The 144,179-nt window shown below is 41.4% G+C and overlaps 1 protein-coding gene across 1 annotated transcript; it reads left to right on the top strand.

The window, feature by feature from the left end:
* Positions 1-50,245: 50,245 nt before the first annotated feature.
* On the top strand, positions 50,246-142,486 carry sema3b (sema domain, immunoglobulin domain (Ig), short basic domain, secreted, (semaphorin) 3B). The gene is made up of 18 exons (XM_033629168.2): positions 50,246-50,384; positions 112,755-113,394; positions 116,642-116,799; positions 118,035-118,097; positions 131,349-131,468; positions 132,093-132,186; positions 132,391-132,510; positions 132,624-132,766; positions 132,985-133,099; positions 135,583-135,652; positions 135,793-135,937; positions 137,541-137,760; positions 137,869-137,960; positions 138,139-138,180; positions 138,941-139,098; positions 139,238-139,293; positions 140,597-140,736; positions 141,827-142,486. The coding sequence occupies exons 2-18, from the start codon at positions 113,202-113,204 to the stop codon at positions 142,337-142,339; spliced, it is 2,442 nt and encodes an 813-aa protein (XP_033485059.1). The 5' UTR covers positions 50,246-50,384; positions 112,755-113,201; the 3' UTR covers positions 142,340-142,486.
* Positions 142,487-144,179: the final 1,693 nt, after the last annotated feature.

Below are 144,179 nucleotides of genomic sequence, written 5' to 3'. Positions count from 1 at the left end.
GTGTTTCTATTATTTTGTCCACCCCGTCTATATTAATGAGGGTTGGCTAAATAACAGAAACGCGTCCACAGTTAGTCTCACTGTTGTTATACAGACGAGGAAAGTCAAGGAATGTGGTCAGTTTTTGGAAGTATCTGGTCATTTAAGAAATAAATCACCACTGGAATAAACCACAACATATTTCACTACTTGACACACACACACACACACACACACACACACACACACACACACACATACACATACACACACCTTGCCCGTGCCCATTTTTCGAGCTAAGATTGATTTGAGCACACTGTCTCTGTGGCAACTCCAGCTGCCCCTGTTTTATTTAAAAAGTATTTACCAGCCACTTAATCACAATGATTTATCTGCAGATACTTTACTGCAGATATAATTAAGTTAAATCAAATCCCTCTGTGCTGCATCTTGCCAGACCAGCACGCTGCTGCATATGTTGTCAGAGTCAGACAGAAATATAGGAGGAAAAACAACTTGACATGAATCTTGATGTAAAGTGCTTCCTGACACTGGTTTACACTGGAGGGCTTGTCCACTCCGTCCCCATTAAGTATTGTGGTGTGTGTGTGTGTGTGAGAGCGAGAGAGCGCTGACTCTGCTGGAGAGCCTGACCTGTATTTAAACTCACATGGAGTGATGCATTTTCAACAACTCGACTTGCCAGCTGCCACAGTGCGTGTGTGGTTTTTGCTTGGGATATCAGGATGTAATTTGATTTGCCAGATTCTTCCAAACTCTTTCCTTTTTCATTTCTCTCTCCCTAACACACATGAATGCAACAACTGGGACCCCTGCTATACCAATGCAGTGGTCTTATTGAAATGAATGAGGAGGCTGGAGCAGTGCAATTTTGTCAGATTTTAGTCAGAATGAGTCTGAGGGCCGGTGAATGACAGGGGCCTTTCATCTATAATAGAAAAATTCATTAACAATGAGCTAAATAATACTAACAGTTTCTTTTTCTTTTCTTGTTTTTGGCAAAAAGTAATCATTTAAAGATGCTCAGTGCTTGGTTGTAGCAAGGTTTTAACAGGGGTGCATGTGTTTGGGAAGCAATGAGCATAAATCAGGAATGAGACTTGTATTATACTGCAGGAGCTGTGTGTGAATTTATAAATGGGTGCTTTGATACAGTTTTGCTGTTGTTAAACACAGTCCCCAGTCAATTTATAAATCATTATGTCTGCCAATTTCCATGGAGGCATGTGGGAAAAACAAAGCTTACTTTACAAGTTCAAGGTAACATGGCATGACTAATTGATTTACCAACACTTTCTCACTCCAGCCTCGTCACATGTTGACGTTTTTGGACGTTTTGGACTTTCCGCGTCCACATACGACGTGCAAGGTGCCCTGGGTGTGTTGCTTGTTGGCATTCTGGGACATCGTGTCAAGTTCTGCCTGTTACATGCATTGTCTTCTTTCAAGGTACACTTCAGTTTTCACAGGAAATAAACGCGCTACATCAACAACAAACATACATGGTTGGGTTCAGGCAACAAGTGCACATGGTTAGGTTTAGGATAAAAGAGCAGGTTTGGCTTTAGAATCTTATGGGACGCGAACACAGCTCTTTTGGGTGAAAGTCAATGTTTGTTGGACCCATCCACCACCCGTCCCATCCCCACGCAGCAGGGCCTAAATATAGACAGTGCAGGCAGTGCAGTTGCACTGGAGCCTGTAATGTGGGGGGGCCCATAGAGAGAGCGGGCCCTCCAAAAATGACTTAGATGGGGAATGAGCCTTTATGCATGATTGCCACCTTGAAAATATGCCTGTGTTCAAAGTAGACCTCTGATTAAATTAAAAACAGTAACATTTGCTATATATGCCCTTGAAAAAAGCAAAACCCATCTGTCATCTAGCATCTACAACAAAATTATATGCTTATTCTATGACTATAAATCAACTATTTTATAAATCGACTATGCTATAACTAGAGATCAACATTTAAAATGGTTAAATTAAATGAATAATTTCTTATTTTCTTTGCCACTCAGACTTCCTCCGCCTTAACTTTCAACCTTGTTCCGCTGCCTTTCCCCGTGACGGTGCCAGGCGCCGTTAAACTATAACGGCAACCAGCCGCGTATCATGCTGACGTTAAAGGACGCCTTTTTAGTTGATTTCTGGCACTGCAAGTCACTGCCCAAGTGCCGGATTTCGAGAACTTCTTAGTGACACCGGGCTGTTTACATATGGTAATTTTATGGGGGAAGTATTCCTTCAAGTAGAAATACGATGGTCTAAAAATACTCCATTACAAGTAAAAGTTATGGCTTTCAAAAGTATTACTGGCAAAATGTACTTACGGTGGTCCTCAGTGGGAACATACTAAAACTAATTTGAGCACAGCCAGAGATAGGACTTTATAGGAACTGTAAAACAATGTGGTTGGATGGGGCTGATTTTTTTTTTTAACCTTAGATTAAAAGCTGCTTTTATTTTTAAGCCACACGAGTTGCTTTTTTTTTTTTTTACAATGCTGTATTTGTAAATATATAATACATTTTGGCTTAATATTTTTGCATATATATAACCTTGTGACTCAGAATATTGTTTTTGCTTTGACTATTTCCATGATGGAAATGTCACCATAGCAAATAAAAAACTCTTTAAGGAGCAGGTTTGTTATCTTTTTATTTTTCACACATGAATGGAAGCAGGTGTAGCTTTTTATTAATTTGACATATTGTGAGTCGTTTGTGGTTCACTGCTTTCTCTTGCTCTCACACACACACTCACACACACATACACACAAATACTGTGCGTGCACCACAAGCAGGAAAAGTTTCTTTTCAAAAATGAAAAGAAAGAGAAAGAAAATGGCTGCTGTTTGTTTGGAAACGAAGCGAAGCGAAGCAGAACGGCTGGCTGAATAGCGAACCAGAAAAGAGAGAGTGTAGAGGTGAAAGCGGTGGCAGAGAGGAGGAAAACAGCGTGCCATAAAGGAGAGGCAGGAGGTGTGTGTTTTAGGGGTGAGAGCAGGAACTTGGGGTCAGACCGCCCCCAAGCAGCTCCTCAACAGGAGCAGAAGGAAGGCGGGGGGTTACAGACCACACAGACTACAATAGACCCTGACAAATCACATAGTTGGAATTGCTTCCGATTTGATAAATGGATGAGTTGGATGGCTTTTTGGCTGTCTGGTATGTGATATTTTCACTTCTTAGGCCGTCTGAGTGGGAAGATAATTCAAAGATTTCTCCAGAACCTTTGAGCCTACACTAGAGGGGCCATAAGTTCACAACGACCTTCATCACTTCAGTCTAAATAAGAGCTTTCAGTGATAAATTGACTCCTTTTCTTTTCTTTTTTACTTTCTCGCAGAAAAAGAAATATTTCCACAGAAGATACTTAAAGAGCTTAAAATTGTCTGGTTAGATGGGATTCAACAATAAAGGCTTAACGAAAAGCCTTCAGAGTGTCGTCTGTGGAGCTTTGGTGAATTTAGCTGGAATGTATCTGCCTCATGATCATCTGCATCTGTCGTCCACAGCTTGGAGAAATTAGGTTTGAGCCTGAGGAGGTTAATATGACAACTCTTTTAATAAAGTATAGTAAATAAAGGTAAAAAAATGGGTGTCTAGCAGTAGCTTCTGTCAACCTCAGGGCCAAAATATTACTGTGCTGTTTAGGTTACAGGGCTAAATCTAGCAAATGAATTATTGTTCAGTTAATGCCAGGACTGACAACAGAGTTATTCAGAGTTATTTTCTGTGCAAATTGGAGTCAAAAATGAGTTTTGGAAGCTATAAATCTCAGCACCAAGGTATATCTGTCATGGGCTTAATCTTACTTATTTAACAGGTGGAAATAGAAAATGAGAGTTTTAACTAGCAGCCACCCCAGTGTTTGGAGCCAACTGCAATGACTGATTTTTTGGCCACTTGGAGGCAGCATAAACAAGTAAACAAAATTGACACGTGGTGCACTTGTTAGCAAATAGTGGCTTATTTACGCCAAGCGACAACATCCAGGGCTGGAAAATGAAGCCAACAATGAAGTGCCAAAAACCGCAGTTCTTTAAACGACCACTTGAGGCTGACTCTGGAAATGAGTCAATCCCCATAGACCCCATGTTAAAATGCCTAACTTTACAGCAGAAATAAACATGTTTACAGCCTGGTACAAAAAAGCCTTTTTGGTCTCCGTAGCTAGTTTCCTCCTTCATGACAACTGTACAGGTGATGAATTTTTATTTACCACACTGGTTTATATGTTTATTAGGGCTTAAAGTTCTGCATAATTAAGGGTGGGCTGCTCTGAGTGACAGGCTGTCTGCAGATAGTCAGATCCAGATCCACCCCTTGCTCCTGCATAGCACCTGCCTCTCATCCAAAGGTGGTCACTATTGGCTCCAAAAACACTAAGATGGCGACGGCCTGAGTGCTAAACTCGAGGCTTCAAGCCCTCAAACCAGTGACTGATGTCTGGGTGGCTACGTCCATTACTTTTACAGTCTATGATTTACACAGCCAGCAGATAAGGAGCAACGTTATAATTCATTTGGAGTTGTGTTTTTGACCACTTGGTGAATGTAAGTGTTCACACTCTTAGCTCCGTTTTTGGTCTCCACCATTTCCTGGGGGAGTTGCTGCTGTAGTTGTTAATTACTGAAAAAACTAAGCCTGATCGCATTATTTTGGTTTTGGGGGAGTTTTATATTTTGCGTAATGTAGGCATTTAAACACTAATTAAAGCTGACCGTTAACTGACATGGTTATACGGCAGAATCTGGACCACAACATCACACTGAATTTATCACGAAGTGAACGTACATTACACTGGACGCGTCAACTTAAACTTTGACTTGATGGATGGAGAAGACAAAATCACTTGAAGAGAGGACCATCAGTCACATCATCACAGATCTTAACCATTCATTAGTGGATTCTTGCCTTTCTGCTCAAAGACAACAAACCATCAAGTACTTTCTCTTCTTCAGACACAACAAAATGTATGTGGTCAGAGGGTCTGAATTTCTACCCCTGCACAGGTCATTTCTTTCAGCCAGCAATGGGCTGGTAACACTGAATAACATGCGCATGTGTGTGTGCACGTGCCTGCTCATGCATGTGTGCCTCTGTATAAGTGCCCTCACAGCACTAATGTGTCTCTGTTCAAGGTAGATAGTGTGAAAGAACGGGATGTAGGAGTCATTGCCCAATTATAACTGCTGTAAAACATGTTAGAATGCAGGACAAAAAGACCAAAAAAAAGTTTCATCATGATATTCTCATTTTGTCTCCGCTCTTCTGCAGCTACACAAGCAGTTACACATGATATGTGGTTCAGTTTTAAAGCCACAGTGAAAACAGAGCCTTATAGAGATGGATTTATTAAAAGAGAACATGGGTAGTCAAACATGTATTAGTCTCTCCTGTGTATTAATGTAATGTAATCATTAATTTATGTCTGCTCTACATGCAGCACAAATATAGCAGTGGCCTTGAACGTGCAGGAGGTAGAGACATGAAGAAATGTGCATCATTGAAAGTTCAGCAGGTTACAGTCTGAATGGCAGATAACACTGACCGTAGAAATGAAATGAAAATGAGTTTTTCAAGGACACTAATCTGTACGGCTGGGGGATAGACTGATGTGAGGGCTGAAGGAGTAAAAGTGAGGTTAGAGGTGTAATGAACAAGCGATCTAGGAGGAGGAAGGAAAGCGAAAATAAAGTAAATGGTAAAATGGGCTGAGGGCGATACAGTGAGGAAGCAACCCTCATGTCAGAGGAGAAAGGCAAAGGGAAAAAGGGGAAGGAATGATACAAAAGGAACACACACGCACGCACACACGCATGCACGCACACAGACACGCACACTGAAGTCTAGACGGGATGATTTGTTCGTGAGATGCCTTGTTTGTCTGCTTTGCCAAAGGTCGTTGTTCAGTTGTCTGAATGCATGCATGGATGTTTGCATGATTGAATCTGAGTGGCATAAAATATTCAGTCATCATATACATGAGTCTGTCTGCATGCATGTGAGCTCTTAGGTCTGTGTGCAAGCTTCAGATAAACACAGAGCAATGCCTTGAAAAGATTTTTCAGTATCAAGGCATATTTATTCTTTAAAAAAAAAAAAAAAAAAAAATAGAAACTTGTACAGTCTTGAAAAAACAAACATGTTTTCAGTTAAATAAAGCTCCATGTTGGTTGCTCCTTATTACATCTGAAATGAAGCTGCCTTGATTCACTGACTTCATAAATGCTGTGTGATAGTATTACAGATATACAGCCAGTACCACAGGATATTAGATGGACCTGTCTTGAGTGGCCGAACCAGTTGCTGGAGAGGTGAGTTGGCGAGCCGATACAGCCTGTTAGAGCACCATATATCCATCAGTACTCGTAGAACTACAAGGATTACAATGTATAACCTTATAGCTATAACCACACAGCAAAACAAAAACAAACAAACAAATAAATAAACAAAAAACAAACAAAAAAACCCTTTATTTTATTGCATTCTCTTCATCTTAACTTTGACTCAGTTGTTTTCACATTGTGTATATCAACATCTCAGAGACAAAGAAATGTAATGTAATGTCTACATCAGAGCATTCATTTTCTTCATGTAGTGTGTAGTGTACATTATGTGCATGTATTTTATTGGATGTGTGTGTGTGTGTGTGTGTGTGTGTGTGTGTGTGTGTGTGTGTGTGTACTGCAGCGGTTATAGGCTTGTGGAAATGAAATATCCTGCAGTTTTTGTCCTGATATTCATGTAAGTGTCTTATCTTATTATTTGGCAGTAAAAGTTTCAGGAAGCTACTGAGAACAACTTGTACTGAGGGAAGTCCTGAGCTAAGAAGAAGGGGCTGGGCTGACCCCGTTGCTATGGATGCTACCATGTTTCTGAATTAATTTATACACTGCGTGAAATAAAACATTTATCATAGGAGTGTGAAAACTAATTAGATTGGAAAATTATGAAATTAAAAGTAAGTAAATGAAAAATTCATTTAGATTAAAAGTACAGCCTGAGATTCAAATTCACTACACGTAGTCAAATTCAGCAAAAATCTCCAACCGGTCTGCTAGCTGTCTGTTGTGTTTGTGGAGTAAAAAAACAACAACAAAAAACAAAACAAAACGAAACGAAAGGCTATGGATGTATAATAAGAAAGGCAGTGGGAGTGAGAGGGACACTCAATCTGGTATATGCTAATGGACTAATCTCTACAGCAAATATCAGCAATCTCTCTCCAGAATCACTGACTCCACTTTTAAATAAATCAGTTTAAAATAAATTAAATTTAAAATATAAATACATTAAAACTGTAACTTTTGTCGTTGTTCCCCATTCCCCATTTCGACGACTTTGGAGTGAGACCAGGCTCGATTTACATGTGGTCATTTTGTGGGGCAAGTATTCCTTGGAGTAAAAGTAGAAATACCATGGTATAAATTACTACATTACAAGTATAAGTTATGGATTTCAAAAGTATTTCTGGCAAAATGTACTTATGGTGGTCCTCAGTGACTTGTTTGAGCACATCCAGAGAGGATTAGCAACATGGGCCTGTGCAATATGCAGCACTGTTATGGCAACTGTAAAACAATGTGGTTGGGTAGGGCTGATTTATTTTTTTATTTTTAACTTCAGATTAAAAGCAGAGCTTATTTTATTATATTATTATTCATTAATTAAATGAATAAAAATATTAAATAAATCAACTTAATTCAATCTAATGACTTTAACTTCATTAAAGTTGAATCTAATTAAACTTTAAATTCATTGAACTGAAATTAATCAAACAAATAAATAAAGATTTTTACCTTGATTAAAAACAAGATTTCAACTTTTTTTTCAGACATTTTAGAAGTTGTTTCACAAATTTAAATATGAAAAAAAGTATAATATTGTCTTTTTTTGACTGAACAATTCTTTTGATGGGATACTTCTTTATTTAGCACATTTTCTACAGGTATTACATCAATTGCCATAAACTGGCCAAAAAAAAGAAAAAGAAAAAAAAAAAGGAGTACATTTTTGGTTTAAGGAGTAATTCCAACAGACAGCTGAGATATTTCAAGTCCATCAACACTGCCAGATTTTCACTACATTTTTCCAGTTTCCACATACTGGAAAGTTGTGCAAGTTGTCATCTCCAATGTGGGATTGTTTTGATTTGTTGGTGAGCAGATGTAATACGTATTTACTCACCTGCCTTTAAAATACTGACTTTTGAAGTTTGTTATTATTTTTCCAAAAACATTGATGCAATGAGACAAATTACCTGCAGCCCCTGGAGCACCTCCAACATCTCTCAGAAAGGACCTCCTTTCAGCACTGAAATGATCTGTGAGTTACTCTTTGACCAAAAACTTCAGAGTCCTATAGTTATATATAGTTTGGACTGACACGTCCTTATTTTCTCGCAGTTTCTCCTAACTCAGCCAGTTCAGAACTACTTTTAGCATCAAGATGTTCTTTGAATATGGCCCCAGATACAGATGAGTCACTGCTGTTACCAGTCACATGGTCACTGGTCAAACAGACAGAGGAGCAGGCAGAAGGAAAGTGTGAGAGGAAAATGGAAGAAAGAAAAATTGGGGAAATTTTCAAAATTAAAGAGAGGGCTGGTGAATTTTTTTGCCGTTATTGTTAATGGACGCAGCAGGCAGACATCTGCTTGAGCCATGGGGGGGTCACAGAGCAGCTTAACCGCTAAAACAGAGATGCTGCCATATGGAGAGGGAGTGTGAAAATTAGGGAACACGTTGACTGTTAAACACACATCAGTGCTGCCATATGGGGAGAGGACAGAATGAACCTAAAGCAGGAAGAAATATGAATGGCAGGGTTAACTGTTTAACCTCCTGAAGCCCATTCGGTATAGATGAGTTAAACTCAAAACACTGAAACAAGCATATAAAACCTGTCAAAAGGGAAGATTCAAATCTTTTTGCTAACAGGAGGCCGGATTTCGTAGATGTTTCCATGACTTAATGGGGATCAGGGAATCAAACCTGACACCTTATTCCACAGTAACTCCCACCACTGGTAACCTGCCCTGTAACAAACAGGAGAGGGAATGAAGAAAAACAAGTGGAGAAAATGAGAGTGAGGTCATGTCTGTATTTTTCTTGACACTGTTTTAAAGGGTTAACTATGAAAACAGAATGATGCGTTGAGTCAGGTGTAGAAACACAAACAAAAGAGAGGTCTGACACATGGAAAGTTGACTGAGAGGAGCAGAATAAGGAGGGGAAGGGAGTGAAGACAGAAAAACATACAGGGGACAATTGGACTGGGACAGAAGAAAAATAAAGAGAGTGAAGGCTAAGAGCTGATTTTTATTGCAGGAGTAAGTAAGTAAGTAAATCTTTATTTATATAGCACCTTTCACAGCTCGAAGTCACAAAGTGCGTCACAATAAAAATGCAAACAGTTAATAAATAAAAAACACAGGAAGTACAAACAGCAAAAGATACAGTGCAACAGAAACAATAATCTATATACAATCTATATAATTATTTACAATTGTCCAAACACCTGCCTAACTAGGTATGTCTTTAATTGCACCTTAAAAATATGGACAGAGGATTGCAGGTCCAAGGGCAGGGAGTTCCGAAGCTTTGGGGCCACGGATTGAAAAGCTCGGTCACCTCGAGTTTTCAGCCTCGTCCGAGGCACAACCAGGAGCCCCTGGTTAGAAGACCTCAGTGACCGGCTGGTGACATAAGGGCTGAGGAGCTCGCAAATGTAAGTGGGGGCTACTTTGTGGAGGGCTCTGTATGTCAGGACCAGGACCTTGAACTGGAATCTAAAGTGAACAGGAAGCCAGTGCAGGGATGCCAGGATGGGGGTGATATGGCAAGACTTATGTGACCGAGTGAGCAACCTGGCAGCGGCATTTTGGACAAGTTGTAAACGGTCCAGAGATGTTTTACTGAGGCAGGTGAACAGTGAATTGCAGTAGTCAAGCCGAGATGAAATAAATGCATGGATGGCCATTTCCAGTTCTGAGTGTGAGACAATGGACCTGAGTTTTGCAAGGTTTCTGAGGTGGAAGAAGCATGAGCGGGACAGAGAATTAATATGTTTGTCAAACAGCATGTTTTGGTCAAAAATTACCCCAAGGTTCCTGAGGTCAGACCTGATATTACGTGCTAGTGACCCCATGTGGTTGACCACCTTAGAGACCGCAGAGTCATCAGCAGTAATGAGAACCTCGGTCTTGTCTACGTTTAGTTGGAGGAAGTTGTTGGCCATCCAGTTCTTGATAGCAGACAGACATGTAGTGTACATAGAGTAGCACAGATGAAGACATGAATGTCTGCCGTGTCTGTAGCAAAAACAAACTCTTCCCTGAGGCAAGAAGCACTAAGGGCAAAGTTCAAATATAACGACTGTAACCTGAAAAGAAGTGCACAATCACATCTGACATCTTGTGTGTCTAATGAAAGCTTATAAATTTACTGCTGATATACAGCAAAACCAGATGTAACCTCTAAACTGATTAGTTGGCTTTTTAAGCTTAAACAGCAACCACTATAGAAGCTAGCAATAATCAGAATTTGGATTCACAGTGCGATCGATCCACCCACAAGTGGCCAGTTGTGGTGAGCGGCGCCTGGCGGCTCACCACTTAAGAAGTGGAAAGATGGAGAAACAAGTGGAAAAAGTGACAAAAACCAAAGGGACAGAAGCAGAGAAAAAAAAGGAATGAGCATAACAGGTTTAAAATAAAGATCCAAGAGAAACATAAAGATGGAATACACCCCTATGTTCAAAACATGATGTGCAGCTCCAAATATGCAGATCTGACATTTTAACTACTTGGTGTAGTGATATATGTTTTTTACTGAAATAAAAGCATGTCACGTTTGATTGATGCCTTGTGTATAGTGTCTCCTCACTGTCCATCTGTTATTCTGCCAGACAGATAGGGGATCACATCACCTGTGATTGGCTGGAGGGAGGTGCTGTGGTGAAGACAAATGTGTCTTGATTGATGAAAGGTGGTGTACTGTGAATTAGGAGGCTGTTTGCTTTGTAGATGTGTGCAGGTAGTATGTGCACACTGAAGTCATGCACAACAAACACCTTCACAAAACAGATAGAATGATCCTGAAGACAAACATTTTACTGGCCAGAGGCATTATGTTTAGGGGTTGTCCATCCATTCCATTCTCGTGAAGGCAGTACCTTAATGCCTCAAGGAAATTTATTCAAATTTGGCACAGACATCCAACTGGCCTCAGCAATGAACTGATTCAATTTTGGTGGTCAGAGGTCAAAGATCAATGTCACTGTGACCTCTGTCAGTTCAATATTTGTGAACACGTTATTTCAAGAAGGCCTTGAAGAAATTTCCTCAAATTTGGCACGAATGTCCACTTGGACTCAAGGATGAACTGATTACAGTTTAGTGGTCAAAGGTCACTGTGACCTCACAAAACATGTTTTTGGTTGCAACTCAAGAATAAAATAAAATGATGACGTGATGACATTTTATAGCCAAAATGTCAATGGTCAACTTCACTGTGACATCATCTGTCTACATCTGTCACTTTTCTGGTCATTGCTCAACATCATAACTTAGGAACAGAGGTGCAGACATTTAATCACATACCAAATTGGTGACACTAATCTTGGGTATCCACCTTGAAACTGTGCTGATTGGACAGATCTCCTGTGCTAATCTTCTGTGCTCCTGTTCCTCCTCACACAAAGGAGCAGATACCAGTCCTGCTGCTGGGTTGATGCCCTTCTATGGCCCTGTCCAGCTCTCATTGTCTAATGGCCAGTCTCCTGGTATCTCTTCCATGTTCTTGAGACTGTTCTGGGAGACTGATTGATTCACAATCACTTGTGCTTCCTAAATGAACAGATTGATATCCCCGAAGTTTAACTGACTTGGTGTTATACTTAAGTGTTCCTTAATTTTTTGAGCAGTGTATCTTTCTATATAATGACAAAAACTCTGTCTGTGGGTGTGTCTGTGTGTCCGTTCCACGTTTTTCTCCTCACTGACTTGGTCAATCCATGTGAAATTTGGCACAGTGGTAGAGGGTCATGGGAGGATGCGAATCAAGCAATATTACATCAATTGGCCAAAGGGGGGCGCTATAGCAACCAATTGAAATTGCAAACTTTGAATGGGCATATCTCATGCCCCGTATGTCGTAGACACGAAACTTTGCACAGAGATGTCTCTCCTCATGAGCAACAAATTTCCCTCAAGAACCTATAACATTTTGAATTTTTTGACACTTAAAATCGATCTCTTCCTAGGAAGTTTAACCGATCTGCATGAAACTCTGTGAACATAATCTAGGGACCAATATCTAAAGTTCCCTCTTGGCAAAAGTTGTAAAACTTACTAAAACTGAGCTTCTATAAGGCAATGAATATTGCGGAGGGCGTGGCTCATCACATAAAGGTGTATAACATCTCAAGGGTTTCACCGATCACCACGCAACTTTGTAGGCATATGACCACACATAATCTGAGGGGACCCCTCCATTATTGATCCCATCAAACAAAATGGGGGCGCTAGAGAGCTAATTTCTTATCTAGGCCTAACCACCATATCGATTTTTACTAAACTTGGTAGATATGTAGAACAGGACGCCTCAAGGTGACTGGAGAAATTTGACTCTAACTGGCAACTGGGTGGCGCTATAACAACAGAAAAATGCTTAAAAATAGCTAAAATGCGACCGATCGCTGTGGCTCCCCCTGTGGCCGAATGTTGGCTTTTTTTTCTAATTTTTTGGTATGACTAAGTCATGGTATGGTATGCTGCTGCAACAAGGGCTAGCCGCACCTTTGCCATGTGAACTACCAGTGCACCCCACTTTTAAGTCAATACAACATATAAACACTTTAACTATCTGCCTTTCAACGTGTGACCTCAACTACTAACATACAGTTTTAGCCCACTAACTATTACCATTACTATTGGCAATGGTACTACTGTACTTTCAATAAAGCAATCGTACTATCAAATTCACAAAAACTCTGTCTGATTACATTGCTCACACACATGTGAAAACACACACCATGTGAAACTGTACGTGGGCAACTGTGCACTCAATGGGTATGGACTATTGATTACCTAAAATGTTAACTCATGTCATTCAGACTGAACAGCATGTAATGGTTAGCTAGAGGAAAGACAATGATGTGTTAAACTTAGATCCATGTGGTGTTTTCTTGCAAAGCAATTGGTGAAAAGTACAACATGGGTGAAAAATAGGAGGTTTGGTTGAAGCTGCTGACTGTGGACAAATTCCAGACATCCAACTAAAAACCACTGGAGCGTGTAACAGCACCATACTGCAACAGATTAGGGTGACAGTTACAGTCACCTCACAGTGTCAGGTATTCTACAAGGCCATGCAAGCAGATCTGCACACACCTTCTGTACATTTGTCAGTGTCAGTGGGAGACAGGTAGCAGCAGTAGGATTATTCCCTGTATGTGCAGCTTTATAGCAGGTTACATTCTGTTAAGCCTGTATTCCTCATAACACTAGCATCTGCAATGCTTGATGCAGAAAAGTAGCAAAGTCTGTTTTGATTTTACCAGTTACTTTTTGGTTTTATTATGACTACACTAAACTCCCTTATCATGTTGTAATAGTAAAAGCACATGTACAGTGGAGAGCGATGAAGTCATAGGTATAACCCACAGGTTTCTCAAATCAAACTTTATGACCTAAAAACTACTGTAAATGATAAAATAATATACATTAGTTTAAGAAAAAGAACAAGACCAAAACATATCTGCAGCCACAGTTGCTGTTATTAGTGTCTTTCCACTGCTGGGTGAGATGGGGTGAAACAGGGGTGAGGCAGAGGCTGCTGAGTGAGTAATTTCCAGAGGAGAGCAACACCGCTCACATCACGGAAAATACTGGCAAAGACAAAAGAGGCTGAGCTGATGGGAAGAGACCAGGAAAAGATCCGGTCGGGTGAAACAGGGAGGAGAAAGGTTGGGGAGAGGTTGCTGACTCTGAAATTTATCCAGAACAGGATCGGCTAAACATAGCAGCATCGCTCACAGGATGGAGCAAGGTAGCCAAGAACCTAGGGATGAGCTCATTAAAACGTGGTATGATTACATTGCACTGGGGCAAAAATAGTGGTTCACAATGGAGGTCTTTTAGTACACAGTGAGGGTGGCCACTCTGAAGGCCATCAGCTGTACAACAAATGTGGCAGTGGTATGGCAACAAACAAGGGAGGCTCACGCAGCAGGGCAAGTTATTTATGATAACAGTTTAGAGGAGGAATCTTCATTTTCAGTGTTGTTGCATTAAAATTAAATGCACTAACAAGGAGAAAGAGTGTGTGGAGAGTATGAAGCTGTAGGGTGTTTAAAGACTCCCTCACAGGTGAGATCAGTTCCTCAATTACAAGGGCAAGCAATCAGGTACCAAACCTGTGGTAAAACTCTAGTCGAGGCACACTCTGAATGGGCTGTTTACATGTCCAGAGAATGTTCCTAAAACCTGATATCCTACATGTTTTAATTGAAAAAAAAAATTCACTTGTATTAACATGTAAATGGTAAATGGACTGCAGTTGTATAGGGCTTTTTTTAGTCTTCCGACCACTCAAAGCACTTTTACACTACATATCACATTCACCCATTCACACACACCTTCACACACTGGTGGCCTAGTTTACCATACATGGTGCCACCTGCTACTCAGTAACCATTCACACACACACTCACACAACAATGGAGCAGCCATCAGGAGCAATTTGGGGTTCAGTATCTTGCCCAAGGATGCTTCGACATGCAGACTGGAGGAGCTGGGGATCGAACCTCTGATCTTCCAATTGGTGGACGACTTGCTCATTTTGGAATAATAATGGAATTTCAGTGTGCATGTAAAAGTAGTTACTGTCATTTAAGGGGTTTGTTAATTTCAACAATGTATTTGATTGGAGATGTGTCGGGCGGCACGGGGGTGTGGTGGTTAGCACTGTCGCCTCACAGGAAGAGGGTTCCTGGTTCAATCCCAGGAGGGAGTCCTTCTGTGCAGAGTTTGCATGTTCTCCCTGTGTCAGCGTGGGTTTTCTCCCACAGTCCAAAGACATGCAGATTGGGGACAGGTTAAATGGTGACTCTAAATTGTCCATAGGTGTGAATGTGAATAATATCTGCTAAAGACAAAATACTGTGAGTGTGATTTTTCCATTTTAGCGAATGCATAGCTTCATCCAGTTCAAAAGGGATATGTTCAACAAATGCTCTTAAAGTCAGACAAATATTTTTTGTGAGATAACACTTCACAAACTGTTTTCTCCTGTTTTTCCCATAAAACCTTTTTCTAATTTTTTGGGGGGGCAAGAATGAATGTTTAACACTGTGTGTCTTTAATATAACACACAATAATAATTTACATCTTCAGTCGCACAGCTGGGATCTGTTATCCTCAGCATTGTTAGTGCCATGCTCTACTTGCTGAACTTGTAGTCCTGAAAATACTCCTTGAGAATCAAATTCAATATTAATGAATATGTCATCATTTTTAAATCAGATACATTTAGTGTTTTGAACCATGCCATACAACTCTGCAATAAGGATGAAAATGAGTAAGGCTTTGCTTTTGCAGAGGCTTTGGATGTCATTTCCAGAACTCCAACAGTGTAAAGCAGCGAATAGATCCCCTCTGGAAGAGATTAGAAAGTACAGATCAAAGAAAAAGAAAAAAAATAGCACGCTGGGTAATCGAAGGAAAGAATGAAAGGCAAGTGGTAAAGAACAGGGTGCAATAAGTGAGAAAGAGAGGGCAGCAGTTCGACAGAAGAAAGAAAACCAAGCATAAAAATTGAAATAACAGGAGGAGGTGAGAATGGGGAGGCTAATGTTAAAGGAAATGATCTGAAGGTCACAGTGAGGGTTTATTATGATACGGGGTCGCAGACCTTCTCACCTGCAAGAAGAGGTGAAGTGAAACAGATGGAGGGATTGAAGGAAAACTGCAGGAGCAGATGAAAGGACTGGAGAGCTAGGGAGGCAGAAGTAAATCTAAAAAGGGAATCGAAGGGAGTATTATAGATAGAGGGTAGACATACAGTATGCATACATAGTAGATTTGGGAAGGTAGTGAACAAAAAAATGTGTAATTCTACACTTTGGGTTTACTACTTACCATGAAATTGTCAATTCGCCTATCTGAACCAGGGATTCTAAATTTGGGAAACAGTCTGAATCTGAGTGGAGTCAAGGTGTGTTAATCATTCCAGCACAGCTGAAGATAACAGCCCTTTATGGACTTCAATCAGAAAAATACATCCTAATTTTTTCTCTTGAACCCAAAGTGATCAGTAACTTTAAGGAAAGCGTAGCAAGATATGAAATAACCCTAATGTGTGGACATGTTGGAGGGTTTTGAGTTAAAGACGAAGACGAGAAGACGAGAAGACGAGAAGAGTTAAGAAGACCTAACGTTATACCAAGGTGGATTCCACTTGATACCAAACTGGATATAGGCTGCTTGAACTCCGGCTGTTTTCATACACTGTTTGTACACATACCTACGAAAAATGATGCACCACAGTTTGTACATCATCCACATGAAAATGAGCCAGTAATCTGTGTATACCCCAAGTTATCATGGAGGCTGCAATCACATGACCAATGCGCTGAAGAAGAGCAAAGAAGGAAGTAGTACAAAGACTGAAAGTTTGCATAATGAGATAGGTTGGGATAGTGGATGGGTCACAACACAGGACTATCCTCCAGTAGACTGATGTTTGGAACCGTGTAAAACCAGCTAGTTCTCATTCCGAAGTCACCGAATACTGCAGCTTTATCAGTGACTTTGGTGTCAGACACCTGACGCCAAAGTCACATTTTGCGGTATTGTGTTACGCTCATTACACAAAGCGGCCGGATGCAACCTTTTGCGTTATTATGATACTCAGCCAATTGGCTGAATGGCATCTGCTGCAGTGGTATGATACATGGCCAGACGGCATCAGGTTGAAACGCTGCTGGTAACAACATAATATACAGAGCTGGAAATGCCCTATAGGGTGGATGGGTCAGACTTTCACCCAGGAGCCTGGTGTTCACTTTCGAAATGCCGAACCAAGATGTTATTTTCTAAACCCAACCACATGCTTTTGTTGCCTAAAGCCAATCATATGCTTTTGTTGACGTACCAGCATCGGTTGCTACGTGCTAATGTTGCCTAAACCTAACCATGTGCTTTGCTTGCCTAAAGCCAACCATATGCTTTTGTTGACGTCCCAGCCTTGGCAGCGAGTCCTGGAATCTCAACAGAAGATGCAGAAGGATACCTAGCACATAATATGAACATGTGAAAGGCCACTGACAAAGCAGCAATACGTGACAAGTTAGGATGAGAATGTGCTGGTAAAACCAAGTGAACTTTGAGTTACTTTAAGGTACGCCCCCATTGTGTTTCTTTTTCTTTAACCTTGCCTAAACGATGTCCAATGACGTTTCTTTTCTTAAACACAACCTACATAACTTTACATTAAATACATTATTTGTGGGGTGCTAATTCGTTAGACATCATACACCATTGTACAGTATGTGCATTTTGTAAGATATGTATACTGTTTTATGAAGATAAGTTATTTAGGTCGCTCTTAGCAAAAGATGGTACTCTAACTGTGAGAAATGCAGTTTCAAACAGTGCTTCTGTGTGCCATTGGGGAAGGCACAGACAAGCAACATCTACTTCAATTCTGAGATCTTGGAAAGCACTGACATCGCTAGAACAAAGGTAATCATACACGGAGTAAACAAAACCTACCAAACATTTGGACGGTAAAACTAAAATAAATGTCAAAGGTAATCTGTTGTCAATCATTGATTTTGCAGACGGACATCTTGGTTAAATTGTAACTTTTAATATCTTAGTTGTGTGCTCGTGTAGGTTTCTTAGCCAGTGACAAACCATTACTGTCTGTTTCATCTTCAGTTTAGTTGTTTAGATAAACTGGGCTGAACCTGGGATTTGTTTATAATCTGTGTTATTGTCTGGCTGCTCATATTTCTGCCCAGCTGGAATCTTTTCTACCAATTACATTGGTGAGTAACACATTAGCATGAATGCCTGGAATAATCATCAAAGCACTGGAAAGAAATTCTAGTTTAAAAATGGAATATTTGTTGAAGTTCAGCTTTAACCTGCTTTTCCTCTGCTTTTCTTTTTGTCTTATTTCTGATGCCCCACCAGCTTTGCAGACACTCTTAAAAATTAGAGCCCAGCAGGCCTTTGCCGCTCAAGAACCACATTACAATTCTTTACTTCCTTTTGCTTCCATCTTCTTCCTGTACTGATCGACATTGCAGGTGGGTATTGTGCTAACGTGATGAACTTACCATGTTGAAAGCGTCAAAAAATGCATTAGTGTGAAATTATTCGAAACTAACTTTGGTTAGGGCTCATTAAAATCAATGGGCTGCCACACAGGCTCATACAGGAGGTGTCGGTGTTCTGCTTGGACCTGGATCACATTTTCAGGCCTGTCAAACTCCAAAAGGAAATGATTGTTATGGGGTCTTGTTAAACTCTTGCAAATCTGTCATCTGGAATTGCATTTTAGAATTAAAAGCTGCTCTTACCTTTATGTGGTGACCATAATGTGACACAAGTGCACAAGGACACACACACACACACACACACACACACACACACACACACGCACACAGCTCTCTCGTCTGATGGGCTGCAGCCAGGGAAGGAGCGACCTTGAGCAAATTATAGAGATGAAGGGATATAAATCGGAAAATAAAAGAAGCGCAAAATGAGTTGCAGCAAGAGCAAAAGCAGAAAGACAGTCGATTTCTTTCAATGAATCATTGTTCCCTCCGTTTGCTGAGGACACGCGATAGAAATGGCACAGTCTCATGGGTCAAGAATGAAGTGGGTGGCTCTGACTAATAACTGGTTAAAGCCTGTACGACATGTGCTGTCCCATATTTATGGGAGTTTGTCATAAGTGATCGACATTGCTGCTGAGGTGAAAAGACGCCAGTTCAAAGGTGTGTTGTTTAATGACAACAGTTGTTTTTGTACAATCTTCGTGTTCACAAATACAGGCTGTGCTGTCCAAAATTACAGGTTTGAAATGGTGACTTCCTCCCTCTGCCGTTTAATTTGTCCCGAGTGTTACTTTGTCATCTGTTACTTGGTCTATGGTGTTAGTTTGTCATTGTTGGCCCTATTGTGTATCACCAGATGACATCAGTGTCAGTGGTGTACGTCCACTTCTATAAAAGATGAGCTCACTGCTGCACATGGCACGACAACACAGTGTTCTTTGTGCCATAGTTAAAGTTCATTTATCATCTTTTTTTATCTACACATCTTTTGAGATGGTAAACACAGGGTTTGTGTTTGTGCGTGCGTGAGAAAGAGGAAGACAGATAAGAAGAGAGGAGAAAAGGTGTGAGTGCGGTTGCCAGTGCTGATAATAATCTAACTGCCTTTGCTTCTCATATAATTCACATGGACCACCTTAAGATCTTAGTAGCTAATGAATAGCATATCTGATACACATGAAAAATGACATCACTCACTCCTGTTCTGGCTCTTTTCTCACTGTGCGGGAGCGCTGATATTCATGTGGCTGTGTGTGTTTGAAAAGCGCATTTGATGTGGAAAACATGTTGGTGTTTGCTTGTCTCTGTGATGGAAACTTTCTCTATGGCGGTCACTGGTTTGCATATTTTGTTGTACAGCTGCCACTTAGCTAAATAAACTGTTTTTAATCAAATCACATTGATCATCAATGTTTCCATCCTGCTGTCAAACAAAATGTATGTTTCTAATTGTTGCTGAAAAAGACTTAAAGTCTGCAGCCCAGAGGCGGAGCAGGGGGGTGGCCTCTGGGGCTCCAGCCCCGAATGTTTTCTCAAGAGCCCCAGATCTTTTAGGTTTTTGAAATACTTTCAGCGTTGTGTCATTCAGGCTCATGTTTATCCAATTGTCTAAAGAAATGTAATATAATTGAGTCCTCTGTTGGTCTAAACCACATTTATTTGGCATTGTTGGGGATGCTTGATTTGTAATTACAGCAGCCCAGAATATTATGGGATGGATTCAAAAGTAGCAGATTTGTCAGCTAAACATTCATTCTGTGAATTCTACTCCAGCAAAGTATGACCAGAATAGCTTTAAAGATAAGTAATGCTGTTCATGTCAAATTCCTGGACAGGAGGATTATTTACCTTCGCAACTATCATGTTTTTCATTTCAATTCAATTCAATAGAATTTTATTTAACCCAGTGTTTTCAAGGAGCAAAATCAAAAAACAGTGCCTAATAGAGTAACAATAGGAGTACAATAAGTGTAAGAGTTACTAACAATGAACCAAAATGGTGGAAAAACAGACTGCTCCTGATAATTGTTATATTAAATATGATAAAACTAATGTAGTATCGCACTTGACTGAGAAAATGATATTGCACCACATAGACAAGTGAACATGATATTGAAGAATAATATTGCACATGATGTTGTGAAAAACATCACGCAAGATATTGAAAGGTAGTAATGTTCACCATATGAAGTAATAATGCACCTAATGTAGGTGAATATTGCTGTCAGTACCCTTGTTTTAACTCCTCCCTACAGAAGAGAGAGGAGTTACACAGTTTGATGGCAACAGGTAGAAAAGATCTCCTGTAGTGTTCTGTAGTGCTCCTCGTGGTCTCAGTCTATGGTTGAATGTGTTCCGATAGGACTCCAGAGTGGCATGCAGGGGGTGTGAGGCTCACCTCCCAAATGATTTACAGATTTTTAGCTTGAACAAAAGTCTCTCTGGGTGAGTAAACCCTCAGACCCCCAAGGTTTGGGCTGAGCCCTAACTGTTTACAGTCTCTGGCTCCACACCTGCTGCAGCCATGCCAGCACCCCTGCCAGTAATGCCACAAAAAAGAGTCAAGTGAGCTTTTGAAATGCTGGGTTAGGTGAATTATTTCCTTTTGGTTAGCTGTTTTCCCGCTTTTCCAGTCCTCGAGCTAAACTAGGCTAACTGGCTGCTGGCTGTAGCTTCATATTTACTTTACAGACATAACATGGTATTGATCCTCTCATCTAACTAATAGAAAGAGAGTGGAAAGTTTATTTTGAAAGGGTTGTGTCCTGCAATCTCTGTTTATTTAAGAAATTCATATTCATACACAATTGATGCAGCATTTTGCCATGAGCCATGATTTGAACCGTTCTGTAGCTCTGTTTTTTATTCTTTGCACACTGTCAGAAGTGACAGAAATAGATATGTACGTATGAATGTAACACAAGAAATATCTTGCAGAGAGATTGTCTGAAAGTATGTAAAAAAAGAAGAAGAAATGTTTTGGCTTTTTTGTTGTTGATTTTTTTGCTTCAATTCATGGAGGTCAGATGTGGCAGTCGTAAATAGGAACTTATGTGAGCACAGCATCATTGGATTCAGCACTCAGTTATAGGGCTGAGTAGTACTTGAGAAATGCACACAAGAACCCTGTGTGTGTGATGGAGTCATTTGCCACAGTTTGGTGATAATTTGTGGGAATTTCCAGGTTTCAAGACCCATCGTTAAAGCTAGCTCTTACTGGCTGCACCTGCGGCCATCTCCTTTGCTTTTTTCCCCCCTCTTCCGTCTCTCTCTAATATTCCTGCAGGTGTGTCAGTTTATGAGAACTAACCATTTTTTACAGTAGCTCTGTCCCACCTCTCACCTCCGGTGTGCTGGGGAGCAAATGAGGGAGGGTAGTTAGTAAAGATTTTGGCAGAGGAAGGCTTTAAAATATGTGACAGAGGAGGAAATGACATCTTAAGGACATTCATTTTTTTAGTTTTGCAACTATAATCTTTTTTATTGTCATTTTAAGTTATAGAAAACATTCAAACACACTGCAAGTTACCTCTTATTTCACTGTTTGCTCTGGTCTGTAGTCGTCAGTTTGGTAAAAAGTAAGATTTCTCATAAACAAAATCTGCCACATTATGTCCAATCCTGATGACTTCTTAACTCAACTGAGTTGTTATACTTTCTGTAGAATGTAAATAAGTGTATTTGCATGTAAGTTTGAGAGAGCTTTTGATTGTTGTGGTTTTCTTTGCCTCCTCTTTGACCTCTGAATCTATTTTCTATCCTGTACAGCAAACTAAGACTTTATTTAATGTAAATCTTGAGGTTTGGTGTTAATCCATGCATGGGAACCTCATCCAGTTTATCTGCCTGTTATGCCATTATCATGCCATTGATTTCTATTCTATTTTCCTCCACCGTCTCTCTGTATCAGCATTTCTGTTTGTGTTTACAGAAAGTCTGTCTGCTGATCCTGGCCTTTGTCTGAGTGTGCCAGTGTGTACATAAACTCATGGGCGATGTCTGGGACACTGGCCAGCACGTCACTGGTCTTAGAGGGTGTGTGTGTATGTGTGTGTGTGTGCATTTAAACAGAAGTAAACGGCCATGACTCTCATCTGTCTCTGCAGGGCCCTTACATAAGCCTTTTTAGCCTCCTAAGGGGATCCTCACCTTCCTCCTCGTCTACCTCACCCCTGCCTCCTCCTCACCCTCCTCTCTGCACTCTTTCTTTCTTGATCCTACTAACCCACCCACTCATCCCTTTAGCGCACAGACTTCAGCAAAGGGTTTTACCCGTGCTTAAGGGTTTTTGGCCGAGTCTTTAATCATGTCTGGCACAAGTTCACAGTCTTGAACAATAGTGATATCTATCCCGAGTGCCTCTATCTATCTGTCTCTCAGCACTTCATCTCTTCTTCTGTCTCAATCTCTCATCTGATCCGTCTGGCACCCGTTCTCCCCTTTAGGTCACTTTCTTATCCCCTCTGCACACATTCAACTTCTCCCATCCCCCATGAAGCCCCATTCATCCTACCTTTGCCTCCATCCCCTCCCACCCAGCATTTTCCTTCCTCCTCTCCCTCCAGCACTTAGGCTCAATCCCTCCATACTCTCCTCTCCCTGCAGTGCTCCCATCCAATCCTCCCATCCAGCTGCTCCCTCATCCCCCCCCCCCCCTTTGTGTTTTTTTAAGATCATTTGAATCCCTGCTCATGTCTATTCATCATTCCCTTACAGCCTGGGATGTATGTATTCCATTTAGGGATGCTACACATAATACACATCATGCCTTGCATTCTCTTAACTTTCCATCATTGGTCCCAATATCTTTTGTTTCAACCTCTCTGCATCCTCCAACATAAAAACATGTTCTCATCGGTACCTTTTCTTTCTTATACTACTTTTATTCCTTCCATCTTTGCCTTTCTTTGGCTGCACATATCTAAAAAGGCAATTTAGGAACAAAAAGTTCTTCACCAAAAGTAAAAAATAAAGGTGCTTTCAGCAGCCGCCATTGTTTTTAATGTACACATGACTACAGCAGTGAGGAGAGGGAAGGCGGCTACCGCTCTTGTGAACGTACACGGCTGTTTGCAGTTGTATTCTAAGTTTACAATGTCCGAACTTCTGCAACTTCTGCAAGTGCTCCTGCTGCCTATCCTGTGAACAGACAGAAACAGCAAGAGAAGAGAAATGATACAGGAGCTGATCTGACTGGAGTTCCCTGAATCAAACGCTGTTTCACCAGCAGAAAACTGATGTACGGATGAAAGAAATGGTATTGGAGCATCATCAGCATCAAGTTTATCATCTGGTCTGAAACAATAAACTGTATTTGTGATATATGGCTAAGCATTTCGCCGTTAATGAGATGATACGGGGTGGATAGCAGCACCCTGTGATGTACAGGCTGGTAGAATCAGACTTAGCGGGGAACTGCACCTTCAGACACATTTATCAAGCAAGTCGTCCTTCTTGCAGTGAAATGTGAAAGTAACCTTTAAGAGCAGCTCTCAAGTGATAAATCACATATATGTTCAGAGTATCAGATGCAAGGATTTAACCTTTGACATCCCCACTGTCCAGTCTTGAAAAGTAAATTTAACATTGTCTTAGTGGTATAGTACTCTAAATAAAAAGATTAAAAAAACGGTTATTGTTGGGAAATCTCCAATAGTGATTAAAACATTAAATTAACAACCACCTACAACCATTACAGCTATATCAATATGAATATAGTTACAATTGCTGACCTTTGTCTCTTTACAGCAGCCATCTAAATTTGAGAATATTTTCAAGTTGTCAGTAGTTAAATTGAAGATTTTCAATTTGATCTTAACAGTTCAACATACACAGTTGCCTTCTTTTCTTTTCTTTTTTTACTTCTTTGTACATTGTATTCTCTCCCACATTATTGCTTCTTTCTCTCTCTCTGTTTTGTAAAATCATATGGAGCTTCACATGTGTGGAAACACACATACAAATACACACCCTTTGTACCTGTAATAAATCAGCACACAGCGCGCTCTCAGTGTGCATGGCGGCTTGTATGGAGATAAAGTATGGAAGCCAGACAGATATAAAAAAGCTATGGATGATAATAGGAACAGACAGAACAGAGAGCGAGGGACGAGAGCCAAGGACAGGACAGGACGGAGAGAGAGAGAGAGAGAGAGAGAGAGAGGGAGAATGAAAGAGAAAGTGATATAAGAAACGAGAGGAACAGATAAAAGCCAAGGTCAGAGAGGAGAAGAGGAGGAGGAGGATAAGGAGGAAGAGAATGAAAATGAGAGAAAAAACTGAACTGGTTGGAAACAGAGAGAGATGCAGAGTGTCACCTTTTGTGTGTGTTTATGCAGTTTATTCTGTGTGTTAAGTCAGTTCTGGTCATTACCCACCATGCATGTGTGTGATAGTGCATTATATGAACTGCTGTCCCATCCTGTGGGTTTTTAATTTTTTTTCCCTACCATTTTCTAAAACAGCCATTTTAAGCCATAACAAGTGTCTTTTTCCTTGTGGGCGTGTGTGTGTGTGTGTGGGTGTGTGTGTGTGTGTACTTCTGAATCTATCTTTATGACGAACAATTTGAGTTTTAGACTTTGGAGTGAGGACATTTTTGGAAAGTGAGGACATTTTGAACGCTCCTCATTTAAGGAGATGAGAATTAGGTTTACGTCAGTGTAAGGGTAAGGCATTTAGTTGTGATGGTTGGGTTAGGGTGAGGGGCTGGGGAATGCATTATACTAATGTGGGTCCTCATAGAGCGACAAATGCTTGTGTGTGTGTGTGTGTGTGTGCATAAGTGTGTGTTTATCTTTAAGTGTGTGAGACACTTCGGCTGGCTGCTTTCAAGGTTTCTAGGTGTGAGACTGTTGTGTTGTACCACTTATCAGCGTTCAAGTGTCCTTGAGTAACACTGAAACAAACACACACACACACACACACACATCCATGACATGAGCATGTTTGTGTATTGAAGTAAATTGACACATATTTCAGTTGTTAGAAGAAGTGAAGCATGAAGAAAAAGAGGTGGAAAATATATGAGAATGTATGATAACAAACACAAAGACAGTTTGGTTTGCCAGTGGAAAATAAAGCAGCATTGGTTCACACACACACACATACTCACACAGAATTATACGCACACACCTGTTTCCCACAGTGCAGTGTGATTGTATTTGGTCTGCAAGCGCCAGGCTTATCTGTCTGTCGTGTCATAACAGCTTTGTGTGTGTGTGTGTGTGTGTGTGTGTGTGTGTGTGGTATGCAGGGTAGATACATGTATTCACTAACACGCAAGTTTAAATCTTTGATAGAAATGGTTGGTCAGGTTGTTTGTGCGGTACAGTACTGTATAGCAAAATTAATTTTTGTTCTTTTCAGACTGGTTGTTACTGCTGCATCGATGTTTTAAACGCTTCTGCAAAACATTTTTTTTGGTTCCATATCAAAACACATGAAATGACAACTTCACAGCACATTTATGGAGCAGGGTTATTCTGTTTACCATACTAGGACACAAGGCTAAAAGAAGTGCCTTCGATCACACATGCACACTGACAAACAAGTTGTCTCTCCCCCATTTATAGGTTATCACAGTTCTCTCAACCATCACACCTCTGTACTTGTTCTTGAGGAGGAAATTCTTTTCCACAGCAGGTGCATACATAGCACAAACAAGTAAGATATGCAGAGTATACATAACAGACATTTAAGACATACAGAATTAGTACACAATTGACAAAAAACTGATTGGCAATCGACACACCACAGACTGAATTTCAAATCAAAAGGAGTACACATAGTTAGAGCTTGTATGGCTGTGGAAACAGGCCCTTCTGCACATGGATAGTCTATCCCTGTTCCTCCTGGACACAGGTATTAAGTACTGGAGTGGATAATCTGAGTGGTGAGTGATTGTAAGTGCTTTGCAGCTGAGTTTATTCTTATTGGTGACTGTGAGCATATGGAAAAAATGGATGGCACCATACAGAAGAACTCACTCAATGATGCTACAGTACAAGAGAAGAAGATGGGGCTGTACTTACAGGTGGTTTAATTTCCATGGTTCATGGTTTGCTGATTGAAGCTGAGGTTATTGTCCAGTGTACAGTATCTGAGAGACTCCACCACCTCTCCCTTCTCGCCTTTGATAGTGAGACCAGGAGAGTGGGCCAGTGTTTTGGGGGGGGGGGGGGCTGAAATGGAGTTCTATAGTTCTTGAGATGTTAAGGTGGAGAGAGTTACCATCACACCATTAGCTACAATTGGATATAGTATGCTGACAGGCAGAGAAAGAGTCACTGTTGTTATGGAGCAGTGGGAGGATGGCCATGTCATCTACATATTTCAAGTAAATGGTAGTTGTAGATGGACTCCAAGTGAGTGAATGATGGGTGTTAGTTTCAGGATCCAGTTTTTCAAGACCCAACCTGGGATTTCATCCAGCCCAGGATCCTTTTTGGGTTTGAACCTAATAACCTGGTTTTAGACATCTTGCCTGGTTAGAAGGAAGTCGTAATTCAATTTATGGAAGGGCAAAGAGTCCAAGAAGCTCTCAAAATCTGATGAAAAACTGGAAGTAGAAATTGTTGAGATTATTGCCGAAAATGATGGGGTCTGGTGAACAGGAGGTCTGCTTGGATGCTTGTTCAATGAGAGTCCTAACTAGCTTGTTTGTTGACTTGTTTGGTGCTCATATTTGCAAATTCCTGCTTCAGTTTATTTTTATAGTTCATCTTGGCCTCAAGAATTTCTTTTTAATGTTTCAGATGATTCATTTTAAGTCCTTCTTCTTAAAGGCATGTTTTTCTTATTAAAAAGATGTTTGATCTATGGGGTGATCTAAGGTTTTAAGTTTGGGTATGTTCTAATAGTTCTGGCAGGTATTAAAGTATTCATGTAGAATTTGATTAAGTCAGTGATGACCAACATCTGCCCAACCAGCTCTACATCAAAGACTTCCCAGTATGTTCATAAAAAACAGCCTTCAAGGAATGCAATAGCCTCCCTTGACCACTGGGGGAGCCGTGAATTACATCTCTGTACTGTATCAGTTGTTGCTCGAAAACAGGAACTAGGTGAATAATGTTGTGGTCCGTTTACGCTCATGGTGGAAGAGCCCTGGCTGTGTAGGCATAGCACAGATCAATGGTTTCGTTCAGTCTTTTTGGTAAATCCACATATTGGTAAAAAGATGGCAGGGCTGCTGCCTTGACGTTGGCACTTAGTGGAATATACACACAGCTGAGCACAACAGTCACAAAACTCCCTTAGAAGGTTAATGTCTCAAGTGGAAAGGGTCAGTGACTCCAGGTCAGGATTGCGCACTTTCCGAGTTTTTGGTTCTGTCTGCCCGAATGATCCTGAAACCATTAAAGCTAACCTCAGTGTCTGGGACAGATTCATTAGGCCAAGTCTCAGTCAAAGCAAAGACATGTGCCTCCTTGAACGATGCCTTTGTAACACATAAAGGATGTAGCAGGTCCAGTTTATCTTTCAACAATTAGACATTTGCAAGTATTCCTCTTTACCTTCTTCTTTTCCTGTTTTGACTGGGTAAAGATGGTTGGATTCAGATGACAGTGGATGAAGTTCTGAGCTAGTTAGACTCACAAGTCAGTCTTTAGACGCTTTGCTTAACTAAAGACTGATGTCTTTCTCCCTGATTTTGTGTTTAGATGGGCGGATACAATTTCAGAGTTTAAAAAAACTCCCTACGTTGCAGAACCAATAGTAAATCCGCAGGGCGGTCCTTCGGTGGCTTGCAGAACTCTTGTGCTCGTAAACATAGTCCGACTGCGTTGAAAGTTTTAAACAAAGTCGCTGTAAGTCCTTCATTTCCACAATCTTGTGGACTGAGCACGTTTGATAAAACAGAGTTAAATCTCTCGGCATCCATTTTCAAGCTCTCTGTGTGTTTGTTTCCTTGCGGACGAGAAAAGGAGGAGCGCACATTTCCAGGAGGGCGTGTCCTTTTCAAAAATGCAAGAGGCGTTGCTTTGTTGCCGGCCGTTTTCTCCGGTGTGTTAAACACACTTTAGAAAGAAGTGTCCCCAGACTATCAGAAGGCGGAGATCTCTGATTGTCTGGTGGCGAGACTAAGAGCTAGTAATCTGATAAATCAGTGGTCCAAACAACACAATCACTGATAATCCATATGATGATGAAAACAATCCACATACATCTCGCTAAGTTACTCACGATGTGGTATACTTTTAACATAAAAGACAGATAACCCATGTTACACAGGACAAACTCCACACACATGTACCGACAGTAATGTTGCAGCTAGTGCTTGCGCCAAATGTGACATAGTTACTTAGTACTTTTACTATAGTGTCTTGTTAAGATCTTTATTAGCTGATTGCTGCACTTGGATATTCTTATGTTTTAGCTGTAAACGTATATTATTAGTATTTAATCAGGGAAAGTATGCACATACATCCTGTGGTCCTGACCTGACGTCTGACAGCTCTGCATTAGCTGCTAGAGAATCCTTTTTCCAAACAAAAGGGAGGTTTATATTGTGTCTTCAACAAATTTTGTGTTTTTTTTTTAAACCATTAACAGCTGATAGAAAATGACAGTACTAATTGTAGCTTCAAACCACAAAAACAGAAGCATATTTCCTGTATATAGGATGTGGTGTCAAATCCACAAATCCACATATTTATTCAATCAAACTGAAAGATTTTTACAGCACCAGCTGCATCTTTGCTTCAGAGTGGCTGTATCTTACCATCAGCTTTGCTTTCAGTGTTTTCATTTTAGACACAGTGTGATTTCTTTAGTCAAGGGAAGGATGTGAGTACAATGACTGAGGTGAAGACATCTGTGCAAGTTTGAAATGGTTTAACTTGAGCAAAATTTTATGGCTATCCTAGGGCTTTGTGGATTTACAAAAAAAATGAGAGCCTGCAGCTAACATCTGTACAGTTGGTACATTGGTTGCTTGAGGGGATAAACACAGAATGAACTGTTAAATTGTCTGTCTGGATACACATTTACACTTGCTATGAATGCTGTGGGGATTCTTATTCTTGAATATGCAGCTCAACCTTACAGCACACTTACACTCCATTGCTAAAAAATAACATTTATATAATTTGGCCTGCTGTTGGATTGCCCTTTTATTGTGTAGACATGGGTTGCTTTTCATGTGTATTGAAGAGAAACACAATCTTCATTTGTCATTACACTGAGAACAAGGTCACAACAGGTCATAGTGGTACTGCTGGTAGTTGTGTTATCTGTAAGGTCACTGTGGTAGACTTCATGTCTCTGAGCAGTGCTGTGTAGTAACCAACCGAAAGTTAGAAGTTCACAAGAGCATTTGAATTGTGGCTGTGATAGTAAAAATAAGAATGCATAGGGGACTTCATGCAGAATCTTCCACTACATTTTTTTTTAACTTTGTACCTTTGTACCTTGACCACGTGCACATTAATCTCAGAGTATCAAACAGAAACTTGGATGATCCCTTGTATTACATGGATAAAATACCAAGATACTATTAGCTGTGATGGAATATATTTTTTGGTTCTGTGTCAAGGTGAACGCCTTTCAATTATGTGGACTTTGTTTTTTTCCATCTCACTCAGTGTCTGTATGAAACAAAGGAAAGATTCAGTGAAAGATCAGGAAAAGAAGAAGGGAAGTTGTGTCAGATGAGTGTTTACGACATAAGAAACTGGTGCAGGTGAAGCGGTGAGACGGATGGAAAATAAAGCTCCTAAAGAGCAGTGGCAGCAAGAGTCCTCAGGATCATGTTGCACCTTCAGGTCAGTGTCCTACTTGGCACTGATACCCCGTCAGCATTCCTGCGACAGAAAGAAGGAAATTAAATGGCAAAGAGGACGGAGGATGGGATGAAATGAGGTGTGAATGAGAGACAATGAAGGGCTGATATAAATCTAAATCCGTTTTCAAGGCCTTAAAACTGTTATTCTTGTCTTCTAACTGGGGGAAAATGTACACAAAAATATTAGAAATTAGTAGCCTGATTAATGATTTCACTTAAAATTTTAAAAAGGCTTTATGAAGCTGTGGTGCATTTTATTTTGGTCCAAGATCAGCTTTAAGTGTCATAATAACACAATGTATCAGAGATATTTGTCTTCATTGCATCTGCTTTGACAAATACAGACATTTCCTGCATCTTTTTCATTTATAGTTTTAAAAAAAAGCAGCCTTTGAAATCAAAGGAAGGGATAGGAAGGAAGACGGGTTTAAAGAGATAAATGGAAGAGAGAACAACAGATTCTTGGTGCATTTCCATCCACATGTTTGAAATGTGCATTTTCAGTTTGCACGTAAGAGTAACTCTGTACCATTTGACTGGCAGGCCGAGTGTGAAGCATTTAGTGGCATCTAGCAGTGAGAATGCAGATTGCAACCAACTAAATATTTTCTTGTGTGTCCAGTTGAACCCAAGTTTGTTTGCCCCCAAAGTGCGGTTCATTTGAGCAGGTGTGAACATAGAAATCGCACTTGGGTGTGCACCAAAACAACCGGACTGAGACCTTCTTGAAGACGTGGTTTGGCGTGTCCAATGCATCAAAACATTGTTTTCGAACCGTATAGTTTCCTAAAATGAACAATGACGGCAATATAGTACACGATGACCAGCACTAAAATCAACCCCGCATAGTTGTCCCTCCATTGTGACATGAGAAAGTGTGGCATTTATCTTCCAAGTGTACTTCTTCTTCACCATTTTATTTACTTCCTGGATTTTTTCCACGTGGAAAATCTGGCCAATCAAAAGCAGGTTTCTTGCGCAAGGCATTTGATCTGGTCCGCTTGTAAATGCTGCCGTGAGAATACAAACCAACTCTTATGCAACTTCATAACAAAATTAGTCCCTTTTTTGGACCAAAGCAAGACAACTCTAAGTCTGAGAGCACCCTTAGTTTCAAGTGATTATACATGAATGAAATCATAGCTATGAATATTATATTTCATTTCTGCCAGTATATCCCTGTGCACCTGTTATTAAGTCATCTTTTTCTGCCTTCCTCTGCAGTGGTCTAATGGCACCCAACTGGACAATTACCAGCTGTTTTTCTCGAAGTACTCAATTCCTAATATTTGCATAACTGTAATGGATGAAAACAGAATTTTCTGCTGTCAATTTTCTGGAAAAACTGTTTAAATTTGCATGGTGTTTGAAGGAAAACCTGCCTCCTGACTTAAGGAAATGGGGTCATTAACGCTTTTGAGCATAAACCAGAAAGCTAGGTGGAAGAGAGCGACAAATACAGAGAAGACTGAGGAAGGCGAAGAATAAGTGTAAGAAGGAAGAACACAAACAGTGATAATGACAAATGGATGAGTGCGGGAGTGGAGGAGATAAAGAGCAGCACAGCGCAGAACTGTCCAGTTTACCAGATCTGAAAGAAGAACAAATAACCAACACTGTAGAAATCACAAAGGGAGGGGATGAACATGCAAGTCTTGGCCTGTCAAATCAATCTGACACAACATTTAAACTTCCTCTCTGGGCACTGATTACACCACCAATAACTCATCTCTGGTCATTTAGTTTAGTATTTTTGACTCTTTGCATTTTCTTTTTATCATAACATTCTGCACAAGGATGAGGACTTATGATGGCTGATGCTTTGTTGACCCATCTAGCCACCCTGACCTCCTCCCTACATGGACATGTTCGCTCTATAACAACGTTACCTCACTTCCTTTGCTTCTTACTGTAGCTGTTCGAGGGCTTTGTCATTTGAATGCAAACATGTATCGCTTTAGGGCACTTGCTGAAATGACTGATGCTGTTGTTGTTTTTGGAAAGACAGTCCCGATGAGAGGGACAGTTTACGGGAAATAAGGGTTTAAAGGACGAGCCTAGGAGATAATTTTAAAGCGTACAAATGAAGACAGACGAAGAATTTAGAAGAGAGGAGCTGAGGAAAAGGGAGGCTGAAGTTTAGATACAGAAGCTACTGATTTCAGTGCTTGGACAGGCAGTTTATCTAATTAGAGGGGCCCCGTGCGGTGAGCGATGGAGGGAGTGAGGGATGATCAGCCTAGTGTGTTTACCTTTGGACGCTTCTGGATTCCAGTCCTCCCTTTAAATGGGAGGTTTGGACACGGAGATAGTGAGAAATAAGCTGCTGCTCTGAAACTCTGAAAATGTGCTTGTTTATGAAAGTATGTTTCTTTTCCTAGGTTTCCAATGGCAATGTGTTTGTATTGAAATTATTTCCAATATCAAGCAACCCATTTTATCATCAAAAACCTTTTAAAACAAAGGAATCTTACATTGATTTAATTTATTTAGATATTTCCTTTAATTTGTTATCTTTGTGCACGAAGTAATGGTGCTACTGTAACTAGAACCATATAGGGTTCTTCAGCTTGTCCCCATAGGAGAACCCTTTTCATTTCCTATCAGAAACCAGAATTTGGAGGCTCATGTAAACCTTTAAAAACTTATTTAAAAAAAAAAAAGTTTTATTGTTACTAGGTTTATAGACTACCCACTAATAATGTATCTTGTTCCACTGCCTAGATAAGAATGCCCTGGTGGTCTGTGCATCTTGTCTGCATGAAGTATATCTTTCTCTATTATGAGATTTAATACTTTTTCTATGTTCATGTTTTTTTCTATATTTATATTCATTCATACGTTTTCCAAGAATTTTTTCCTATTATTCATTCATTCATCTTCCGTAAGCCCTTATTCTGTTGGGGTCGTGGGGAGCCTATCCCAGCTGACACTAGGCGAGAGGCGGGGTACACCCTGGACAGGTCACCAGACTATCACAGGGCTGACACATAGAGACAGACAACCATTCATACTCACATTCACACCTACAGATAATTTAGAGTCACCAGTTAACCTGCATGTCTTTGGACTGTGGGAGGAAGCATGAGCACCCATAGTTAATCCATGGTGACTCCACACAGACTCCATGCAAACTCCATGCAGAAGGGTTCCCCTACCTCAGGGCTCGAACCAGAAGCCTTCTTGCTGTTGGGTGAAAATGCTAACCACTGCACCAATGTGCTGCCCTATATTCCAATTATAGAGTAATAGACTACATTATCCATAGATCTCTCCTCTACTAATCATGTTTTTAGTTTAATAGTTTAGCCATCCAGCAGCCTTTGGCTTCATGAGGCTTTTAACAAAACTCATGGTTTTCAGGGGGCATGGATTTTGTGAAAGCATTGCTACTACAGCCATTACTATATAAATGGTGCAGTAGGGTTGGGAAACTTGGTTCAAAATTGGTACCGATACAAAATTCCAAGTACCAGGTACCTATTAAAAAAAAATGAATGAAATGATGGTTAAGGTATCAACTATGACAGAATACAAATGGATTAAGGGTATCCGAGATACATCTACATCGAAAAATATCATTTGAAACATGGGTTAACACTTGAATATTTAAGGGTGAGAATCTTTTACCATCCAAGCTTCCAACAGTCCTTGAAGAACTCTTTCTTCCAAAAAGGGTCCTTCAGAAGCAAATGGTTCTAGGTAGAACCTCAGCCCTACTGAAACCCTCATTTCTAAGAGCATAGTTCCTGCAACTGTACAAAAAGAGCCAAAAGATACCAAAGCTATCCACTTCTAAACAGTCTCTTCGCTCTTGCTCTTTGGGCCTTATGTGCTTTGCCTCAAATTTAATTGTCTTTCAGTCGTGTGCTGTGGATCACTGGCTCTTGGTTCTGGTTCTTGGTTGACCCCCAGTCCTTGGAGAGAGACGCTTAGAACTCTGGGATTCATGACAGAGCACAGGGAACACTTTGTCCTTCCCTCTTTCTCCTTCTCATTCTTTCATTCTTATTTCTCTCAGTCTCTCTCTCTCTTTCTCACTCACGTTCCTTGTCTTCTGTTTTCATGGATCACTGTTTCCCATCTCAAAAAGAATGAGACAGAGAGAGAGAGAAGGAGGGAGAGACTGCCGTGGGCTCAAATGTCAGAAAGTCAAGGGTTTCCCAGCCAGGCAATTACACAGACTGCAGGACAACAGTGACACACACACGCGTGCGTGCGTGCGCACACACACACACACACACACACACACACACACACACACACACAAGAGCACACAGTCTAACTGCGGGGCTCACTCAATTTCAAAAAAAGTCACAATTTCCAAATCTACACACATGCATACTTTCCGGTTGCCACCTGTCACTCACACTAAGGGCTGTATACACACACAGACACGTATACACACACTCGGTGAGGTCAGGTGTTTTTCAGATCAGAGCAGCTGTGTGCTCTCCAAAGCAGTAAAATGGTTTTAGGTCCAGTGTTGGCAGGCTTTGATGAGTCTAACACACCACTGAGTTCTAGTTCATTCTATCTGCCTACAAAGGCTCTGACAGACGGCTGCTTGACTGTTATTAGGCACTGCAACTGCACCTGCTTGATGTGTGTGAACACACAAACACACATGCACACGTTCAAATACATTTTTTCTGCATACATTTACAGGCCATGGGAGAGAAGAGTACAAAGGGAAAGGGACTGGGTTCCTATTGGCCTTGAAAATGTCCTTTCCTGGCCAAAGAGGACATTAAATAAGGCCTTGGAAGTTTTTGAAAATGAATGGAATGTTTGCTTCAGAAGTAATAAGACGAAGATAGCAGAGCTGTTTTACATTTGTGATACAGCTCTCAAGTGCTTGATGGCAAGACAGTCAACCTCACAGAGCTGCTAGCATGGCTTCATAGAAACAGAATGAGAGTAAAAAGGATATTTAACTGTTTGCTGCAGTCTTCTGGCTGATACAAAAGAAAATGGCTATTGCTGTGAGTTTGTCATGGTGACAACACATGTCAGTTTGGCCATTAAGTGGGGTCATACTATGGTGTTGGAGTATGACCCCACTTTGTTCTGACCTATTCTAACACCTATTTTCCTTATTAAAAAGTAAAATACAACCGTGCCCTAATCCAAGTTTCTCTGTGTGTGTGTGCAGACTGTACTCTTTCACTGAACTAAACAAAATTAAGTTTAGTGCAAGCTATGTACAACATGAATCTAATAAACTTGGGTATGGCATCAAACTTGATGTATGCAGACTGTACGATGACAACACCTATAGTCACAGGCTACGATGCATAATGTAATACCTTCCCATACTGAGTGTGCAAGGATGGGTTATTACTTCTCCAACTGTGAAGCACAACATAAAGGGATCACATAATCAAACAACCCTAGGTTTTGTGGGCACTATATACCAAGGTGTGTCTATGTGTGCGTGTGTCTGCTAGCTGCTAGGTCGCTCACCTGGCAGCTGCAACTTTGCCGCTATTTCCTTCCATGCTTCATCCATCTTTACGCGATCATGGTGAGAGCTGGAGGACACATCGTACAGGCAAGGCTTCTGCTGCCACAACTGGACAAGGTTTTCCTCTTTACCAGAATCCCACACATTTCTTTTAGCCTGTTTTGCCTCCATGACGAGCTGCTATCCATCTGTTTGTTTGGGTTTAGCACTAGTGCGTCATTTCATGCTGCATTTCTATTGGTTGGTTAGTAGACATAGGTTATAACAGCAGTTACACAGTGAGATGGTCATCTCAAAGTTCTGACACTGTCAGAAGTTTATCCCAGGTTGTCTTTGATCACAGGACCGTGACAATGGCAACCCTTGAACCTCTCTCACTGTGCAATGTTGGAACACCGTTTTAGAGCCACGTCCAAAGATATTGCCACATTTCTTTCAAGTTGGTCATCTTTCATCTGAGACAAACCAAAACTGCACAATGTATATTGGGCTTAAGTCATCTAGTTAGTCGGTCCACTATCCCAACAATCACCATTTCTGGTTTGGTGGAAATAAAAACCTGAGTTCATTGAGTTGGATGTGAAACTATGCTGATCTGCACACTGTTCCCCACATATCCCCACAGTCTCTGCCCTGTAGATGTCCACTGTGCAGCAGCTTTCACTTGTTCTTCTGAGGCAGCTACAGTTTCAGTATGTGTTTTAACAAATGTTGTTAATGGCAATAAAACAATCAAGGAAATAACAGTTATGGTTATATTTTAAAAGTAACAAATTGCCTATTTGAAAATGCACTCGTCCACTGCTTGTGTGGTCATTACTGAAAAACTCACCTCAGTGAGTTTGTGACTTGCTGCAAGTTGGTTTATACAGAAGATTATATGCAAGTTAGCCCACTACAACAAGTGCAATGGCAGCGATACCCTTTAAAATGGCCACCACTCTTATCATCATGCTACGTTGATTTGAATATCCTATGCATGGCTGTTGCACTCTTGGTCTTGTTCCATAGCTTTCAATGCATGGTGACTTAAGTCCGCAGCTAAATGTATCTATAGTGCGTGTCTCTCAATCTGACATGTAGTATTTCAGAGATAGAAAACACAACTTTCACCAACATGTCCTCACCCACAATAAACAAATGGCCAATCAGAGGCTCTATCCTGTCCGCCATTTGCTGATGTGATGAGTTTTTTCAGTTGAAACATATAGTTTAATTACAGGAGATGAAAAGGAAGGAGGAAAAAATATTTTTTCTAGACTGTTTGGCCTCCTGTGCAACAATGACACTCATTTAGTGCTAAATTTGATATGTTTGTAGGGTTCTCTTACTAAAGTAGCGTTCAAATATGAAAGTGGTCATTTTAGACACTCAAACATTTTCCTAAATTTTCTTTCATGCTTTCATTTGGTCAAAACTGGAAGCCTTATTTTTGTTCTTCGTCCAATTAAATCTGAAAATGCAGCAGAGAGTTCAGTTAGAGGATACTTGCTGGTTAATTTTTAGGTGATACACTGGCCTCTTTTGATAGCTACATGAATATACATGAGACCCTGCACAGTATCTGTGTTTTGGTCAAGCAGGAAGCTATAGGAGTGTTTTGGAGAGCAGAATCTATCAGCTCCTCTCTTCTCATCCTCATGACATAAATCATTAATGAGGTGTGTGTATCCTCCTGCACCTCTCCCTGGTCAGTCCTGGGCCTGCAGTGCACAGTGTGTGTGTGTGTGTGTGTGTGTGTGTGTGTGTGTGTGTGTGTGTGTGTGTGTGTGTGTGCGTGTGCAAATCCACATTTTGGGTGTGCAAATGTGGTGTATTTCTTTATTTTTAGGGTACATACCTGTTAATGTGTGTTTGTATGTGTGGGTATGAGTCTGGCATGCTGTCTGCTGTATATGTGTGCATTATTATGTGTACGTGTGTTTGCATGTGGGGTGTGTGCATGCGTGTGTGTAGGAGGGAGTGATGCATACACTGGGGTCTTTGAAGTGTAAAGTAACAGGCCTTTTTAAGTTTTGGATGTGAAATATTTATATGAGCAGGAGTGCTGCTTTGGGAGGACGAGTTGAGAGAAAGAGAGATGAGGACAAAGGGATGAACTTGTGTTTAAACAACAACTAAATAAAAATACACTGTGTCTTTTGGAGTAAGTCAATTATTAAATTACCCTGAAAAGATCTGATCATGTCCTCTCACATATTGCTATATCTGTTATCATTTTTATTGTCTTCAGTTTCAGTTTAAAATCTATAATGACCATTTCTGCAGGTCTGTGGAAGACAAACAAATCAATTTATCCATTCAGCTTACTACCATATATAACTGCAGACCTGATGGCTTATTAGAAAGTCATTGATAAAGGGTCATAAGTATCATAACTGAATTTTTAAACATTTAAGCTATTTAACACCTTCATATCAATTTGCCTGAAAATGACTGAAATCACTAAGGGCCCTATTTAGATGATCTAAAGCGCAAAGCGCCAGGCATGCGGCACATGGGCGTGTCCCAGTCACTTGCTAGTTAGACAGCGCGTTTTCAGACTGTGCGCCATGGTGGAGAGTCTTAAAGGGTTGGACTTACTCTGTGAATTAGTCGTGGGTGTGTTTTGGGTGTATCATTCAATAAGCCAATCAGAGTGTCACCTCTCATTCCCTTTAACAGAGGCGCGACTGGAAAGCACGGCAGAGAGCTAGTTAGATGGCGCACCAACTGGAAAGAGTGAGCGTTTTACAGCTGAGGAGACGATAACTGTATCTCTATATCGACTGTCCCGTCACATCTGATGACAAATCAAAGGGGATTGGCACCGTTTGGCACGCGTAATGGAAACCCAACCTGATTTGATTAACACATCTGCAAACTAATGAGTTCACATCCCTCTCAGCCAACCACAAACAGCCACAGCATCAGCGCGCGGGCTGCGGAGCTTCCTCCGGGTGCCCCCAGCTGTGCGGTGGGCTGTGCGGCCGCTGTGCATCCTCCTCCTCCTCCTGACAAGATGATCTTCAGTTTTACGTTCTAAAAGCTTTTTTTTAAAATATACATTTGTACTTGTAGGGCTATAAGTTTACGTCTTTAGTTCACAGAAGCTGGTTATTGTTGTGTTTATGTCAAAATAATGTTTATCAAACGTTTTCACATCTTTGATTTTGTGATTTACATGCCAAAATGATCACAATTCATTTGGGAAAGACAAGTTCATTTTACAGGCTATGCATCATCAGCCCATGGAGGTCTGCTCGCAGTTCCATATATTCGGACACTGCGAGCTTGGACCTCCGGGATTATGATGATCATTATTACTGCAATTAGATCCTTCTGATTAATGACTGACCATTAAGACGTGTTTCTGATAAATATTTTAGTGTGCACAATAATAACCTTTCACATTGTAATCATATTTTTATTTGTTATCTTTTGCATATGTGTGGCTGCTCCGTGTGTGTCGGAGCAGAGTGCATGCGCGTTGTGCACCCGCCTAGAGACGCATATTACTAACTTGTTTAACAGCGAAATACTGTGCCGTTGACTTTAGACCAGGTTTTTGTTGGTCACTGGCACATTTGCTTTTTAAGTCATCTAACTAGCAACGTGCCATGACTGCGCCTGACCACTCCTCATTTTTAGACCAACACACCCAGAGAAGTGCAAGTTCATTTGCTAGTTAGGCGAAGAGGGCGCAGGGCGTGAAAATGACAACTGCGCCTGCATCTAAATAGCAATGACACTTGCGCCATGGATTATGCGCTGTCCGCCGTCCGCCGTCCGCTTTAGACCATCTAAATAGGGCCCTTTAAATGCATGTTGGTGAAGATTCTCAGTCATCCAGGTCATGGTAAGTGCTATATTGTAGGCAGCTGGATTTGCTTGAGTTTCTTGAAGATGTTTCACCTCTCATCCAAGAACTGAGAAGCCTTTTGGATGAGAGGTGAAACGTCTTCAAGAAACTCAAGCCAGTCCAGTTGCCTACGATACAGTGCTTAAGATCATTAACGATGCACAATATCAAGAAATTGAAGCGCTGATTTGCCTCCTCATGCAAGGGGTAAAAATAACAGGCCTTTAAGAGAATGTTTTAAAAATGTAAAAGAATGAGATTTTACTATGTGAAGCACAATAGAGTGTGCCAGAAAACCTGGAACTCCGTTAGCACTTTTAGCACTTCCGGTTCTCTCGTCTAAAAGTCAATACATTTTTTGAATGGGATTTTGGTAAAATGCCTCAAATAAGGTCTGTGGTTAACAAAAGCTTAAGCGAGTTTCAGGTTTTGTTCTACGACATAAAAAACGTCAGTAAATACCCTACTTGTGAATTTTGAAGCTTTTACGTGTCGTAAAAAAGGCGGTTGCTAACACGTTGCTCAATACGACTACAAACCCTGTTGGGGACATTAAACGTCATCACCCCCGAACAGGCGAGAGTGCTGGCAGTCCGCCATTACAGCTTCTTATTTAGCTTAAACAGTCCAATTTCCCCATTATACAATGTTTTTAAAATAAAGCGGCCAAAATCAGTTGAAAGCTTAGTGGCAGTGACGTCAAGAGTCATGCGACCATGGAGTAGTCATGTAGTCTGTTAAAGCCTAACATTAGCTTTTTACTTCTGGCGATTGCATTTAAGCTTCAAATGCGGTATGAAAGGTGTTCATATGTGAAGATTATCTCCCTGAACAAAACCTGTAAGTATCATAAACTTGTGTTAGCCACAGAGCTTATTTTCTGGCATAATCCAAAACACAATGCAAAAATCACATTCACTTTCTCTTCTGGGGAACCAGCGTGATGCTAAACTTCCGGGTTTTGACGTCAGCCCTGGCACACTCTATACCCTAAACCAGTGATTGGTCGAAATTCATTGAGCCTTATGACATTTCAAGCACACATGGGAGTCACTTTATATTTGCATGTTCCAGGTAGCAAATTATATATCACCCAACCCTATCACCAGGCAAGAATGTTGATACCGGATGATTCCTCATAACCCTGCTTTACATTTAATGACAGTGTTCTTAAAATATCTTTAAATGGCCACTATGGTATGTTTCAGGTTTGGGAATGATAACAAGGAATAAGCTACATGTAAGTGTGCTGAAAGGCACACCAATGCTGGTGCAGGAAGGGCATCAGACATTAGCATTGGATGCAAATCATGAGGTGCAGAATTGTGCAATATGGATATAATTTCTAGGCATACTGGCATACTGGAAATAGGGTAAGGAGCTTGGACATTCGAAGGGAGCTCGGAGTAGAGCCACTGCTCCTTTGTGTTGAAAGGGGTCAGTTGAAGTGGTACGGGCATCTGATCAGGATGCCTCCTGTTAGAGCTGGTCTGTACACATCCCACTGGTAGGAGGCCCCGGGGCAGACCCAGAACATGCTGGAGGGATTACATAGCTTGTCTGGCCTGGGAATGCCTCGGGGTCCCCCAGGAGGAGCTGGAAAGCGTTGCTGAGGAGAGGGATGTCCGCAACCTTTGGATAAACGGTTGAAAAAGGATGGATGGATTGATACTGGCACCACTAATCTCTTACACAGTTGTATTATCAGGTTGGTGCCATAAACTGTGTAAAAATAATGGACGTAGTCACCATGTCGTCACCCACTGGGTTGTAGTTGGCATTCAGGGCATCACCATCTTGTTTTTGAAGCCAAAATTGACCATATTTGGACAAGAAGGTGGATGTGACTGAGAGAGGATTAACTCGTTTTTGGAGCCAGCCTCAAGAGGAAATTAGATGAACTGCAGGTTTTGGCTCTCCTGCGCTGGCTTCATTTTTCAGCCAGAGGCTGCTGCTTGGTTGGCACCCATTCCATTTGCATGCACCAGCATTGGTCACAAGTTTCTTGGTGCAACACCACCACCTGCTTCCACCAAATTTTATTCCATTGACATCCCGACTACCTCATGTATTAAGCATTTATATGAATTTCAAATGTTTCTTTCAATATGTGTTCATGTTCATCAGAAGTTGTGTATCTCAGGTTCTGCCAGGTGTGAAAGTTCAATGATGGTTTGTGTCAAACCTGCTCAGATAAGTAAGTAACACAGCATCATGAACAGAGCCCACACTCATTTAGTACCGTATTATCGTTGTAACAAACATATAAAACTTTGACATGAATTGCAGCTGATTTAAGGTGCATATTAAAATGCATATTTCTTGAGCAGATTTTGGTCATTTGGTACCAAGTTTCCATTTTTAGCACAGTTGGAATCTTCCGCCAACGTGCAAACCGCGTGTTGTTAATGTTGCTCTTTTCTCTGCATTACAATGTGCTGTCAATCTAAATCAATGAATACAGGCCTGAAAAGAATTCAGTGAGAGCTGGTGAACTTGGCACTCCTTCTGTGTGTGTGTATGTGTGTGTGTATTGAAGGAGTGTTAAAGGCTAAACTGAGCGATTAGAGGACAGGACAAAGGACAGAGGAGGCTGAGACCTTTATAGAGAGCTGTGTGTACTTTCGGGTGCATGTTTATGAGTCTGCGGGCTTGTGTGTTCGTGCTCACGCTCAGTGTGTGTGTTTGTGTGTGCGTGTGAGGCCAGACGTCAGTATTGACAATAGCCTGTTGAGACCTGGGAGGAGACTGGATTCGTTAAAAGAGGCCTTGAACAAACAGAGAATAGAGACGGAAGGATAGAGAAAGGGGGGGAGAGACGGGCGCAGGGGCAACGTTTGGTGGGGAGGAGAAACAGAGGAAGAGCAAAGGGAGGGAACGAGAGGGAAAAGGTACAAATGAGAAAAATGTGGATGTATGGTGTTATCAGGAATTGCGGAGGGAGAAAAACACAACTGGCATGGAGGGGTGCATGAGTGTAAAAATAGAGGGAAAAGAGATAGATGGAAGAGAGGGTTAATGAAACAACGACTAATTGGAAGCAAGGAGGGAGAGAAAGAGGGATTAGGGAAGTAGTGAATGATTAAAGATGGAGGGATCAGCAGAGAAGAGAGGGAGGAAGGGAGGCAACAAAAGAAGGGTGGGGTGACAAAGGAGAAGAGTTGGATGAGAGGAGATTAGGATGGAGGGATGATGGAGAGATGGATGGATTTAAAGGGGAGGAGGCAATTTAGAATAAAGGTAGAGGAAATTGAAAGGAAAACCACAGGCTTCTCCAAGTAAAGGTTAGCTGTGACGGAAGAAAGAGGCAACAGGGTCAAATATGTGTGCGTGCGTGTGCTGGGTGTGTGTGTGTGTGTGTGTGTGTGTGTGTGTGTGTGTGTAAGAGAGATAGATAGATAGATAGATAGATAGATAGATAGAAAGATAGAGAAAAGAAATATTGCTTTGCTTTGCACATGCCTCTCTGTTTCTGTGTGAATGAAAAGGGAGGAAAAGGGGTTCTAGCTGGTGTGTGTGTGTATGTGTGTGTGTGCTGGTGTAGTAGGCGTAGCAAATCAATAACTGATAAATAAATTATAAGCCACAAAATTTCAAAAGGCACCAGCAAAAACAAATGATTCAAGTACTCACAAGCTACAAGAGGGGAAAGGATGGATGAGTGGGCACTGCAGTGTGCACTGCAGTGTGTGTGTGTGTGTGTGTGTGTGTGTGTGTGTGTGATTCTGTTGTTGCAATGGAAAATATGTGCCGGATGAGTTGTGGAGGTGTTGATGTTGTAAGCACGGCGTGACATTTTTACATGCTTACGTCCGGTTTGTGACATCAGAGAGCGTTTTACAGGCTTATCAGCCTTTGCGTCTGGTGTCAGGTATCAGTTTATGTGAAAAAAGGCTCAGAAGCAGCGCAGTGCTTAGAAGTGCTAAAGAAAGAAAGAAAGAGGGGGACGGAAGTATACGGAAGGAAGGAATTAAATAACAAACCCACCAAGATGATGAAAAAACCCCAGTAGAAGAGAGCTGGGCAGAGGTGCACAGGTCCTTTAAATATGCTACTTATAATATCATTATTATATACATTTCTGGAAAATATCATGGACCAAAGGGACCTAAACCTCTTGGTAAAACTAATGAAGAGCTGATGGGAAAATAACTTCCAACAAGTTTATCTTTGTCAGTGAGGTGGAAGAGAAAACAAATGAGCCGTGATGCCTCATGCCTCAAGGGAGCAAATTTGATCTTAATGAGGTCTTAATGCTGAGTCGCACTGACTACACCACTCATATTTGTATAAAATATAAAACTTTCAACAATATAAAACTTGACAACAATGTATTAAAGTCAGTTGTTTTAACATGTTTTAGCCCCTTGACTACAACAGGCTGTTCTCATGTACTGTACAATGAGTCAGTAATTTGTGTCTAACTCACGTAATTGGGAAGGTTGCAGTCACATGACCAGTGCGCTCATTGGGGTAAAAAAAGGAAGCAGTATAATGAGCAAAAGTCTGCACAAGGAGGCAGGGTGGGGTTGAGTGGTTGATGGGTCAAACAAACGCAGGACTTTCTCCCAGGAGACTGGTGTTTGGGACCATGTCAAACCAAGTAAAAGTTATTTTAAGATACTTTGCCACAATGTGTCTTTTCCTGGACCTAAATTACATAAGCTTGCTTGCCTAAACCTAACCTACGTAACTTTACATTGGGTACATAATGTGACATTGCCATTCATGGGGTGCTAACTTGTTAGATATCATAATATGATATCTAACAAGTTAGCATACATTAGTATATAATATTGTATATATTATATACAATTGTATGTGCACTTTCATATGTTATCAAATTAACTGTTTCATGAATATTTATTCCTTGACATTATTGATTCATCCTTTCTGCTGATCTAAATGTGTTTTCATCGACTATTTACATATGAATGTTTACCTACAGTATGTTGTAGTTGAATATGTTGCCCATTGAATTGTAAATTTAACAGAGAGGTCTGCAACAATACTGCAACACAGAAAACCAATCTTAAGCAAGGCTTCACAATTTTGTATTTTAAAGTTTATTAAAAAGAGTGAGGCTAATTGTTCCATGGAAAGAAAGAAAAATAGCCTACTTAAAACAAAATGGTAAAAGGCCAGTGGAAATTATGCATGCTGTAATATGGTGTTCATCAATGCAAATGGTGTTTTTAAAATCCAATTTTTACCAGGATCTTTGCATCATTAATTTTTTATATCTGATTTTTAAAATAAAAATGGAAAAAAAAGAGCCCAATGAATAAAACATGCATAAAATGGGATAGGCTCTTGAATAAAATGATCATGGGGAGGGCTGATAGAAAAACAGAGCAGTTTGATTTGTAGAAAACTGAATGTAGAAATGAAATGGACTCCAGGTCGCTTGCCTGTTTGGTCTGAGTGCTACACAGTGACAATAATATATAATCTCCAGTCAAGAAGATAGAATGGCTGGTTGCACTGTCCTGTCGCACTGAAACACAGCTTTGGTCAACACAGCTGGATAATAACTGATTACAGCAGAAAGAGAAACAGTAGCTAAAAGAGGGCACATCTGTTGATACCACTATTTCATTGTAGTGTTTCATTTCTCTGTTTTCTGTAATTTTATTTTCTTATTATGTCAATTTATTTTGCTCTATTTCACTCTAATTTCCTCTGTTTTATTCTGCTCACTGGTAACAAGGGAGACACTCACACAGCAGATCACCAGTTGTTCTCACACACACACACACACACACACACACACACACACACACACACGCACACACACTTCTCCCAGTCTCCAAGGACCTACCGTGTGTGTGTATAAGTGTGTGATAATGAAAGCTGCTGACTGGCAGTTGTGATTGGCTACCTCTGCAGCCTCTAGAGATGGCCGTCTGAATGGTGCCAGCTAGACGCCAGACAGACGGCACACAGTGTGTTTATGTGTGTGTGTGTATGCATGCATTTGTACTTACCATCAGCAGGTGTTTGTGTGTGTGTGTGTACCTGCATGAGTGTAGATCTCTGTGACTGTGACATGACCGTGTGTGTGTGTGTGTGTGTGTGTGTGTGTGTGTGTGCGTCACTGATACTGTACCGCGCCCCGCTGTCTGGGGCCTGATTATAGATACAATGAATTAGTCCATATTTTGTGTGAGTGTGTCCCATAAGGTGTAGTTTTACACCCTGATTGTGTGAATCCTATTTCTATCTGTGCCTTTTGGTTTATTCTCTCCCTCCCTCTGACTGTGTGTTTAATGGATTCACCTCCATACAAATATCATTACGTTGCTCTAGAGTGTGTATTTCTTATAAATCATTACCAGGAGTGCAGGTAATAAAAGCATTAACTCAGACACCGCCTTAATGACATCACTTTCAAGTGACTTGCAACTCTGGTGAACTTTGATATGCAGATCCACAGTGTTGACAAATAGCACGCTGTCTTGGCAGTGCTGACCTTTGTGGGGACGCAGAGATTTATTTTTATTCAAACAGAACAATAGTCTACACTTATGACCAACAGCAGTTGATGTAGAACTTTGTTAAACTGTGTGAACTTATTGCCCAGTTAAAAACCAAGCTAAGCTAACAAGTTTGCTTACTGATTGTTAGAAAGGCCCTCTTCAGTTTTTGTTGAACACAAAGGTGTACAGGTGTGAAAAAATGTCTGGAAAGTAAACAGAGCTTTAGCCAGAAATTGAGAGAAGCTCTGGGAACTGTTGTGACTGACTAGAGCTAGCCTTGCAAAACGGCTAACTATCCATTGGCCCACTGGCTACAGCACAGCTGTAGTTAGATAGTCAAAAAGAAATTGCGTCTTCTCCATACCTAAGCGCTTTACCATGTCCTTGATGGAAAACATCATGAGGTCAAGGAAAGATGTGAAGGAAAACTCTTAAAACTCATAAAGACTTAGATAAAAAGAAAATTTAGGTAGGCCTACACTTAGATAATTACTCAACAGTGGATGTTATCTATAGAGGTCTGCTGCGGTAAAACTACAATGTTCTGAAACTGGACTACCAAAAGGGCATTATTTCGCCCCACTGCATTCTTACTGTGTTGTTTCATACAGGCTATATAAACATATAAAACCTGGTGAAAAATATTACTTCATTACAAGGTGCTAAATAAGCAAAACTTACATGATGATCTGGGTCCCATGTCGGACACGTTGATAGTTGATATCTTACTATATAATGATGAAAACTCTGTCTGTGTGTGTCTGTGGGTGTGTGTGTGTCTGTGTGTCTGTGTGTCTGTTCCATGTTTTTCTCCTCACTGACTTGGTCAATCCATGTGAAATTTGGCACAGTGGTAGAGGGTCATGGGAGGATGCGTATAAAGCAATATTACATCAAGTGGCCAAAGGGGGGCGCTATAGCAACCGATTGAAATTGCAAACTTTGAATGGACATATCTCATGCCCCGTATGTTGTAGAGACATGAAACTTTGCACAGAGATGCCTCTCCTCATGAGGAACAAATTTGCCTCAAGAACTCAGAACCGGTTATATAGATTTTCTACAATTTTGAATTTTTGGAAAAACACTTAAAATCGATCTCTTCCTAGAAAGTTTGACCGATCTGCATGATCGATTGGTGAACATAATCTAGGGACCAATATCTAAAGCTCCCTCTTGGCAAAAGTTGTAAAACTTACTAAAACTGAGCTTCTATAAGGCAATGAATATTGCGGAGGGCGTGGCTCATCACATAAAGGTGTATAACATCTCAAGGGTTTCACCGATCACCACACAGCTTTGTAGGCATATGACCACACATAATCTGAGGGGACCCCTCCATTATTGGCCCCATCAAACAAAATGGGGGCGCTAGAGAGCTAATTTCTTATCTAGGCCTAACCGCCATATCGATTTTTACTAAACTTGGTAGATATGTAGAACAGGACGCCTCAAGGTGACTGGAGAAATTTACCTCTAATTGGCAACTGGGTGGCGCTATAACAACAGAAAAATGCTTAAAAATGGCTAAAATGTGACCGATCGCTGTGGCTCCCCCTGTGGACCAATATTTCGTTTTTTTTCCTAATTTTTGGTATGACTAAGTCATGGTATGGTATGCTGTACATATTCACGGAAACTGTCAGTGTGTCATTCTGTCAGTCAGTCATTCTGTCTGTCCCACGTTTTTCTACTCATTGACGTGGTCAATCTATGTGAAACTGCACATAGGCATTGAGGATTGGCATAGGTAGAAGGTGACAAAGCTACCAATGGGTATGGACTAGTTTTCATGAATGACCAAATTGTGCATTGCTTTAAATGTTGCTAGCACAAGAAATTGTGGGACAGCATGATCTCCTTTTCTTTTGTAAAGGATGGTCCAGTGTACCTTATGCTACAAGAGTTAAGGAAGCATTGAAGCACCATAGCCTTTAGAGAATTTGAATAGTTCTGATCATGGCCGCCATTTAGATACTTCCAAGTTATTTGATTTTTGAGATCTCAGATTCAATGTTTTTAATGTAGACATGCAGCAGGCACGTTCAAATGCCAGAGCAATGCCGTCACAGTGCACACATGTTCCTGAGTGCCTATTTTTCAGGGGACGACAGCTGTGCCCTGAGACAAAATGAGTTCAACTTTTGGAACACAGTAGCATGCACTGCATGTCATGTGACAAGGACCAACCAATCACAGCCGACAGACATCTTTCCCTTCATCCATAAATATCAATCTGTGATAAATATGGAGAAGAAGTTGATGATTTTAGTGCAGAGCTAAATCTGTCCCACGGACAAAAGGCCTACACACAAACAGTGCCTGGAAGAAGATCAGCTCTGCACTCAGGCTTTCAGGTAATTAGGCTGTGATATGTGCTTGTTAAGGTTGCTTAGCAACCTCAGACACAACCTGCTGCCATGCTCTTGAAGCTGGCACAAAAAAGGCACAAGAGTAGCACCCAGCGGTATGTGTACGGGCCCTAAGCAAAAAAAGACCTGTAGACCCCAACTAGCCCTTTGAGGAGTCACTGTGTCACCAAGCTTCCCAATCCACCTAATTTGCGTACAAGCACACAGTGTGACCACTGCCTATATTCCACCTCCCATTTTGAACCTGTCCCAGGTTTAGAGTGATCCCACAAAAAGCTTTCAGCTAATTATAACTAGGATTTACATCCAGTGCTTCTGTTGACTGCCGATGCACAAAGTAGCGTGTTCTATATGTAGCAAGGCAGAAAGTAGGAGTGAGGAGGTGGTGGACAGATATATGGTGTGTCATGACTTTCTTGCTGGAGACCACAGTTAGTGTCCCATCACATCCCCACAACCACAATCTTTCCCCAAACCTACCCATCTTCTTTTAGTTGTCTAGCGTACCCTAATCTTATCCACTTTGTTATAGTTGCATAAACCTCACTATTACATAACCATCATTTATATGCCATAACCATAATGTTTCCCTGACCAACAAAGTCTGATCTACAAATGTCAGTATTGGACTTCTTACTCAGCATATTCCTTTATGTTGCAGGTCTTCCAATATTAATGTCCTTGACTGGTGATGAGGTTTGCCGTTCGACATTAAAACAGATACCAGATACTTTTTTCTTTTCTTGTGTTGTTTAAGAGCAGCTTTTCTGCGTCCCCAATGCCAAGTGTGGTTATGTTACAGCCACTTTCTAGAGCAAACCTTTGAAATGGGAGATGGTTATGGCTGAAGGGAAGAAATGGGCTCTATCATTAAACCAATATAGGTTTTTCCAGAAGGTGCAGCATTCAGAGACGCAACTTTTCATGCTCATTTTCTGTCCCACTTTATTGAGACAAGAGAAACACATAATACAGAAGCTACCTCCAAATCCCTAATCTTTTCTCATCAGGTTTTCGCACTGGCAAAGCAGCAGTCAAAAGGTCAAGGGTATCAGGTTCAAGGGCTTTATTATGACCATCTGAACCTTGAACTCAACCACTTGAATCAATTTATAGTTTTCAACTCATGGGAACAGAATAGAAGGTAAAACACTTTCTGTACTGAACAAAGAACTCATGAATGAGTTGACATTTTAAAGAATGTGTGAACTTTGTGAAGGAACTTGAAACTGAAATGAAGCCCAAGTGTTAAGTGCACCCTTATCCTAGTCTCACCCTGATCCTTATTACATCAGCCAAAAGATTTGATGGATCACTAAGAAACACACAGACACATGGACCCACAGCGTACTGAACCTGAGGTGATGTTGATGTGAAAGCATGTTTAATCATAATAGCAGCCAGGAGAAAGACACTGCGGCTGGGTGACACAGCGAGGGAGTGACTTTACCTCTGGACTGTGGCAGAGGGAGTGGCGTTGAAAGAAAGAGGAGGGTGTGAGTGTGTGTGTGTGTGTGTATGACAGAGAGAGCTTTGCTTTCACGCCTTGCTGAGCAGTGAAAGAGTATCTGTCACTGAGAACATGCCGAAAGAGAACAAGTAAAAGTTAGTCAAAAAAGACAGAGGGAGAAGAGTAGAGGAGGGAGAAAGAAGAGATAGAGAAGGAGTTGGCTGAAAGCAGCTTCTGTCTTCCGTCCCACCCCGACTGTCTTCTCCTCCTCTCTGCCCGGCTGGGAGCGAGAGGAAAAAGAAAAGGAGTGCAGAGAGAAAGAGACGGAGAGGGAGCTCAACCACGCTTGCTCTTTAGCGCAGGACTCAGGAATTCCAGGACCTTTGGAGTTGCGCGCACAAACACACACTGACACACACACACATGCTGCTTTTCTCGTGGTGATACAAACCTCAACAGGACCCAGAGAGGGAGGATTAGAGAAAGAGAGAGACACACAGAGGACATGAGAGAACAGCCCTTTCCTGTGGACTATTTGACCATGATGGCACCTGCCAAGGAGGAAAGTGACTAGGAGGGGCTGAGGACTGAACCGGGACGCAGGCAGAGGAGGCTGCTGATGAAGGTGAGATTTTAATTTCCTGACAGCAGCTCCAGTATGTGTCTTTGTCCCATTTGCCAGGATCTACCTCCACATTAGTACGGATATTTATTAGAGCTTTTAATTTAACAGGAAACTGATGTAGTAAATAGTTTGTTGTTTGACTGATGGGCACAAGTGTAAATGTGAAAGTGAAGTGTCCATGCTGTGGTTTCTGTTATGTTTCTTTATTCAGTGGCCAAAAAAGTGGGATGATTTCAGTTTCTTGAAGTGATACTGAAGCTGGGGAATACCCTGTGTAGGTGTTTGTGTTGGAATTACGCAGCTCTGAATGCGTCTCAACTCTACTGTATTTGTGGTTTCATATCTGTGTTGATCATTAGGGTGATTTCCCTGAGTAACATAAGAGCCTGGCTGGACAGGAGTGTGGACTTTATTATTTTTAGCAGGAGGATATGCAAGTGAGAACATTTTGTGGGTCTGGGAGCTTTAATTGGGTTTGATCAGGGGGTGATTCAGCTGAATGTAAATCAGGGAAGGAGAAAATGTGAAAAAAAAGAGTTTGTGTGCATGAGGGAGACTGTGTGTCTTGGATGTTTTATTTCCTGATGGTCCACCAGTGGAAGTGGGGGATTTGGAGGGAATTATTATCGCTTTAGCAGAGAATCTGTCTTTTTCTGTTGGCATTGGTTAGTCACACTGAAGTTATGTTTTCAGCTTGAGAACATAATAAGGTCTACGTACACTTTATAGCTTTGAAACAGGACCAGGTTCTGATCTAATAGCTTTTGTGCATGTCTTAGAACCACAACAAAGCATCTGAATTTTAACAGACTATAAATCAGTGGCGAATAAAGAAACCAGTGGACATGCAGAAGATTAGAAGTCTTTGGTTCTTTTACACCTGCGGTTATTGTGTGCCTCATCCCTCCACTCCCTCTCCCCTCCATCCCGCCACACTCTGCCACTTTTGTTCTCTAATCTCATTTACTTCTGCCTTTTCTGCAGGTTTTCGCTGAAATCCCACAACTAATGACAGAGGCTTATCCCATGCCACTCTGCTTTGCTCTCATCCTTTCTCCCACCCCTCTCTTTTCTCTTCTTCATCCTCCTTATGACAATCCATCTGCCTTTATAAAGCTTTAAATATCTGTTCGCTTTTATGCTATTTGTGGTATCAGCATCTTCTTTTTTTAGCTATCACCAGAAGGTTTTGTGTGTGAGAGGGTGTAAACGTGTTTTCAAACTCACAGGTGTGTATTTTGTCTGTCATCTCACCTATTCAGTCCTGTAATCCCAGGTCTTACTGGTTTTTATAACCCTTCACCCCAGAACCACCTTAACCTTCACAGTAACCCTTCCATTACCATACCACTGAACCGCACATTAACCCTTTCTTTACCTTTGCAGTGAAGTTTGTTTTGGGTGTAGTGGATGGTCCGACAAGGTTTTACATGATAGTTATCTTGTGTTGTGTTGAAAGTAAGATGGTCACACAGTAAGGTTGTGTTCTTTCATCTTGGTTGCTACTGAGATGGAGTTTGGTTGCAGCTTTCTTACATGTCTTGGTTGACGTTAATGGAACTGTAAGCATAAATGAGGGCATTGACTTGAACATGTTTTTAAATCAGGACATGAGAAATTGTTTTAAAAAAAATGTTTTTACACATCAAAGTTTGTTTACAGGTCTTGTTAAATAAATGTGGGAAAAGTTGTGTAAAGCCTTTTTTTGGCTCCAGAGCTGCGTGAAGTCTGACAGATTGCCTCAAATGATGTCACTTGAGATCGCCATCGTTGGGGCTTTTTGTTTGCTGTAGTTTGAAAATTTTAAAAAACATCCAGTGGTGTGGACTTAGACAGATGTAAGCTTACCAGCGCTTGGGGCTACATTAGCCTCCACTTTTGTCAATCTGAGACAGAACTGTTGGTGATGTGGTTGCATTATGGGTAGGGCTGCTCGTTTAATCGAATTTTAATCTAGATTATGATTTGGGCTTTCAACGATTATGAAAACAAAATAATCGACATAAGACGATAATGTGCTTCATGTCAGTTTACTCTCGTTGTCTTGTGTTGCAAATCAAACGAACCCAGAAGCCGCGCATGCGCTGTACCTCCCCCTGCCCTCTCCTCTTTTCACTCCACAAGCCAGTCAAGTAGGTGAACTACGAGTAATGCGAGGGGCAGGTGATTGCGGAAAATTTCAAAAACAGAGTGCGGAAAATGGCAGAGGGAGAGCGAGAGAAGTTGGTCTGTGTGTGTGTGTGCGCACGTGTCTGTGTGTGTGTGTGTGTGTGTGTGTGTGTATGTGTGTGCGCATCGGGGCTGAACTCCGCCGTGACATGACATGCCATCGTGTAAACGATATAAGTCATCACGAGCGCTGCATAATCGTTTGCATAATCGTGATTTCAATTTTGATCAAAATAATCGTGATTATTATTTTTTCCATAATCGAGCAGCCCTAATTATGGGTAATGTAGGCAGCTGGTCTTGACAAGGAAGAAGAATGTGTGCGATGAAAAAGATGATATCTCTTGTTCTGCTGCATCAGTCTTTTTTGTCCATTGTTAATCTGGCAATGTTTTCAGAGTGCAACCTTTTTTGATGCTGTTTGTAAGACTGTTTATGATCGTGCTTTGGTGCCCCTACAGTTACAGAGTAGTACAACACTGTCGTATGTGCAAACAGTTTATACTGTCCTGACATGGCTGTAGTGGTCTGTCTCACTGCTATTGCAAAAACAATGACAGTCTAACAGCAGAATCTACATCCCTGCTAGTGTTATTCATGAACTATTGCAGTATAGGCTGTAACCTTATCAGTATCATCCCTCTTTCACGGTTTCTCATGTGCATTTGCTGACAAGCTGAAGCATCTTGTAGGGGCAAAATACGTCATCAGAAGCCAAAAAACCATGTCAGCTGACAGGGTTGAGCATTGCAGGGTTTTACACAAACATGACTGCACAGTTTTATGTATTGTAACATCAGAGATGAACACTAATGAAACAAAAAGAATAACAAATTACAATGAAAAAGTTTTAGTCTGGCTGAAATACTGCTAGTGTTTTCTGCACAGATACATAGTTTGCCAAGCGTTTCTGAGTCTCTTCCTCTCTGCCATGACACTGAGAATACAAGCTAGCTCCTTCTTTGTTTTTTAAAACTTTATTTCAAACTGTCAACATACATAGAATAAACACAAAGCATCAGAATCATGTGCATACACATGAAGCATTGAGAAAACACTACCAAAAGCAATGCCAAACTGCTGAGCTAGTTGGTGCCCTGGAGCATTTCTCCTGGGATATCCTACCCACTCACAAATTTACATCATGTACGAACAGGCACCATCCTCCCAATTACAAGTTGGTGTACCATCTAAACGATTTTGTAGATCCATGTACATTACTGTTTCATATTAGGCTATTAATAAGTAGCAAACTCGGGTTGCTTGAGTCTTGGTAAATGTCACTCTTTGCATTGTCTGTTCAGCTACCCAGCCGTATTGTAAACACATTGCTGCTGCTTTAAAACGCATCACTTCCTGAGTATCAGAAGATTTTTCCCAAGACAAACAGGCATAGTGTTGAGAGAAGCGTATATATAATAGCTTTCATCACCTGGTCACAGGTTGCATTCTCTCTTCAGGTGTGCTCAATCATTTGGCATCAGAGAGCAGCAAAGTGGACATTTATTTAACCTAACAGCTCCTGTGGGTTCAAGGTGGGTCTGCTGATTGCCTGGTGATGAATTGACCACCAAGGTAACTTTATGGTTAAAGTGGTGTTACACTGATCCGCTGCCACACCTTAAAACCCATTAACCCCTATCTCAACCCTTCCTCAGCGGAAAAACCCATTAACCTTCCTCTTAACCCTCTCCGCAGCCTGAAATATCTACTAGGTCAGCAGAAAGTAGGTACGAAATGATGAGATTTATGAGAGTATGGTATCTAATATGTACATGTTGTGTAGACCACAGGATAAATATATGTTCTTGGACTGTTGGGCTATTGCTCTGTATTGGTTTGTCTTTTTCTCTCTTCATGTGAATGACGTAAAGAAAGATAAGCCGCAGAAAACTGATGAGGCTAGTTATAGCCAGAGAGAGAGAGAGAGAGAGAGAGAGAGAGAGAGAGAGACTGGGCAGCGATGTCAGTTTTCCTTTGTTTGAAATATTTAATGAGTGTCTCTGCTCTCTTGAAATATTGACTTTTTCCCATATAGCCGGAGGGGACAGACGGTAGCGGAGGCTGTTCTCTCATTCAAATAAAAGCAAAAGGCTGTTAGCATCAAACTTTCATCAGTTCTTTTATTAATTTATTTTTTGTTTTCTTTTTCAATCCTTCTGATTAAAAGAAAATAACATGATACTTGCCCTTGATTTTGCAGTTGATGAAGGGTAACGTGTTGAGAAAGAGAGAGAAAAGAGAGCGGGCCACACTTCAGGTGTAGCACCTCTGTAAAGGAGTTGCATGCAACTGTAGGTTTTATGTTTCCATGTCTTACAGTATATAAGACCATATACAATATGTGGTCAGGGCTGAGTGTGGCTGGTTTTTAGGCTCATGTAACCACTGTTCCATGGAGAGCTTTTAGTAAACTGTAACAATGAAATAAAAGGATGACTTGCTGTCTCTTGTAACAGCTGTTGTTGGAGTAGAAAAATAACTTAATTCAATGGGCCGACTGCCAGCGACTTTTAAGGTGGGACGTTAATTTGTAGTGTTACTCAATGCATGAGTTAACGACATGAATCAACACACCTTAAATTTCACTTTAACAACTTTGACCATCAAGTTATATACGTCATACACTATTTGTAATATGTGGATCTTCAAGCTTATAAAAATGTCGGCCGGCTTATGTGAACGGAAAGAAAAAAATCCCTGTGGGCTCCGGCAACATTAAACCCCCGAGCTTGCCTGAGCAGGACTAAACGCACAAACCTACCATATTTGAATATCCCATGGAGAGAGACTCTCACTGCAGCCTGTTCTATTTTGTTCTGACAGTTTTAGTGTGCAGCCTCGTTCTGTGGGCGATAAACAAGGTGCAGACTTCTATCTGTGTCACCTGTAATGAGGAAATACAGTGAGTGCTGGACGGAGCACTGAGTGGCAACAACCCCACCCACATTTAAGGGTACTGTTTGCAGTGGAAACGCTAGGGTCTAGGTACCATGTCTGAAGGGTTACTTTTGGTTCCAAAGGTACCACACCGAAAGTGTTTGATGGAAACGAGGCTTTTGTGTGTATGTGTAGTTTTCACATGAGTACTGAGAGTAGTAGTAACAATCGGATTTTTAAAAAAAGCAAAAAACTAATTTTTCACTGAAATAGATTTTTGCTCTTATCATATCTAAAGGTAGCTGTTTCCTGCTACATAAAGATGCTGTTCATCTGCTGTTTACAGTAAATTTGGTCCTCTTGTGGTGAGGTCTGCTCAGCATCTTCTTTCATTTATACAAAATAAAGGAAAAATAGAAAACAATAAATACACAAATAAGTAAATGATTAAGCTACAGTCAGTAACTGAACAGGATGCTGCAAATGACATCTGTATTGATGACCAATTTTTACTATTATTTAAAGTAAAACAAACGCCCCAGTGCATATGCGCCTCTGTGTGATATACAGTTGGGTATAACGCGTTACAAAGTAACGCGTTAGTGTATTTTGATGACTTTTTGCAGTAATGAGTAACCTAACGCATTAGTTTGCTGTTTGAGTAATCAAATACTTAAGTACATTTTCAAACAAGACATCAGTTACTTCCGCTACTTTTAGAACGCTGGTCCTTCAGCTCCGAAACAGCAACGGCTGTCGTTTGGTTCTAATAACGGAGATAACATTAAACCTTTGAGTCTGAAAGAAGCCACGGAGCTTGTGGCTCGCTATGTGGTCGGAAAAATGCTGCTGTTGTCTAAATAGGTGGAGTCTAAATAGGTGGAGTAGGACTCGCTGACAGACATATTTCAGACTCAGGACTTGCATTATGCCTGGTACACGCTACACGCTGGTACTCACCAATTATCCCCGGTCGTCTTTCACGGCATGTGTGATGTCATCGGGTTATTCTTGTCCTATTTTTATTACTTTGACTATTATTTGAGTCACTGTGTCTGTTCATGTGCCAGCCGACATGTTGTTGTAGTCACCTAAAAGCGTCAGCAGATGGCAGGAGCTACATTTGAAGCGCCATAAGTAAACTGTCAAGCTACTGTATGTTCCACAGGAAGTTCTGACAAATGTTTCAGAATAAAAGCCTATTTAGAAAATGGAGGGATTCTCTCAGCCGAGGTTATGAGGGGCTTTTAATTTGAAACAAGTGTTGAGTTTGAAATGACGGTGCGATATGTTAACTTTACAAAGACAACAGAGCAGATAAAAAGTAAATATATAAACACACAGAGGGATTAATAAATAACGGACCGTCTATAATGTAGTTTGTTTCAAATGAAGCTGGGAGCCTCTGCAGTTGTGGTGAGTAAAAGCCCCGCCGCTATTTGTTAATGTTATTACTTTATGTCCGTCTCCATTATGAGGACATAACATTGTTTGCTAGCTTGATGCTAATGACAGTAACGTTAACTCAGCGGGTTGACAAAGTGCCTCTGTTGTTTCACACCATCATTTCCCCCTTTTACTCTGTGTGGTAACATCCCTAGAGGAAATATTAAAAACGCTGGGGTGTTGTTGTCATGCAGTTGTCTACGGCATCAGATCCTTCTGTGTTTCTACTGGTCAAAGTGACGGCTGTGATGGAAGAATTGGATCTCAGTGAAGGGCAAGTGGTCCATAACTTTAATTTTGGAGACAAAAAAATGTAGGCTTAGCGCCCTGTGGTCCGTTGCCCAATGGGAAATGTAGAATACTCAAAAGTACTTTAAAAGTGCTTGAGTTCCTTTTCTCAGGGAGTAATGCAGTAAAGTAACTGGTTACTTTTTAAAAAAGTAACGCAGTAACGTACTTTCATTACTTTTAAAGTAACCCTTACCCAACACTGGTGATATACTATCAGCAGGTGTCATTAAACCTTTTAAAAAAAGATTTATGCTTACTCTTTATTTACACGTGACAATAAATATGCATGATAGCCCAAAGGCAAGACTTTTCACTATGACAGAGACATAAGATGTGGTGGAAGACAATGGACCTCATGTTTTAACGGTGTCATCTGATGTGTTTGGATAACCTCAACACATGGATGACTGGATGGATGACAAAAGAGTTGAACCTGAGGTCAGCGAAGATAGTTTCCCTGATTCATCACTGTGTTAAAAAGGCAGATAAAGGATGTTAGATGCTCTAACAGAGATAGAAGTGTAGATAGCTCCTTAACTGCTTTTCAAGCTCAAACTTTTAAGGTGAAGAGGTCTTTAAATAGGAGATAAGGAGGAAGCAGCACAAAAATAAATCAGGATGGCAGGTTTCTTAGAAAAGTGATGCCAAAATTGGACATATGTCAGGACATGTGAAAGAATGTGAAAGGCAGAACGTCTCTTTACAAGATAAAGATTAAAGATATTCCTGTAACTCAGACAAAGAAATTATTTTCATTAAGTGAGGCAAGAAAAGACATGAAAAGGTGACACATTTTAGGTAATAGTTACAGTTTCTCAGCACACAGGCAGACTAGCATTATTGTCCTAATGTGCTAGACACACAGAAAGACTGATTTCCTGTTGTCATGATAAAAGAAGTTGGAGAGTAGAAGATGTTAAATGTTAAGGAGCAGCAAAAGGTGTCATCACTATCAGGGTTCAACGCTAAGGTTTTTTTTCACTTGCCCGGTCGGGCAAGTTGGTCAGAGATCTACTTGCCCGAAGTCAGTTTTTACTTGCCCTATAAAAATTGTTTAATTTAAGCGGCTATCAAATAACAAAGACTGCAGTTATTTTTATGTTATGTAATCTTTATTCACACTGTATTTATTAATTAAAACAACATATGTCATGTATTGTAGCTTAATTCTTACACAAAAATGAGTGTCAGGGCTTAAAGTGAAAAATTTGTCAATCGTTCTCCATCTATAATTTTGCGCCCTACTTGAGCCATGCCCACCTCTATTTATTTTTCACCCCTCTCTCCAGTTCTGCTGTATTAACACCGGGTTTAATATATTTTGCTTCCATCTCTCTGCCCTGCTCTACTGTACTTCAACGCTACTTAGCTCTCTCTCTACTCTACCAGTAGACTACCACATCCACCTGTTGCACAAAACGCACACAGCAGTGTTTCCCCTAGGATGGAGTTGTAGCAGCGGAGGTGAAGCACACGCATGAAAAATAATTTTCACATGCGTGAAACTTTTTTGTATGCTTGCAAAGCACAGCCTGCTGGGATGTTTCTATGTATCTACTGGCACCAGAAGGGCTCTTTAGGACTAAGTACATACAGTACATGTGTGCACAGTAATGAGCAGGTGAAATGTCTGTCTAGCTTACATATGATGTGTCTCAAGATTTAGGAACATACAATTGTATTGAATATAATACAGTAAAAAGTCACTTCACATGCTGCTGTTTTGTGCTATGACCTATTTAAGTGTTGGAAGTTGTTATTTACGTGACAACGCCTGAACGCAACACAAGCTCAGCATGAGTGCCGTGCTGAGCTGCTGTGTGAGCAGCGTGTTTGTCTGTGTGTAACAGCAGTCTGTTGGTGGTTATTTACACACTGTCACACTGTCATAACAATAACTTTGTCAGCTGACAAACTGCACCGGGCTCGGGGTCAGGTTTGGTCAGGAAAATGCGGCCCGAGCCGCTCTAGCGTGCTCACCTGTGTGTGTGGCGGGACTCCGCCGTGCGCAATACAGAGAGCAGAGGAGAATTGTTAATGCATGACCATGTAGAGACAGAAATGACATGATGGCATAACACCATAAATAGTATATTGTTATGTTATTATATGAAGCGTCCGTCACGCAAAATAATATCAATGGGGACTGTGGGCAGGACATTGTTACACAGCTGTGCCTGTGACTTCAGGCAGAGAGACCGCTGCATCAGAGCAGAAGAGCACGTTTTAAAATACCTTTATTTTATCAATTAGTTATTAACTTTTACTACTTTTAGCAACTTGCCCGATCGGGCAAGTGAGTTGTTAGTTTACATGCCCGACTGTGAGCTTTACTTGCCCCGGGCAATCGGGCAATCCTTATTGTTGAGCCCTGACTATAACCCCCAAAATATTGATTGTTTTTGGTAAAATAAGATTTGACCCACCTCTAGAACTCCATTAAAGTATGTTAGGTCTTAATCAGTACCTAGTTAGCACAGTGTGAAATTAACAAAATTTAAATTTTTAATTTAAATTAGGAAATATCTGATTCAAGAATGAAATATTTTTGACCACCAAAGCAAAAGAAACTACCTGACCACCTTAGGCTGCACAGAGGTGAAAAGCCAAGCTTTGGATGTCGGACTAGTTGTGTAGAGTGAATTTAGCATAATTGATGGCTCAGTAGCATGATGTCATCAGATTAAACTTGATACCCAAAACATGGGAGCGAGGTTAATTAGGAATCACGTATCAGAACAGATGTCTTAGATATGAGATGGCTGATGGCAATGTGGCTCCATGTCATCACATAAAAGCAGATCACTTAATCATGCTGATGGTCTGATGTAATTATAAGGCTGAACGGAGGGTGGTTGATCTCAGTTCACCATCAGTGCACTGTTCACAGTGAATAAACGGTTCTGTAATGTTAAACCACAACTGGTTTGTGATTATGTTGTTTTCCGCTAAGCTGGTTTAAACGCTGTTCAATGGGAGTTTGTCTATGTAGCCTGCTTCAAAAACTCCAGTTGACCTCCATTTAGCACAGTGCCCATTTAAAATGTGCTTATTCAGAACGGGATGGTAGCTTGGCTCTGATATTGCTGCTTGCAACTTTCTCCAGAGTTTTCAACTTTCTAATCCAAACAGCTTCACACTCGACACTGTGCTTCCTTGGCTCCTGAGCAGTACACCTACCAGGACATATGTGTCCCCTAGCAATGCTAGAGTATATGCGTCATTAGCTAACAGCAAGTGGTTTGGGACCAGGCTATTTCCCAGAACAGAAGCACTCATTCTGAAAGTTACATCACTGGTGCTTGAAATGGTTCAGTTTCCCACAGTGTAAGTTCTCTGGTCTCTCTTTTTCAATCTGTTCTTGAATGCACTTAAGTGAACGACCGAGAGTGGGCTATATCCAACATGCTTTTCAGCAGTGTAACAGTAGGGGTCCCCTCTAAATGCACTACATAGTGTGTACATACTAAACTACTAATAAATATGTCCCATAGACACTGCACTTCCTTGGGTCCTCAGCAATACACCAGAGACATACAGACAGAGATTTCTTCCATTTTACTTAGATGAGCACAAATTGGCCTTGGCCTTCCGAGTGTTTTAAAGGTAGCTAAAGGTTATGTTCAGTCAGAGAAACTTTGACAAAGATCAACAACCTGTGGTAAAACCTTAATTCAAACTGACCATGGGGCGTCTGTGGCTTAGAGGTAGAGCGCACACTAATCAGAAGATTGGCGGTTCGATCCCCAGCTCCTCCAATCCACATGTTGAAGCATCCTTGGGCAAGATACTGAAGCCCAAATTGCTTCCGATGGCTGTTCCATCGGTGTGTGAGAGCATGTGAATGCTTACTGAGTAGAAGGTGGTGATTGACCATGTATGGAAGCCTCGGCCACTAGTGTGTGAATGGGTGAACGTGACGTAGTGTAAAAGCACTTTGAGTGGTCAGAAGTCTAGAAAGGTGCTATACAAGTGCAGTGGGAAGGTGGAAATTACAATTGGCAGATTTAAATGTGTCTCCTGGACACCTCCCTGGACTTCCCTTTCTTTCCACTGAACGATGTCACCACCAACTTGCTACCTGTTTTATGTCTGTTTCCCAACAGCAAGTTGTTTGCCAAAGTAATTAAAAGAAAATGATGAGTCATGCCAGCAAATTAATACATTTCTCACCTAAATCAAAATGTGCACAGTCATTGTAATTTCAAAACATAGCTGCAAAATTTAAGGAAAAGAATCAAAATATGGGGCAACCTCTATCTTACCTAGTAGAGTGTACACCCCATATAGTCTGAATCCTTGTAGCAGCCATTATCCAATTCTGACCTGTGGCCCTTTGCTGTGTGTTGTCCCCCCTCTGTCTCTTGCCTTTCCAGTGTTTCTATAGCTGTCCTATCTAAAGGCAACCAATATGTGCTTTCATTTTATAGAATAAACAGGAGCAGTCTTGCTGGGGAAAGAAAAAAACATGCTTTAGTAGACAGGTTTTGGCTGATTTCTTTTGGCACATGACAAGATGAAACTTCCTGCTTGACTTGGACAAGTCTTCTACGACTGCCATCACACCCCTCTGCTCTACAGATATTAGAGTGTACTATTACTGTTAATAGGACTGAGGTTCAAAAGCATTATCGTAAACCTTTCACAGGCCTTACTGACTCTATTTTGGTTTAGTTTATTAATTTTAACTCACAAAAAATGCTTAACTCAATAAATAAGACCTAAAACTAAAGTTTAGACAGCGTAGATATTTCTTAACTGAAAACACATTGTAGTACTCATTGGTAATAAAAAGCAGGAGAGGCAAATATCCAATGTGTTAGAGATTCCTTCATAAATCTGGGTATTTTATCAATTTCAGACCAGATTCAGAGAGGAGCATGGCTAAGTCTTACTGGCAAATACCCACACGATTGACATTTTTTGCAATGCTGCGCTTTTCATTGTCAGATTATCATTGTCTTGGAGATTTATCATATCCTGTGTCCCTTAGTGCTGATCTGTAACTCATATAAGACTAAACACATGATAACAGTCAAACTTAGAGATGTTGAAAATCAGTTATTGGCACTTCTAGTCCATAATATGAATATTATGTGGTGACAAAAAGCTGCTCTGCCTCTCCTACACTGTCTTTGTGCTCCCTGTCTTACCTGTCCTTTCCTTCTACTATCTTACCCTCCTCTCCTCCCCTTCTCTGTCCCTCACATACACTCACACGTGTGCGCGCGCACACACACGCAAACATCCACTCACCCTTCCTGTCCCTCCTAATTTCTTCTTTCTTCCTCGAATGCTCAGCGCTGTTGCAGAACAGCCTCTCCTTTGCCAGACTGACCTGTAATTGCACTCTTGATTTGTGTAGATATGTGTGTGTGTGTGTGTGTGTGTAGGTGTGTGTGTGTGTGTGTAAGAGAGTGAGTTTGGACTCCGGGCGCCTGTCCTGTCCCATCACCTTGAGCGGTCATGCAGTGTTGAAGGTGAGGTGGAATTAGGAGGCTTTACACAGGAAGATAGGAAAATAACGAGATTCTCACCATCCCTGTCACATGCACACACACACATTAACACACACACACACATTATCACACACATACAAGCACCCTTATAGTTTAAGAAACTGTCTCTGTCTCTACACACACACACACACACACACACACACACACACACACATATACACACACACTGTGTCCCAGAGGAGTGCTCGAGGGGCTTATGCAGGGGATTTTGCTGTTCTGCAGTGTGCCTGTCAGATAAGGAAGGAGACGCAGGCCTGCCTGGTGACACGCTACTGAGCGCGTGCAGTACAGCATCCTCTCCTTCTCCTTTCCTCTTTAACCTGTCACTCAAGTCACCTGCCACCCTCTGCTGCCACTGGTGATGATAGCATACACACACAGGGACTGTCTGGTATCTCATTTGGAAAACTCAGAAACATATACACATGGTCATTCCTTTGTTACTGCTTTCTCCTTTAATTCTCTTGTTCCCTCACTCCTTACTTCCTTCACCTAGTCTCTCCACCTTCCTTAACAACCCCCAACTCTGTATTCGCCCTCCCCTCCTCAGCCTGCACCTCCTCTTTTCCCTCTCCTTTATGTACCCCCCTTCTTTCCCCCCTTTGCCCTCCCTTCCTCCTGATCTTCATCTCTTCTCACCACCTGTAATCCTGCTTACTGCTGTTCTGCAGCTGCTCAGGATCACAGATGGAAAAAGACAGAGTAATCAAAAGTAGAGAGAGAGAAAATTTAAAGAGAGCATTTATTGCAAAAGTCTGTTTTTCAGCACTGGTGCTGTTTCTTCAAAAATATTTATTTTTATGTTTATTAAAAGTCTCAGTTTGATGCCAATGTTTGGTCGAGGCTAGCGTGTATTGCCAGCTGTGATTTGGTGCAGTAATAATTGATCTGGTCCATGGGTGAGCTGCTTGGTGAGATAATGGCATTTTGGCGGTGCTTCCAGCCTCTCACCATTCTCTCTCCATCCACTCCTGTTAAATTCTGCAGTACAGCTGCTGTCAGTTGTACCCACTCCAACAGCCCTCAGTCCATTGTTTTCAGTCTTTCTGCCTTGTATTTTCCAGTTGGTCTCAGACTCTACCCCAGTTTTTATATCCAAGGCTAGCAATCAGAGCAGAGTTATGTTTTAAAGGAAGAGTGATGAAAAAAGTGACAAAAAACTGAATATTTTTGTTATTTTTATTTGCGCTGTGAGGAGGAATAGAAATGATTAGCAGATTAGGTGGGTTAAACTGGGCGGATGGATGTTGTCAGGCAGAGGGCTGTATCAGTGCCAGGCTGCAGTCTAGACCTGTATTTTCTTTTGGGGTAGGTGAGGGAGAAATCTCCACCCAAATGGCCACCAGAGTCTTTAGATGTTTATATGAAGTTACATTGTGACCAAAATTAAATGTCAGGACAATGGCATCAGTTTGGCGTTGAACACTAGTGACAGATGACGTTGATATATTGTCTAACTGATTTGTAACAAGTAACCATAATCCAACTTCTTCCTAATGTCTCATGGCAGTGTCATCTTGACATAGAATAATGACATTTAGTCTTAAGGTAAGGAGAACAAGACAAGTGTCTGACAAATGTCACAATGACAATGTCCACATTGAAATTCTAATCTTGTTAGACAATGAAATTACTGTCAAAATTTAATGTCTGTCTGACATAAGAGTCCTACATCTTTCTTATGTCATATTGACGTCAGGTGTTTCGCCCATTGCAAAGTCAATTTTTTTCATACATATTTTAATTTTTGAGAAGAAAAAAAAAAGTTTGGTATATATATACAATATACACAGTTATACTGTATAGTTGTCACAGGTGAAGTCTTTAAACTACTTGTTTCAGTGGTGTAGTGGTAGTTGATGAGGTGGGTGTACTACTAGGTAGATAGGTAGGTTACTGATGAGGAAGTGGGCATACTCTCCTATATATTACAATGGCTGTTTTGCTGATAGGTGGGTATACTGTCACTGGATAGAAAAAGAAGTGGTTAAACCCCGTATACCTGAGTATACCCTCCACTACACCACTGACTTGTTTGGTCCCATAAGAGTTCAATTTACAGTGATATAAAACTTGGGACAGACAGCAACTTCTCAACATTTGAGAAGCTTGTGGCAAATAATAAATGGACTGCAGTTTTATTGAACTTTTATACAAAACACACATCGATGGCAGTGAGCTTCCTGACAAGGTGCTGGCTGATCATCAAGACCAATGTGGGATTCAGTAACTTCACCAAGGCTAATCTGACATGCTGACGTGAAGGATCTTGGACTGAGCCGCTAACCCTACGGATGACCTGCTATCCTTGCCAAATACATTCGACATTTTTGATTGATTGTTACCTTAAACAATGAATTGAATCATGACTTTTAATCCACTTCTAATGTTTAATAAAAAACAGGCAAATCTCTGCAGCACTAGTCCTTGCATTTCTGATAATGGCCAGACTGCAGTGCTGCAGCCAACTCGCGTTGGACTGAGAGACCTGTTCAAAAGTTCAAGTTCCTTCTCTCCATGTCTATACAGGGGTAACAAATGGTGACTAGGCTTGATGAGATGGTTTCTTCTACATACTCCATCCACAGCTATTAACCACCTATGGAAATGCTTCAACCTCCACCTTTTCTACTGTATAGGGACATCTTGCACAACACCCAGAAGTCCGTCACGTTGCAGAGTGTTCAGTTCTGTCTATATTAGCCAGTTTCCCTCCACATCCACCCACCCTCCCATAAAAACCCTCTTGCCTACGCCCTAGGTCTCTCCTGTCTCAACCAACCGCCCCCCCCCCCCCCCACCACCACCACCACCACCACCCTCTTTACCGACACCATCCCCCAGCCCTAGCCTCTTGGCAGCTCCTCCAGGCAGGCTAATTGACTCAGTCCCAGGAGGGGGGGGATCATGCCACATTTCTAATTTGGCTTCCCCTCCTCCAGATAAAAGCTACATCTCTCCATCCTTCAACCCCCCCCCCCCCCCCTCGCTTCAACCCCTCGTTCTCTCTTCAAACTATATCCTTTTTTTGATTGTTTTCCTTTTGTATTAAAAAAAGAAAAAATACAGTTCAGACTGAACAACTTACATTTCGAGTAGAGTAAAAAATGTTTAGTTTTTATGTATCTTTCACACATCTTTGTTTCTGTCTTTCTTTCTCTCTCTTAAGCTGGCTGTCTTCATGACTGCCAGCCCCAAATACAGACATAATAGACAACTGAATACATGAAAGGACAGATACACACACACACACACTCACAGAGCACAGCACCTCGCCTTTGCTCACCATGGGGTTCACCTTCAGAGAGCCTCCATCTCCACAAACCGCACCTGGGGACTACGATGGGCGTGTCTCAGTGTGCGTGTTTGTGTGTTCTGTGCATGTGTGTGTGTGTGTGTGTGTGTGTGTGTGTGTGTGTAAGCCAAACCTCATCCCACTAACAAGCAGACAGATGGAGAACAAAGACATTTTGTTATTGATTGTATCATACTTGAGAATCAGAAGAAGTAATCTAGAAAGTCTCCAACGTGCCCAGATTGGGAATTTGAGATTCTGCACTTGTGTACACCAAACAACATAAAAACAATAGAAAAAAATATTTTTGTGAAGCTGAAAAGGTGTGCAAAGTGTTTACACTGCACTGGCATTCATACTGTACATCTTAGTTCTGTGTCTTTTGCATGCATCCCAATTCAAATGAATGTAATTTAAACAGTCTGAGTGTGTGTTTCTGTGTGTTTCTGTACTACTGAAGGACTGCAGTAATGCTTAAGAAAAGCATTTAAGGTGTTGCGTGTTAATATCACAAAAGAGAGGTGGAGTAAATCTCAAGAGCACTGACCCAGGGGACAGTTTCACGATACAGTGGCTGAAATTAAACAAAAAATATACACACGCACACGAGGTATACACACAGTAACACAAGTCAGGCATCCTGACAGGTTTTGTGCAGGAAGCATGTTTGGTATGTAGCAGTAGCTGCGGCCATTAGTAAAATGGTATTTTCAGCTGGACAGATAAGGTATTTTAGCTGGAGACTCCAGGTCGGCTGGTCTTGTGGAAAAGACATTTGACACGTAGAAAGTTGTTACCTACAGTAGAGTATGTGGAAAGATTTCAGGTCTGTTCTTCGTATTTGTAGAAGAGTGGAAAACACATCCCTATTTTATTTTTTTTTAACAATTGAGACCTGGTCTGACAGTTTGTAACTTTTTATGCGTTTATGCCCTCTGCCCCCCCTGCACTCAAACAGATGGACAGGACAGGAATATTTTTGCATAAAATTTTTCACAGATGTACCACAACAGAAATGTAATGGGCCCCAGATGTCTTTACCTTTTGATCCACCATGATGGCACAAAGTAGTTTTTGGATGTTTGAAGAACAAAAATTTATACCAGTTCAGCTCGAGGGGTTTCTTAATTCACCATCAGGGGGTTCAGGAAAATTTGCACTCAGCTACCATCACAGAGACCTAAGGTCAGTTCTACAAGCAGTGCTCTTAAGATAACTAATTGCAGGGCTGCCCATAATGGAGGGAAAGGGGGAAAGCTTTCTGTGGCCCAGCTGCCACCGGTTTATCCCTAAATACAAGCAATGATAAACATACTTTATTTTGAACCAAACTATTCACCATTTATTATTAAACCAACAACAAAAAAATGTGTATTTAGTGTTGCTTCAGAAAAATGTAACCAATTTTATAATGAAAACCCCCTCTCCCAAAAATGGTATGAGTTTTTTTTTATTTTTTTTTTTTTTTTTAGAATCAACAGTAGCAAACATAACAAAACAAACAAAAATGGAAACATGCATGATATGAGAAAATCAGATTTGGGTAGAGCCCATTCACTGGCCCTTCTCAGTGGCCCAGACATTTTCTGTGCGCGGGCCTGACTAATTTGTACTGTGAGTTTTTTTGTGATTGTTGTGGGCAAAAATCCTCGATTTTGCGGCATGTTTTCTTAAAAAATGCGATGGAATATGCGGGATATTTATGCAATTTTATGCGATGAAATTGCGGGAACTTGTAAAAATTATATTTCAGACTCAATGGTATCAGTGGGTCACCCCTAACTTTGAAAGAAGACCACTGAGGTGGTTTAGTATCTGAACTCGATTCTTCCTGGACCCCTCTCTGTGGGCCTGTTAATATGGAAGGTGCAGATCCAGAACACACGAGAGAAATTTTATGTCCCATCTGACATTAGAACGCCTTATGATTCCCCTGGGGGAGCTGTATGTAGAGTCTAGGGAGTTGGTTTTACTTTGCCATTTGCAGCAATGACTGAGAGCTAGATAAGTGGTTTATAATTGATTAAAGAAGCTCTATATGATATTTAGAGCATGTCATTGATTCAGAGGTTGTCTGAACATGGCTCTTAATATTGAGGTGGCTGAGCTGGCTGGCAGCAGCACATAGTACTAACAGCACGAACAGTGCTGACAACAGTAACAGTGCTGACAGAGCTAACAGTGTTAACCGGGGGAAACCGGAGGGTGAGCGTCACACTTCTGCAGCAATGCCAACCCGATTAGCGGTAACCACTGTATGAGGGCTTTGCAAAGCACCGGTGATTGGCTAGTCTACCACATTAACAAACAAAGCGCAGATTATGACACACAGAGGGAGTGTCACTTCAATCTCTACTCAGGACACTCCACTATATCTTCACATAGCTAGTTGTTTGATGCTATATTAATGCTCTGAACATCGTATAGAGCTCATCTAAAGATAGATGAAATATACAAATGGATTTGCTCAAAATTGTCAAGGTACTGTTCTACTGACAACACTATAGAATACAGTTATAAGTAACCATTTCATTGAAACAATCTTAATTTATTTTACAGCTAAACTGAGCTGAGGTAAGTTACATGTAACAACATGATGATCTGACATACTGCTGGAGGTTTACCAGAATACAAAGAAGGATACAAAAGCTGTGGTTGGTTACTGTCACAAGCCTTTCCTCTCCCTCTTAAACCTTATGATGCTATAATGGCCAGACATGCCATTAAATGTCTCAAATGAGTGGCGATTAACTAACAAAACACTGAATTTTAAATTTCAACCATTTTTTATTGGCAGGAATAGAACATTTACCATCCTCAAATATAGGGCTGACAGTCTTTGATGTTACCACTGATGATGAACTGGAGCTATGAAGAGAATTGGCTGGTGTCTTATGGGTGGGTGAGGGGGCTTCAAACAGCAAAGTCTTTCATGCTTCAGACTCCATATGCTTATATACTGCTCACTGCATCCCTCATTAGCCAAGGTTGTGTGTGTCTGTGTGTGTGTGTGTGTCTTTTAATGACCACCAAGAATGTGAATTCTCATGTTGATGAGATAGGGATGGTCCGTTTCTGCATACTGCATATACTATATGTAACCTGCATGCATTTTAATGTTTGTGATGGGGGACAAAACATTTGAATGATTACTTACATGTCACCTGTGACTGATGACAGCAGTACAAAGAGCAGACGCAGGGGAGGAGGAAGAGGAATGAGAGAGAAAAGGAGAACTGGAGGTGGTTGAAGAGAATGACAGACAGATTAATGTGAAATGTGCTGCAGCAGGTTGTTATCCTATGTTTCTTTCTGTTTCTACGAGTTAATGAAGACTGACGGCTAAGCGTAATTAGAGCCACTTATCTAAGAAAAAGGGAGGCAACAGGTCACTTTATTCCGTGTTTTCACCTCCTTTCTCTGCTTCCATTTGTCTTCTTCCCTTGGTTCTAATACATATCTGCCATCCGCTACTTCTTTTCTTTTACTTCTTCTTCTTGTCTTTACTTTTACTCTCCCACTTACTCTTTTTGAAAACATTTTGCCCATAATCAAAGATGGATGGCAAGCTTTACAGGAGTGGTCGGGGCAACAGAAGATAGAAAGAGGAGGTAATAAGACAGGTACAATCAGGTCAGAAAATCTGCATTTGTGCCTATTAGCTGATGAGGTCAGTGTTAAAGGTCAGAGGCTGATGACAGTATATACTTGAGGGCAACATAAACACACCCATGTCCCTTATTCACACCTCCTCTGCTTTATTTGATGGTTTGCCTTGCTTTTTCCTTTAGTTTTTGCAATACATGTTGTTTATTTAATCACGTTTGTGGGTCTGTCCTTTGTACAAGCACATGTGACATCTGGATGCAGTTCAAGATTCTTTATGTGATTGGAAATGCTTAAGTTGCAACTTCAAAAAAGCACAACTGTCTGCAGGAGAAAAAAAAACAGTCTTAATTACTGAAAAGCACCTGCATTTGGTGTGTTCAGTGTGTGTCTTTGAGTGCGTATTCCTTTGTGTGCATACATGGCGCTGCCTGCTTGTTGACAGTAATGGTGATAGATGAAAGCCAGAGACATAATGAGTGACCAGCATTCTGCAGGGAGTTTAGTCTGTGCGCTGGAAATATAAGTGGAGGAAAGAAAGGAGCAGGTTGCAACATGTCGAACATAAGTTGTTTTCACCTACATACCTGGACACACCTTCACTCAAGTGTTTACCTGGCAGTGTGTATACTTTAAGTCAACTCTTTTGAATCCACATGTATGTGCATTTAAAGTGCATCAAAACTTTGTGCTGAGCATGTAAAATCAATATGTGTGTGCTATTTATTTATTTATGTATTTTACTAACTTTTCATAGTTCATTTTACTGTATAGATTATTCTCTTCAAGACTTATTTGGAAACTTTTTAGTGATGGTTAATTGTTTTAAATTGGTAGCAAACAACAGCTGCAACTGTTTGTCAGTCAGATGATTGTTGGATCATGGCATTGCAATTTATGATGGGTAAAAATGGCTGCAAAATGTCAGAAAGAGTTTAGGTCACAAGACTTTGACTGACAATATTCTGTTAGGCGTCCGTTATTAGCAAAACACTTCTGCCACAACCCGTCTTCTGTTTGTTTCTGTTATCATCCCAAAATCCAACTAAACCTTTACAGTCTAAAGGGGCTTTAAGGGAAAATCAGAGCATATGACACCTCCTCACACACACACACACACACACACACACACACACACACACACACACACCCTGTCACCAGTCCTGCAGGGCTGCTGTGCGGCAGTGGAGGTTTAACAGCAGGGTCTAGCTCCACACTGACACGCTGATGCTCGCTTCCTGAACAGAGGAAAAAAAAAAATGTCAAGCACAATTATAAGCCAAGTAAGTGAGACCTCTCTGAGAGCCAATGAACCGTGGGGTGTAAAAGTGAAACCACTTCCATCCCATGCTGTGTGTTATGATCTCTCAGCGCGCTTTATGTGAGGTCCTGTCATCCATCCTTCATATGAACTCTGGGACCCAGTAAAGACTCTGTAAAGTTGTCGGTTCATCTCTGCAGCACTGTCACCAAGATACATAAGGCATGAAATTACACTACAGTACTTTAAACTGATCCCCCCCCCCAGACTTTTTTATACAAAACTTTTTTGAAGTCAAACTCTGCAGGACTAAATGCATGTGCTCAATGGCTCTGGTACCCTTTGACTTCTACTGATCAGCTACAATCAGCAAAATAATAAGTGTGTTTCTGCGATTTGATAGTTATAATTAAAAATTTTGCTAAAGTGATTAATGAAATACATCATCTAATGGTACAAAAATACTTGAATGTGTGCACGAATAGCAAGTCTCCAAAAAGTGGTGCTATGGAAGCATCTTTACTGCGCCCTCTGTGGGAATGCAATAGAATTAAAGAACTATGGTTGCACTTCTGCACAAAACTATTGGTTTTGCTGTAGCTACACTGTGTGCTATTGTTTTATTATTATATACCATGTGATCATGGTCTTCAGTCACATAAAATGAATAAATGAAATGAGCTGACAGTCTGATGACACACATTGACCTCAGTGTAATGATCATAGTTTGTGTTAAAATGTTTAATGTTGGGCTCCAGATAATCAAGTTGTCGCACAGTAGGTTTTGTAGTATAGAAATCTAAAATAGGAGAAGAAGAACAACAACAACAACAACATTGACAAAAAGAAAATTAAACAAAACAAGTTCTGAGAGTTGAGTTCTTGAAAGTTGATTACAGTAACTCAGGGAAACATTAAGCATATGTATAGTTTCCTTACAGTGACTCAACAATCAAAATTATTCTGCATTCTTTACACGCATCTTATTAATTTGTGCCTGTAGGATTAACTGTGTTTGAGTTCTCTACTCTCCAGTCTATCATTGATATCATAGAATCACTGGAAAATCATCAGCCTTTTTTTGTATTTGGATATACAGCAAGAAAATATTGATTAAGGTCACTGAAGGAAGCAGAGGCACCTACAAAACCATCAGGGTGTTGTTCAACACACCCATATATGAGCAGGCTTTGCAGCTCTGCTGGCATATGAAGTCTTAAAAGTCTAAGATTATGTTGTTGATTTAACTTTGAGGCTTAAGCAGGAAAGAGGATCTCGTCTGTGGTGACTGTCGAAGATACTGTATGACAGACCTGCAGGGAGAGCAAAGCAAAGATACATTGAGTGCAGCTCAGGGATTTTGAATTGGAGGACTTTGATGATGATGATGTCAAGCCTCTTCTCATGCTGGTGTAGGAGGTGAACAACAGCATGAAAATGAAGCCAGAAGGCTGCTCAAATCCCCTGATCACACCCATCCTTATTTTCAACACCTGAAGCTCATCAGTTTGGCTCAGGAGTATGGCAGGATCCTGACAGAGCAGCTGCAGTTGGCCCCCAGCTTCAAACTGCTCCGCCCATGAGGTGATGAAGGTACTGCCAGTTCTGTAATGCTTCTGGTTGCCTCTTCTAAGCACGTTTCGAAAGATGCCATCCCAGCAGCTCATTGAAATGACTGTTGTGCCCACAAAGGCTGTTTTGGTCTCTACTACTTTGTCTACTGTGCACCAACGGGTCTACTTCTCCTGCTCCATCAGAGACAGCATGATCCTGGGCAAATGTACGCTCGAGACATCCTGAGGAGGAAACGTAAGTGCTTTGCAGCAGAAGTGCTGAACACTATTGCTGATGTTGCAGCAAGGGAGGTCAGACCAACTCACCTGCCTCCAAATTCAAGCGCCAAAAACAATTGCACCCAACTTGCAGATGTAGCAGATGGTGCAGAGACCATTTATACCCAGGCTGAAGATTTGAATGAGGAGCCTGGTTTGGAGGAAGCAAGACAATCAATCCAAAAACCAGACTCTTTTATTTTGTCTCCTCCACCCACTCCTCTGACTCCCACTGCAAACCAGCTGCCAGTATTGGCTTTGATGACACAGTAGCATCTGCCTCTATGCCCGTCATCTGCTGTGGTTACAGCTTTGTCATCCTCTGTTAGTCCTTCTGACAAACCTCTTGCCCTCACTGACATTCAGGACGGGTTGACAGTTGCCCAGATTAAACTGGCAGAGCAGTCTACTCTGCCGAGTTGTCACCTCCTTTACCTCCCCTGACCCTCCCGCTGAACTACCAGTCACTACATCAGTCCTGGATGGTGACAATGTGAGTGGAAAGATCACCAGAAACCCAGACTCCGATGTCTTCTCTCCACTCGCTTCTCTGACTCACAGAAACTTTTGCCCAGCTTAAAAACTCCTGTGGTTCCAGCTACTCCACCCTATCTGACTCCTCCTGATGAACCCACAGTGACTACCTCAATCCTGAATGGTGAGGATTTGAGCAAGGAGACAACCAGAGAACTCGACTCTGCTGTGGGGACATCTCTAGTACTTCTCACAACTCCCCCTGCTGAACCACCCCGTCATTACTTCAGTCCTGAATGGTGAGGATGTGAGAAAGTTTGGTGGAGGACCACCCTCTGCTTTGACTCTGGCTACACAAGCTTTTCCAATCCCCCATGATGGACCTCTTGTCATAACTGCAGTGCAGGATGACCTGACGATCAGCTAGGGCGAGTGTCTCTCATTTTTTCTGTGACAGCTCTATTGCTGAAGGTCCAACTATCAAAGCTTTGTTGTCAGTTTCACAGTTTAAACCACTTTATGTGAAGGTTATAAGGATTTATCCAGACAGAAGCTGCAATATAAACTTTGAATGAAACCAATTTCAAACTTGATTTGGTTCAATCCAATTTGAAGTGATTTGGTTTAAACCGTAAACCCTTAATGAAGACTTAATCCTTTTTAGTTTAGATCTCATTTAGCAAAATGAGAAGGGATACCATCCAAGCTGTCAGTCACCCTGAACGAAGGATGAAAGAAAAGGAAGTAGGGAGAGTCAGACCTGCTGAATCCAAACCATGTTCAGTTTCTGGCCTCTCGTCCTCCTCTCTGCTCCTCCTCTTATCCTGACATGAAATAGTCATTAGGTGTAGTGGTAATTCAGCCCAGCCGTCTTTCCACATTAGCTAATGTGCATCAGAAACGTCAGAAGTGTGTATGTGTGCATGATGTGTTCATGTATACAGTATCTGGAACCCTGTGTATGCGGATCTGCGTGCGTCAGCATTTGGAAGTGTGTGGTTCTGTCAGGACTACGGCTTGTGTGTGTGTGTGTGTATGTGTGTGTGTGTGTGTGCTTCTACGTCAGATGGTTTGCATGACAAGGTTTTCTGTTCTACGGTCGACAGGTGCTAAATAATAAAAGCACAGAACAAGTAAGAGGAGAGGAAAAGACAAGACAGGAGTACATGAAGAAGAGACGAGGAGAGGCAAGAATAGAAGAAAGAGCAGCAGAGGAGGAGGAGAAGAAAAAACACAGGTGAAGGAAACAGAGGAGAGGAGAGGACAAAACTGATGAAGAAGAGAAAAGTGTAGTTTGTTCAACTCTGAAACTCTAAACATGACTTTCTCCTCTGGATGTCCTTCCTTTGTTTAGGCGATCTGTCCTCCACACATAAAAAAAATCTTCATTCCTCCTCTCAGCTGCTGTTGGAGAGCAGTGCCAAGTGGCAGCAGCAGAGCTCTTCTCATTATGGAAGAGAGCGGAGGTTTGGAGACGGGGAGGGGAAGCACCGCTGTAGGGCATGACTGATGGTTTGTTGGTATTGTGTGTCTTGTGTATGAATAAGGTAATTTCCCTCTTTGAAACACGAACTACTGCAACAGAGCGGGAGAGATAGGGGAAGAGGTTATAGCAGAAAATGGAAAGGAGACAGACACAAAGGAGAGAAAGACATCACAAGGTGACTTCAGGTTTCTGTGACTGTCGCCTCTGTGTCTGTATTGTGGGTGTGTGCGTGTGTATATGTATAATGGACCACTATCTTTTAATTTATAACTTGCAGGCACATGAATCTGCGGATGCCTTTATTACATTTTCACTTGACTGTATATAAAAAGTAAATGTAATCATGCTCAGCATTAAACTGAGTGTTTAATGACAGTGTGTCAACAGAAAGTGTCAGCTATCTGCCAGTGTTGCTTTCATTGATTCACCCAGATCTGAGACAGCTGTACTCAGTGGCCCCTTGGTAACTCTATACATAGCACACACACACACACACACACACACTCAGAGGCACACACCTGGGCACAGTGAATCCTACCCCAAGGGCAGCTTTGAGGAGGACAGCTGTGAGCAGAAGAGGAGGCCAAAATAAACCACAGGAAGAGCTAAATGTTATAGAGAAACTAAGCAGCTACCTCCGTGCAGCGCTACTGTGTGGCAGCTGATCAGAACCAGCTGACTGCTGACTGTACTGTAGCATGAATACACCAAGGAAAGATGCTGATTATTTTTAATCAATTAATCCTCATTGCATAACATATGAGACATTATCATCAAAACACTTCAGATTTTACATTTGTGCCACCGGGTTAGAGTTTATGAGAAATCTGCTGATTTATGGCACAAGAATATTTCACTTCCCATCTCTAAAACCGCTTGAACGCACCCTGTGGAGTTTTTGACCTCTTAGGGCACGATGGAGGAATGTTTGATGAGCCAGTTACCATTAGTCTGTATCTTGTGTTCAAGGACATGGACTCACATGCATGTGGATGTGGGTGACATGACACTTTCCTTAGCGCAAAGAAGCCTTGCTCTTCCATGGATCGCCAGTTGGTGGCACTGACACAGCAAGCAACATAGTTAGCAATAGGTGGGAAAGAAGAAGACTGCTGTAATGTAAAGACAGATATGACCAATGAAAAACCTGTTTGTTGGACTTTAAAGGAGCTGTATATACTCTGAGTCAGAGCTGGGATTGTTTCCACACAGTTCTCAACATGGACGTGACTGAGTCAGCTAGCAGCTAACAGTGCTAACAACGACAACAGTGCTAAAAGAGCTAATGGTGTCAACCTAGGGGCGGAACTGGAGGCTGGGTGCTTCGCTTTCGCACTGCTGTGTCACTGTTATCAGTGCTTACTGCTACGTGAGTGCAGTGCAGAGTTGCCGTGATTAGCTAGCCACTTGAATACATTCATAGGCATTCACATGCACGCTCGGCCAGACTGTCTACCACAGCAATGAACAGGGAAGTTCAGATTGCAATGCACACAGAGAGAGCGTGACTTCAATTTCTGGCTGGGGCGCTATTATTTGACAATATCTTACCCTGACTGTTGTATGCAGCTCCTTTACTACGCACAGTACAACGAAACAGCTCTGTAAAGGCAGAATAGCGGTGAGCCAAACCAAAATATGAAGACACATTCCTTTCCTGTCATCTTCGCTGTCCCTTTTGATGAACCTGCTGTGTTAAGAGAGTTATACATAAATCAGTTTGACGAGACTTGGACGTGGCCACGGAAAAATGTTTCATGCAGTCATTTTTGTTAATAGTGTCCTGAGCAGTGAGAGAGTGCAGGTTGGCCAGGAAAAGCAGCGCGAGATGGAGCCTATGGAGGTTGGCAATGAAGCACTGTGCAGACAGAATGACTGGTATGTGTGTGTATCTACAGTGTGTGTGTGTGTGTGTGTGTGTGTGTGTGTGTCCTGAGACGGGTGAGTAGGCTGAGCATCGAGGCGGAGTTTGGACAATTAAAAGAATTCCTGACTGCATTCTTTCTCCCATGAAAAACTCCCATATGCACCAATTGTGTTCTGGTCCCCCCCTTTCTCTCTCTCATTCACACGTTCACACTCTTCTCGTCTCCTGGCCAATTAAACTGTCAGTCTGTCTCATGATCTGGCGCTCTGTCTCACACTCTCTCTATTGAGCGTGTTTTAGTGTAAAGTAAGCATTTGTACTGCCTCCACTCTCTTTGACTGTGAGAGAGAGTAGATGTGACACCCAATATCCTCTAATCTAATCCGTTCCCTTGTGTATGAGTGTGTGTGTGTGTGTGTGTGTGTGAATCCTCTCACTATGACAGCACCACACACAGAGAAGCTTATTACCTTCTTGCTGCTTACCTCTCTAAGTGTGTATCTTGCTTTCCTCAGTGGCTGTTTGCTCATATGCATCTTTCTTTGGTGTGTGTGTGTGTGTGTTTGTGCGCTGCATGTATGCAGGACCTAGCAGGGGATTTCAGATCCCTTCACAGTAAATGACTAAGGTGACTTTATCTTTAAAACACACGCTCACTACACCGCCCCATATCCCCAAACGGCTGCATGCAATATTCACTGCCGTATGAATATTCCAGTACACAACACTGACTGATCATCTTTGAGGCATGAAGAGTTCCATGTTTTTTTGTCTAATTCACAAAACTCCTGAGTCAAATCATTCTTGGCCGTGACTTCCTGTCTCACTACAAGACTTCAGGCGTGTTGACACTTATGGAAATGAATTGAGCTGAGGATAAGGGGATTTGTTACCAATCCCATCTGTCATCTTCCTAAGTGGTCTCAAATCCCGGTTTGCACTGTTGGATTATATGCTAGTTCCTCTGAGAGGATGATGAGCTACAGTGAGGCTGAAGCCGTTTACAGGTACTGGTTTCACTTCACATCTGGCTCCGTAGCTGAATTCGTCTGGAAAAACCGTAACAACCATTTTAGAGTTGTATTGCGATGTATTAACAGTAGATTAGTTTAACAGCTCCAGGGCATATGCACAATAAATACAAACAGACCATTCCCCATGGCTAGCACTGCTAGCTGCACCATCTAATAGACACAACATGCTTGAGTTAATCAAATAAATACTCACAACATGTGATTTTGCCACAAAGTGAACAAATGTTGCACATTTGCCAAACAGTCGCAGCGTTCCTGCACTCCCTGGAAATAAATTCAGTTTGTGCTCTGACAGTTGTGTATTTGCTCCTAATTCATCACACTCTTGGCTCAGATCTCACATGGTGCAGCTTCTCAGAAGTAGACAGTAGGTCAGACGTGTTGTCACTTATGGATATGAAGTGAGCCAAAGCTCCCTTGGATTTGAAATCAGTCCCAGCCATCATCTTATTACGTATCTTCAAATCCAAATCTGTTGATCCTTGCTGAAGTAAGTCCGTTTTTATGCTGTAGTGTGAGTTTGTTGTTGATGTCATAGATTTACAGTATGTGCTCAATGTAAATCACTTTAAATGCATGCTTGCTACACCCGTTTGGCTCCATCCCCTAAAGGAATCATTTGTTAACAAATACGCTGTTGTAAAATGTCTTGAAAAGCATGCAGACACTGAAATATCGACTGACTGTTGAGAATGCAGACAGTGAACAGACTATCTCACTTCATTATGAAAGGATTATGGATTGTGATAAAGGATTATTTCACAGTACAATGACAAGGACGCACCATTTTCCACGTTTTGTGAAAAGCTTAATTACAATTATCTAAGTGAGGTGTGTAGTGAGGGCTAATGTAATTTTTAAAGAGAAAAAGTGTGCTATATATGATGTTAATATAATTATTTTCGAGTGTATGTTGTCGCATTCCAATGTATTTTACAATATTGTTCTGAAACAGGAAGACACATGGAGTGGAAATAACAGGAGGATTCTCAATAGGGGTGTGTTCAGTGTGAACAGGATCACACACATTTCACAGTGTGTCTCTACATTGTGGCACTTGTGGCCACAACAGTTGACCTTCAGTTTGCCTACAAAGGCTCACTCTCATTGTTAGCATTCCTCATGGAGACCAAAGGGACAGTTGGGCTATGTTAGCCTCAAAGCTAACCCATTTGGTTTCAATAAGGAATCTTGATAATGTTTAAAAGAAACATGAGAACGAATGGAAACATTTTTAGGTTTCCCTCTCAGAGGTTTGCTGCTGGTGTGAGGATTCAAACCCCTGTCTGCAAAGAACAAACACTGCTTCTCTGACCTTTTGACCCATTCCTTTATCTCCCCATTACTCTCTCTGTCTTCTATACATTATTAAGACGACTCTCTTATTTGCCACACCATTCTCTTCAGAGAGTAAATTCAGAGAACTGTTCCTTAATTTCTAGTGTTTAAGGTTTCTCTTCAGTATTTTTTTTGTCTTTTCTTTGGTGGTATCTTTTCTAATCTTTCCTCACCAGTGTCTGATCCACCTAAAATCAGGGACATGAGCCACAGTCAGACCAAACTGGCAGACTGAAGTGGTTAATTGGCTAATTAACTCTATGAAGCCCCAATCAAAGAGCCAATTAGCATGGGACACATGCATTTGACATGGCCAATTAGTGGCAGTGTTCAGGCTGAACTCGTTAAGTATGAACTCGTTAAGTGTGTTAATTAATTAGGCAGGATGAATAGTGTACCACTCCCACTGTTCTGTCTGATTGACTGCCTGAGAATCACACACTGAGGCTTCTGTGTTCTTGTATTCTCACACTAAAGGCTGCAAAATGTTAGATTTATGTACTTACAAGTACATAAAATATGCAGGATGTGTTAAAAGTAAGATATATTTTTCTCTGTGTAGTGAGTCTTAGGCCTTTTTAACACAGATACCGATACATATAAATACAGATTTTTATTTATCCCATCTAAAAAAAAATCCGGGTTTCCATGATTAGTTGTGAAAAGGATATAACTGTTTAAAACGCAAAAACGGCAGTTTTTTGCAATTTTGCAATTAGCATGCCAGGCCAGTAGGTGGCGATATGCCATAAGTCAAACACCATAGAAGAACATTCCGCGCATGCACAGTGATTTGTTTTCCTCGTGGCGCCAGTGATGAAAACAATGACAAACTACATTTTAACCTTTTGTAGCATAGTTAGCTGCTATGCACTTACTAATATTGGGTACAGCAGACGTCTTTGTGCACCGATATGGCGGTGATGTTGATGCAGCAGTGCTAAGTTCATTTGTAAGCTTGTAAGTTGTCCAAAAAATGCAACAAAACGTAAACAACTAGAGCTTAGATTGGGCCCAAAAAATCCAGCCTGACCCCACCTGAGCCTGTGCATGTTCTGTCCGAACCCGTCTCGACCTGTCCCTTTAACTGTAATTATGAGCCCGAGCACGGTTTTCTTCATAATCTGAGATCTGAGCTGTAGGCTAGTTGAATGACTCATTCATTCACTCATGAGTCATTACAAAAGTATATACTTATTTAAAAATCTTTAGACAGAGTCTCTTTGTGAACTACTCATAAGAGTAATGTGTGTGTGATTGTGCTCTGCTCTCATCTGCGAGTGTGTGTGTGTGTGTGTGTGTGTGTGCTGTCTTCAGTTCATTAGTTGAGAGATGAGGTGGTCACCAGAGCAGTTCAGCCACACCAGGTCATGTTGGGGCTTTTCCTCTCTGTGCTTGGCACTGAGTGTTTGGGATAAATACTACACTGGTGTTAGTGTCAGAAACTGGAACATAAAACTGGTGAGATTTTAGGCACAGATGCCCAAGAAATATGTGTGTGTGAATCTACGTGCATGTTTGGAAACCCTAGTGCTGACATATTTATTTAAATGATAAACTCTGGTATGTTGGCAGTGTCTTTTATAGATGCTCAGTGTTGTGGAATTTCAACACCTTTCTGGAATCATTTGTCAGGTACCTGTGTAGACGATAACTGTCCAAAAAAAATTACAAGACCTACTAGACACCAGTAAACCACTGAAATCACATCTTACTATGATATAACAGTTAGATATTGTCATATATTTGCTCTGGTAGTGTGACAATGTGTGAAATGTTACTCGCCAGTAAAGATAAACTGTGAGTCTCAGAAGTCAAACACAAGACTAGATGTCTAAAAGCTGTCATGAACTGGGTTTAGATTCAGTCGCTGTTATACCGTTTCCACCAGTTTGTGAAAGAAAGTAGGAATCCAGACATTCACTATATACAATAAAATGTCACAGATCGTTACTGTAACTGATGTAATTATGTGACGTTCCAAGTGGGACTCTGGCATCTGGCAGCCTGAGAGCAGCAGGATGGCAGAGGAGTGAGAAGTGTCGTCAGGGGGGAGGAAAAAGAAGAAATGAAATGATTTATGAGCGGGCAGTATTATTCTTTCCTCAGTTATTCCTCTGGGTCTCTGCCTCTCTTCTCTCTCTTCACTTCTTTCTCTCGTGGTTTTATGATCCATCCCCGTTCTCTGTGTCTCGTCTTCCACATCTTTGTTGTCTCCCCTCTCTGGCTACAGTGCACGTGTTGTTTGACTAACCTCATTAAATGTGTCTGGCCTACAGCTCAGATTCGTGTCGAAACACACTCTCGAGTGTTTATTCATAATAGTTCCATTATATCAGCCATCAGACACTGCTAAACAAGCGTGAGTAATCAAATTACAGAGGAAAGCTATGATCAGTATTTTAGGAAATAATTACAGCACACAGTGGCTACAACTGAAAGATGTGACACTCATTCTTAGATAATGATTGATTCCACCAATACAAAATAATTACAGAGCACTTATAGGCTGTATAAGACACATAGACGCTTTACCTTATTCTTGTGGCTACAGTTTTTGCTACAGTTGTGGTAATCAAAGATTTTCATGAACGTAACAATACTTTCTTTAGCCTACTTTAAACCAGTACAGTTAGAGCAGTGAAAGCCTGTTAATGGTAGCCTGGAAATCCAGACTCAAATCTAGGAAGATTTTGAGTCTGGCCCTCACTGATACACCCTTCCTACCCGAGGGGCGGCACTAACTGAGGTATCTCAAATGCCACCACACGCAACTGGATAGCACAATGGCCAATCAGAGCAAAAAACAAGGTGACGTATTCATTGCACTAAGCCCCATTTGTTTGCCGAACAGTGGGGCTAACTGATATATTATGCTTTTGCCATATCCCGTCAGCAAAACAATAAAAACGTCCTGTAAGTGTAGTTGGTTTAGCGTTTCTTCCAAAGCTAAATTGAATGGACGCGGTCCTTCCGCAGCTGCCATCTTGGCTGTTTACTTTTCGACTCCTGCGGCGCAGCACTGTCGTCATCATGTTATGCCCGCCCAGAGCCCACCTCTGTCAGATAGACTGATCTGATTGGTCCGATGGCAATTCACCGGGCTCTGCTCGTCGGGGCCAGATCCCCGTGCAGAGCCAATTCGAGTTTGCTGGGGGCAGGGCATCCGGATTTCCAGGTTATGTTAATGGTGCTCCACAAAACCTTTTTTCACTTAAAGTTCCCCTCCACTCACAAATGACTTGACTATACTGACTTGTGTCTGTGCAATGTTTGTCATTAAAGAGGTGTTTTCACATTCCTTGACTGAAGTCTGTGCACTTCCCTAACATCTGAGATTCAAAAGTATGCCAGGCAACATAGATGAGGTGCATTACTAATAGAAAGTTAATTGCTGTTTTATACAAGAAACACCTATCTATGGAGAACAGACTTGAACCCAACACTGGCAAAGAAAAACCTGAAACCTCCAGCACAGAGCAGACATGTTGGTACAGAAAGCAGAGTTTGCATTAGTATCAGGCCCCCAGGAAGTGCGCCAGGCTTTGAAGCCAGTTTTCCTAATGACCAAACAGTGTAACTACATGAGTCACGTGATGCCATCTGGCCCAAAAATACTTTTTCCAATAGACTTATATGACGAAAGAGACGTCTTTAATTCAGTGGATACATTCTTTAAGGCATTAAATGACTTCTTTCTTTATCCGAATTTCATCCGTTTGGTCTGGTAACATTTGCAAACTCTGAAAGAGCTGCATGATTGATTCATTTTATCTCCATTCAAGGTAGTGGAGCGCTAAATTGGAAGTAGCCAGCTTGGTCGGCAGAAGACTCAAGTGAGCCTGCTACTGAGGTCACACAGTGCAGAAGCAGTGCCAATACTTTGGCTAATTTTATACGCAACAGTTGGTCTTTTTGGCTTCATGAAGCACTGAGCAGCTTTCATAGGATTGAACGGTGCCCTGCCTTTAATACTGTATGCAGTTGTCTTTACACATTCATGATTAGCACTGTAAAAGTTTTGACAGTGAACACATCTGCAGTTTTTGGATGTCAACCAGAGCAATGTGAACACACTGTAACATTGTTGCAGATATTATTGTTTCACAACCACTAACATTATATCAGCCACTGCCGGATGCAAGCTAACAAGCAACATAAAAGATGCTAACTGCACTCACCTTTCTGATATGTTTGCTAGTTACTGATTTTAGTGCACAACAGATTCCTAATCTGAGTCTGGGGCTGACTGAGGCTTTAAGATGTATGGCTGAATCTCTCCCATAATTCCTTTGATGCCAGCTCTAGCCATCTTGATGCACACTGCTCTTTCACCAGTCAGCATACTGCTGTGTCAGTGCTGGAGAAAGAGGAAAGTGAAAGTGAAACCTATAGCAGCAGAGGTGGGCAGGGGCCAGATCCAGAATTTCTTGGGAGAAATAGTAGATCTGCCTTCGGCCCATTTTCAGAGTTGTTTTTTTTTTTCTTTTTACTTTTTATATGGAAAAACCATGTCAAACAAAATAGCAATCATAGCTGAGTACTTCTACATACTTTAAACTGTGTCTGAAGGGGGAATTTAAAATGCATTGCAGCGAGGAAGTCCCAAAAATCAGAGCCTGAGACTTTAAGCTGTATTACTGTGAGATCTTTCCATCCCGTGTTGATTTCCCAGACAGATCGCTGTTGCAGGTGCGGTGTGTTTATCCAGCTTTAGAGGGAGCGCAGATACAACCGCCTGTCAGTGTGAGTGTCTTATAGTGTCTGATGTGTTTCCCATCTGAGGGAGAGATCGGCTGGATGTGCTGGCAGGAGGCTACAGGGGAAATCCGTGGCAATGAGAAAGACAAAAATAATTGACCGCAATGGGCACGGGCTGCCTTCGCAGTTAGTTTAATTTAGGCGTATTTTATTTCGTATTATTTTATTATCTGTTTTAGTGGAAAAGCAGTGAAAAGGAGACAAAGGTCACAAAGGACGGAAAGTTGATTAGTCGGGGGCGAGGAGAAACACAGAGGGAGGAAGAAGAGGAGGAAAGGGAGAGGAAGGAAAAAATGAGAAAGATATGGAGGGAAGGAATGGGATAATTCATGACAAGGAGGTGGTGAAGGAAGATGAAATTTAATGAGGAGGTTTAATAGGAAAACAACAGAAAGGAGCAGGAAGAAGAAGGGAGGCAATCCCTCTCCGAGCTCCTCCAAATGGCATCATGCTCTTGTGGTTGTGGTCTGCTGCCAAACTCTGCATGTGCGTGCGTGTGTGTATGGCTTCCCTGACCAGTGAACAACTTATTCACAACTTCGCTCCCTTATTCTTTCCTCTGACCAGTGCTTGTTGAAGTCCTGACCACATATTTACAATGCTGAAAGGCACCACGTACTTTACAATCCCTCCTCAAACACCAAGCAAGAGAGGCAGTTTGCTGCTGTGTGGCTTCGCTGACCCACATGCTGTCGAGTTCACTGTTGGGCTTGACAAACATGTCCCATCATGTATCTCTTCTGCAGCAGGAATTAGCCAGTTGTGTGTTGTTACAGATACACTCATGAGATGGAAGAAGGAATGGGAAAAAACCATTAGCATAACATGCTAACATATGTTTTCACTGTTTATGTGGTACTCTACCAGCCAAACCACTTGTTTCTCCTGGCATACCAAATGTAAACCCCTATGCAGCTATAAAAGTGTAAATAAAGTTTCAAATCACGTGATACCTTGATGACTGAAAAAGGGAAAAAAAAGGCCTGACCAAGCAAAATAAGCACGCGGCACACTTTGCATTACATGAGAAGTTTGCGGTGAAAGAAATTACATGTACTGTGCAGCGTGTTGGCTTGTTTTTATGTGTTCAAAATTCACAATTTTTCTTTCAAATGCTCTGGCCAGGCTTTGGTAAACCACAGGCAATGTTCTTTCAATATCCTAATACACTGTTAGTCAAGCCCAGGATAGGGTTATACAAGGTTGCATGCAACACACACCACTGGTCACTGGAAACTCCAGATTGGTCATGTATGTGACGGTGACAGCTGCTGACGCACAGACACACACTCATTTTATGGCAGAATAAGATTTGCAAGAGCAGAGCTGCAACTTGTGTGTCATAATGACTTCTGAAAACAGGAATGGAAATTTTAAAATGACCATCAGCGGCCTTCTGACAATTATTTATCAAGTGAAGTAGCGTGAAACGGGGAATTAAAAAATCATCCTCTGCATCAAATTCAGTGGGCACTGACGAACGACAGGCTGAAATTCATCACAATAGAGTGAGGTTTTGGCTGGAGCAGAAGTAGGGCCAAATGAAGAAAAACATCTATTAAAGTGATTTAAATATGATAAATGAGAAAGAACAGATGCCAAAGGGGAAAGTGAGGATAAGGAACAGAGAGGCAAACAGCAAACAGTGGGACAGAAAGCAGGACAGAGAGAGAACGTATCAGAGGGGAGAATCCCACTAATGATCAACAGATGCATGAGACATCACACAGCACTCAGTTCAGTTTTATACTGAGAAGAGTCAGACACACACACAAGGGAAACTTATTTAACAAGTTATTACTTCCCTTTGCTACTGAGTACTGCAGCCTCTCAAGTTACAAAGAAATTTTTTATTTTTTTTTAATCTAGGTTCAAGCATCACCCATTTTACTGATATGCTCCAGCAGCATGTGTGTTATCATACCAGCTTTGAAGTGCAGTGTAAGATTATTTCAATAACTTAAAATAAGTTAATTATTTATATAAGTACAACGGTTTGTATGATATCTAAAAAATCTAATAAATTAGCGCCCACAAATGGCATTGTCATGTAAAGGGGAACTCCACTTAAATTAGGAATTCCAGTATATTATTTCTATGATCTATGAACGTTCAATCAGTATCTATGAACATGTGCTACTCTCTCTCAAAGCCAGAGTGGTAAGTCTCAAACTTGTGATGTCATAGGGTATAAAGTCTGGAGTTGCTCCATAGACGATGAATGGGAGACTGATTTTGTGGACCCACAGAATGTTTGTTTTCTTTTTTATAGCCAGACAAGCTTTATTCTACTGTAGTGTTCACAGGCCTGAAACAGAATATGAACCCATCTACTAAGAACAATCCCCTGGGTGCTCTCAGTGTCATCTAGAACATTTTATCAAATGTGTGCTCAGTCCACAAGATTGTGGAAATGAAGGACTTACAGCGACTTTGTTTAAAACTTTTAACGCAGTCAAAATCAGGGAGAAAGACATCAGTCTTTAGTTAAGCAAAGTGTCTGAAGGCTGACTTGTGAGTCTAGGTGGTGAGGTACCTTGAAATAACTTAAAGTTCACTTGGTTTCACACTGGACACAAACACCGGTCTCCTCAGGGAAAGTCCTTTTGTACTTAGTAGGTATGAACAGTACATGAGAACAGACTGGTTGGTGGCGTCAGTGGCTGCACTGGTTACCCTCTTTTGTTGTCAAGGCAAATACTGTACAAGCATTGCTTAATGCTTCTTTATTTCAATATTGATAATAGAACAAGTGACTACTTGTACATATACTATATGTGAAGGTGTTGCTTATAGTGACAAATTATCACTGCAGTTTTCTCAGCTCTGTAGAAGATTATGGCCTTTTTTCAGATTATTGTTTTGGAATTCTGGCCCACAACTTTTCTGTTTTTATTCAGTGTCACTGATTTTATCAGTGTTGTTTTCAGGTGCAGCAGGCAGCTCTTTTATTTCAGCTAAAAAGACTTGAATATACACTATTTCACCAAACAACTGACAGACAAAGTTAGCAACTAGCAATTGAACATAGTGGAGTATGAGCAGCTAAAGAGCCAGACATTTAACCCAGTAGGTGGTGGAGACCAAAAGCAGAGCTAAAAGAGAGTGAATATTGATCTTACATTAATCAGGTGACCAAAAACAATACTCCAAATGAATGTTTATATTTATGCCCTGCATCTGCTAGATGTGTAAATATGCAACTGTTTGGTAACAAGTTCAGCATGTCAACTGAAGAGTTAATATTGGCTCCAGAGAGGTGACCTGAGTACTGTATTTGGATTCAAAGCAGTGCATTTCCCGACATTACTCTTTTTTCAATAACATCCCAAAAGCAAACACACACATTCCTCTTCACACGCTATGTTTAACCAAAACCAGAGTCTCGACCTACAATAATGTTAACTTTGTGTGGACCAGCTTTTCTCGTCTGATGAGGGACGAGTCCCCAGAACTTGATTAATCAAGTTCACACGAACATACATACTCATATAGTTGCAATGTCCCTTTTTGACAGAATCCAGCACATAACGTTGACCTTAACCTAATCTATGTCCTCAAACATCTGAAACTTGTCCTCATAACGAAGTGCCAACACACGCAAATCTTCTTTTCCACGTCATCTTCTTTATCTCTCATGTTTTTTCAGTCAAATTGTTTGACTCGTTTTGAAGGAGATATATAATGTGATTCAGCCCACATGGCAGTTCACATTTAAGTAACAACACATGTGGAGAAGCACTATACTGTTGTCTTTTTTTTATTGGAGAGGGGTGTGCTGCGGTCGCAGGAGGGAGGCTGCATTTAATGTGTTCAGGAGTAGTCACGTTAGCCAAGCTGGCTGCCGCGTCTTGGCGTGAATGGTCTTGTGGTTTCATTTATACAGAGAGAGGGACCGTGCGCCTGTTAATCTGCTGTATGAGGCGTATCAGAGCTGCTGGAAGGCTCCTTGATTAATCACAGTCTGTGGTTGAAACCAGGTGTCTCATCTGAGGCAGCGATGCCTGATGCATCTTTGTGTTGCTGCACAAATTGGGGGGAAATTTGGAGAGAAAGGGAATTAGATTTGAAGAGAAACAACTATTTAAAGGGTTTTCATTGGAACTTCTTTTAAAGGGAGAAAAAAATTCAATAAAAACTGTTGACAAGCGGCTCTGTGGATTATCCAGTGTTAAAGAGACACTGATTCTGGGAAGAGATGTTGCCACAGAATTTTCATGTCATTATTCAAAGCAGTCAGCACAGGATTTCCTTTAGGTTTGGTATTTGATACTTTTTTCTGACCCCAGTGTACTCAAAGTGTGGCACTTAATCAAAGATAGATCTAATGATTTTTGGGAACAGTTTTTCTGCAGCTGCTGGTTGATGAAAAACCTCTGTGCAAGTTCAGAGGGCCGGTACACATGATACAAGTTCCACATGTTTACACTGTAGAGAGCAAACCAAGGTGCAAACTTAAGTCTAATTAATCTTTTTAAAGAGCTAAAAGCAAAGGGAAAGCAGCATGTGTTTGTGTGTGTGACTTGGCTGATGTTTATAGAGCTTTAGCTTGATCCATCCTGTCATGGACAGTGAGTGGGTGTGCACTAACTTCCAGGTTCAGTATGTCCCGTCCCAGTGTGGATGTACTGTCTTTGTTGATCAGTACTGGCTTGTGATCATTGTTTTAAAGTGCTCCTCTGTTTCTGATTGTCATCTTCCCTCTGGACAACAACATGTTTTTAATTTATTTGATTTCCTTTTCCTTTATCATATACATTCATGTTACAGTCCAATATATTGCCTCGTGATCTGGTTTACTGCTGCTATTGTACGATACAATGGGAGATGTTTTATGAGGCATATATCATGTGTAAAAATGACCCAATCCACTTGGTGAAAGTCTCAAGAGAGAAGTGGAAATATTCAAAACAAGATAATTCAGTGGTTTAAGCAGGATTTGTCGTTGCCATCATGTCATGTTTGTGGAAAATAATGAAACAATAGAGTTGTTTTTCATTTCATTGCCTCACAGAATAGATGACAATAATGATTATAAATGTTTTTGTTGGACCACTGCTTCTTCATATTCAGGCTGACAGCTCCAAGTTGTGTCCTGTATATTCTGCTTTTTTGCATTTGTGAAAACAGTCCCATGGTTAGGTGTCATTACGTTTTTAATGTAATGCATATCCTGTGGAAACATGACGTTAGTGATGGGCATTGATAATGAGGTATTTAACTCAGGCAAAGCTCTTAGTTATTAAGAGAAAGACAGGATTGGATTGTTTCACAATTTGTAATGACTTGATTGGATAGATTATTTTGGTTTCCTACATTTGCAAAAGCCAGTCTGGAAACATGGACAATTATAAAGCAGCAGCTTACGATGTAAAAAGCACTAAATTGCAATGCACAAGTTGAAGGCGCCAATGTGATTGCATTTAAGTGGAATTGAACCTTGTAAGATTTTATGTGACAGCTAAATGATTGACTGATTGATGTCACTAATAGAAATCCACTGCTTTTCACAAATTCCATGTCTATTTCATGGGATCTAACCAAATACTAATGCAGATAGCATCATGCTTTCCTTTTGTCATCTGTAGACAGTGGTCTACAGTGATATTGATCACTCAAATTAAGATATGAGCAATCAGATAAAGGTTGCATGCATGTCTCAGGATGTGATTGTGTAGCCCATGTAAATGAAGTCTAAAACTTGGCTGTTCTTTCTTGTTCAAACTGACTTAAACACATCTCATATGTAAAGATAATGACTGTTAGCTACATTCAAAGTCTGTCTTTTTCCCAGTTTCCTTCTAACTCTAATCTCTCCTTCATCCTTCCCTCTTTACCTTTCTCCCTTCCTCCCTCCAGCTTTTCATGCTGCTCTGAGTTTGAACAGCTTTGTTTTTTCCCCTTGACACGTTGGCTCCAAGAAGAGGGGAGGAGTGGAAGGAGGGAAGGAAAGTAGGGGTGGAAGAAGAAGAAGAAGAAGAAGAAGAGCTGAGCCAAAACATTGGGAAATGACAGTTTGTTTGGTCAGGGCAGCCTATTACTTAGAACACTCTAATCTTCCTCCATTTGGCCGACTACCTGTAACCTCAAACAGGATGGATGGAGGGAGCTTTGGAGGCAGAGGCTGTGGTGTAGGAATGAGTTCATTATATTTGTGGACTAACTTGTATATTTGACCCAATTTAGCACCATAAATAGAATAAACTACCAGGTTCTGCTTGAAATAGGCTCAGCACAATATTTCCATAAGTTTTAGTCTTAAAATAGGTGACACGCTGCACCAATAGTGCAGCATTCAGAGGTTAAAACACAGAAAGTGTTTGACTTTTTCATTATCAGGAGAAGACAAAGCTTATGTAGGAGCACCAAAACATATTTCATCATTTTATAATGAAACTCTGGAATGCTGCGTAACGCCTCAATAATGCCTCCTGTCTGCCAGCTGTGACATCTTGAGCTGATGTGCTTGTCTAAAGCAGAACAGGTTTTTCTATCTTTAGCTAAGGTTGGCATCAGATGAAAATAAAAGTTGATGCATATTTCTTCAGGAAAATATAAATTCCAGATTTCATTTTAATGCGTTTGGACAATTTTTAGTGCTTCTGCCTGTGTTTGTTCTCTGTGATTTCGGGGGCCACGTTAATGACAGCTGTTGCCTCTATGATAACGAGGTGATTTCCCAATGTTTCCCTGGCAACCCCAAATCACACCCTGTGTCATCTACTGTTGAAATGTGTGTATGCGTGTGTGTATGTGTGCAAGACTGGCTGACAGACTCCTTTTTGCCCTGCTTTGTGTCTGGAATGAATATGAGCTCAAGTGTTCTTCAATAGCGTTGCCATTCAGCTGAGTGCTGTTGTTAAAGGTCTTTGTTCTCCAATCAGGATTTGTGCAAGGTCTTTAAAGTTCAGAAGCATTAAAATCCTAAACATGATAAACTTGGGGGCCAATTTCACATTACGATTTGCAGTAATCTTGCCATTGTTTCTGCGAGAAGTAGGTCTTTGCCCCAAAAATGCGACATTGCACTTTTTTCTGTGCAGCGAACATAATGTAGTAGAATGTAACAGAAAAGTTTCAAAGGTACTTTACTCACTTCACCAGGAAGTCCTGGGTACATACATTTAAACAAACAATAAAACAAGGCCCTTTTAGTAATTTTCCTGAAACTAAGCATCAAAGGTTGCCATTTGACATTGCAGAAAGAACGGATACTGAATGATAATTTGCTACCTTAGCATGGTCACCTGATAATGCATATATTACCTAATGAAATAAAGTTAATTGAAACTGCCAGAAGTCCGTGTCCACCAAACACAATTGTATGAGCTTGCAGGTGGGAAGGCATTGAGGGATCACATGAGCATCTGCACAATTATACATGGATCTAATATGGATAGTGCCAAGATGAAAGATGGTCCATCCCTCATGGAGGGATGTCCATGCATGTCTCTCTGCATGTCCTCCCATGACAACTACAAAGTTCACAGTGATAAGACCTGCAGTCCAGAGCGAAGTGGAGATTTGAAATTGGAGCAACATAGCAGAGTGAAAGACAAAGTCAAAGAAGATGGTGGAAGGACTGTGTGTGGGCTCTGTGATTTTTCATATCCTGTTCTTTCCTGCCCTCCCCTCATCATCTAATCATTTTAAGTTTTTATGTTTATGAGATTTCCTGTTGCACGCCTTTATCATCCTCCCTGTTTTTTGCTTCCACGTTTGGCTATAAGAAATAACCTATCAGGTGCCTTATGGGTGGTCCCAGAGGGAAATCAACCTGACAGTGTCTATGACTTGTTCCAGCCAGAGATACATAAGGAGATGAACTCCCAAATCCAATAGTCTCACAACTCCCACATATCTATAGAAGCATCTCACTTTCCACTCACCCACCCCCCTTTTTATTCCTTCCCTCTAACTGTCTTCAATTACTGGTTGTTGGTGGGGATTTCTGGCCCGCCAGACACAGACGGCACTCAGTACACCTGAGAGATATGTGCATATGTGTGTGGGTGTGTGGGGGGAGTTAAGTGTTTGTGTGGGAGCAGCTGTTTTGACAGCCTAAATTTAAAAGTGAAATCACAATTATGGCAAAGCTGAAAGTACTTCAACCACTTGTGTAATCTGCCGCAGCAGTTATGATCATAGGCTGTGTGTTTGATGGAGGGGTGTGAGTGTGTGTGTGTGTGTGTGTGTGTGTGTGTGTGTGTGTGCGTGTGTGTGCGCATGCATGTGTGTGTGTGTGTGTGTGTGTGTGTGTGTGGCGGAGAGAAGTTAGCAGCTGCATTTTTTGCATTCCTTACTTTGGGAAAGTGATTGTTGGTGAAGGTTGACATCGTCTGTGAATGTTTACTTAAAGGTTTTGCTGATAGCGTGTTGTGTACAAGGAATCCAAAACAGGCGTAGTAATTTCTTCTCACCACTCTGATAAATCTCAAATGTTTTGAAAATATTTTGTAAGACCATAAAGTTGAATTGTGACATTTAGCAAAAGTTTGTTTGTCAAGCCTGTTCCCATCTGTTAATGCCAAAGGTACCAGCTAGAGGCTGTGGTTGGAGATTGAAATTAGGAGGAATTCAATAAATATAGAGCAGCTCTTGTCGAAAAAAAAAAAAAAAGAAGCTCATCAGCTTATCTCATTACTTATTAGACAATACTGTCTATTATAAATTTGGTCAGCCAGACTATCAGCTTATCCTTTTTGACCAAAGCAAGGACTCAGGAAGAGGTTATCTGACCCCTCTCTGTCAGGCCACTAGGATGTTTGCTTTGAGGCCAATTCTCATGGTGGCCAAACAGTGGCATTACAACTCATGTGATGCCCTTCTGCCTAAAAAAGACTTCTGGAAACAGTTCGTGAGCACCACAGTCCCCACGAAATGACTCCTTGCGCTATCAGAACTTGATCCATTTGGTCCAGTAATATTTGGAAAGTCTAGAACAGCCACACAGTTAAATCTTTTTTTTTTCCCATTTAAGTTAGCAAAGCGCTAAACCAGAAGTAGCTGGCTCAGCTGGTGGAAGGCTCTAGTGTGCTTGATCTCTTGGCCACACACTGGCAGGCAACAGTGCTGATCATGTGGGTAATGTCATAGGCGGCAGTTAAAATTTTTTGACCTCATGCGCCACTGAGCAACTTTCATACTTAGAAATGTCCCCCACCTCCAACGCTGTGTCCACTTGTCTTTTCACATCTATGGTCTCTGCTTCCAGCTTGGTTTTTAGGGTCTGACATTGATCGGTTAGAGCCTGATAGGCCTAACGGATGTATGTGTAAAACAGAGTAAAAAACATGTGCTGAAAATATGGCTAGATAAAGATTCACTTTTTTTTTCCCGACTGGTAGCAAAAAACAGAGTTTCATTAAAAAAGCTCCTGTACCTCCTCCTTGTTTTCATTGACCTTCATTCAGCAATTTCTGCCTCCAGATTAACTTAGCCTCTGGGAAATGTGATGTACACTGCATCCACAAATTTCTGCTACATTGACACTTTGCATCGCAGGTTTTACTTTTAAGATTAGCTGAAAAGCCAAAAAGAAAAATAGATTTTTTTTTTTCAAAAGTGGTTTTAAAAAATGTAGAATTATTTTTCTCATTTAATGTGATTCATAACCCACTATGCTTACACTGCAGCAGGTTGTGTCAGACAATGTGTTAGTGTGCATGGTACATATTGTGACAAGTAGCATCACCTGTGTGTGTCACAACCACTAATGTTCTCATGAAATCTGCTCATTGCTGAGCTTGTCTCGGATTTCCCCCGAGGGTGTATGTGCACGCTTGCACACTAATAACTGCACAATCTAGTGTCTCAACAACTCCTTGGGAAGTGTGTGCTTCTACGTGTGTGTGTGTGTGTGTGTGTGTGTGTGTGTGTGTGTGTACGCTTGCGTACTTGTTATTAATCCACGATGGTGCTGAGAGCAGCCTGTCTGGTTGGATCAGTGCCCATCAGGATCAGCAATCATTTCGTTGGGTCTGCTCTCTGCTATCACGTCTAAGGCCTTAATGAGGCAGCACAGCAGCACTGCAGTGTGTGTGTGTGTGTGTGTGTGTGTGTGTGTGTGTGTGTGTGCCATTACTTACACCCGTGCCTTATCTGCCTGCTTTTCAGCAAAAAAAAAAAAAGCCTTCCAAATCCAAACGCTTTAACGACAATTTGGATTTTGAGATTTTGTCTTTAAAATCTTGAGAGTAAGAAAATATCCATCAGTTCATATTAGACATTTCAGATTTTTTAACCCACTGCACTCACTCCCTGTATCCAGTGCATCATTAGTCTCATTTGAGAAAATGTGGAGTCAGAACAAGACAGGTAGTAGGTACGTAACTCCCAAAAGTCAACATGTTAAACACTGAAAATGGGTGCTGAAATGAGCGTTTCAGACTTTGTCTGCTTAATCCATAAGAATTTACACTTTTTTTTACCAGAGAAGATCTGTATCCTACTACTTAGTTCAAAGATGAAGATCATTTAAGAATATGTAAGACACTGATTTGATGTCAGAGGAAAAATACTGGAGGTTATACAGTCATATTTTAGGGTGATATATTGGCCTGACATAGCCAGCCTTAGTGGCAACACTAGCAACTACGTAACCACAAAACTAGTCAGTATAAATGTATTTTTGGGTGATGCTTCATGCGCAACATAAGCTCAAAATATTAAAGTTATACCATGCAGGGTTTTTCTAAAAACAATGTATAGACTCATAAAAAAAGCAATCCATCTCAATCATCACTTATGACCCACAAGAATTGTGTGGTGGTGTATTTATCTGCAGATACTCTGCCCTCTGCCTGTATTCTCATTTTCTACTTGTTTTTCTGTGTTCAGGATGTTTCACCTGAGTTCGAACCAGGTAGTAATGACCAGGTGCCAAACTGGAAGCAGTAGCCCTCCAAGAGAAAGCTACAAAAATCACGGACACAGCACCAAAAACAAAAAAACCCCAAAGCAAATATAGCAAGGTAAAATGCTAAGCCAAATTTTGAGCATGTCTACAGCTCAAAACAGCATATTTTCATATCTAACTGAGTATTTTATATTTTATTAATTTCAACCAAACCAGATCCAAGATGGTTTTTTAAGTTTTATTTTAATTCTGTCGACTTTGAAGAGTGACTAAAGCCTGTTTTACAATGATAAAATGATGATGATAAAATTTAAATTGGGTCTGAACAGCATCCCTACAGAGATGGATCATTTTGTTAGACACCTGGAATAATAATCAAAGTCTTACAGTGAAAAAAAACAGGCACTTTGACCGCACATAAACTGACAGTGTACAAATGTCCTGAGTGGTTACACTTCAGCCTGTTTTGTGGCTGCTGGATACGTCACACTTGCTCAGTGCTGGACCAATCCAGACTGACAAAAGCCAAAGTTACCCTTTAAGGCAACAAGTTCAAACCATCTGCATAAATAAAAACAAGAGCAAGATTGAGTGGCACACAGGAACTAGTGTGTGTGTGGGCCTTTTAAAAGTGAAAATTTGAGTGCGCTGTCTGTGCGGGCTGAAGTTTAAAGCCTCCGTCTTGCAGTAGGTGAATTCCCCGGTTTTTGTCTTTCATCTGTCCTCACTGTGATCTGTCCTGAATCCTCTCAGAAACAGCAGCAGTGTGACAGCCCAGGTTTGATTAAAGTGAAGCTCAGAATTACAGGGCCCTTATTGTACCTCAGGCTCGAAACTCATGCCTGCATAACTCTAACTCATGTCCATATTTGATAAAAGTATTATTGGAAAAAAAGAGAATGTTAAGTCTGACTATGCCAGTATACTTATACATAAAAACAAAGTAAAAGAACAGTGAAATATGGAGAATTTGGCATACTTTAGTTGCTTGTAGGGTTTTTTTCTACACTGAGTATATCCAGGCCTTCATTATCTAGTGATCAGCCAGCTAGATATAATAGTGGTGGGAACTAGTACCACAATGTGCATTCCACTGAGAAACACACTCGCTTGTTGCAAGTGTGTGTGTGTGTGTGTGTGTGTGTGTGTGTGTGTAGATGTATGTGTGTGTGAAAGAAATAAAGCTGTGGTCATGCAAGGTGCTGTAATCCACTCAGTGACCTTCAGAACCTGCTCTGAGGTGTGTATGTGTGTGTGAAAATGTGTCACTGAAGCTTATGCTTGAAGGTGGTCTCATCTACCCGGTGACCCTCAGAGCCAGATGGTGTGTGACAGCGTGCCTGTGAGAGTGTGTGAGAGTGTGTGTCCCACCTCTGAGCCTCCTGGCACCACAGTCAGCCCCCCATACCCCCCCCCCCTCCCCCCCAACCCACCTCCACATACTGCCCTCCTGACATGCCAAACCACCACCAGCCCCCACTCCTCTTCATCCTCCATTCTTTTAGTTGGGTGTGATCACATCAAAGTAAAACAGGGGGGATTACAGGTTTCTGTGCCTCTAGGGTTCCCAAGCAAGACCCATCCTCTTCTCTCTTTGTCCAACTGTAACACATTCTCTCTCTTTTTGGTTCCTGACACTCTCTATAGGGGCCCCTATAATCCCTGTGGTGTCAGTAGGTCGGGGCGCCATGTCATGGAGGACACGTCAGGACGCGTATAGTATAGCTCGAAGTGGATAGCTAGCTAGCTGAGCTTGAATAGAGTGACTAGCCAAGACTAGAAGACTAGTTGATGTTAAAACTAAACAGTCTTTCTTTCCCTTTTCTTTTTTGCCTATTACAGTTGTGTTCCTTCCTTCGGTTTGATTGACCTATCCGTGCAGACACAGTACCACCTAATTGATACTTCAACATGAATCCCCAAATAAAACCTAAATGTCTTTTTGTTGTACTCCATTTAAAGTCAACTCCTGAACCACCACTGTAGATGTAATCTCTATAAACAGATGCTGAAGGCAATGGGACAAGATTTTGGTATCAGAGGCGGTCTGGTTTCGTAGTCAGAGTAGTATTGAGCAATCATGTTTGCACGACAGATAAACGATCCATTGAGAGACGAAGAAAGCATTTGTCGAAATGCAACCTTGGAAGCTATCTGCTATCATCTGATGGCTGTTTAGCTTTATATGAGCTTTTCTTTTAAATGTATCTGCATTCATACACAGATATCTGTATATATAGAGATTTAGCCAAAATGACTAGCACACAGAAAAGGAAGTGTTGGCCTGGATATCTGCTGGCGGCACCGGTTATCCCGAAATATTGGCCATTGCCTACCCGGGCTTTATCATTGTCAGACTGATAGCCAATGTGTTCAGAGATTTATGTGAATGCTATTTATAGACAAATTCACTTCACAAACACACAGCATGTGGTCACAGCTGGCCACATGGGCTCCATAGTTGCAATGATGATAATGATCTACTTAGTGCTGGTATTTATTTTATGTTGGGTCGGTGTGTAACACCCACAGCACCCTCAAATCACACAGAGAAAGAGAAAAGTTCTTGGTCGTCTCTGTGGTATTTCATGCTGCTAATTTTACAGGCATGGCATCCAGGCCCTGGATATTCCTGCATCTGTTGAGCAAATGTTAATAATGCAACACTTGTAAGGTTGGCAGGTGTCACACAACCGCAATGTCATACTGCTTTCACTGCTGTGGTTGGCCTGCTGTAAGTACATGCTGTTTGAATCCATTGTTCCTCCCTTGTTTTTTAAGAGTCTGCATCTGTTCTGCAGGATTCTTCATTGAGGTGGAGCAACTTTGTTATCGGCATCTGTAGGTTTAACTCAGTTGCCTCGCTATATCAAAAGAGATGTTAAAAAGAGCACACATATACAGTAGGTCAAAAGGATGTAAACATAACTAAACAGGATGGAAGCATATCTCTAACAAAGACAGTTTGGCCCCAGAAGAGGAACATCAGCTGCAGGATGCCAAAAAAGTGCTATATGTTGCCTCCCGAGTGGTTTCCTCAACAACTTCCTCAGGTGTGGTAGTGACAGTACACAGAGCACATTCAAAGTCTTCAAAAACCATGTTCTCATATCCCAAAATTCATTGCATGCCAGCTACTTCACTGTATGAGGCTAATGGCACGGGCTGACACAGTGGTGAATTCCATGTAACTCCGATTCACTTTGCTCATCCTTCATCCAATAACATCCACACATTTGCCAGCCAGACCCTCTGAAGAAGTTGTGCACTCCTACGCCAGAGAGAAGGAAGCTGGAGGCTGGTGGACGCCACAGTCACATACCAGAACACATCTTGAGATGTTGAAATGAGTAATATTTTGCTCTGAGAGTTCCTTCCAACAATAACACTCTGCTCCCGCGGCTCTGTTAATAGGTGCAGTTTTTAAAGTCAATATAGTGTCATTAACTTCAATGAAGCGTGTCCTCCTAACACTGAGGTACTTGTATTTTCCTTTAATTCCAGGTGTTTTGTTTACGGTTGCCTTCAAAATTGATTCATCGCTTCATTAATGTTAGTATTATATGCCCACACAGTTGGAATACCTTATTCTTAATACCCAATAAACCTATTCTGGGTCTGGCTCCTACTGTTAGAACAAAGCTCCAAGTCTGATGATGTATTTCTGTTTCATAGCAGAAGTTGAAGGTAGCTGAGCTTCATTGTGCAGCCACGCTAAGGTTAGTGTTGCTGTAGCTTCTGAGATTATAACAGTTTTCCTGGAAAAATGTTTGTATATCCTCTGGAATATGTAAGCGCTATAGAAGCATGTTAATGCAATGGAATAAATGTTTTTGCAGGACTGATGTAATCCAGCATAAGAATGTGTGTCTTTAGTGGTGCATGACGTTGTGCATTATACATATTGAACCTTACATAACACACATGGTTAAGTTAATCATCTTATGAGACTAACGGTCTTTGGTACTAGTTACGTCATATGTAGGAAAAAGGAACAATTTGGACTAATGCAGTATGCATTGAGCTTGGCTAATGTCTAGAACTGGCTCAGGTTTTAGATTTGTCAATGTTCCCTATTAATTAAATGAACAATTATTTAATCACATTCAGGGTGAGATGTCTAGAGTTATTAGTGTTTTGGGATTTTTTTCTTTTTCTGTCTTAATATAACTAAATAGATGCCCTTTATGAACTGGTTCAGGCATCCAGAAAAACTTAATGACTTCATCATATATTCTGGAAGAACTGATGTAACTACGTGAGCTTAAATAAGTCTTAAATAAGTACAATAATAAGCATTGTCATGTGAGAATTCCTGCTTGTCTGATTACACAACATGAAACACGCGATAAAAACAGTCACTTTATGAAAGCAACGACAATTTGAATCAACCCAACACAATGTTATTTAACATTTGGGTTCGGCATTCTCTATGGGCAACATTATATATTATTACATGTATTTAGTTAATATAAAACTGATATGTATGGCTCAAGCTAATCTGCAGGGTCAAGCCAAAGTCCAAACCTTAATTTCCATGTCAACAAAAAATTCTTGATGCAAAGCTGTTCAACATAACTGAAATTACTTTACTAATTTTATTGTACAACTGCTGTGTGTGAAGATGACTTGTGCTGGAGCATGATTGGAGCAAGATTATTATTAGATTTCAGCTCTTATCATTTCTGTTCTATGTATATGTTTGGAATTACCTTAATTGACTAGGGACCACAGGGGGTGACTCCAACGTGGGAGACACCACCCTGACTGTGGTCCCACCACAATCCAAAGATCATTTCGGTTCATTGACTTGCAATAAAACAAAGATTCACTAAGACGCTATTAGGAAACTGAGCCCTCATCAGTTTCAAAAGCACAAAGGCTTTTGGCTGAGACAAAAGCCTTTGTCAGGATCACAGTGCTCACTCTGCAGTCTGCAGAGACATCAGACTGGTTTATGACAGACAGGTCAGCAGGGGGGCGGGCAGTGGGGCTGAAAACATACTGCACAAGCACATACACACACAAACACATAATTGTGCCAAAGCCCATGTGCATGAAAGTGTTTGAAGCACTGAAGGCAAGTGGGTATTGTGTGTAGAAACGCAGGCGAATGTGGAGACAACACACACACACACACACAAACACTGCAGTGAAACCCCTAATGTGAGACCCATGACCTCTTTGTATGGGGACCCTACAGAGGTGAGACTTAGTTTGTGTGTGTGTCAGGGTTGCCAGGCACAGCACTACACCTGCCATTGGAATGAAGTTTAAAGGAGTGGGGAAGAAGGCAAAAAGATGGACACACAAACACACATCACAGTGTGAGTGTAACTGTGAAAAAATAACTGTACACCAGTTGAGGATTTGGGCTTAAAATATAAACTCTCCGATGCCTGTTCATTTGGGCTATAGTACAGCTATACATATTATTTCTTTTCCAAATTACGTATATATTACTAAATTGCATTCATTATTTTGTTGCATTACAAAAGTCACTGCCTGCATTATGTTCAGAGACAATGTTTCTTTGAGTCAATAAAACGCTACATTTATGTACCACGCTGGATTTGCAGTGGTCAGAGTGGAATGTGGACACCAGAATCCCAGTTCCACGTCCAGATTCCTGTCTGTGGTTAGTTTTAGGCAACAAAAGCACTTTCATTGGGGTAATAATAAAAAAGAATGCTGTCGTCAATGCATGTGGAGTCACTACGTTATGTATTGGAAGACATTTTGGTGGAAAACAAACTAATTACGTTGTCAGTGAACATTTTGCTCATACATTCAGTATCAATGGATCCTCATACAGTGGTTTGTATGATATCCTACAAACATACACACACAGTTGTCCATATGATGACCTGCAAATCAGTGCCCCATGGATGACATTAAGTACTTAACATAAAGTTCTGTACTTAACATAGAGTTACAAGGGTCAGGTTTAGATAAGTAAAAGCTACTTTGGTTAGAGTTAGGAAAAGAAACATGGTGTAGACGTACCCTAAAATGACTCAAAGTTCACTCAAAGTTCGCATGGTTCCAAACAGCAGTGTCCTGGGGAAAGTCATGGGGGGCAAAGTCCCGTACTTTGGGACCCATTCACCACCCCAACGTACCTCCTTACGGTGACGACTTTCTTCTTTACACCCTCAGTGCATTGGTCATGTGATCGCAGCGCCCCTGTTTTTGTGGGCTATACCTGAATTACTGGCTCATGATTACATGCGCTAAGTACCAACTTTGGTTTCACAGAAAAATGTACCAGCAGTGGGTACATTAATTTGCAACATTTTCTCATGTCAATAGAAAACATAATTCACTTGGCATTACATTCCCTTCAAATGTATGTGCTGTTTCAAATTTGTTGTATAGAAAAGTGATTTCTAGGAGACAGGGCTGTATTTTGTCTATTCACTCATATCACTTCATGTTACACTCCACCCATTCTGGGTTTTAGGAGCATACTGAGCACATCAGTGGACATGAATGATTATGCTGCAGGAGTTGTTTGATCAGTTGAATGGAAGCTTTTATACTTTTTACCCCTCGTGAAAATTTGTCATCAAAGGGATACATTGTAGCTGAGTGTATTGAAGCTAAAAGCAAATGTTATCTGAAAAAGCAGCAACACTTTTACAGCCACCCTAACATGTCTACAGGGGTAAGTGTCTAATATATAATCAAAATCTTTTGGCTAAAATATCACTTGAAATCATAGGAAATCTTAGAAGTAAAAATGTTAAGGTCTGCTATCTGGCACTTTGGTATTAAACGTGAGAAGGCACACTTTTGATGTCTTTACATCATTTTAAAACTTTTCCCAGTCCTCGTAAAATAAAATAAGAGCTAATTTACTACACACATAATACATGTTAGAGAATACTTGGCCTGAAATCATGGCTGGATGACAGACCAAAGCCATCCGCAACATAACCCCTCCCCATTTTGAAAATGAATGTTAGAGCACATAGCAACTATATCATTTCATTCACCCCCTGTGTATCAGTAGCAGTTGGCTATGTTCAACAAGCTCTCCTAGCTCTGTTAGTCTAATGATCACATGAATAAATAACTCCGTCAAATGCTTCAATCATATAAACACAAGCGAAATAGCTGTTACCAACCAGTCATTTAGCCCAAATCGGCTACCTGGCCTGCTGGCAGTTGCTGCTCACTACTGTGGGTGTGTGCTTTGTGCTAATGTTAGCTGCTGTTAGCTACTGAACGATAGGCTGTCTCTGTCGCACAGCAGCTCGTCCTTCGTCTCAGAGATTGGATGTGCTTTGTGCTTATGTTAGCTGCAATTGAGAGTCGAATGCTTCGCAGCAGATTGTTCTTTAGCTCAGCTCCTTCAGCAGACGGGTCCATGTCATTGGTCCGACAGCCCATTGGTCCGACATCCCATTAGTCCGACGGTCCGTGGTGCTGAACGGCTCCTGGTGGGCGTATTTCTGCCTTGATGGTGCGCCGCGACCGGCTCTGGGTCAGCTGGGAAAGGCTTGAGGCGAAGCAGGCTCACAGCTTATGTGTCTGTCACTTTCTTTTTCATTTTAACCCACACCATGATCTTTCCCTGACCCTAACCAAGTGGTTTTTGTGCCTAAACCTAACCAGACCTTAACCACAGGGCATCATGATGATTTCGGAACGGACTTCGGAACAATGAGTTAAATATGGTCAGAACAATGGGATGTCGGACCAATGGGCTGTCAGACCAGTGGGCAGTTCCCCAGCAGACAACCCCCAAGGTCTTTTAGCAGATGATACTGCTTATTTTTTCATGACTTTGAAATGTAATTTTATATACTTGACTTTTTAAAAAAAATCTTAGGTAAGTGACACGTTTCTTCAGTGTGACGAACTCATTACACATTTATTTTTGAAACTTCATATCACTTTAACTTTTGTCCCTCCTGTCTGCGCTCTTCATAGATTCATGTGTGCAGATGCTGCTGTCATGAATAGTTGACCCATACTTCAACTTTGATGTGTGCAGAGGATGATGTAAACCCTCATATGTTATAAATGTATGCCAATTACCCCCTGACTGTATTTACAGTAGCTTATCAGACTTCATGCTGTCCACACCAGCATACCGTCACTCTTGTGTCTAGAAATCTTTTTCTAAATGTTTGTGTTTGCAGTGATCTTTATCCAAACTGCTCTGTCATTGAAATACAGCAATACACTGTATATCAAAGCTGTTTCTTTGAGGCAAGTCATGGGTCTGTCAGAGTAAAGTTCAAATCAAGCCTCAAGTTAAGTCATGCCTCACAGCAGTTTTACCCGAGTTTAATTTGTATGACTTAAGACCTTGATCTACGTCCTGTGCAGCAACAGTGATTTTGGTTCATCCCAGTCATGCTGTGCAGGATGGGTCAAATTAAACTGTGGTGGTAATCTGCAATATCAGTTTTGAGGCATGTCACGTGGTGCAAGTAATGCCCAATTACTCATGGCATGATGATGTAAATTTAAAATGTGCAAGCAGAGACATTACATTAGTCACATGTCCATTCAAATGTAAAAGTCTGACTACATCTCTACATCCGTGGGTGCACATATTCCAATCCAATGCCATTAAACCACTGCAGAGGAAGCGGGCACAACTAATTAAACAAGTGTCAGTCACGGTGGAAAACAGTGTAGCAAATGTGTTGGAAATATGGCATTTTTGTTGTTTCATGTAGCAACTTGAAGAAAGTTACAGTCTCCTCATCACTCCACACATATCTGAAATTTTCATCAGCCACTATTTTCATCCCTTCAGCATGTGACTTAACTTTCAGTGGAAAGTTAAGTCACACACTTCATGTACTTAATGATTTGTTTGCCGAGTCATTTTTGATGGCAAATTTTTTGGCAAATGTCAACTTTCTTTTCAATTCTTCTTAAAAAATGTGTGTGCAAATTGGAAATATGCATGGTACCAATCACACTGTGAGAATTTGGCTCTAAATTTTTAACACTGAATTGTAAGGCAGACATTCTTTAATTGATAAAGCTCTAAATCGGCAAACAGTATCTCAAAGTGGGATCTAGGACCATTAATGGATTACTGAACGGGCCAACTGGGCACAGGCTGAGGGGCCCAAAATGTCAGGGGCTCCTTTGGCCTTCACCTGCAAAACATCACTGAAATTCACACATACTGACCTGAAAGAGAGTCAAAATGACGAATGAATATGAATGAATATGGTTGGTGCCCAGGGGCCCATTGTCCCATAATCCACCCGTGTCTAGCACCAGTGTTTTGGATTAACAACCAAAGATTACAAAATGTTTCTCTTATGATTGTCAACCTTTAGCCCAAACTCACACAGTGAAAAGAGTCCTTTGAGAGTGACCTGAGTCAGAGTCACAAGTCTGCATCGTGGAGGAGAGTCTCTGCTGCTGTGCTGAGGTTCATAGTCTCACTTGACATTAAACAAAGTCACTGATCACACTGATGTACCAAAAGAAGAAAACGTGTTGTCCGGGTACCAGTGCAAATATACAGTAGCACACACATGCATACACACACATGTTGAGCACAACACAGTGCATGTCCCTGCCCCTTTCCACTCCCCTCCTCTCACCTCCCAACTTCCCCTCCTCTCTTCAACCCCTCCCTCCCTCTTTCTCCCTCCCTCTCTTTCTCTCTCCCCTCTTGAATTAAGTCCATTATTCCTGCCCGCTCTCCCTCTGAGCACTTCTACTCCACTCAGCTCCTGTGAAAACTGTGTGTGTGTGTGAGCGAGCGAGTGAGTGTGAGTGTGTGTGTGAAGTCCTCACGTGTGTGTGTTAAGAAGAGTTTTATGTGTGTGCATAGGGGTTGTGTGTTTTTCTAAGTGGAGCTGGAGTGCAGCCGTTCATCAGTGGAGCTGACTGCAGACAGGGGAATACTCAGATCTCACTGCGCTGCTTTTTAACTCACACACCAGCTGCTTTTTTTTGGACTTCTTTTAAGACTCACTGGACTTTTTGCACCAAAGTGGGACTCTGCCGCTGCTCTCTTTCTGCCCTCCAGGCACCATTGTCATCACTGGAATTTTGAGGGTTTTTCCCCACTGCTTTCCTGAAAATTATTTTAGCCTCATATAACTTGAACATTCCTGAATAGAATTTTATATAATTTCTACTTCACTCAAACTTTTTTATTCACCCTCACAGTTTTGGGACTTTTTAATTTTAATATACGCCTACACTTTTCTGTGCATTCTCATTGAATTCAGACATGCTCAAACCTGAGAATGGGTGCTGTGCATGCACTTAACAAAAGCTCAGTGAGTGTGTGTAGGTGTGTATACAGCACTCTCTATACAGTGAGTGTATAATCAAGAGGGTTCGTCTCATATGGGCATGTTTGTTTCCTTTTTCATTGCAATGGAAAGACTATGATAGATCAAACAGGAAAAAGCAGCGCAGTAACTATGGAAACGGTCAGTGCTGTCAGAGGCATGTTGGGCTCAGGTGGACACTGATCCCGTCTCGGAATGTTCTGAACTCTTTTGGAATTTGGTTCCCCTGGAAACGGATGGACAGGTGAGTCCGTTTTAAGTGTGGCTCAGTCAGGAGCATTTAGGGTCACTGCTCACATCTCTGACATGTTTTCAGCTTCATTTCAAGTCATAATTAAAATAATGATGTGGCACAAAAAGATTTATTGATTTTTCTGACAATACTATACTATAATCAATTCAGTGATATACACTCAAATTACACACTCTGTGTTTTCCAGAAGCATACAATCACAAAGTATCCTGAGCACTGTCATGATGAAATGACTACTGTTCACGTTTTACTCAGCCTGCTGTGTTTGTGACCTGATCTTGTGCAGCAGGGCTATTCCTCAGCTATTACAGTCCCAATTATCTTTATACAAGTCATGATGATGACATGTGGGCTTCTTCTTCAGAGAACTGCTTTGAAATCTGCTCTGTAGTTTCATTTAGGAGAGCAGAGTGAGTTGTCTTCCCTCAGAGGGCTGTTTGGAGCAGCTCCAGTCAGGAGACCAGAGGCAGCTCTGTAAGGTCCTGACTTACTGCTGCTTCTGGGTTTAACACGGCCAAATGGCCAGCTCCCAGCTACCAGCAGGCTGCCCTCGCCTTGATGTCTCCTTCATTGTCTCTTTTTTTCAGAGCTTGTTACACCAAAAGAGAGGTTTAAGCCTTCTTGTGACCACAGCCAGGCAGTTCTCCAACAGCCTTGTAATGTATCAGGCTGTGCAGGCTTAACCAATAAAATATTAAAAAGATATCAATAATCATGAGTGAGACAGCTCAGGCTTGGCAAGGTGCACAACTTTTGTATTCTGGACACCAGCCAAGCAGGTTTAGTCGACTCCATCTTTTCCCATTCAAACTTTGACTAGTGAGAATAATTTAGCCAAACTGAACAAATAGTAGCCACGGGTTCACAGGCTGGGAAACCTTCCATTAATGATGCTGGGCCAGATGGCTTGGTACCAGCAACCAGCAGAGCGCTGTAGCCTCCCTGGCTCCTTCATTCACTCCCTGTGTCTTTCAGAACAACTAAGCTTTCTAGACCCAGATCGTCTTGCGTTCTCTTTCTTACTTTGTTTCTTCAGTTTAAATCCTATAAAGACTGGTAGTCGCTTTTGGCTTATGGCTGCTTTACTTAAACGGTTGTGTGTGAAACTTCCATTTACTCCAGGAACTAGCTTTGTCCCAGAACTCTCCATTGAACATAAGACTGTATGTCTCAGCCACAGTGCACAATACACTTTTTCTGAACCTTCACTTAACTTTCACCTTCATTCTTAGCTTTGACTTTCAAAATGAATAACATTTATGGATCACTTATGTTGTTACACAGAACAGTATTATCCTGTACTTTCCTTTAAGTTTGCAAGGCTGTCATTATATTATTTCCCTAGCTTTCATAGGAAATGAGGCACTGCTCAGCTCTCAGCAAAAACCAAACTTATCTCATGGCTCAAACCAAAAGGTTGTCACAGTCATTGTAAAAGTCAGACTTTATATGCTTGTAACATTCTGCCTCTGCTCCCTCTTGAAATTATTTGCAAAATTCTGCAGTGTGTTTGACGTGCAGCCACGCCACCCTGCACCACCTGTGCTTCCTCACTTGCTTATCTCTGCACATTTAAGGCTTTCTGCTTTCATGTTCTTTTTTTCTGAGATTGAAGCAATCAACCCACAAGCCAAGCAGATTTTTATCTGGGCTGCATCAAAAACACCACATTCACAGCCACCAGAAGAAAATGTTGGCTTTCTATATTTCTGCAAACCACGAATACATTACATTTGCACGTTTCATTTGTATCATATCAACGTTCCTAAAGTGATGTAGTTTATAAGCTGACTTTGTCAACTGCCTGTGGATGGGATTGGTGGAGGGCGTGTGACCTACGCAAAAGGCCTGCCAGACCAAACAACAAAACTGGTTGTGTTTTAGCGACCCGTTGCTGTTTTCCCCCGGGGATAGTGCCACAAAAAGCAGCTGTATTTTACTGTGACATCGCTGCATTTCCTGCTGGGATAGTACCATGAACAGTGGTTATTTTTTTACCGAGATATTGCAGTTTCAGGTGGGACTGTGCACCCCAAACTGGGTATTTTAGGCCAAAACATCTTTTCCTAACCATAACCAAGTGCTTTTTGTGCCTAAACCTAGCCCACAGCGTTGTGGGAATGTTTCACCCTAATCACTACATAATAACATACAAATGTAACATATCCGTGGTGGCAACATATTTCTCCGGAGAATGAGTTGCCCACCAAGGTGGGATAGCGAGTTTGGAGGACCATCTTTCTACATGCTGCTGCACTTGTACTTCTCTGCAGTACTCGTGAGGACACTGAGTCATATTCAGTCCCTGGATGCTTTCCCAAACCTTAACCATCACAGTCACATAATGAACACCAACCCTTTTCTTAGTTATTATTTCCAACCTCAACCCTTAGAACTAAGTCTTAACACTAAGATAAATGGTTAACCTTGTGTGGATCAAATCAAAAATTGTCCCCAGATGGAAGGATAGTCTCGGCAATATGATGAATACACAACATGCACGCACACGCCGTTATTCCATACTCCTCGCATATCAGAGTCCAATGCATTTCAGATGTGTTTTATTAGAATCAAAATGACACAGTTCTGTAAGAATGTCATAACTTAACTCTTTATGTGGTGTTAAACCACACTTTTCACTATTTTAGGGCATGTTATTGCTTTCAGTGTAGTAATTAGTTAAAGTCACCCTGACCAGCTCCCCTCTGACTCACCCTTTTCACACAAACATCATGCAAAACAATCAAGACACCCTTACGAACCAGATCAGTCCCTGAGGTAAATTGGATTTCTGTGTTCTTACATCAAATACTCCACAAATTGCTTAATTTCCCACCTTCTCTCCTTCCCCGTCCCCCATCAGACTAACGGGTGCAAAAGCCACCAGTAACCTGCTGTTTCAGTCATTTTGCTCTGTAAAGCTGAGAGCCCTCCCTCCCCCTCCTCACCCTCTTCACCTCATTCTTCCTCTTCCTTCCTCCATCCATCCCTCCTTCCTTTCATTTCTCCATCACAGGGAGGCTTAGACTTGTTGGTCCGAGGCCAGGGAAACTCTTTTCTCCCTGCAGGCGAAACAATTGGCTCCTTTCTCTTGGTCACCTCTCGCCGTGCTCATTTTCTCCTCCATCTCTCCCTCCATCCTATTTTTTTTTTCTCCGTGGGACGGGGCTGAAGTGGTGTAATGTATGTATATTGCTCTGTCCCTACTCCTTACGGTCTCAACCTCTTATTTCCCCCTTCTCTTACTCTCTTGTTATCCATCTCTCTTTCCCTTCCTCACCCTTATCTTACAGTACTTCCTTCCCTCCTCTCCTCTACCCACCTTTTCTTACTGCACTATCCACAGTCCATCTTCGAATTTTCACCCCATCTTAAAGTTTTCGCTCTCCGTCTCCATCTCCACTACTCTTAATCCTACTTCTCTCCCTTCTTCTGTTTCTCACTATCTCATATTAACTGCCTTTGTTTCAACCTTTTCCTCCCTAGGAGAAAATAGGAAGTGCCCTTCTTATTTTCTCCTTGACCTCTAATCATGCATCCTTTCTATCTTTCTCTCATCCTGATAGCTTTATTCTTTATGGTCCTCTCATCCCCATCCTTTTCTTTGCTTTTTTGTGTCTCCCTCTGTCACTTCCTCTCTATTAGACCCTCACTGTGTCTCACTCTCTCCATCTCCTCTTCTCTAACCTGTGGTAGTGGAGGGCTACAGGTTAAACTGCTGATATCCATTCATTCATTACCGTGTGCTGTACTGTAGGGTTGCACTCTAACCTCACTATGGAAAGCCCGTCTCACCCTGGAGGCTGGCTGCTTTGTCTGCCTGTGTCTATTTAGGCTGGTTTTTGACAGGACCCCCCCCCCCCCCCCCCACACACACACACACACACACACACACCCCTCCACCCCCAAAGAATCTCTCTCTGTGTCTTTCTCTTTATTTTTAATCCACTCCCTCTTGGCATGCTGCTGCTCCATGTCTATTGAAGCTGAACTGAATGCAAGTGTCAGCGGGCCCAATGGCTTTTTTATTAAGATGCATTATGGAGCATGCAAGGAGTTTGTGTATTTGTGTGTGTTTGCAGATCTAAGTGCTGAGAAGCAGGAGTTTGTAGATGAGTGTATGTGCTGCTGCACGTGTGCACATATAAATATGTGTGCCCACTCAGGGCTCAGACATCCTCGAGGATGTGCGAGGAACAATAATGCTCTCTTCAGTTTATAACGGCAGATTTAGAAGACACACACACACACACATGCTTAGACACACTCACACACTCACACACACACACACACAGCTCGGGGAGACTCAGAGGAACAATGGGACCGGCCGTTCCTTTTATAGCAGCCGACAGGAGTGTAAGGGCTTCTTTGCTGCCCCTGTCATTCCCAGGGACTGTGACGTGAATTGTGTGTGTGTTTCTCTGCTTGTGTGTCACGGAGCTGCAGCTGACGAGAGCGCTGATGTCCGTTTCCTTGAAATGCTGCAGCATCTTTGCAGCTTTGCGCAGAACCTTGAGCTCACACACAAACAGTCTCACTGGATTTTTATTCTCCCTCACAAACACACAAACATAATTTATTGATGATTTTTACAGATATAATCACTTCCTTGACATTGGCTTAGAGAAATTTGATGTTTTCTGCTTCACACCTGAACTCAGCAGATCAGAGCTATTCAATAAAAGTATCCCAGACGATTCGCACCTTACCATGCCTCTTTGTGCACTTCTGAAACAGAAGATGGCAGGTTGTGTTCTGTTCCGAGGTTATATATGCGCTTTTGTCCATTTATGTCTGTGTGTGTATCTGTGTGTGTGTGTGTGTGTTTACATACTGCAGGCTATGTGGGAGTTTATGTTCCTGCTCAGCTCTGTCCTGTTGTGTTGTGGCCTGGGAGCCATGAGCTTATGAGAGCTCTCCTGTCTCCACGCCTCAATAGCTCCATTATTCATAAAACTCTGTGCCAACAGCCTTGACGAGTCTGTGTGTGAGAGTTTGTGTGTATATTCTCATCTTTGTGTGTTTTGTTGTGCACATATGTGCTTTAAATGATCACTGCAGCTTTTAGCAGTACTTGCGCCAGAAATGTAGATATTAATGTATAGATGTATAAACTTAGAACAAATAAGGTAAATTTTGGGGGGATTATTTGAAAATTCAGCATACTTTAAAGACTGTCCAGATGATGATAGTGAGCCCAGCTCAAAACCACATTTCACTAAGTTAGCCTAACTGACCATTGACCACAGAACTGGAGGAGTCCATCAAACTTCAGCTCTGGTCATCAACAACCCATTCTCATTCCCAGATCGTCACATACTTTTTGTCAGGCCCTGTGGTAATGTACTAATACCAATACGCCCTTAACTGTCTGTATAAGACACCCAGTGGCCTCCTGGGTGAAACACATTTTAACACTTAGTTAACACTGTAAAATGACCATAGTTAGGTTTAGGCAACAAAACTACTTGGTTAGGTTTAGAAAAAGGGTTGTAGTAGGTACGTTTGTTATGGGGTTAGGGTTAGACATTATGTGAAGTAAATATGTGACGTGATGTACACATGTAACTTACATAATGTTACATTAAAATAAGTCAGTGTTGACTTTTGGTTTCACACGAGACATGGACAGCGATCTACTGAGTTAAAGTCCTGTGTTTGTTTGACCCGACCACCTCAAGTTCTTTTTGACATTCTTTATAGCAGTTGCTCTGAGCATCTAATGATGCTGCAGAGGCGTTTACATTGTTAGTAGAACAGTTAGTTAAAAACCTGGTGTGTCTCATACAAATACAACACATCCTCATACAACGGTTTGTATGATAGCCTACCCAACAATTCATATTGTATCCTACAAATTAGCGCCCCACGTGATCGCAGCCTTCCCAAGTATTTGGATTATACACAAATTACTGGCTCATGATTACGTGGTATATAAATGAACTTTGGTGCATTACTTTTCTTAAGAACACAGTACATGAGAAAAGCCTGACATACTCTAAGGGGTGCCTTGTGTGTCTGTATCAGATGCCGGGGGGTGAGACAAAGTGTCACTTTTTGACAACCTGAGATTGAGACCAGGCCGTCCTGATCATCCATTTAAGTCAACAGCTCCCCTAGTTTGTGCATTAACATATGCAAGATTAACCACCACTACACATGCACAATATATATATTTTTTTATTGTGATAAAGCAGATCGGTGGCACAAAAGACTCACGTTGTAATTATTCCTGTAAGACAGGTGTTACCTAACATTTATGTACCATATAAGTCCACCACATCGCCAGCTGAGTTGGGATAATAGCAGCGAGGTGTCAGCTTTGTTCTATCACCAGAAAGAGGTGGAAATGCAACTTGGGTCTGGCCCACATATGGCTGCAAGATTTTGATAAGTCCTTAGGGTGCTGTTGGGCCGGTTTGGTCCACATGGGCTTCCCTAAGCTTTATGAAGCTTCTAATTATATATAAACTACCACATAAAGAAAGACAATAACTTTTGCTCTTTGCCTGGTATTGTTCCAGTCACTGACAGACAGCTCCAGTCTGAAGGACAGTGATAAAGGTAATTGTTAGGAGGGGGAGAAGGAGCAAAGATTCAAAGTGAAAAAGACTGAATAGCAGACTGTCTGCCGGTTACTGACTGAGCGCCAACTGTGAGGTGTAATATAATAAAGGAGACTGTTTCTACTGAAAGGCTTTATTGTTACTGCTGTCCGCAGAGTCCAAAGTACTGAAAGAGAGGTGTGTGTTAGCGTGTGTCTGTCCCGTGCGCACTTTTAACGACACAGTATTCATATACATGTCGGCTTGGAGACGAGTGACCTCATTCCTGTTCCTGCTGCGGTAGAGTTGTGGTTTACAACAACACACTCACAAGCGAGGCACAAAGTTATTGGGGATTTTTCCGAAACAATAACAAATCTGTCACTTTAAGTTTGACTCCAGGTCTCGAATAACTTTATAGAGATTCTTTTTCTGTGCTCCCTGACTGTGCTCAATTGACTGCAAGTCCCAGTGCACTCCAAAACTGAGAAACTGCGATTATAGAAGCTGTGTGTAAACAGGATTATAAAAACCAACATTTTAAAGCTTTGGATAACTTGTTATTTATCTACTACTGTGTGATTCAATATTGACACCAAATCCCATGACAAAGGCAAACAGTTTTTTTGCTTTGTGGTGCTTGGACTTACTCACAAGTGACTTTCTGTTGAGCACCGATACGCTCATCCATTCATACATCCATCCACGTCACTGTCGGCTCATTAGTGCTCAGCGATGAAGAGATCTCATCTGGTGACACCGTCTGCCAGTGCGGAGGGAGCAGGAGAGACAGAGAGAAGGGATGCCACTTTGAGTTGGCAGAGCCACAGACATGGGGAGATTGTGCTTGGCTTGGCAGTGGACATGGCATATCTCTATCACACATACACACACAGTCTTCATCATCATGGTCAGTGTGTGTGTTTTGGATACTGTCCCTGAGCCTTTCTGTAATGTGAAGAGATTATAGTGCTGTTGCCATAATGGAGGCTGGCATTAACGCAGCCTGGCAGGGGCATCAATCTGACTCTGACTAAATATACCTCAGACGCCAGGGCTTCTGTGTGTGTGTGTGTGTGTGTGTGTGTGCAGGGGCATCCCTGGCACATGCAAACGTATGCTTGTAGGGTCCACTTCTAAATCCTTTCCCTTTCTGTCTCTATTTTTAGGTCTCTATGCCCATGTGTGACATTGTCCAGTCTTGGATGTGAGAGTTGAACTCGGTCGTTCTTCACAAGAGGAGCAGTGAATCTGCCAATAGAGACTCTGCAGAAACCAAGGAGGGCGGTGTAAAGATTACACTGAATATCAAGACCTTGAAAGGAAGCCTGGACGAGACTAAAGCTCTGCTAAAGCAAACACGAGTGAGAATCTGTTTTGGGCTTGCAGAGCTGAGCTGATCCTTAATCCTCGTCAAACAGGACTTAGCTCAAACGAGTCCAAAGGCAGGTGGACTGCATCTCATATATACAAGCATACTCTAGCAAAAGGAAATAAGACAGATATTGGACATAAGAGGAATCTAAGCTGAAATCCAGCTGTAAACCACAATAAAGCCACTTTGCAGACTCAAACTTTCCACTTGAGGGCAAAGAGGTTGTTCTAAACGTGCCAAGATGATGACCATGATGATGATGATGGCGGCCATGATGGTCACCTGCAGCTCTCTGTTCCTGCTTGGTCTGGCCGCCGCCCACGCTTCCTCCAACACCATGAACCGCGCTTCCTCTACATCCTCATCCACCTCCTCTTCTTCCTCCTCCTCCACCTCCTCCTCCTCCTCACCACGCATGAAGCTCTCATACAAAGGTAAGAACCAAAGCTTTGAGGAGAAAAGTTGAATTGTTTCTAACTGGTGGTTTGTTCATGCGAGTCTTTGTCTTTTTCACTGCACATAATGTATACTTTACTCTGTGTACAGTACGTGCACACAAACACTTTCTCTGTTTCATGTGAAATTCAGCCATATCCTTTTTCAAAGTAAACAGTCCTGAACAGCAGCCAGCTGTAATTTGTGGTTGCTGTGATTCACAGCCACACACACACACACACACACACACACACACACATACACACACACACACACACACACACAGAGCTTAAACACACAGTGGCAGGGTTTTGTGTTTCATCCCGAGCATTGTACATTAGAAGAAGGCCGCTCAGTGCCCAACACAACCACATAAACCAGGGATGTGTTCCATCATTGAAAGCTGACAATTACAGCCTGAACTAACTCACCAAGGACGTGAGGCTCGCTGAAGGCTGTCTGCCCGGCTGAGATACAGTATATGCTCCCTTTAATTTAGGCTGAAGGTAACATGTAGCACACAGGATGGAGAGCTAGCAGAATATTTTAGTTTTACTTGACACATGAAGGACTGAATGGGATCCTAATGACCTCGTGTATCAGTGAAATGACTTTTGATTTCATCTGGCCTGCAGGTAAGCAGAACATAGCCAACAGGAGCAGCCTGTTTATTTATCTAAAGGAGTTTTCAGTAATGTCTGGCAGATAAACGGGTTTGCTGTAATGTCTTTTGTAATAAGCGAAGTGAGCAGGCTAATGTGCAAGTAGGTGGTCATTAAAATAACTGTTTGATGTGGTAATTCAAGTCCTAGAGGAACTCTTTATAGCTACTCTAGAAGTGCAGCTCTAGTGATGACAATATAAGAGGTTAGTCATATGTCTATCTGTGTTGTTAGCATGATGATATGCATTCAACATGCATTATATTACAGAACAGGGCTCATTTCCAGTACAGTAGGTGTCGTCTTTGGGTCCAGTGTCATTGTCTTTACAGCATTGTTAACAGCATAACAACACATTTGCTGAAAATGGAACATAAATAGAAAACTAGAGCAGAGGACCTACAGTCCCTGATGTCATACAGGCAGCTGTTGGGTGGCGTCAGGGTCTTAATAAAAGTTATAAATTCCCATTAGAACAATGGCAGACTAATAAAGCAATTTTAAAGTCTAGAGAGGGCCTTGCTCTTGTTTTCTTGAGCTCCTGGTTTCAGCGCAGGCCAACAGGGTAGGATGCAGTCCCTTTATTTCTTCAGCTTCTCAGGCCAAAAACATTTTTTTCCACTGACTTGGGGTAACTATTATAGCTTAAGTTTACAAATACAAGCTAAATTTTCCTGGGCACTGTTCCCCCAGAATTTCTTCTTGCCAGTTTGGAAACAGCAAGGACGCTCAATTTTTCCATTGAAACTAATATAGTGTCATTACTGTCAGAGGAGTTTGTCCTGCCTCTTCACAAGTCACTGGCCTCAGGACACAGCCCAGAAATGTTATTTAAATACTAACACTAATCCTCTTTATCAGCCATATGACTTGTTGCAGCCCTGTGGCCAACTGACTGATTTGGATCTGGAGACTCTGTGATCAAAGTTGCAATAACAAAACAACCTCATGCATCACAGGCTTTCTTACATCATTGTTAACTGTTAGGCTATTTGTTACTTAATCCAAGACATACTCACAGAGCAATGAGCAAAGGGATAATGCTTGTAAATAAGGTATTTCTATTTCACCTAGCTGTTGGCAGCGCAGTGTGAATTGGGAAAGCTTGTGAGAGTTTGCATGTGGCATGCAGCAGGAGGAAGACATGTTGAGCTCATTAGTCCCAACATAACAACATTGTTGTTAACTTAAATTAGAGAAAGGTAAAACATGGACAACCAGACTGATCACGGTTCAGAAACTGGACAACTCTGACTGGACTCTTGCAAAGATACCTCAGTTTTGATGGAAGGTTTCTGGTCTAAATCTGTGTGGAAGTTCAAGAGGACCATTAACTGAAAGCAGTTGTGTGTTGTAAAACTAGGGAATGCCATCAATATATCACATGTAGCAGAAAATAGATTAAAGGGATTCTTTGCCGATTTTCAACCAGCTTTGTTTCATAACAATGTGGGTAGGACAGCATGTGTAGATGAACTATGTTAAACTTACCGCTACCTTGCCTGCGCAATATCTCCCTGCTCGTGTGCCAGCAGAAACAACAGATTGTGCTTCCTTCCTTTTATACATCCCACACCACGGACACAAAGGGTATGGAAGTGGATCAAGAGAGAGAGCAGCCCCTCTCTCTCTCTCTCTCTCTCTCTCTCTCTCTCTCTCTCTCTCTCTCTCTCAAACTTTGACCAAACTGTAACTAGGCAGTGCTGATCAAGCATAAACCACAACTCTGTTACTGCACTGCCTATTTCTCGTTTAAAATTCCTTCAGAAACATATTTTTGTGCACTGTTTAGCTGTAATATGAGAGTTTGTGAACAGGAAGTGAGTGTCATACTGTGTACTGAAAAACAGAGGCTGAAAAAAGTCAGATCGATTGGTAAAACTACACAGTACTGATAAAACATGAACCAAGATTCTGGTACTGTATTGCTCATTTCTCATCAAAAATGTTTTCCAAAACAAATTTGAGTGCACTGTTTAACTAAGATGAGGTTGTTTGTGACCAGCCGCAGCCATATTGTTTTAGGACGAGCTGGCCAAAACTAGTCCAGCAGGAGCGTTTATTGGTCCAGTGTGACTGTATTGTACTGTATTTCATAGACAGACCAGTTTTGTGGTGGCACACTGGTGCAGTGGTTAGCACTGTTGCTTCACAGCAAGAGGGTTCCTGGTTCAAACCTAGGGTGTGGGAGCCCCTCTGTGTGGAGTTTGCATGTTCTCCCCGTGTCAGCGTGTGTTTTCTCCCGGTGATCCGGCTTCCTCCCACAGTCCAAAGACATGCAGGTTAATTGGTAACTCTAAATTGTCCGTAGGTGTGAATGTGAGTGTGAATGGTTGTCTGTCTCTATGTGTCAGCCCTGTGATAGTCTGGCGACCTGTCCAGGGTGTACCCTGCCACTGGCCCAATGTCAGCAGGGATAGGCTCCAGCACCCCCCTGACCCCTAACAGGATAAGCAGTTACGGAATATGAATGAATGAATGCATGAAGGCCAGTTTTGTGAAAAGACGGTCTTTCCAGCAGTTAAATATTTCTTTTTTCTTCTTTAACAGTTGCCTATAATCCCGTGTGTCTGTGCAATTTCAGAGTTGCAGCAGTTCCATGGAGTGCGGCGATTTGAGCTGGAGCGTTCGTGCTGCTTCAGCGCTCTGCTGTTGGATGAAGAAAGAGGCCGCCTCTTCGTCGGGGCCAAGAACTTCCTGCTGTCGCTGTCATTAGATAATATCGCCAAGCAGGAGCACAAGGTTGGTTAGAATCAAAATCAAATCAATAAAAATACATCAAATAAATCAGGAACTGGTTTGTTGGTTACTTATGACTTAGTGCTGACGTTTCACCACATTATTGAGCTGCACTGTGTTTAAAATTCTCATGAGCTCATTGGGTTTGGCCTCTACAAACAAAGCAGTATTATTTAGCGATTACTGTACTTTATATGGCAATACACTGTACAACGTAATCCAGAGATGTGATTACCTGAACTGTGATCAGTTCACCTTACGTGTCTCTTATCATGAAATTACTTTATTACTTGGGTTTGCCTTGAGGACTGTCTAGATTGAGGAGATTATATCAGTATGGGATGGAAATCAGGAAGTGTTTTTTATTTACCATCACTGCCTTCTATGATTCCTAAGAATTCTTTATTGCTGTTGTCAAGCCGCACAAGCTTTTTGAGTTTGTTTTCATGTGGATCTAAAGTCATAAAAGAAGAAGAAGTATTCAATACTGTGGACACATTTTACCAACATGCTCCTTTGAAAACAACTGAATCATATTCTTGCACATGTGAGACCACTCAAGTCAGCAGCTTCACATGTAGGAACAGAAGAAAGAGAAATGTGTGATTGATAGAGAAAGGTAAAAAATCAAAGAGGTGGACAGAGATGAAACGAGACAATTTATCCAAAAGAACAAAGTGATTAATATTTAAAGGATATAGTTTGACTGAAACCTTTGCCTTTGGAGTATGTGATAGTCATAGCCAATGTAGACTTGCACAGGCTACCATTTACATATTAAAGCAGATAACACACTTAAATGCACAGACACATGCACAAAAACATAGATATAAAAACAAAAAAAACAGCCCGTTACAAACATCTGTTCACAGCTGTTTGCAGTAAATTACATGTTTGAGTTGAAGCTTCTGTTGGTTTTAGGTGTATGGGCAAGTTTGATTTATGGCATGAGTGTGCAGATTAACCACATAGCTAAAGCTGTTTTTGATCTTCCTTTACAATGAGAAAGGAGAATGAGGACAGAGGAGAGTGTGGCAGATGGGAAAGGACTGAAGAGCGAGGAAGGGAAAACAATTAAGTATGGAGAGGCTGAAAAGAAGCAAGACTATACGTGTACTGTTGATTTAGAGAGAACAAACACGTTGTTTTGGGCGTTTGAAAATTAAATGTCTTAAAATTTGCATCAAGCAGACTTTATATTAGACAGGATCTTCTGACATTTGCCTGCTGTGTTTCAGATCTACTGGCCCGCTCCCGTCGACTGGAGGGAGGAGTGTAACTGGGCTGGCAAGGATATCACTGTAAGTCTCCTCACACCAGCTCACCTTCACTCACACCTCAACTGTGTATTAAGTGCATTAAATATTCTCTGAGAGAAAATGTGAATACCACATTTTTCATTATCCAAAGTGAAGAGTTATTTGCAACTTTTTTTTGGCAGAACAAAGTGACTGCGTATGAACCACAATATGTTACATAACATCGCTTTTTAAAAAAATCCCTCCTCATTATCCCCCAGACATTGTGCGCACAGAGATAAATAAGAGGGCTGCAGGGCTCCTCGTGGAGGAGGTAACTGTCCACTCCTACCCAGCGCAATACAATGCTACCTTTTAATCCACTGGAGTCATGGGAGTCATCACAAGACAGAAACACAACGTTTAAACAAATAACATGTAATAAAAGGTGCGACACTCCTTCAATGGGCCCTGCCCTGTGGTGAGATCCCTTCCTCAAAATCGGTTTGTTTTAAACGCTCTCCGACTGGCTCAGCATCAAACCCAGCATATCTTAAAGACATTTGTGTTTCTCTACTGCAGTTTGCAATCAGTGTGTGTTCTGTAGCTTCATGCAGTCAACACATTTCTTTAACATTATGTACTGTAAATGAGAAACTTCAGTTTGGTTAATTAGATAAACCCAGTTAGCAAAGCTAGATTCCTGAGAAGCCTGATTTCTTGGCCGTGTATACACAGTAGCTACTGGGTTTAAATCAGAGTTTTTACAAGAGAACATGTGCATCATAAAGGCTTCACAGAGTCTGTACTATGGCAGCCGTACAAAGGGATCTAAGCAAAGATTGGAAACTGTGGTTCCTTGAATGATTTACTTAATATTATGACTCAAACTGAAATTTGCATTAAGTAGCCTCTAGACCTCTATGGTGTATCTCCTCTGAGTCAGTGTCACAGCTGAGCAGTACGATAAAGGAGCATCTTATATCACTAATACACTTAAAAGGGTACTTTGCCCATTTTCAACCAGCTTTGTATCAAAACAATGTGTCTAGTCTTTGGAAATGAACTGTGGTAAACATCTCTCCATCTAACCAGTGCCAGTAGATATCCCAACTTGTTCTCCGGTGAAACTTGCTGGCTCTCAGGCTGTTGCTTTAACTACAGGCTGTACTTGCACATTTTTATAAAGAGTGTAGAAGCAGATCAAGAGACAAACCCGCCCCTCTTGCGCTCTCAAACGGGAACTGCCCATTGGTCCGACAGCCCATTGGTCTGACATCCCATTGTTCCGACCATATTAAACTCATTGTTCCAAAGTCCCGTTGTTCCGAAATCATCATGATGCCCTGTGGTTAAGGTCTGGTTAGGTTTAGGCACAAAAACCACTTGGCTAGGGTCAGGAAAAGATCATGGTGTGGGTTAAAATGAAAAAGAAAGTGACAAACACATAAGCTGTGAGCCTGCTTCACCTCAAGCCTTTCCCAGCTGACCCAGAGCCGGTCGCGATGCACCATCAAGGTAGAAATACGCCCACTGGGAGCCATTCAGCACTGCGGACCGTCGGACTAATGGGATGTCGGACCAATGGGCTGTCGGACCAATGACATGGACCCTCTCAAACTTGGACCAAAATCTGATAGAACTGTAAAATTAGACAGCGCTGATTGAATGTAAATCAAGATTTTGTTACTGCATTGACTATTTCTCACCTATAGTCTTTTTAATAACATATTTTAGTTCCGTGTTTATCTGTAATATCAAAAGTGTGTCCCTAACTGTTTTAAGTATTTGTATCTTTCAACTGCATAGACATCCTAGTTTTATGAAAAAAGGCCATCTTCCCAGTGGTGAAATACTTCTTTAAAGCGCAGTAATTAAGCCATGGAGGGGAGTGTATCTATGCTCCAGGATGCAATGTTTTCAGGGACTATGTTCCCCAGCTCAATATCCTCTTAATATGACAGATCAATTAAGAAGACCTTTCATAGGGTTTTATGTTCTCTGCAATGTTTTAGCCTTAGGTCAAATGTTCAGCCAACTTTTCCCTGGATCAATATGTTGATCAGTAGGCTATAAACCTACAGTCTATAGCCTACTAGTGTTATATGCTTTGAAACCTATGCCCTCGGATTTGCAGGCAGGATAGTTCTCTTGACTTTAGATACTGATATCTCCACAGTGGCTGAGCAGATTGCTATTTGAACTGTAAAGATAGCCCTGACCAATCTCGTCCAATGTTGGTTTATATGAAGAGACACATGCTCAAAACACCACACAGGGCTCGACTACACCCTAGGTAACACTGGGATGACGCCCCAAAAATAAATAAGAGGTATGGGAGAATTCTGTCATTGACCCACTGCATGTGAGGTTACTGTAGGTTGCAGTGTATGTTTATCCTTTGTGTAACAAGGAACGTATGATTGGGGCTGAAACTGGCCTTTTCAGGACTAACAGACTAACAACATTAAAGATAATTGTATAAAATATGTCACAAGATCAGAATTTTATTAAAATGCTAAGTCTTAAATGAAAAGTCACCTGGCCCCCTGAGTGCTTGTAAATGGAGAGAGTGTGTAGGGAGGGACCCAATGAGCAGCATATGGCTGTTACATGTCGCCATGATAGAACTCATGACCTATTGCTCTCAGGACTATTTTCAAGGCCACCATGCTGTCTCCCTTGTGTTTTTATTGGCTGCCAAAAAAAAAAGTTTAAAAATTGAGATTTTCTATTTTGATGTGAAGAAGAGAAACATTTAGCTTCTAAGAATATGTCAGGTAAATACTGCATGTGATGATTATGTGTCTATGTATGTGGATGGAGTCTGGGAAGGTCAGGCTTGACTTCACTGACTGACATGTAGAGGCCACAGTGAGCCTATAGACCACCCAGGATTACATCACACACAATTAGCTAACTCATATATATGTGTGTGTGTGTGTGTGTGTGTGTGTGTGTGTGTTAGTCTGTACACGTGTGTTTAACAGTAACTTCCCATCGACCTGTGCTGACATGTCACAAATCTGCCTATATATACTGTATTCCTGTGTTTAACAGTGCGTGTATATGTTTGTTCATGTATGTTTAAGTACCCAGTGTGTGTGTGTGTCGTTGTGCGTGTGTAAAACAAACCCTTCATCAGTGTGATTACACAGCTGTAGCAGACAGACAACGAGCTCCATTCATTCAAAACTCCAGGCTCCAGTTTCACCTGACCAGAGGTCTGTCTGTGTGTGTGTGTGCTCAGGTTTCTGTGTGTATGTGTTTGAGAAAGAGAGTAACAGTGGAGACGGGGAGTAGCAGAGAGAATTAGTAAAATTGCCCCAGAGGAAGAAGTGAAGGGGAGGTGGAGGGAGAAAGAGATAAGAAAATAAAAGAAAAAGTTGTGGGGCTTTTGAAGACAAGCGTTGCATTATAAGGAGTTTTGCCCTGGTCAGTTTTTATCCCTGCCTTTCTGGCTTTTGAAATGTTATTTTTATCCTTTGTTAAACACTGACTCCCCTCCTATTCCTTTTGACTTTTAGTATCTTTGTGAACACTCACCCACACACTGAGAACTGAGCTGACCTCACACCGTTGACCCTAATTACAGAGAAGTGTGTTTCTCTGTAGGAGCAGGCCAACGTCTCTCTCCCCCACTGGATCTCTTCTCTCTTACTTCTCTGTCTCTCGCAGTCCTCCCCTCTTCCCATGCTCTCTCTGTATCTGATATTAGTTGTTCTCTGGGAACCAGAAGTTTCTCATGTTGTTTACGACCCCCTCTGTGCTCCCATCATCTCCATGTACTCGTTCGTAGAATCGCTTTCCTCTCATGGAGTTACCCTCACATTAACCTTTTCACTGTTGGATCTGTCTTTTTGCACCTTGCACACTTTAATGTATGCTGCTAATTAGCACATGCACTGCACAAGTACACACGTTCTAACATACTGTACACACACACACAGGAAATATTGGTGGATGCTTAATTGTATGCTGTTAATTAGCTTAAATCTATGTATTTACACTACACTGCAGTAACCTTACATTGTATTCTTACTCTTTATTGGAGGTGTCTTCACCACACAAAAATGGTGCCTTTTAAAACACCAGATATTTAAGGTGTTTTTCAATACCAAATACGCCAAGTTCCGACTTGTGCACTTGGGAGTTCAGACTTGGCAAGTTCGACTCGGGAGTACAAACTCCCAAGGACGGCTGCCATCGCCGCTGGTCTGTGAGAAATGCATTCTTGGATACCTGGCTGTCCAAAGTCCACACAAGTCACCACCCGATGTATCCCCTATGGAACGGGCAGAGCAAGTTCACATCCGGGCATCTGGACTGTACTTGGCTGGATGCAGACTTTGAATTGGAACAGTGCTTGGGCTGCGACTGATGACGTTTCACAAGCCTGCAAGAACACAAGTATAGGCAAGAACGCAGATTGAGAAACGCCCTTAATCTCTGGCAGGGCTGTGTCTATTTTGTCCAGGCACTCCAATCAACACAGTTTCCAAGTAGGAAGCCAGTGAGGGATCAGATCACTGCGGTAGATTTGTACTCAGCATGATAATTCGACTGACTAATTGATTAAACAAATCTGAGATGTGGAGGATGATTCAGAAGTCTAGAAACAGAAAAACATTTCTGGTTGACTGGGGCAAACATATGACAGTGTGCATCTTTCCTCCTTTTGTCTCAGAACACGTTTGCGTTACCTACATACACACTATACAATAATAATACATTATATATTTGCATAAGCACATACAGCGAGCAGCAGCAGTGACCCATCGTACAACACCAGCACATTGTGAGGAAGGAGTGGCTTGGCGGGGATGGAGCACCTGCTGCAGGAAGCGGTCATTTTGACTTGACCAGCAGAATTCACTATAAGCCGATTGAATGTTGACACAGACAACATGCTTTTTGTTCTAAAACCAGCCACCGGCGATCAGACCAGCAGAGCTGCTGGTGATACCTTCAGCCGGCTTGAGTCAAGCTCAGACCAGCTGGTTCACAACACTGCAACATTCTAAAGCAGTTTCATCTCATCACAAATCATTGGTCTGAACTGGGTTTAAATCAACAGGAGTTCTTTTGCTGTGCTCAAAGGCTTCTCAGAAGTTTCTAAACTCTGAGAACAGATAAAACGCACAAAGTTGAGAGTTGAATATGAACACTGAGGCAAATATCGGAAATTATGCAGACTCATTTATAAGCCTGTCAAGTTTTCTTTTGGATCTTACTGTTATCTCAAGCACTGACTATTTCAGACAAATAAAGATTACTGCAATGAGAGAAGAACAAGAAGATTTTAAGATCTTAAATTAGGATCAGGCTGAGACAAGGGGAGGGCTGTTTGTTAGGAGCTGCATTCAAGAAATATGGGTCAGTTATGTCTTGGAGAAATAAACTGGACAAAGAAGAGATCTTACTTTGAATGTTCCTTTCCTCTGGGTCAGCAAGAGAGCGAATAAGAGTGTTTCCCAAAATGTCAAACAGTTCCTATAAAAGCAGAAAAAGTTTGGTGGTCGTCATGTGCCATACAGTGCAGTATATTGAATTATTTTGTGTTACATCGATTTAAATAAATGACCTGCAATGCTAACTATCTGAGTACACAGTGCGACAGTAGCTCAGCAAATACACTATGATGGGTTTAACAGGTAGTCCACATAAAGACAAGTAATAAACACTTCAACACTCACACACACCCATAGACCACAGAAAAGCCACCTAACATGCACACAGACACACTAACACAAACACAGACACATGCACATAAACACAGTCAGACAGGGGCAGTAAACAGTTGACAGTTCACCCAGACACTCAGTCTGACTCAGCACTCTGTCTGTAGAGCTGGAGCCATATTTAAACCTACAGAGGTGATGGAACGTGTTTATGCTGTCATGTTAGCACCAGTTAAAAGAAGATCACCAGTTAAAATCCAGTGGCAGACTGGGATATTGTGGGGAAAGAGGTTGATGTTGAGGTTGAGCAACTGTGAATGCTTAAAACCTTAAACTGGCCACGGAAATACCTGCATTGGTCATTTGTTTAAAAGGCTTAAATTAACTAATGCGCACGTTCTCTTGACATGCAAATAGTTTTTTCTTGACAACAGAAGGTCCTGCATACAATGACCCTGTCAGCAATGTTCATTTGTTCAAGCAGCTGAAATGACCTATGATATGAAATGCTCTGCTGCAAAGCAGGAATTGCTTCACAAGGGTGAGGTGGATGAATGAATGGAAGGGTGTGCAAACTGGACACTGGAGATTAGGGTGTATTTTCCGCCTTCTACCTACAGTCAGTGTTGGTTGCTTTTATTTTAATTATGCAGATGATTGTTAACTGAATTATTTGTGTTGTCTCTTATGAAAAAGTGAGTTGTTTTTTTTTTTGGGATGCCTTTTTTTTGATCCGTCATCCGAAAAAAAAGGTTACGCAGAGAAATCTTGCACACTGAGTCTGGTGCATTTTATTGTTCTATTCGCTACAAAATTCGCAGAATAAGACAAAATGAAAAGACACATTTCCTCCACTGCTTCTCTCCACTGTTCCCACTCTTTCCCCAAATTTGGCATTTTGGCAACTGAAGGGGCTGAGCTGTCCTCCCTCTCTGTCTCCACACTTTGGCTCACTCTCTGTCTGTGTGCGGTCCACATCCTCCTCCTCATCATCATTATCCACCTGATTATTATTATCTGACCTGTTGAACATGAGCTATCTGAGTCATGAAAGGATACTGTAGGACCTGTTTCTCTGTTTTGACACGAATGTGTCCCTTTGCCACATTTTCTTCACTGAGTCTTGGTCAAACAACTCTCTAAAGGCTTTTGATGGATGCCAAAAACACAGAAAATCAAACCTGTTCCTAAAACTTTAATGACGGACTAAAATTTCGGACTCAGTGTGCAAACATCATTGACACAATATGAGGTCATATTTATTTTTAGATGTGTGACAGTTTTAGGTTAAAAAAAAAAAATGTTCTCAATGTGTAAAGGCTTTAGGAATCTACAGTTAAGCCAGCAGCTCTGTGAGGTACTAAAAGGGTGACCTTTTTTCAAATCCCCAAACAGAGACATGCACGTACTGCACGTTCATAGTCGCACACGTGTGCTGATGCACGCACCATAGTCACATTCATTAGAATGTGGAACAGTTATTGATCGCATCTTTAAACACCATGGACAACACCTCATCAAACAAAAAATGAAAAAAATAGTTCATTTAAAAACAATATAAGAACACAATAACACACAAGACCAGCTGGACAGTCCATGGACCGAAAACTCTAGATGTGTTTCATCAGATTGTAGGCTAAGGTCTCCTCCTGAGCTGCCAATTTCAGATGGCTGTCACCAAAGTTTATCCCGCTTGTAGCCACTGCTTATACTTGGCCATCTCGATATGGTCTTTCACATTGGCATTTCCACCATTCACAACAGAGAATGTACACTTGCAGTGTGTGCAGAATGCAGCACCCCGGACAAACTGGGTGTTTGATTACCTTAGGTACACAGCAGTGTTTTGAGCTAAATGCTAATATTTGCATGCTAATCTGCTCACAATAGCAGTGCTAACATGCTGATGTGTAGCTGGTATAATGTTTACCATGTTCACCATCTTTGTTTAATGTGTTAGCTCACAGTTGCTAATTAGCGCTAAACACAAAATACAGCTGAGGCCTATGGGAACATAATTTATATCAGATTTGCTAGTATTCATTTGCAAATCTGACTGGATCAAAGCGACTGAACAATCAATCATCATTATAATCCACAGAGTCATGCTGCTCTCATCGCACTAGATCTGCAAAATACTTATATTGGTCATTTTGGGAAGCATTTACAAATGACCTGTAATTAGTCATTTAGGTATCAGGACATGAAGTGCCCTTGAGCATGTGACTTAACCCTGAACTACTGAACAAAGCAGCCAACATTTGTATGCAGGGCCCATGTGGGTAGTTAATGGGCTGAAAAATGAGCAATATATGGGATTGGTCATTGGTTACATATTGGCCCCATGCCAACTGCCCACATGGGTGGGTTTACCCAAGTGGGCACCAGATTAGATGCCCATTTTGGGCCCATACCCACTTGGTGCCCAGGTAGCCCTAGCATAACCATGTGCTGCCCCCTTTGGTAAATTTGGCATAAGGGCCTATGTGGAACCCATGGACAATCTCATATAGGGCCCATTTTTCAACCAGTTTACTACCAACATGGACCCCGCATTCAAATGCTGTCTGGGCAAATGTGTGAATGTGAAGCAACATGCTCCTCAAAACCATCAAGTATAATCATTTGACTTTCACAGTGAATTACTGAGTAGATTTGTGTAGATCATCAGTTAGTGAAGATTCACTTACGCTGTTTCAGAAACAATTGAGTGTTTCCATCCCAATAATTGAAAAGAAGGAAATACCGCTCTACCTTGATGGGTTCTTTAGTAATATTGTTATAACTGTACAGTTTGTAGAAGGTCAGAGTCCAGAAATCAGTTTGTCGATGGCGAAGTATATCAGACAAATGTCCATGCTGCTACACTGTCCTGTTCAGCCAAAGCAATCAAAGGCATTCCTGGGATATTACACTGTGCTGTGTTGTGTATCTAATGGCTGTCTACTGCGCGCCATCGCTCTGTGTGTTCAGTCAGAGGCTCTCAGCCATTAACTTTATTAAAGTTTGCAGGACTACTGGGACTCTTTGCTCTCAAACACAATCAAAACAGAGAAAGATAAACAGTAGCTCTGTTCAACCTAAACTTTTAAAATTATGAAGAAGTTGAAATATGCATTTGGATAGGTTGAATAAATGTTAGTGCCAAATTAATGGGAAAAATTAGGTTTTTCAATGTCAGCAGATTTTAGCAAATAATGCATACCTTACACTAGAACCAATTACATTTAAAATATGACTAGATACTACTCTATTAAATAAACAACACTAGTGACATAGGTATGGTGGGGAAAATGACTCTGACATCCAGTTTCTTTACTTTAAGGATCATAAAAAAATCCATTGCAATGTTGAGTAAATTGTACGTTTCCTTTGGACTTTCTAACTCCATACATAGTGCTTGAATGAAAAACTAGTTAATGGGGAACAGACATAGATGGAGAGACGTAGCAGATAATGGCTGGATAATAAATAGATAGATCTGGTTAATCTTTTCTAGAATGGAAAGAATAAAGAGAGAAGAAAATAAAGACATCCGCTGAGGAACAATAGAGCTTTACAAGATGTGAAGGCAAAAGACCTAAAACTCAGGCTGCAGTGAGGTCACAGCCTTCATTTTGCTCACTGTTTCAACTAATGAGTCAGTGGTAGGTCAAAGGTTGTCCAGCCAACCCTTTAACATCCACACCCACCCACGCAGACACACACACTCACACTCACACACACTAAGGCAATGTGATGGCTGGCATGATTCACCTCTCTTGTTCTCCTCCTTCCTTTCTGAACTTTTCAAGGTCTTTCAAGCGTCGTCTGTCTTTTTACCTTCTCTTTTCCTCCTGCTCCTTTTCTTTTGTCACATCAAAGAATTGACTTTGTCAAACTACCAGGCTGCTGACTCCCTCACCTTCTTCTGTCTCCAACACACACCCCTGCACACACACACTAAGGGTGTAAAATACATGTAGTACTAATATGGGAGTTAGATTGAGGAGGAGGTGGTGTTGCTTCAGATACACTTCCTTGGAATCCTGAAAAAAACAAGTACGTTTTATCAGAGGAGCATGGGTGTGTAGAAGCTGCTGAGGTGTGTGTTAGAGTGTGTATGTTCATTCATTGTGCAAACGTACATGTCAGCCTGAGGGAAAAGGCAAAGGTTGAGTGTATTTGCCCCTTTCTTTCATGGGAAACAGAGGTCTCCTGTGTTTGTCAACACCTTAATCGGCCTGTCGATTGGTTGAACACCTTCACATGTGCAGACACACACACACACACGCGGAAGCATGTATGCAATCACACACCAACAAGACCAACCTAAACCCCCTAGTGGTTTTCAAAGGCTGAAAAGCAGGTCTTTGTTCTAAACCACTGAGGGTTTGTGTGTGTGTGTGTGTGTGTGTGTGTGTGTGTGTGTGTGTGTGCCAGGCCTAATGAGCCTCAATTCCACTTGCCACTGCTTTCACAACCTGGCCTGTCTGTCTGTCACCCTCGAGTGAGAGTGAAAGACAGAACTGACAGATAAAGAAAGACATTTGATTAAAGAAGAGAGTAAAGGTGTAGATAAGAGAGAGATTGAGAAACAGAAAAAAGAGAGAATTAAACTAAAAAGCTCCATTCATCCATTCATAATTCAGTCTTTATCTTGACGGAAATTTGGTTTGCCTGTAGGCATTAAATGCACCAATGACAACCACAAACACTACCTTAACAGGAAAGCAATATAAAATATAAAAATGCAATGAATAAAGTCTTGAAGATTTCAGTCCTGGCTGACACCTGTAGTTACTGTTGGTATCAGCAAATGTGGTTTTATACTACAAGCTTACTGAAAAACACATTGCTTATTCGTATAAAGAGATTATCATCTGAATACCGAGGCCAAATAATGGGCTATACAAGGTCATTTAGACACAAACGTACTCATAATGAAGTCAAAATAACAGCATGAAGATTAACTAATTGAATTATGAAGAATCCATAGGCTTTGTACCCATTGACAAACCACACATTGTTCACTGATGATAAGACTCATGGTTTTATAAACCTCTTCTCCAATGGCCCCCAGGGGTCCAACAGTGTCTGTAACTGGATCGACAGACAGATGTTACAGTGGTCTGTCTGGGGAAAAGCAGACGGGAGAGAAAGGGAGTGATTCAGATGTGAAAGCCAGTGTGTGTGTGTGTGTGTGTGTGTGTGTGTGTGTGTTTACAGTAGTGTGTAAAGACAGCAAGTTCTGATTTAGTAGATCTTTTGACATTTGAAAGCATCATACCAACTCATTATATACTACGGAGCCCCGGGGCTGATTGATCACTGCTTATCAAGGTGGCAATCACGATAATCTTCATCTTCTAGTTAAAAAACAGGCCAGTCATTTCAAAAGCCTGGTTTTAAGAAGAGGGATGTGTACCATCTAGTCTGTTAGAGACAGCTGGAGAAAAGATCTACTGTACACTGAGATCCAGCTTACTGTAACATGACTCTGAGATGGACAGATGTGACTGCGGGTCAATAACCTGCTGTCTAGATAAGAGGAGGGGGGAACAGGCAGGCAGGGATGGGGATACTGAAAATTGATGGTGTGAAGGAGGATAAAGCTGGTAGAGAAATAAAAATGGTACGAAAGGTTGTCCATTGTAAAAGTTGAGATAATAAAGCATCAGTTTATTCTGGTCTTTTGTCTGTTGATTCCCATACTCTTTAAAAAAGTCAAGAAGCAAAGACAAAAGTCAAGTGTGTTGTTATTTAAGAATTGTCTTAACATTTTTACATGTTTTGGAAATGCACTTGTCGCTTTCCTGTCAAAAATCAGATGTGAAGACCACTTTCATAACTGCACGCTAAATGCTACGGCCACCAGCTAGTTAGCATAGCTCAGCATAAAGCGTGGATGCAGCAGGGAACTGTTCGCCTGGTTCTGTCTGCAGGTACCAAAACCTGTATTTGCAAAAAAATGCTTTAAAAGGAAGTTCTTATTTATTTTGTCAATTGTGCTGTATGGTTTAGTTGTTGGTTCACCTAACTAATATTTACTAGTGTGAAGGTTTTAACCAAATCTACACAAAACATGTGCCAGCAAATGTGTTAAATGTCAAGCATGATTATCCTTAAAACTGAACTGGAAGTCCCATAATGGCCATTTTATATTTAATTTTTATTCTTTGAATATGTCCTATTGCTGACTGCTGACCAACCTATCAAGACGAATTTCATCATATGCTGAGATCACCTGGGTTATTTTATACCCAGGGAGTCAAACATGTCTGGCTTCATGCACCACTGAGCAACTTTCATATGCATGGATGGGGCCCCTACTTGAATACTGTATCTAATTCTCATTATACATCCATGGAATCCAGCCGACAAGCCACTTAGCTAATTAAGCAGGAAGCATTCTCTTATTGGTTTGTCTTCTTGTTGCATCTGTTTGGCATGAAAACAGTACAAAACTGGCACAATCCTCTGCTCACTGTTTCACTGTGATGCAAAAACATATGTCTGTGTTATACTATGCATATGAGCCAGCAACATATTTATTAAGTGGCTCACAGTTTTGGCTGCTCTTTGTACTTTTGACTGTTGTGTGCACACATACATGTCCATATGACCAGTTTACCCTTTATAGAAGCACACATTGAAGACATGCGTGAGTACAGTGGGGACACAAAGTCTGTCACAACAGTGTGTTGGAGGTGAAGCTACGGGCTCGCCAGTGTTGTCACAGGCAGACAGGGTGATAGGAGCTATGTGAGGAATGTACATCACTAAACCAAAAGAGAGAGAGAGTCCAAGTTTTGTTAGTCAGTCATGGATTTATGGTGTTTTCTTCTCCTGTTGTCACGTTTACTTGTTTTTAAACTTTTAAAATGGGTTGCAGTTAACTGAGATCATGCCCATGGTATTTTTTCCCGGCAATGTTTTGGCTTTGAGTGACCTGAAGTGACACTGTACAAGTAAATAGGTTTATTTATAGGCAGATCCCTCCGATATGTTTTCCACTGTTTGGATGTGACCATTTTAGACCAATAAATGTAGATTAAAAATACTCAGTATTTCCTTACCAGAATTTTAATGCACAGTTAAATTACATCATGCATGTAAGCATAAATAAAATATCCCAATCAATGAGGATATATTTTCCTAACAACTACCCTTTGAGCCAGCCAGCCAGTCTGTGACACCAGGGGTCAGAACACCTGGGTCCCCACCCCTGCCTGTTGCCCGGCACACAATGCACCCTGATGCCAGTCCTGCAGATGGTGGGCCCACAGGGCAGTAGTTCCATGGCATTCAATTGGGCTGAGCCTGACTGGGCCCCATGCCACCAGACGCTTGCTGGTGAGCTCCCCTGCAGGTCTGGCTCCAGATGGAGGCCCCAGTGTCTCCATACCGGGCAAGTTTCTCTTTTTCCAAATGTGTGGTTTCATCAAGGTTTTCTTGAACCGCTGTTAGTCTGGCCCCTCCCCTAGGACCACTTTGTCTTGGGAGACCCTCCCACGGGCACTTCCCCCGGACAACATAGCTCCCAGGATCATAGGGACACGCAAACTCCTCCACCACGTTTAGGTGGCTATTCTTGGAGGATTCTTTAAATTGGAGTAGTTAACATGAAACTGTTTTTGTGTGTGTCTTTCAGTCCGACTGTGTGAACTATGTGAAGATTGTGCACCACTATAACCGCACCCACCTGTACGCCTGTGGAACCGGGGCCTTCCACCCTACCTGTGCCTTCGTGGAGGTTGGACACAGGATGGAGGTGAGGAAACCCAAAACAAAATCAACACAAACACACACAAACTGCTGAACTGCAATACTTTGCTCTTATTTTTCCTTGCTCAAGGGTGTCATATGATCCAGTCAAAAAAGTAATTATACAGTAAATACACTGAGAATACTACTTCCTTTGTTTGTCCTCACCTGCTCAAACAGTTATTCAAACTGAAACACTGACACACACACACACACACACACACACACACACATACACACGTTGTGCTCAGCTGTCTGAGCCTCAGTTGTCTGCCAACCTGTTCATTATAAGTGAGAACATAATCCGAACAAACTGCAGGAAAGAACCTCAAAACACAGGATTTATGTGTATAAAGAGATGAATGTTGACATCCGATATCCAGCAGTTGCTCACACTTGGAAAGCTTAGCATAGCAAAACTAACTCAAGCAAGCTGACGCTGTAGAAAAGGTAAATCATGGTGAAGAATCCAGACGAATCCATCATGCATAGCTGAAGTTGAGTCCCTCACGTTGCCAAAGTCTCACACCTAAAATTTCAACCCAAAAATTACTGTATGAGTCTAACAAAAGAAAACAAAGGGTATGTGTGATCACACTTTGAATTTCTCCCTGTCCTCTCTCTCCATCAGGACCATGTATTTAGGATTGACCCCGCTAAAGTAGAGGACGGGAAAGGGAAGAGTCCCTATGATCCTCGCCACAATGCTGCATCTGTACTCGTTGGTAACTAAACCCATACATAATAATATGAGCTGATTACCCATTAACTAGGGGTTTGTACTTAAATTGGTTTGAACTATGTTTTTGTTGTCGTCATTTTCGTACATTTTCATGCCATACTTGTAGGTGATTTTGGTGGATGTCATAGACCTAGTCATCAGTAAATGTCCAATGATCAATCAGTGAGTTATTGGTTCTGTCTCGTAGGTGATGAGCTATATGCGGGCGTGGCCACAGACTTAATGGGACGGGACTTCACCATCTTCAGAAGCTTGGGAAAACGCCCCTCCATCCGAACAGAGCAGCACGACTCCCGCTGGCTCAATGGTCTGTGTGTGTATTTATGTTTCAGTTTAGGCATCGATTCTTTTTCAGTTTAGTTCACTTTATATTCTGGCTGTGACAAACTGATATTGTTCCTCTTTGATTCTGTCTACCAGAACCAAAGTTTGTGGGTTCCTTTTGGGTCCCTGAAAGTGAAAACCCTGATGACGACAAGGTATTTTTCTTCTTCCGCGAGACGGCGGTTGAGGCCCAGGGTCTGGGAAAGTCCACCTACTCCCGCATTGGACAGCTCTGCAGGGTGAGAGATTGTTTCGTCACTCATGTCCAACATTTTAACTAAAGTGGATGACAAACAAACACCAGTCTGCATCACACCACTCCACCTGGCTATTTGACAGATTCTGTAACAAAATGAGGTCAAAACTCTGTTTAAAGTGTAACACTGCTTCTCTTCTTTCACACCTTTAAATGTAATATCCTTTTAAAATGACTCTTGACTGTTTTGTCTTGAATCAGAATGACATGGGTGGTCAGCGAAGTCTGGTGAACAAGTGGACGACATTCCTCAAGACCCGTCTGATCTGCTCGGTACCAGGAGCCGACGGCAGCGACACGTACTTTGACGAACTGCGTAAGTTCACCATGCACACAGGCACATTGTGTAAAGTGTAAACTCTATGACTAAAATTATATTAAAAAAGCATGATGTAACATAAGTGGTGGTTGAATTGAAGCCTTGCATGAAAGTACAAGTCATCGTATGTGTCTTTTTGAGCTTGGAAAAAGCACATTTTTGACCTCAACAGATCTGTGTTGAGGTAAGTCAACAGACCTCTGGCCACAGCAGATGTTCTGGCTACAACAGATGTCCTAATGTCATGGGAACTTGTCTAGGTTACTATTTTCTGTCCCTGTTTTCGACTGTATCCATCCAAACTATTGTGCACTGTGACAATCCTATTTTTCAGAAGTTAGCGAAAGCTAAACAAAGAGTTGAAATTTGGGCCGATTTTCCAACCTTGCTTCTTTTACCCAGAAGCACATTCTGTGGGTGCACAGGGAGAGAAAGTCGAGGAAAGCATAATAAATTAACCGAGATTTCTGACCTCAATTGTAGATTACAATTCAGCCCCACATTCCTGCAGAGTTGGAGAAACCATGAGTGAGAGATTAATTGGTAATAGATTCTGGCCTGATCCGAAGCCAGTGTTTTTGCTGTGGGTTCAGAGTTAAGTTGCAGGCTTGTCTCTGGTGAGTCTTTATATGACAAAAGGCAACAATGTGATTCATTAGACAGGATCCAGATGCGAGGCTACATTTCTAAAGCAGGGATTGTGGGCAGAGGAAATATTTCATGATAAAGAAGACATAATTTCACTCTACTCAGATTGTCCCACAAACATCTGGTGCCAGTTCACCCGAGCACTGTACTCATAAATATTCACAACTAAGAGATAAAACTTCTTTAACCCTTATGGAACCTATATAACTTCATACAATAAAAAATGTGGGTAAAAAGAAGTTAGCGTGTGTGATTAACTAGCTTACTGCCAACAGGGGTGAGAGAACCAAACATGGGCTATGGGATATGTAAAAAATGTAGTAGTAGTATTTCCCCACTGTGTGAAAGCTTGCCCTGGATGCTACTATTGCAATTTTTGGAGTTTTACCCACATGGCTGAATGCACTAACACTTTGGCTAAAGTGTCAGCTAAATAAATGTTATGTCATGCAATATCAGAGTGTCGGCTAATGTTGGCAGCTCTGTTGAAAACCAACTGGAAAAAATTAAAGTTTCTACAAGGCAGCATTTTTATGTTGCAGGAGCATTAATATTTAACTAGCTAGTCAAAATCTGCTAGTGACAGTTGTCATTTGAGCTGGCACAAGTTTAGGAAAAACCATCGCCCTGGTTCTCTTGTCAAAAAGTCAGTGGAATTTTGATTATTGCAGAAAACAAGCTCTGTGGAGAACAAATGTACAACAAGACTGTAAAGCTGTGTTTGGTGTAATCATGTTTGGTAGTCTTATTTAACCACTTGTTAGCAATCGTCTTTTTTAAGAAATGTAAAAGCTTTACAATTCACAAGTGGGAAGCGTATTTACTGATGTTTTTTATTCATAGAACAAGATGTAAAAGTTTCTAAAGCTTGTTTTAATCATAGACCTTACAGTATTTCAGGCATCTAAGCAAAAACCCATTCACTTCAAGACGAGGGAACCGGGAGTGCTAAATACTAACTATTAGGATTCATCTCTGCACCACTATGTTAGCAAACTAGACATGAGAAGTTGTCTTTTTCTACCTCTATCTAAAATAAAAGACTCATTGAAAAGAAAAGAAAACATCTTCTTTCAAATGCCATGACTTAGATAAAACAGTCCCATAATTTAATAAACACAACAATGTCACATCTCACAAAGAGAAAACACCAAACCTGCAGTTGTGTGGTTTGCGCAGCAGCTGCTGCAGTTTCAGCTCTCGGGATGTGTTTGATTGATCTCTGACCTCTGATCTGTGGGCCATAATATGATCTGTCTTAGTGCTCATCTGGTGACGCCGCGAAAGGTGAACTTAGTGGAAGAATTTGTCCAAATCCTGACCCTACCTTAGGCTAGAGCTGCCCATCACATTCCCTCATATGAACATTGAGTCCCTTATCTCTTGAGAGTTTTCTGACCATACCTGAGGCCAAATCTTCAGCAAGGACCTCTCTGTAGAAATATGTGTGCTGATCTGAACTTCTTGAATTTATTCTACTAAAACACCTGCCCCACATTAACTTTCCATGGTTTAGGACTAGTTGAAAGAGTGGAAAATCTTAGTTTTGACTACAATGTTTTATTCATTATGCATCTTGTTTATGGCAGATGCCAACCTGAGAAGTGCAATTTATTTAGTCATTTAAATTTGGACTAAATCTTGTTGAAATAAATTTGACAAACCACTGCTCTAAGCTGCAGGCTAGTGGATTTGGTTCCATGTCATGGCTGAGTTGTTACTGAAATGTCTCTTTTAAGTAGACAAGGCCGTAGGGTTTGCTTATCTTTCTCTTAACCTTTGACCTCTGGACTACCACCACCTGACCTGCGTGTGTGTATGTGTGTCCTCAGGCGACGTGTTCCTGCTGCAGACCAGGGACAGAAAGAACCCTCTGGTCTACACTGTCTTCTCTACTTCCAGGTCAGAGTCCTTTCATTATGTGTGTGTGTCTTTGCAAGTGTATATGTGTCAGTGTGTGTGCAAAAGAGAGAGAAAGGAGATAAAGGTAAGAGTGTGTGTGTTCTGATGTTCCTAACCGAGCTCCCCCTTTCCTCCAGCAGCAGTGTATTTAAAGGCTCAGCTGTGTGTCTCTACTCCATGAATGACATCCGGAGGGCCTTCCTGGGGCCCTTCGCTCACAAAGAGGGGCCTAACTACCAGTGGGTCCCCTTCCAGGGAAAGGTCCCCTACCCACGCCCGGGAATGGTATGTTAATAACTGAAAAAAACTCGTCGAGTAGTGTCAGCAGTCTCTCATCCCGGTGAAAAGTAGATTTACAGAGGATCTGTACGGTATTTGTACTTTAATTGGTATTTCCATTTTATGCTATTACAATTCAGAAAAAAATATAGTGTTGCACATACACATTTGACATTCATAGTACTCTACATTTATACGACAGCTATAGTTTTATATAGTTACAGTCTGAATGGAGCAAAGTGAGTACTTTTACTGATCCTTCAAAACATTTTATTTTTCCTTTACTTCCTGGATGTATAACCTTTATATCATTAAATTGTTAATGCAAAAACTTCACTTGTAATTGAATACTTTAACATTGTGGTATTGTTATAGTACGTTTTATGTGAGTCATAAGTAACTGACACAACAACTTTTGCTCCCTGGTTTCTAATATTTCCATTTGGGCCACTGAAGCGTAAAACTACAAAGTCATATCACTATGAATACATTAATGTCATGTAATATCCTTGTCTATGCACTTCATACACCTACAGTATTAGACCTTATTTATCCAAAAGCTCTCCACAGTCCACCCAATCAATATGTGCTTATTAGGGCTCTTACGTTCTGCTAAGCACACAAGCATAGCGTCAGCAGGATTTGTTATGAAGAGCTTCAGCTGTTACTGCCACAGCAGAACAATACCCATTGTATGACTGCAGAATAGTAATTGTATTTGGCCTACAGTAAACCCTCTCTCACGCCACCATCACCTCACTGGGTTGTAAAATTAGCGGAACGAATCAAATTAAAAGAAAACGATCCTGCTTACAAGAGAATTATGCAAAACTGCACAGAAAGCAGATTCAGAGCTTGAAATGCAAAAACCAGATCAAAAGTTTTTCACTTCATGAGGAAACTGTCACTCCTCGACACAACATACAAAGTATGAAAACTGCATGACGGGACAGAGTAATATAGTAAAATGTTAGTATCTGGAATGAAAGTCTAAGTCTGGAATTTTAATTAGAGAGGGAGGCTGGACTCTGACCTGCAGAAAATCTCTCACGTCCCTGTGACCCATCACACCATAATCACCTCACTGTGGCCAGCTGGACATGGCTTTGTCAAGTCAGGCATTTTATACTGGTTTACATGCAGAGAACACACAAAACAAATTTGCCCAGCAAATATAGTATGAGTCATATGGAACATTTGAGTCCATACATGGCAACAAGTCTCTGAGTACAGTCAGTCTTGTTCTGCAGAGCTATAGCAAATCCTTTACAGTAGAAGTGGATTGGCTGGATTATAAAGCACTTGGCAGCAGCTAAATCCTGTTATAAATACGAAATGTGCATACTTGTACATTCCCAGTTATTCAGATTTACAGAGTTTGTGTTTTAATGTTTAAAATTTACTTGCACCATTTTGCATCCCCATTGAAGCACAGTAAATTGTGAACCACCAAAAATGCACATGCAAAAAAAAACTACAAATGAAACTTTACAATAGTCATTTGCAACACTTATTCTTGAGTTGTAACTCATATGTGCTTGTCTGCAAGTTTCTATAAAAAAGGACTTTCTGCTGGAACATAAATTTAACTTTCTCTTTCCTCCATCAGTGTCCCAGCAAGACATTCGGCAGTTTTGAGTCCACAAAGGGTTTCCCAGATGATGTGATCCAGTTTGCACGTCACCACCCTCTGATGTATAACCCAGTCTACCCTATGAGTCGACGGCCTATCTTTGTCAGAACTAATGTGGACTACAGCTTCACACAGATTGCTGTGGACAGAGTCAGCGCCGCAGATGGACAGTATGACGTTATGTTTATTGGCACAGGTGAATGATTTGATTTCAGTTTTATCTCTTAACTTTATATTTAAACATTTAAATTCTGAGATGTTGTGTTATGATGTGTGACTTGATTGACTGCATCTCTTATTTCAGACAAAGGGACTGTACTAAAGGTGATCAATGTTCCCAAGGAGAGCTGGAACAACATGGAGGAGCTTCTACTGGAAGAGCTGGAGGTCTTCAAAGTAAGAAAACTAAGATGAAGCTCATGTCTTGTAGATATGAGTGCTTATGTACTGAATGTATGTTGAGTGACAATACATGGCAATTCATGCATTTCAAAATATTAGTCTTTAATAATGCTAATTCATTTGAGAAGTGACATGGTAATTAATTTGCTGTCTCATCTCCTCTGCTCTTCAGGATGCCTCATCTATCATCGACATGCAGATCTCCTCAAAACGGGTATGTTTGTTTTATACTTAAATCATTGACAGAAAATTGGAATGTTGTGGCTCCCTATTAGGGTAGAACCTAAGGGTTGTAGTTTTACAGGTTCATGCAGCACTGGTTGTACTGGTTGTTGAGGACATTTAAAGTCAAAAAGGGGCTGCCAGATGTGCAAGAGCAGTCTCTTAGACAAAACAGGGCCAAAACTGTAGAAAGTTTGGAAAGCATGGAAAAGAAACTTAGCTGGAGGGAAGTGTGGGGCTTGGAAACAGGCAGGATAGGATTCATGCCAGGAGCCATTTATGCTGTGCTTTCATTTACCCAAAATCTCAGTAAATGAATGGGCCAGGACCCAACAGATCCTTAATGTTCTGGTCAGCTTCACTTTGGCACATTTTATCAGGGTCTAAAACGAGCCTGTCTCAAAGACGATACACCTGGGTTCATAATCAAGTGCTGAAGTGCACAACAGCAGTGATTGAGGGCAATCACTTAGGAGGTGAACACACTGGACTAATTATGGATAATGGCTGGACTACTGAGCGGGACATAGCATTAAGATGATACTGCCTATCAGGCCAGTAGGGCCAGCCATGGCCTGATAGGCAGCCTAAGCAGAGGTCAAGGCTAGATAACGGCGTCGCCTACGATGTGGCCCAGTAGCTTTATAACTGTCACAGATGCAACATCACAAGGAGATATCATAACATCATAACTGACTTTTTGAGTCCTGAAACACCTTTAAAACTTGTCAGTCCACTCTGTGTCCTCACAGCAACAGCTGTATCTGGGCTCAGCCACAGGCATTGCCCAGGTTCCCCTTCACCGCTGCAGTGTGTATGGAAAGGCCTGTGCTGAGTGCTGCTTGGCCAGAGACCCATACTGTGCCTGGGATGGAACATCCTGTACTCGCTACCTGCCAAACACCAAGAGGTCTGTGACACAAACACTAAATACACACACCAGATGATCATTTATTACACTGAGCAGAAAACAAACACAATGAAAACTTTTTCATTTGCAAGTAAAATCAATACTTTTTAATTCCTAATCCCTTTACAACATTTTACAGACGTTTCCGTCGCCAGGATGTAAGGAACGGAGACCCCAACACCCTGTGCTCCGGAGGTATGACTCTAAAACTGTAGTCTTGTCTCGTCAAATCAAAACATGAAAGCTCTGACTGCTGTGACTTTTTTTTTTTTTGGTTGACTGCTGCGGAGGTATATTCTGTATAAAAGAATAGTGACTCATTCAGATGCCAAGAGTCTCTGTGAGCCAGAGCAGGATCAGACTTCTCACTGTCCCCATGCCAAAAAATCCCAAATCCCTCCACCCTTCACCCCCAGTGACCTCTGTCCTCCCAGACCACAATACCAGCATTCTGCTGCTATCTGTCTTTCTGCCACAAAACTGAATCAGGCTAATCGCTCAAACCTTAGGAGCTCCTGAGTAATGCGATTACATCATGTGGCATGTAAGCCCGGTTGTGTAAAACTAATAAAGGTCAAAGTAATTGTCTGTGATGAGAGAAGCATTACCCCGATGCGCTGATCAGGGTTCAGTTTAGAAGTTTACAAACTTTTGTTTCTGCAATAATTTGTGTAGTGCTGGTGGCTAGAAACAAAAGTGATCTCATTCTGACCAAGGCATGGTCTTGATGTTAGGTATATTTTGTAAATCTTGTAGAAATTTGAGCACTGATGTACTCCCACTTGTGGTTAAGATATGGGGCACGGACACTGATTCGTAGTTATGCATGATGCCAATATGAGTGATGAGGTTTGATAATGACTCAGCACCGCCAGGACCAGAGGAGTCCTTGCTTGGTGTCACACATCAAACATGTGACCAAATGTTCAAATCAACCCCCTTAGGTCCTGACAAATATTCACCAGTGTTCTATGGGATGCTGTCATTATGTGTGACAGATTAAACTTTGCCATCAACAGCCAACAGAGGCTTTAATTAATCAGTGCTGACTACGACTCTACTGTAATAATACCTCTATTGAGTTGAGCTAATTTTTCTTGAGATGCCAATGTGTAAATACATTTGCTCACAAGACTGAAAATGACCCAGTAAGTATTTTCAAAACTGAGTCTTTATATATCAGGAAACTGTTTGAAGCTTTGGTTTCTTAGACCGTTAGTATTATCAGCTCAGTTTGTTTCTGGCCCATATTATCCTGTCTTTCCTGGGTCCGTCCTGTCTGTTCTGATTTTGTTCAGGTCTTGCCTTGCCCAGTAATTTTATTAGCCCTTGTCTCTCTTGACCTTTCTTGCATTGTCTTGTCTTGTCCTGCCCTCTCCTCTCTCTTTTTTATTTTTTGCCTTCTTAATTCTCGCCTGGACCAGGATTGTTATGAGTGAGTGAATGTCCTTAGTTACAGTAGACCCCATAATGTCCTTGTCTCTGCTGCCCCCTGCAGACCACCATAAGCACCGCGTTGCAGAGAGAAAGCTGTATGGAGTTGAGGGAAGCAGCACTTTCCTGGAGTGTATCCCCAAATCCCTTCAGGCTAGAGTGACCTGGACCTTCCAGAAACATCCACAGAACCCAAGGGAAGAGGTGAGAGGGATGGTAGAGAATGGAGAGGGGGTATAGGCAAGAGATCTGACGAAGATATTATCTAAAGTCACAAAAAGGTTTTACAACATTGTGTATCTCATGAAGCCATTTTTTTCAACAGTGTGCAATTCATGTAAAACATTTATTATGATTCTTGTCTAAAAAGGACCTTAGTCCTGTATTAGTCATGAAAATGTCTACTGTATCCAGATTTATTCATTTTTCCCACAACATTGTTGTTAAACAGAATCACTCAAGTCAGTGTGTTCTTAAATGCTCTGTAAAGACATTGGCACTGAAGATCCTTTTTTGCCTTTTTCCTTCTTGGTGATGATTATTACTGCCAAAGTCAAATCAGATTAAAGAGAAGTCCTTTGACGGTACAGGGGATGAAAAGCTGCCAACCTTGACTGTTCAGGTTTTGCTGTTGATAAAAAGTAGGCTTCACCCTATAGTTGCTTTCAGTGCAATATGTGCAGTGCCGTGTAGAGCCACCATAAGAACCACAGTTTAGCTGCCATTCTCTTAGCTCTTCCATTAATCAGGGTCAGAATCATCTTTGCACATGTACAAGGTAGTTTACCTCTACAATCTCAGAACCCATCGACTATCATCTGATGAAGATGAAACCCCTGGGGGCGAGGGCCAATACCCCGGCCTGATCTGCTTTAGCTGGTGGATATTCCAGCTAAGATTTCCTTTTCCTTGTGGCAGTCATTTAGGATACTCTCTAAAAAACAGATGTCTGCAGATGAATGCAGATACATTTTTATGAAGCAAACATAAACCTAACTCTTCAGACGTTAGCTGATGGGTTCTGAGATTAGGGTTAGGGTTAGACTGACCCAGACTGTTTACCTACTATTGAAATGAGATTGGTCAATACTACTTGGACTACAAATGCAAATGAGAACATTTGCATTACCAAAATCTTATCCCTGCTCCTACATATTCTGCATACATGTGCATGTTTATAGAAATTATTTAATCAAAGACATTGTACAAGTGTGTGTAGCACCATGAAGACAAACAGCATGAGTACACATAGTGCAGTTCAAATATTTCAATGAATTTTGTTTTTGTTTTCCAGGTGCGTCTAGATGATCGCATACTCCAGACAGACAGAGGCCTTCTGATTCGTCGTGTCCTGAAAAGAGATATCGGCATCTACCAATGCCACGCCATGGAACATGGCTTCACCCAAACCTTACTAGGCATCACCTTGGAAGTTGTACCTTCGACATCCTCCTCCGTCTCCAATCTACCCTCCGATGCCCCTGTCCGATTAGACCCCCGCAGTGGAGGTGGGCCCCCAATGAACAATCAAAAGCTTTGGTACCGGGATTTCATGCAGTTGGTGGACCATCCTAACCTGAGCACCGTTGACCAGATTTGTGAGCAAGTTTGGGCACGAAAGAACGCCGGCGGTGACCAAGTGGAAAAGACCTTCCCTGCTCCAGGGAAGGACGTCCCACCTCTGGGCCCTGCTGTCCGCCCAGCTAACAAGAAGTGGAAGCATCTTCAAGAGATAAGGAAGGGGAGAAACCGCCGGACCCACGACGGGAAACCAAACCCTCGGGCGCCTCGCAGTGCAGGGGAGTAAAAACGTAGTGTAAGACATAGAGGGAGAAAAGAATGACTGATACAATGAGAAAGGAGGAGAATAATAGAATGAGACTGAGAGACCAAGAACTCTTGGAGGTGTTCACGGTTACAGATACACCCACGCACATAAAAACACACACAGACACACACACGGCACCTCCTCTATTGTGTATATTTATCTATGGATGCCCCCACTATATGGTACCCTGATCCCTGAGTCCTCGTCCCACTGGCCAGCCCCTGCATGTGCTGCCTTACTGCCCAAATTGATTCTGCACGATCCCTTTACACTGTTCCACTAGCGTAGTCGAGTGTACAAGCAGGTACGTGGGAGTAAACCCACTTTTATCTGTGGGCAATAAACTTATACTAACCTGTCATTCCCTTTATCACTGACTGAATATGGAAGGTGGGTTCACAGTACAGGATTACCACATCTTTTGTTGGGTAATAAAGTTTGCCTACTACATGCCAGCTACATGTCATATTTGGATAGTGGCTCACAGTATGAACACCTACTCTATGGACTACACCACTCAGAACAACAACAGCCCCAAAGTTTTGGATGAACTCTCCTCACAACTTTTCTTACCTGAAGATTTCATACCAATGTAGAAAAATGGTGGACTGGAGCGCTGCGCATAACGGAAGTGAATGGAGAAACTGGAATATACTGAAAAGTAATGATCTCTAACTGGAAACACATTTAACTATTTATGTGCAATTGCACAAGCATGCAGACAAATAAACACTTTTTTTTAAAACATTGTTTCTACAGAAATAGATCAACTTCCTGTGGTGCTCCTGTTGCACATATTTCCAGTAACCTCACTCTTCACATGGTTTTGTGTGCATATTACATAATGCAGTCACAGAAGAGGTAGAGATGCCAGCAGCGTGGGTCAGCCTGTGGAACAGATCAGCATGTTGCAAAACTGGTTATATTATATAGTAGGTTTTTTAGTGGTTTCCTTAGGCACATTGAGGCATGTTGCAGCAAAATAAATCACACAATACTTGCAGTCATGGTTAGAGAGCAGTCGTATCTAGCAAGATATGATTAGATTGCTTTACTGGTCCAAACCACTAGAGAATAAGGGGTGGAAAAACTACTGGCATTCCATGATGGGAGAGAAAGAAGAGATGTTTACAGTACACAGACAAAGCTGGAGCACAAAGACGTCAATCTCTAAGAGCAAGTAAAAGCCCAAATAAAACCTGGATTACATCCTGACAAGTTTTAGTTATGTAGCATCTTTAACAAACACAAACAATGTAATAAGCATTGAAAACACATATAGAAGAAGAGTTTTGACATGATCTAAAACCTCACTTTAAAAATCATTATTTATTGGTTTTTATTTTGGGCTGTGTTTGATGTTTAGTGCATTGTCATCAAGGAGAAATCATGAACATGGTGGTTTGGGTGGAAAGCATTAATACAATGAGGAGGAAGAGGGAAGTGGACTCTAGTATGACAACCCATGTTTTTGGGCTACAGTACAGTATATATATTAGCATGATATTTATGAGTGAAAGTATGATTTTGTTTTTTGTATTCTAAGCAGTACTTCTACTCCTTGCTCTTTTACACTGTTCTTGCATATGTTGTTTGTGATAAATAGATATATGCAAATAATATAAGATGAGCGACTCCTCATCCAGCACGGTAAAATGCACAGAAAGCTGTTCTTCTGTGCTACCCACAATGCATTTCACTGTCTGCAAAAAAAACAAACAAACAAACAAAAATCTTCCATCTGATTTCTTAAACTGTTGGAATCACTTTCAACGTAGTGTTACAGTCATTAATATCATTGACTTTTGCTGCTTAACGA

The sequence above is a fragment of the Epinephelus lanceolatus genome, chromosome 8, assembly GCF_041903045.1.
Source record: "Epinephelus lanceolatus isolate andai-2023 chromosome 8, ASM4190304v1, whole genome shotgun sequence".
In the NCBI taxonomy this organism is placed as follows: Eukaryota; Metazoa; Chordata; class Actinopteri; order Perciformes; family Serranidae; genus Epinephelus; species Epinephelus lanceolatus.
This window is presented reverse-complemented; position numbering and strand designations above follow the sequence as displayed.

Bases quoted from the DNA above. Each gene is read 5' to 3' on its own strand.
- sema3b (XM_033629168.2), top strand. From the start codon at position 113,202: ATGATGACCATGATGATGATGATGGCGGCCATGATGGTCACCTGCAGC. The intron at 135,938-137,540 runs GTATGTTAATAA...TTCCTCCATCAG, and splicing joins CCTACCCACGCCCGGGAATG to TGTCCCAGCAAGACATTCGG. The intron at 139,294-140,596 runs GTATGACTCTAA...TGCCCCCTGCAG, and splicing joins CAACACCCTGTGCTCCGGAG to ACCACCATAAGCACCGCGTT.